The 144,179-nt window shown below is 32.5% G+C and overlaps 5 protein-coding genes across 5 annotated transcripts in view; 2 read left to right on the forward strand and 3 right to left on the reverse strand.

Moving 5' to 3' along the window:
• Window positions 1–13,969: 13,969 nt before the first annotated feature.
• On the reverse strand, window positions 13,970–22,182 carry LOC114329711 (cuticle protein 7-like). The gene is made up of 3 exons (XM_050651338.1): window positions 22,027–22,182; window positions 15,768–15,821; window positions 13,970–14,364 (listed from the first exon to the last, which is right to left on the reverse strand). The coding sequence occupies exons 1-3, from the start codon at window positions 22,033–22,035 to the stop codon at window positions 14,032–14,034; spliced, it is 396 nt and encodes a 131-aa protein (XP_050507295.1). The 5' UTR covers window positions 22,036–22,182; the 3' UTR covers window positions 13,970–14,031.
• Window positions 22,183–51,019: 28,837 nt separating this feature from the next.
• Window positions 51,020–69,151, reverse strand: LOC114329714 (cuticle protein 19-like). Its single transcript, XM_050651209.1, has 3 exons — window positions 69,107–69,151; window positions 53,020–53,070; window positions 51,020–51,340 (listed from the first exon to the last, which is right to left on the reverse strand). The coding sequence occupies exons 1-3, from the start codon at window positions 69,149–69,151 to the stop codon at window positions 51,110–51,112; spliced, it is 327 nt and encodes a 108-aa protein (XP_050507166.1). The 3' UTR covers window positions 51,020–51,109.
• Window positions 69,152–72,376: 3,225 nt separating this feature from the next.
• On the forward strand, window positions 72,377–108,281 carry LOC114329713 (uncharacterized). The gene is made up of 8 exons (XM_050651210.1): window positions 72,377–72,399; window positions 75,114–75,167; window positions 75,915–76,239; window positions 100,215–100,357; window positions 100,419–100,603; window positions 104,712–104,862; window positions 104,979–105,032; window positions 107,856–108,281. The coding sequence occupies exons 1-8, from the start codon at window positions 72,391–72,393 to the stop codon at window positions 108,204–108,206; spliced, it is 1,272 nt and encodes a 423-aa protein (XP_050507167.1). The 5' UTR covers window positions 72,377–72,390; the 3' UTR covers window positions 108,207–108,281.
• Window positions 108,282–114,546: 6,265 nt separating this feature from the next.
• Window positions 114,547–121,821, reverse strand: LOC114329709 (probable zinc transporter protein DDB_G0282067). The gene is made up of 6 exons (XM_028278890.2): window positions 121,773–121,821; window positions 121,605–121,658; window positions 121,156–121,501; window positions 115,447–115,577; window positions 115,290–115,343; window positions 114,547–114,885 (listed from the first exon to the last, which is right to left on the reverse strand). The coding sequence occupies exons 1-6, from the start codon at window positions 121,779–121,781 to the stop codon at window positions 114,547–114,549; spliced, it is 933 nt and encodes a 310-aa protein (XP_028134691.1). The 5' UTR covers window positions 121,782–121,821.
• Window positions 121,822–125,384: 3,563 nt separating this feature from the next.
• Window positions 125,385–144,179, forward strand: part of LOC114329708 (histidine-rich glycoprotein-like) — an 18,923-nt gene continuing 128 nt past the window's right edge. Inside the window, exons 1-6 of the mRNA XM_050651211.1 lie at window positions 125,385–125,398; window positions 125,460–125,513; window positions 126,398–126,728; window positions 136,264–136,328; window positions 139,854–139,907; window positions 143,916–144,179. The exon at window positions 143,916–144,179 is cut by the window's right edge and continues 128 nt beyond it. Coding sequence (XP_050507168.1) covers window positions 125,390–125,398; window positions 125,460–125,513; window positions 126,398–126,728; window positions 136,264–136,328; window positions 139,854–139,907; window positions 143,916–144,179 — 777 coding nt within the window. The 5' untranslated portion in view covers window positions 125,385–125,389. The remainder of the gene's footprint in view (window positions 125,399–125,459; window positions 125,514–126,397; window positions 126,729–136,263; window positions 136,329–139,853; window positions 139,908–143,915) is intronic.

Below are 144,179 nucleotides of genomic sequence, written 5' to 3' on the forward strand. Positions count from 1 at the left end.
TATTAGTACGAGAACGGGATAAGGGTCTACACATATGGACGTTGGCCCAGATGTGCAGAACGAATTGGGGATTACGGCGACGGTAGCGGACTACTTTTAACTTTATAGTGAACCAAATTTTATTACTAATAGGGATCGAAATTTATGGCAGTAGAATTTTAATAGTTTCGGATTTTAAGCATAAAGAGGGCAAGACAGGAGGCTGTTTTGGTTGTATAGTCAGTCTATTTTACCATCATAAACGCGACGGAAATGCTCTTAGGGTTAATAAGACGTAAAAAGACGAATTAAGACGGGTATTATATTGATTAGACGCAAATTATCTATTAATACATTTCTTTTTTTGTAAGAATAAGAACACGTAAGATTTTAGTCGCAATTACACAACACTTTTACATTTCGTCAATTTAATAGTGTCAATAATTTAGTCATCTATTTTATTAATTAAAACTGTTAAACATCAAACGGACTTTTATTACGATTGTCTTTAAAGAAAACCTACATAAATACTTTCTGATAAACGTTAATTTGTTTATAACCATTTTTCTTAAACATTTAAAGAATATACAAAAAATAAAAAATTTATATTTTGTTGACAACATGTTAAATGGACATCTCATCTTTATAAGATTTCAAAGTTTGATCAGTGTATCATAATTATTTTGGTTATTATTGCGACCGTAAATTATTAATTAACCATTGAATTGTCGCCAAAATATTTGTTCAATTTTCACCAGCTTCTGGAACTACACATAGTTTCAAAAGTTATGCATCACCCCTCGTATTCACGATCTTTACGCTTTTATAAATCCGTATCTTTATCACATATTTAATGGGCCTTTTTTATAAAAAATATACCTTTTTTGGTTTTTTATTTTATTTGAATACCCATTTAATTGACCTGGTTTTGGTAAGTGTAAACATTTGAAAAATTTATTCTGGTGAAATTTTTGAAAACGTGATTAAAAATGAATCGTACTTTAATTTATGAGTTGGACCGTATAAGAATTATCGATTTAGTTGAAGAAGGCCATTCACAGCGGTTCGTGGCGGAAAGAGTGGGTGTTTCTCAGAGTGATGTCTCACGGATATGGAATAGGTTCCTGGAGACAAACTCGAAACGGAATAGAGCTCGGTTTGGTAGACCCCGAGTTACCAATGATCGACAGAATAGATATATCAGAATTTCCATCCGTAGAAATTCTTCTATGTCTGTACCAGCCCTTTAAAGAGAATTCAGGCATGCTACAGGAGTCAGAGTATCGTTGGCTACAATAAGAAGAAGAATTTTAGACTCAGGTTTGAGGAGTGGTCGACAAAATGAGAGTTCCTCAGATACAACCTAGATGTGTCTTGGACCGCCTCCAGTAGGCTTAAGAACACATACAGCTCCCCCAACAATTTTGGAATTTTGCGCTTTTTTCAGACGAGACCAGAATCTGTTTAAATAGTGATAACCGGCGAATTTGTGTGTGGTGAGAGCAAACAAGAGCTGCACAACTAGCCACACACGAATTCGCCTGTTATCACTATTTAAAGAGATTCTGGTCTCGTCTGAAAAAAGCGCAAAATTCCAAAATTGTTGGGTGAGCTGTATGTGTTCTTGAGCCCACTGGAGGTGGTCCAAAACATATCTAGGTTGTAGCTGAGAAACTCTTATTGGTCGACGACTCCTCAAACCTGAGTCTAAAATTCTTCTTATTGTAGCTAACGATACTCTGACTCCTGTAGCATGCCTGAATTCTCTTTGGAGGGCTGGTACAGACATAAAAGAATTTCTACAAATGGAAATTCTGACATATCTATTCTGTCGATCATTGATAACTCGGGGTCTACCAGACCAAGCTCTATTCCGTATCGAGTTTGTCTCCAGGAACCTATTCCATATCCGTGAGACATCATTCTGAGAAACACCCACTCTTTCCGATACGAATGGCCTTCTTCAACTAAATCGATAATTCTTATACAGTTCAACTCAGAAATTAAAGTACGATTCATTTTTAATCACGTTTTCAAAAATTTCACCAGAATAAATTTTTCAAATGTGTACACCTTGGCAAAACCAGGTCAATTAAATGGGTAATCAAATAAAATAAAAAACCAAAAATGGTATATTTTTTATAAAAAAGGCCCATTAAATATGTGACAAAGATACGGATTTATAAAAGCGTAAACATCGTGAATACGAGGGGTGATGCATAACTTTTGAAACTATGTGTATAATCCAAACCAGGAAGCCTTTTAAGTCACCAAATTATTTAATTATTGGTAGATAATTACTTATCTAAAACTTTATTTGAAAATTAAAGATTTTGTTGGGAAAACCCGGATTTTCCGAGGAAAATTTTCGTCGGAGCAGATCGGAAAAAAATGTCTCTATGCAGAATTTAATTGCGGTGAATTTTTATTTGAGTGTTTTTGTTGTAAAGTTAAAATATTCGGAGTTATAGAGCAATAATTGAAAAAAAACACGATTTTCGGGCGCCATTTTGTTTATAAAAAAAGTAGCACACTATCTGCAGACTTTGCATACCTATATTATTAATATATATAATCATAAGCTTCGATTCCAGCAATAAAATTGCTGGTAAATAACTTTTCCCAAAAATGGCCTATTCTCCGATAATCAGCCCAGACTATATAGTCTTTTTCATAGTATTTTTATACGCTAAATCGATTGTCACTAGTCGTGATAGCTTAAACTACGGTCCGACTTTGTTATTAATAAATTATTGCAAAAATAACGGTTTATAGTACGTTTACTCACGGTTTTTGCTGTTAATTTTAAAAAACCACTTGGAATGACATTAAATTTGGCATGCACGTAGCTAACATGTCAAACAAAACAAGTGATATTGTGCCGATCTATGCTTTTACCCTTGGGTGTGAGTTTCACCCCGTTTCGGGGGTGATAGAAGAAACCTTTAAAATAAGTCCGGAATTGGCTAAACTGATTAATTCTAAGCAACGTTTGTTCTACACAATTTTTTCACTAAGTCAACACTTTCTGAGTTATTTGCGAGTGAATATGTTCATGTTTCAACAAAAAAACCAAACAACTCGAAAAGTATTGACTTAGTGAAAAAACTGTATAGAACAAAAGTTGCTTAGAATTAATCAGTTTATTTACTTGCTGACTTATTTTAAAGGTTTCTTTTTTCACCCTCGAAAAGGGGTGAAACTCACCCATAGGGTAAAAGCAGACATCGGCACAATATCACTTGTTTTGTTTGACATGTTAGCTACGTGTATGCCAAATTTCATGTCAATCCAAGTGGTTTTTTTTAAATTCTAGAGCAAAAACCGTAAGTGAACGTACTATAAACCGTTATTTTTGCAATAATTTATTAATAACAAAGTCAGAACGTGGTTTAAGCTATCACGACTAGCGGCAATCGATTTAGCGTATAAAAATACTATGAAAAAGACTACAAACTTGCTGTAGATAGCACATTTCGAGTTTTTCGGCGAATAAACTATTATTTTGTTATTAACAAAATAAGAGCATATTTTGAGTAATCGCGACTAATAGTCGCATTCGATTCAGCAACCAAAAATACACCAGAGAAGACCTTAACACTATCAATTTATTTACAGGGCTTCTAATAATTACTGAAAAACACCTAATTTTACTATAATTTGTTAATAACAATTAAACGCACCACCTTTGGGCTTCCAGACCATTTCCATTGGATTCAGCGACCCAAAAAACCTTTAATACCAACATCAAATCGCGGCGAAATAAAAGTGTCCACGGGACCCCCTATGTTGCGACTAGACTAATGGTAAGCGGAATATTCATCGCAAGGTCCACATAACGAAGATTTTCAGCTTTTGTCCATATTTAGAAGATCTGCAGTTTGTACGTATTCAGATTTTGGGACACACTGTATAAAAACGAACCGCCACTGCATAGAATAATAGGGAGCTATAGACTGCCAAGTAAATTAAATAACCCCACGTCTTTGAGCTAGAAGTACTAATTAACCAATATCTGAATAGGTTTAGTTGCCGTCACACACTGAATATGGCTGACTACAAGTGGTGTGTAACCTATAATAAAATAATGATGTACTCAGTTTCATCGTTAGTTAATACTAGAGAAGTACGGTATTAAATTTCTGGAGTGCAGATCAAAAGGGCTTTAAGGAATTAAAGTCGCTAGTTGCTCTAAAAGTCGATTAATTTGTCTGAAATTAAATCGCGGTGGATGAATATTAGAGATCAGTGGCGCGGCTTTCAATCAGATGCTTTTAGGTCAACTTCCGCGAGGATAAACTTGTTAGTTTTTAGAGAAAAGTCTTTATGCGAAGCTAGATGTCTGTCGGTACAAAACTATCTTTATTCCCTCTTGGTCTTATTTTCATGCCCGTTCAATATTCTTCTTCTTATAAAAAATATATCTTCTTCTTCTTCCTTTTGTGTAGATATGGCTCTGTCTGTTTTTCAATGTGCCTCCAGTAGGTTGTCATTCCATTTTTTTCGTGGTCTTCCCACTGATCGTGTTCCTATTGGGGAACCGTCTCCCGCCGTCCTTACTACTCTATTTGTTGTCATATGGCTTATGTGGTCGGTTCATTTTACTCCTCTATTTTTCACCCAATTATTATTGTTGTCCACCTTGCATCTCCGTCGTATATCTGCACTTCTAGTTCTATCCCATAGTGTCTTACCATCGATTTTCCTCTCAAAGTGTATTCATCTCTGCTGTTTCTAGCATTCTTTTTGTCCTCTCTGTATCAGGTCGTGTTTCTGCCGCGTACGTCATTATTGGTGTGATGACATTTTTGTAAATTCTGCCTTTTATTTCTTTTCCGATGTTTTTATTTCTCCATATTGTTTCATTCAGGCAACCTGCGGCTCTGTTTGCGTTATTCACCTGATCTTCCACTTCTCTTTCACGCTTTCCGTAGCTAGATAGTGTGATGCCTATACAGGGTGAGGCAGATAAAGGGCCTATTAGAAATATCTCGAGAACTAAAGGTAAGAAAATCATGAAAATTCGAATACAGGGGTTTTGAGGTGTGAACTATTTAATGAAAATATTTTGGTCTCTTTGCTACTTCCGGTTATACCGGAAGTTGATTGTAACTTCGTTTTTTTAAATGGGACACCCTGTATATTTTTACATTTTTGGATTCTCCTCGATTTCTTCTTTCTCAAAATATTAGGTTTTGTAATAATATACAGGGTAGCTAAATTCTGCGTGGGGTGAGTTCAAAATAATCTAACAACCTGATAGACGCAGGTCCAATTCCCAATGCAAATTTTTATTTTTTTTTATTTTTGTATACATTTTATGATTGTAAGTATATTTATTATATTTTTTTTTCAGAAAATACGTGTTTAGTTAAAATTTTCTCAACAATTGTTCAGAAATCATTTCTTTGTTTCATGTTTCAATGTGTTTGCGTGTGTTTTATTCTTTTATTTTTTTTAATTTTTGATAGGTGTTGTTTTAATAAAAATTTTTGGAAAGTAGTAAGTATTAAAATTAGTTTAATATTTAAATAAAATATAAATAAACTGTTTAAAGCATATTGATTTCATTGAAATCATATAATAGAAGTATAACTTCTTACGTGCGTACAAAATACACACATTCTTTTTTTTTAATAAATTAATTGACACAAGAAGAAGAATCTATGTAATTTATTTAATTCAAAATACATTTTACTGATGTCAGAAAGGAGAAAAACTGTTTATTTGACAAATAGTATACATTGCTTTTCACCTAAAATGTTCAAACTGCCAAGAGGCAGGTGGGTGGCAGCTTCAACATTAAATTTTGTCAAAAGTCCTAAATGGGTATTCGGGACTTTATCTAGTACGTTCTTGCAAGACTTCTTCAAAATAGTTATTTTCCAGGATGGATGAATTATCATTTATGGCATATATACCCAGAATCTTTATAACTTTTGCCTCTTAAACAAGATTTTCACTTTTATAAAAGCTTCATTATATGGCTCTGAACAATACACTTCTTATACTTTTGCAAATTAAATATAATATACCTGCTTGAGCTCTTTGGTTTTATTTACTCCGGAGTAGAAATGTAGGGGAGAGTTGGATAAAACGGGATAGTCGGATAAAACGGGATACCTAGTCTAGAGACCCAACTAGTGCTGCTATCAATCAGACAACGACGAAAACTTGTTCTTAGTTGTCATTTTAACAGTCAAAGTTCGTTTTACCTCGATGCCATTATTTGATGAAAAGTTGTTGTGTTTAGAATTGTTTGACTCTATTTTTTTGGTACTTTGTACTTTTAAGTGCGTTGTTTTCTACATTATATTGCCTACATATCTAAACATATAATTCCGGTGACTATTACATTTAATTAAGCACTCATTAACGAATATTCTCATGCGTAGTCTATCTAATTTTACTTTCACGTTTAGGCACGAGCCATTTTTGAATTGAAAAATGTCTAAGTTGGACAAAACGGGACACTTATAAGTTGGATAAAATGGGATACAGTTTTTTATGTTCCGTTTTATCCACCTATTTATTTATTGGTCTATTAATTTTTTAAATAGCGATAAAGCGTGTTCTAATACTGTATGAAAGAACATATTTTTATGTGACTTTTGTTCTGATATACGTACCTAGTCCTAAATAAAAGGTATTATTTCCTATTTTGCAATAAAACATACAAAAGGCCTATTTTTAAGTTTCTGACTATTGAAGACTTGAAGATATTGTTTTTTTCAAAGCTAAATTTTGCTTTGCAGTCTTATATCTACTTAAATATACTTTTTAGATAATTTTATGCAAAAAATTAAATATTGTGAACCTATCGCGTTTTATTCAACCGTGGTATGCTAAAACAGGATGTGCAGGACTTTAATAAATATTTTTTTACTATTTTCCAGTCATTAAAAATAGCTAAAAATATGTTTTTTGTGTGCTTCAATAAATGTTATACCTATAAAAAACAATAATATGATAATTTCTTTAACACTTTTTCCGCAATAAAAATAAACAAGAATGGTATCCCGTTTTGTCCAACTCTTCCCTACGTAATATTTAGCAGCTTCAGTACTCCTTCCCTTTTTCTTAAGGTTTTATACCAAAATAAAAAATATAATACTATAAGAATTAGTAGGCCAGACTTTACCATTTAAAATGGAGTTTAAAAGAAGCTTTAATATTATGTTAGGTATCAGATTAAGTTTAAAATCATATATAATATGCTGACAACTTTTAATAACATCCATATTTCAGGTAAAGATTTCTTATCGAAATGTCAGTCATCTGTCCCAAACAAACTTTACTTCCTATAATCATAATAACATTTTCCCATTCTGCCTACGCATGTTTCCATGAAAAATAATATTAACTGTTGGTCCGTTCCATATATTCGCCTTTTATTTACAAGGCAAACAGCAACTCCATATCCACAGGGATATTTTATTTGTATTGATAAATCACGATTTCCGGACCACGGAAACGTGTTTATTTATAGGCCGGTCAAATAAAAAATTACTTCCAGGATTCAAGGACAAATGGAAAAATTTATGGATTTATTTTATATTAACATCTAAAAGCCGTCATTGCCCGAAAAAAAATTCTATATAATTTTGGTGTAATATAATAGTTTTACTTAATGTTGTTCTGAAGCTATTTCCTTGTGGCATTTTTATAATTATTAACTATTTAGATGGGAAATAAGCCACAATTAAATTGAAAATAGCTATTTGTATAACAAGGGAGGAAAGTGCTACTTTTCCTCCCGAGAATGAAGTTTACTGCCCGACGCGTAGCGGAGGGCAGTAATCATTCAAGGGAGGAAAAGGCACTTTACTCCTATGTTATACATATGGTTTTTCCACCTTCCTCAAATAACAAGTCATTTTTTCATTTTTACTTAATTTATTTATGTAACTAACCAACAAAATTTATTAAAACTAAAACTAACAAGTAGGTACAATATAACTGTCAACTGTCAAATTTAAGTTAAATTATTAATGTAAACATTGTTAAATCAAAATAACAATTTACTGTTTTTTACCATTCTGCAAAATACAGGGTGTTTTATAAATAAACGATAAAATGTACAGATACTTAGGTAATAGAAAATAGATATTGTACAGGGCGTCAATAAGTTATATTTCATGAATGAAATGCCATGACGTCACTTTTACTTTTCCTCCCTAGGGAGGAAAAGTACAACTTTGCTCCCTACAATCAGGTCCGGAAAAGTATACTTTCGGTAGAGGTAGGTGGAAAAAAATTTTTATTAACGTTTCGACGCCCAAATCGGGTGTCGTTTTCAAAATACAAAATACTACCAAACTAAACAAAAATGTTGTTGCTTAGTAAAAAATTGTTCTAAAAATTTATTTAATCTGACTCATTTATATCGGAATTCAGACATACAGCGTGGGGCATTAGTGTGACAAAGTCCAATTACTCGTTTGTCGTAAGAGATAGGAAAAAAATTATTTAGGTAAAAGTTGGGGCACAGATAGGACCAACATTTAAAATATTTTCAAATATACAGGGGCGTGCGTATTGACAGGGTGACACAAACTTATGTTTTTTTTTTAAATAGAACCCCCTATATATTTTTACATTATTGGATTTTCCTCAATGATTCCTTTCTTCAATTATAGGGTTTTGTAATATTATACAAGTTAGTTTAAAAGATAATTACGTTTATTTGTTAATTTCGTAGAAATATTTACACCCTGTAGAATTCTAGTGATTTGACGCCACATTTTTATTTTATATTCAAACGATTTTTAAAATTGTCTTCTATTGTTAAACATTAACAGTATAGCGAAATGTTTAATTTTAGTATACAGGGCTGGTCGAAACTTGGAATGAGTATTTACTGAGTTTTTTTTAAATGGAACACCCTGTATTTTAGTATTGTAATGAAATGATATTTTATGGTACTTTTTTATTTCTTAAGCATTCCCTATACCTAAGTGCTTTAATTTGTAATTGTCATGATTTCTTCAGCCAAACATTAATTGCAACAAAAATTACGTGAAATTTTATTAGGTGGCCATGAAAATATTCGATCAAAAATAATTTTTTGATTAAAAATATATCGTAATCTAGTCTGATCCTTAATTTATTAATATTAGATGAGATATCCAAACAAATTCGTAGTTAAGAGTGTTGGTGCGCAAAATATTAATAATAACATATAGAGCCGGATTTAAGGCAGTGGGGGCCCCTGGGCAGAATTGGTGTGGGGCCCTACCTCCCACCGTTAAAAAAATCCTTGTTATAATTATGGAATACAGCCAACTACAGGGTTTTTCCTTTTAGAAATTAAAGAAAAATGTTAATCTACTTTTATAAATATATGTTTAAATAATAAAAAATACAAGAGCATTACAACAGTAAAGTATTAAAAATAAACATAGTAAGATGTATGGTTAAAGTCCGGGAACTTTTCGCGATTTTTTAATTAAAAAATCATTGATTATGTCGGACATGTCTAGATGCTTTAAGACATCGTGTTCAATGCTCATTATAGAGAGATGACTCAAACGCTCTTGGATCTATAATAGCGATAAAAACTCTGATGTTGTCATTTCAGTTTCTAAAGATGCTGCATAATCCAGTGGAGTCAGTCGAACATTCCTTAAAAGAATATAAATTCGTTAAGTGATCTAAGTGCCGTCACTCCTGAATTAAGGCCAATATTTGGATTTTGGAGAATATGGCTTTTGCTGTTTATCCTCTCTAAGATTTCATTCCAAAATATTGCAAATATTCCTGTTTTCAGTAAACACATTCGATTACACAAACAATGTGCATCCCTATGTGATTTATATTGTTGCTCATGGTCTTTTGAAATTTTGGATAATGCTCCTTTAATCTGATTATAACCTTTAACTAGCGCTTTTGCGGCATCACTTCTAGATGATCATCTAGTAGTAGAAGCGCTAGTTAAAGGTTATAATCAGATTAAAGGAGCATTATCCAAAATTTCAAAAGATCATGAGCAACAATTTAAATCTCATAGCGATGCACATTGTTTGTGTAATCGAATGTGTTATGAGTAAATGAGTTAAGAGTAAATTTTACTCTTTTAGGAACAATAATATTTCTGCCACGGTTGGCGTTACTCTCGAGACCCAACTTTAAACATTCGATTATCTTTTAAACATTCGATTATTAACAAGTTGTATCTATGTAGGTATATGTAGAGGAAGTACAAAATACATAAATGTAGTTCATATAGTTCTTCTAAGAAACCAAAGAATGCTATGGCAGCAGGACAACACTCAGCTGCAGCTTTTGCAACTAAAGGGTTAAGATAGGCAAAATGCCCTCACTCCCAGAATTCAATATATTTATTTTTTTTACGTTCTATGCAATTAAAAAATGAGATAACGTGGATTTTTAGATCGCCACCCTCCTTACCCCTCCCCCACAGCCAAAAACGTAGATTTTTAGATTTAATTTTTTTTAGTTGGGTTGCAATTGATTTAAAAATTTCAAAAAATTCACACATGTATCTGAGACTTTTACAAAACATGTCCATTTTTTATGGAATCGTAGGTCGAGTGTACATAACCTCAAAATTTTTTTTAACATTTTTAAAGCTTATAACTTTTTCTTGGAGGGGGCTGTAGGTCCAATATTTTTTTGCATTTTGTAAATTTTATCAAAAGCTATCTCTCTGATTTTTTTCAGATTTTTCCGTTATCTGCGCCATCTTGAAAAATCCGGAAAACTGTTTTTTTAGGGGGTCTTTGGGGATTTTCTTCATTTTATAGACTGCAACATAGATCAACTCAAGGTTTTGTTAATAGATTATGTAGAATTTGAAATAACTGAGTATTTTACGACTATCAAAAATTGGGCAAAATATCCCAAGCCCCCCAAAAACAATGTTTTTTTTAAGTTATATAAGGGTTTTTGTTGGCTTAATGATATTTTTTGAGATCGATACAGCCTAAAAATTTTGAATTTTTTTCATTTTTTTACTTTGTGATTAAAAAATAAGACTCATCGCATTTTTAGCTCATCAACCCCTCCTCCTGCCCCCACAAAAACGTCATTTCTTTTATTTTTTTTATTTAGTTAAAGTTTTGTAAGGGTTTTGCGGGTCTAATCATATTTTTTGAGGTCGATACAGCCTGAATATTTTTTTTCTTTTTTTACGTTCTATGTGATTAAAAAATTATGACTCACCGCAATTTTAGCCCACTTCCCCTATTACCCCTCCCCACAGCCAAAAATGTAAATTTTTCGATTTTATTTTTTTAAGTTGGCTTGCAATTAAATCGAAAATGTTGTTCTAAAGCTATTTCTTTGTGGCATTTTTGTAATTAACTATTCTAAATGGGAAATAAGCCACAATTTAACTAAAAAATGATTTTATTTTCCATCTGTAATGCGTTAGAGAGAATTCGATAATCTGTGACGCACTGAAAAAAGGGTTCGGGGCGATCTATATAAATAAGTCAGATTAAATTAAATTATTATATATTTTTAAGATACGATTTTTTACCAAGCTACATTTTTGTTTAATTTATTAATATTTTGTATTTTTACAACGTGGTGGACGTCGAAACCTTAATAAAATCATTTTTTAGTTAAATTGTGGCTTATTTCCCATTTAGAATAGTTAATAATTATTAAATTATACATTACAAAAAGTACATTTTAATATATCATACTTCTTGTAGTTTTGTGAACCAAAACATTTTGTCCTTTGTTCATTAGTTTTTATTTAGTAGGTACCCTAATATTACCTTACATTATACATATTCTAATTACATATTCAAACATCTGCTTGTACCATCTACATAACCTATATGTATCTCTGCCTATAATGACACTTTGCTTCACGTTTACTGCCACATAAAACACCTTAAAAAGAATGAGGAAAGTATTACCAAAGAATATATAGCTCCGTATAGGTATATTCATAGAGTATTCGGAGAGTTATATTCGTTGGTATTACACTTAACAGTTCTAAAGTCTTCATCGCTGTCTTCGTCTATTACAGGAATAACATCTGTATTGTCAAACAGTTTTGCAAGATATTCTGCTGGCATGATGATTTTTGTAGAATATCTTCCATGCCATAAATATTATACTATGGCAGCTACATGCGAACAACAGAACAGCCTATGGTTATGTTGCCGATTGCGCAACTCGCATCTACAAGATATATACAAGACATAGATATCTATCGTTTAATGTTTTCCAAACCATCTACATTTGGCTCATAATGCAAATAGTCCACGACGTATGCTTGTCCCCGTTAGGTAAATTATTCCGATTCGTTTTTTTGCACAAACTTACTCAAAAACAGGTCCTTTAAACAAATTCACCTGTACCGCGGTCGGCAAATTGTTTAAACAATTTTTTAAACGAATTCAAAAAATCAATTTTTTCACTTCGGACAAATCTGTTTTAGATTATCTGGATCAACCTGAACAAAAAAGGTCTCTTGTGATCTTGCTCTAAAATTGACTGTTGTCGAGTTACACGCGATTTAAAATTTGAAAAAGGCGAAAATGGCCATTTTCAAGTCTTAATAACTCGATTAAAAATTATTATGCAAAAAATGCAATGAGTCTTATTTTTTAATCACATATAAAGTAAAAAAATGAAAAAAATTCAAAATTTTTAGGCTGTATCGACCTCAAAAAATATCATTAAGCCAACAAAAACCCTTATATAACTTAAAAAAACATGGTTTTTGGGGGGCTTGGGGTGTTTTGCCCAATTTTTGATAGTCCTAAAATACTCAGTTATTTCAAATTCTACATAATCTATTAACAAAACCTTGAGTTGATCTATGTTGCGGTCTATAAAATGGAGAAAATCCCCCAAAACCCCCTAAAAAACAGTTTTCCGGATTTTTCAAGATGGCGCAGGTAACGGAAAAAACTGAAAAAAATCAGAGAGATAGCTTTTGATAAAATACACAGAATGCAAAAAAAATTGGACCTGCAACCCCCTCCAAGAAAAAGTTATAAGCTTTAAAAAGTTAAAAAAAATTTTGAGGTTATGTACACTCGACCTGGGGGTCCATAAAAAATGGACATGTTTTGTAAAAGTCTCAGATACATGTGTGAATTTTTTGAAATTTTTAAATCAATTGCAACCCAACTAAAAAAAATTAAATCTAAAAATCTACCTTTTTGGCTGTGGGTGGAGGGGTAAGGGGGGTGGCAACCTAAAAATCCGCGTTATCTCATTTTTTAATTGCATAGAACGTAAAAAAAATAAGTATATTGAATTCTGGGAGTGAGGGCATTTTGCCTATCTTAACGGGGGGTACCCTTTAGAGAGTGGGCGGCACACGGAATCCACAACGCCAAGATATTATGTTCTCTAATTTAAGCCTGAACACCATTGTAATTTCCACTCATAACTGATGCGTTGTCGTAGGACTGTCCCCCGCAACTTTTCAATTCGATATGATGTTCTTGCAAGAATGTCATTAGAAAATTAAATATATCTTTCCCTCTATGACCGTGATTTGGTAAAAATATGAGAAACCTTTTAACAGGAGTGAAACCTTTGGTTGACAAAAATTATTCTATGTGAATAATGTTCTGATTTTTTTACGTTGGGCCCTTTTGTGGGGGCCCCGGGCAGCTGCCCAGCCTGCCCCCCTTAAATCCGGCCCTGATAACATACAATATTCTACATAGTCGGCTATGACACTAAATTTTCTTAAAAATTTGACATTATACTTACTATTTTTATAGTTCCAATTTTACCATTACTAATATGAATTTTTCTAATGAGGAACTGATTAAGTTCTTTCAGAACTTAATCAGATTTGATCATTTGTAATCTTTCATCGATTGACCATTGATACTGATCTGAGTTTTCTTTTAGTTTAGATTGTTGATATTTATACACGGTACTGTTTATACTGTTTAAAATAACAGTGCGGTTAGTGTAGGAATAATAATGGTAGGATTATTAAATCAAATATTGGACTAATCAACAAAACATTTGTTATAACAGTCAATATATTTTTATTGTATCAAAAACCATAACATCAAAATAACCAAATTTCAACAACATAACAACTTAGTGCCCATGCCCGTGTCCACCCTCGCTTCCTTGGTTGGCCCAGTGGGTGACACCAACATAGCTGGTAGCTCCACCGTGTCCACCGTGTCCGTGTCCACCGTGACCATGTCCGTAGTGAGCGGGATGTTGGGCATGACCTACTCTCTCAACAACAGCTTCGAAACCAGTGTGTGGCGCAGATTTGTATTTGACAACTCTGTGGGTTCCATCGGCTTCTTTGAGTGTGTAACCACCAGTGACATGATGGCCGTGTCTATGTTCGTGCTGGGATTTGTGGTCATGGGTGTGAGGGTCATGAACTCCGTACTCAAATTTGTAATGAGCATTATCCTGTAATGAAGACAATTTATCATATACTTACATCACATAGAAAAGGAAATCAATAAGTCATACCGTATAGAAGCAAGAATCTAAAGACCAAAATCGCAGAAATAATCGTCTTACATTTTTAGATGTGATATAAAAAATAAGCTATGATGAACACCCTTTTTATTTCTACTAAATAATTTAAGGTAAAATCTAAAAGTATTCCTTTCTTTTTTCTTCTAATCTAAGTTCCTTATTTGAGCAATTATCTTTCAAATTTCATAGCACAACCTTTATCTATCATACACCAATTTAACATGATTTGTCTGTAACAGTTATCTTCTGTTCTATATGTTAATATTCATTTTTAGAATGATGTTCTGTGATAGCATGTCTGACAGCATCTTTGAACGCATTCTACGTCTACGTTGTTGTGTGTCTCCTTTATTTTACTTGTATTTACGATTCCCTGTAAACCTTTTCCTTTTCTAATCTTAAAATGTTGTTTTTAGATCTCAGGGTCGATTTCTCATACCTGCGTTAATCTATGGTTCAGTTGAACCGGGTTCACGGGTGATCTCCGGTTTTGTTTGGAATGCATTTCTCATTGCGCGTTCATGTCAGTGCTCGTTCTACAGCTTTCGAGAAATGCCAATAGATGGCAAAAGGTAAAAACTGTCGCCATTTTGAACTACCTTTTTTATGCTGTTTTTGAATAAAGTTAAATTTAAGTATTTATAGTCAAATAGTCATTTTAATAATTATAAATAAATATTATAAAAACACAAATAATGTTATCGTTTATCGTTAGGCTTAATATAATAAAATAGGATATATTTATATTATGACAGCGTTTCGTGTTAATACAACGCATGCGTAGTCCATGAAATCATCTGAACTGAGTTCTGAAATCTTTGAACGGCCGAATTCCACCGTTCAAGCATCGTTCAAGTTTAAACTGCCATCGGTTGAACGGGAATTGAGAAAGACGATTTTGACTTTAAACTGACGTTTACTAGAAGTTCAGGTTAAACTGGAGTTGAACTCGATATGAGAAATTGGCCCATAAGTAAAGCAAGAGCTTTTGTCTTCTTTACCTGGAAGATAAGATCAGGTGAATGTACCTTTTATTCTCCCCTTCCCAAACTTCGCATGTTTTCGCCGACGGTTTTGATGTGGCGTTAGGTCCTGTACCCAGGACGCAACTCTTTTAAAATAGCTGTTGAAAACTTGTTAAAAACCAGTTCAGGCGGATCGTGCATCGTGTGAAATCCCTGGGCTCTTACGCAGCCGAGATAACAAAATAGTTGTGAGTTTGTGAGTGCAATCGGTTTCAGGCCGTAGTTTTAAAACAGTTGCGCCGTGGGTACTAGGGCTTACACTTACTCTGAAAGTATTATCAGATAAGTGAATATTTGTTTACTTACGTGTCCATGAGTAGCAGCAGCAAACCCAAAAGCAACGCAGACAACGAATAGACTCTGAAATGAGTAAAGGGGTTTACAATAAAAATTTACACAGAGTAGATTCTAGTTATTTTAAATTTTATATTTTTCAATTAATCTGACTATTGTGATGGTATACGACAACCCTCACGGAATTTTCCTAATTTATTTGTTATAAGAATAAGGTTATATTTTTGTTATATTTTTCAATTAATCTGACTATTGTGATGGTATACGACAACCCTCACGGAATTTTCCTAATTTATTTGTTATAAGAATAAGGTCAATATTATAGTTGCAATTTGTATAATTTATTACGACAGTAGCAAAGTTCAAAGTATTCAACTCATTCGCAAGACTGCAAACAAAGCACACGTCATTATTGAAATACGTATAGCATAACCATATATGGTAATACATATGGGCATTGTTTTTAATATAATAGATATAAGTGGGAAGGTCGAGTACCTGAGACATCGTTGTTGGATCAGTGTGTTCGCTGAACTCTGCTGGCGCGTAGTCAGGGGATATAGTTACCGAGATATGGGTCACCTTGACCTATCCTAACGATAATGTCGGTCGACGTAGTTGTAATTGTACCTTTAACCTTGTAAGAATAAAGTTATGTAAAAAGCTTAAGTTTGTTTGTTCGGGATAGTGTCTTCGTCCAGCAACCCCCAACATCACAGTAGACTGTAGATTACATAAAGGTTCTTTAGTCGCAATTCTCTACACACTAAAACCTCTAAAATATTTTGTTTATGCTTTAGCCAAAAACCAAGAGATTTTAAGCCCATATTTTAACCATACAAGCTTGCTTACGAGATATATCGTGCAAGCGAAGGGACGCCTGCATAAAAGGAGGATATTTTAGAGACAAACTGTAGACTCTGCTCCACAGGATGTCAAACTGTTAACTATAATATGTACCAATATAAGGCACTTGATTGCAGGCAGCAAACAGGCCCAGACTGGGCCGCCAGCCCACCGGCCGGCGGGCCGGTGCGCCTTTTGCTTTCGTTGATATTCCATTAAAAATTTAAACGCTGAAATTTTTTTTTAAACTTTACACAAAGATTCGTTGAAGCAAAGATCAATTGAGCATAGTGTGGTTGCAAAATACAACTCGTATCAAGTATCAGATAATCAAAGTCTAGCACACATAGCTCGAAAATGGCATTCAGTGTTTTGTGTTAATAGCTTAGATGCGACGCGCGGCGCCCTCGAATACTTTCAGGTGCCTTTTGCCTTACTACATTATACATACAGGATTGTTGCGCTCCAGAATCATACATAACGAAGCCAGTGGATACAAAAAAAATACAACTCGTATCAGTTATCGGATAATCAAAGGCCAGCACACATAGCTTGAAAATGAGATCCTGGGTATTAAGTTAATAGCTTAGATACGACGCGGGGCGCCCTCGAACACCTTCGGGCGCCTTTTGTGGGTATCAATACCCGCCGTTTGTGTTATAATAATATAAGAGTGTTACATCCCACAATTAGCTTAAAATATACAGGTACAGTTTTCAGCAAACATAGCTCGAAAATGACATCCAGGGTTTTGTGTTAATAGCTTAGATGTGACACGCGGCACCCTCGAAGACCTTCGGGCGCCTTTCGCCTGACTACATTATACATACAGGATTGTTGCGCCCCAGAATCATACATAACGAAGCCAGTGAGTACAACAAAATACAACTCGTATCAGATAATCAAAGACCAGCATACATAGCCCGAAAATGGCACCCAGAGTTTTATGTTAATAGTTTAGAAACGACGCGCGGCGCCCTCGAAGATCTTCGGGCGCCTTTTTTAGGTATCAATATCCGCTGTTTATATTATAATATGAGGCCATGAGAGCCAGAGTGGCCTAACAAGTCTGGAACAAGCACTCAAGCTGTGGAAAAATGGTATGGGAATTTTTCTCAATGATGAGACCACATTATACACTTTATGTTTCGCTGATGACCAAATTCTGATTGCTCAGAATCATGACGACTTGCGTTACATGACGTGGAAACTAATAGAAGAATATAACAAATGGGGCCTCGCAGTCAACATTAAGAACACTGAAGCCATGTGTATTGCAGGGACAAAGCAGTCCATTACATTAGATGAAGGGGTATAAATTAAACACTATGATGAATATAAGTATCTGGGCATGAAGATAACTCAAGATGAGATACTCGATGCTGCTATAAATGACAGAAACATACAAGGTAGAAAAGCCATATCCATGATGAACGGCATTCTATGGGACCAAACAATATCTAAAGCGAACAAACAGATCATATACAATACCATACTTAAAAGTGTAAACTAAAGTCTCCACAAGATGGAGATCTTACGAAAATGGTACGGCCATATACAGAAAATGCCAGATGACAGGATCCATAAACATATTTTGGCGTGGACACCATAGGGGAGAAGGGAAAGAGGAAGACCGAGAAGAAGAACTAGAGGAAAGTCCAGGTCGGTCTATGATTAAACAGAAAAGAATGGCGGTTAGGAGTCGGAAGGCGTCGGAGGGCTCTGTAAACCGATAGTAGTAGAAGTAGTATATTATTCTGTAGCAGTATTTGAAAAATTACCCACACTTTTCAACAATTTGTTTCGAGTCTCCAGAGAGTACCAAAGAGTGTAACGGATTAAAAGGGATAGGTACCTACTGGAAAACTGAAGCTATATTTTTGTGGCATCTTAGAAGTTTATTCCAAAGTAAACTTAATATAACGAACAAAATGAACTAAAGCACAGGATATCAAAAGGTAACCGAAACGTCGACAGGTTAAAAAAATTATTAAAGTCAAAGTACCTATCGATAAAGACGAAAACCAGAGTATACAAAACCGTAATAAGAGCAACAGTCACCTACGGATGTGAGACATGGATGCTAAACAAAACAAGAAGAAATGATAGAAAGGTGGGAACGGAAGGTACGAAGAGCTATTTTCGGGGGAAAAATACAGAAGACGGTTGGCAAAGAAGAACCAATCAAGAATTAAGGATGCTTTACAACGAACCAAGTATAACAAGATACACAAAGGCACAAAGAATCAGGTAGGCAGGTCATGTCGAGAGAATGGATAGAGCAAGAATGCCAAAGAAGGTACTGCTAAGTAGACCAGTTGGGACAAGGAGACGAGGTAGCCCAAGAAAAAGATGACAAGAAAAGTTTCAGGACGATATAGGATCGATGGAAATTACAGACTGGAAAGAGAATGCGAAAAATAGGATAAAGTGTAGAACCATAATAGTGCAGCAATTTTTACATAGAAATTAAATAAACTTAAATATAAGACATTAGTATATAATATATTACCATGTGTATTATGTAAAATTGTAAAGTTGTAATTGTAAAATTGTAAAGCCCTAGGCCTACAAGACCTGTAGTGCATATTAAATAAATAAATGAAACTTAATATAACTTAAAAAATTTACAATTAATATTCAATGCATTAGGATTCCAAAAAAGTTTAGGAAGGGGGGAGTGGTAGGGCGCCTTAGTTCAGAGATTAGGTTGGCGCCTTTTTTAGAATTTGGGTTGGCGCCTTTTTGATGAGCCAGTCCGGCCCTGGCAGCAAACACTTTTATCAGAGGCAACACATCATAGTAAACAGATGGATCTTTTATAATAAACAGAAAACCAAGTAGATAGTCACAGCAAAAACTTTATTGAGTTAGTTACATAATCTCTTGGAGAGCTTCCACATCTGGTAACTGAATATTCATCAGACAGCTAAATGCAAAAGCGAATATCTTATCAAATCAAGCAAATCATTACGACTTATCATCTACTCTGATAAGATTTAGGTTATGAAAGACGACAGAATAGACGACAGAATCATATTCACAACTGAGAAGAGTGGTCAGTTAGAATGGATTAAGATGAATAAATATACAAAAAAAGCAATTAAACACATAAGAGCACAGACAAACTAGAAATACAATTCGAGTAGAGAAAAATTAAATAAAGGTAAAACTTTAGAACAAGTTGACAACTACAACTATCTTGGCACAACACTTAATCACACAAACTATTACTCCAAAGAAATCAAAGTTCGAATAGAGAAAGCAAGAACAAACTTCAATAAAATGAGAAAGGTACTTTGTACAAGAGAACTGAAATTAGACTTGAGAGTTAGGCTGGCAAGGTGTTATATTTTCTCGACCCTGCTTTACGGGATAGAAGCATGGACACTTAACGCGTCGACTACTAAAAACTTGGAAGCATTTGAATTGTGGGTGTATAGAACAATCCTGAAGATATCATGGACCGAGCATATAACAAACAACGAAGTCATGAAAATAGTTAACAAAAGACTGGAAATATTGGAAACCATCAAGACACGAAAGCTGCAGTACCTGGGGCATGTTATGTGTCAAGAGAGATACAACATACTCAAATTGATTATACAGGGGAAAATCCAGGGCAAGAGAAGTGTATTAAGCAGAAGAATCTTATGGTTGCGTAACTTGAGGGAATGGTACGAATGCACATCAACCGAACTATTCAGAGCAGCATCTAAGATCAGAATAGCCATGATGATTGCCAACCTCCGTCGCGGAGATGGCACGTGAAGAAGAAGAGGAAAATCTTTCAGAAGTGATCTTCACATATCTAGTGATCGAATTATACAGGAGCGAACAAAAAAGCAGAAATAAAAAAAGATTGAAGTTCAGCAGAGCTTATTTCTCACTGACTATAGCAAAATGAAGGACCAGAGCAATACATCAAAAAGCAATTAATTAAAAGACAATTTCAGTTAAAAAGTGTTTACGAATGAATTCAAATTTTTTATAAAACTGGGGGAAGATAAGATATTTGGCAACCTTTTATACTTTTCTACATTTAGAATAAGAAAAGTCTAATTTTAATAAAAAATCAATGGGAAAATCCCAATAGTTGGCTGTATACCATAGTTTAAAAAACCAATACAGAAGTAAAAACTTCGAGATGTATTCTGGTATAAAATCGTTTATTTAAAAACTATAAAATGTCATCGATTGCAGAACGTTTTCGTTCTAAACAGAACATCTTCAGTGCATCCTGCCGAGTATTTTGAAACTAGCACACCGTAAATAGTGTTAACATCATCATATATGGTTTACATAATGTAATATGTTAAAATGTTATGACTACAAGTCGATGTTAATGGATAAAGTGGAACACATGCTAAAAGGGTGCCATGGTTCCCTGCTCGAAGATACCAGGTACTTGCCAATTCAATGGGCACAGACCAACTGTTGGTCTGTGCCCATTGAATTGGCAAGTACCTAGTATCTTCGAGCAGGGAACCATGGCACCCTTTTAGCATGTGTTCCACTTTATCCATTAACATCGACTTGTAGTCATAACATTTTAACATATTACATTATGTAAACCATATATGATGATGTTAACACTATTTACGGTGTGCTAGTTTCAAAATACTCGGCATGATGCACTGAAGATGTTCTGTTTAGAACGAAAACGTTCTGCAATCGATGACATTTTATAGTTTTTAAATAAACGATTTTATACCAGAATACATCTCGAAGTTTTTACTTCTGTATTGGTTTTCTAATTTTAATCCTCTAATTTCTCAGATGAAAGATGAAGGTTTAAAAAACTACCATTATACTGGTCTCTCATTAGACTGATAGTGTATAGTACGAGTAGATGAGTTATGACAGAAAATATAAAAAGAAAATAAAAAGTTTCCAAGAAAAAAATCTAAGAAGAAAATCTTTAAGCCGATCAACAAATGTTGTATATGGAGATTTACATGTAGTGATGTGGTTACCTACGTATAAGGGACAGCTGATTATAGATTGCCAAGAAGACGGAAAAATTCAGCGAGAAACAAAAGAAAGCAAAGAAGGACCACATAAATCTACAAAGTCAGAAACTACAAACTCAATTGGGCTACAGTGCGATTAGAAGAAGAAGAAAATTTTCAATCAACTACAAAAAGCAATTAATTAAAAGACAATGACAAAGACAATTTCAGTTAAAAAGTGTTTACGAATGAATTCAAAATTTTTATAAAACTGAGGGAAGATAAGATATTTGGCAAACTTTTATACTTTTCTACACTTAGAATTAGAAAAGTCTATTTTTAATCCTCTAATTTCTCAAGAAGTTTCATGGTAAAAGAGTAAATATTTACTCGGGTCATTTTCTACAAACATGAAAATTGTTTAAATCTATTGTCACTGCATATAACAAAGAAAATACTAAAACTTTACTTACGGCCTTCATGATAGTGGACAAGTTATAAAACTGAGTTCACAATGCAAAATGATACTTTACACCTAGACCGAGTGTCTTATATAGTAGAAATATTGTAACATTTATCCAAAAAACTTTGTTGAAATATCTCTGAGTCGTAGGCTGTTTCTCAAATTCGTTACTTGTCGAAATCCTTTGCTTGAGTGAATATGTAAAATCTAATAATGCGCATAGACGCAAAGCTGCGAAACGAACTTCACCTTTAAAACTGTGGTTTAGTTACAAAATCCTATTAACAGCTATTAAAAATCAAGCCCAATCACTAAGAAGTTACACTAGGACATACCTAATAAAATAGAATCATCGTATTTATTAGTACGTATTTTTTAATTTTCACAATTTTGTCGTCAAAATATGACCATTTTCAGACATATGATTTCTTCGCCTGTATCTAGAAATCGATTGGATTGAATTTGTTTTTTTTTATTATAGTCCAGTCACTGAAGGTGGATATGAGCTATTACCTCCGATTTCGTTGAACCTCCATCGATTTGCATGAAAATTGGTGAGTGGTTAGAGGATATCTCAAGGAACAAAGGTGACATGGTGCCAACTTGCGCTTTTACCCTGGGGGTGGGTGCCACCCCTTCCCGAGGGTGAAAATTATTTTATTAAAAATAATCCCATAATTCGATGGAGATACAAATTCTAAGCAAAATTTGTTATATAAAGTTACTAAAATAAATCAAAGTTTTTTGAGTTATTAAAGATCAAATATTTTAATTTTTCGTGAGAAAAATGCATGTTTTTAACCGATTTTTCATCAATAACTCAAAAACCATAAGTTTTTACAAAAAAGTTATTATTACCAAAATTGAAGATAATAAAAACTGAAGTAAATCCCTTATTAAAAAAATCTTTTAATGTTAACTGAAAGTGAGTTATGGGTAATTGAATATACAGGGTGTCCCAGACTAATTTAGCCACGGTATATCTCTTAAACGAAATAAGATTTTCGAATGGCACAAAAAGTGGTAAATTATACTTGTAATGCACTTTAATATGGCGTAGAAAAAATCATCCCCTAAATATTCATCCCTTAGTTACAACCTCTAACTTTAATTTTTTTAATAGCACCCTGTATATTTTTTTATAGTTTTGGATGTGGTCTTCTATCGTCTATTCAAGACATTTTTTGAAAATAAAATCGGTTCGTAAATAACCAAGAAAATATCAGTTTAGTTTTGTTAATTATGTTTTAACTATTTAGAATGGGAAATAAGCCACAATATTATTAAAAAATGATTTTTATTAACGTTTCGACGCCCAAATCGGGTGCCGTTGTCAAAATACAAAATACTATTCAATAATATTCAATAGTATTTTGTATTTTGACAACGGCACCCGATTTGGGCGTCGAAACGTTAATAAAAATCATTTTTTAATAATATTGTGGCTTATTTCCCATTCTAAATAGTTAAAATTGTAAAAATGCCACAAGAAAATAGCTTCAGAACAACATTGTTAATTATGTGTCCCAGACTAATTTATCCAGGCTATATTTCTTTAACGAATAGAGATTTTCGAATGGGACAAAAACTAATCTATTACACTTTAATAAAAAAATTATCCCCTAAATATTCATCCTTTAGTTACAACCCCTAACTTTTTTTTTAATAGCACCCTGTAAGTTAGGGATGAATATTTAGGGGATGAATTTTTTCTACGCCATATGAAAGTGTATTTGCAAATGGAATAGATCAGTTTTTGTCCCATTCGAAAATCTCTATTCGTTTAAGAAATATAGCCTGGATAAGTTAGTCTGGGACACACAATTAACAAAAATAAACTAATAGTTTCTTGGTTATTTACGAACCGATTTTATTTTCAAAAAATGTGTTGAATAGACGATAAAAAACCACATCCAAAACTATAAAAAAATATACAGGGTGCTATTAAAAAAATTTAAGTTAGGGGTAGTAACTAAGGGATGAGTATTTAGGGGATGATTTTTTGTACGCCGTATTAAAGTGTATTACAAGTAGAATATATCAATTTTTGTCTCATTCGAAAATATCTATTCGTTTAAGAGATATAGCGTGGCTAAATTAGTCTGGGATATTATTATATGGATAAATTAGTCTGGGATATTATATACCCTGTATATTATTTTCGCCGAGTACCCAAATCTAAGTATTCAAGCTTAAATAACGGGAAAATAATGCATTTAATAACATAAACTTATTAAACATTTGTCAAAGTACTTAAAAATATCTATCAAGTGAGTCCTCGAACAAGATGATAGCATTAAAATTTATGCTCCAAAAATTTTTCAAAATTTATCTTTTAAAATGTTTTTCAAAAAATGTAATTGCTTTTTTTTTAAATAACTCCGTTAATTTTTAGGATATCAGGTTGGCCTAAAAACCATTTGAAAGTTAATTCCAAGGGCAATTAAACGACGTTAAATTTAATCGTTTAACTCCTTACTTTTTTAAAAATAAAAGGTTAAATGGCCCCGGTTACATGGTTCTCGCAGCAAAATTTAAGCTTTAAACGTTTCTATCTCGGTTATTTTTTAGCCTATAGAAACAATAAAAAGGGTAAAATATCTGACACTGAAAGAACTAAGATTTGGTTATATATTAGTTTTTACGTATGTTGAGTATTTTTGGAGTTATTATCAAAATAAAATGAAAATTTCGAAAATTTTAAAAATTCATATTTTTTTAAATTATACCTTTTTTTCAAAAAATTTTATTCTAAACCGGTCAAAATTGTTGATATCATTACTTATGCTAATATAACGAAATTATTTTAAGGATTAATATAAATTTTAATTTTTGTGGAAATGGCCTATGTTTTATTTTTCACTTTTTCCTAAAAAATTCGAAAGGATTCTCTTATTTTCATCATAACTTGCTTAATTTTAATGCTGTTAACTTCTTCTGAAGCTCAGTTGATAGGTAATCCGAAGTGCTTTGACAACTGTTTAACAGGTATATTTTTTATAAAATGCATCGTTTTCAGGTTATTTAAGCTTGAATACTTAGATTTGAGTACTCATCGAAAAAAATTTACATTCAATTGAGGCGTTCTTTGCAAAAACCCCAGTTGTCATTATTTACAACATTGGAGATATTAAAAAAAAAGTTATTTAATTGAACCGTATTAAGTTTACGGAAATTCTCAAATTAGTGATTTATTATTTTGATGATTACACACAGTTTACAATATAAGTAACATTATTTTTTCCTTTTGTTTATTTATGAAGGACATTTATTCATTTGACATATGGGGTTTTTGCAGGAATTTTTCATTAATTTATAGGAAAAACGATATTTATAGTAATAAACCAAAATAAAAAATGAACGAAAAATGGTGTTTACTTCGAAGGAACTTTAACATATAAAATCCTACTGACAGCCAAGTGATAAAGTTTCCCGCAAAAACACCAATAGTCATTAACAACTATGGTTTTGAAGGGAATTGCGCTTGACATATAGGGTTTATGCGGAATCGCCTATATTTTGGACTACTGTGATTTTAATGGAAGTTTCTTACGCAAGAAACGTAGGTAATTAGTCCTTCAAACCATAGATGGCATAAGTCCATTTTCGAAAAAAAATGACAACTGGGGTTTTTGCAAAGAACGCCTCAATTACCCATAACTCACTTTGACTTAACCTTTAACTACACGCGCTGGCGTATTTTGTACGCCAAATATAGGAATTCTACTGAAAATATATTTAAAAATTTAATTTTTGACCTTGTTTATCTCTCTAACCTATCACTGGAATGTGCTTTACAATTTGGTTTTAGTTTCGTTATAATTGGCGTTCTGGGAAGATCGTAATTTACAGTTTATTATTTGTTGTTTCCGGTGATGGACAATATACGCCACGAATATATTAATATAAGTAGTAATATAAGTACATACTTCAATTGTTTTTTAGTCATTATGGCACAAAATATATTTTTCTTTATAAACAGTACTTTTTCTCCTGTAAAAAATCACATTTCAAAAAATTTTTATTAGTAATTTTATTTATCATGGAATCCAGTTATTCCATGATTCCAGTTATAAATCCCGATTGGCTTACTGAGAAGGAACTCCAAGTATTTACTAATGCCGAATAAGGTTTATAACAAACAACTAAGCGTATTTTCCAAAAAAAAAATAAACAAATCCGCTGTTTTTAAGTGTACTATCTTGTGGCGTACAAAGTACGCCACGCGTGTAGTTATGTTATAACTTGATGCGCGGGTAGTTAAAGGTTAACATAAGTTTAGTTCTTTAAGTGAGGAGTGTATTCAGTGTTATTGAGTGTATTCACTACTTTTCCTTACCCTCGTTTACCGGTGACAGTAACAGTTATGTTTAAATTCACACATTTCTTGAGATAGAAAAAAGGTATCGACATGCCGTTTTCGGTATTATGTTGCTAATTTGGTCTAATTTTGTAATACAGGATTAAAAAAGCATAATTGTTTTTAATATTCTCCAAAGAAAACCGAGATTTCCGAAAATAATTAAATAACGCCTACTAGCTGGCATATTACTTATTAGACTATTTCGAAAATAAGACTCTTACATTGACGAACAAGACCTGTTTTTAACAAGACCAAGCCACAGTATAAAGAGGTTCCACAGTAAAATCACTCCTGTGTCGGCGCTTTGATCTTAAGAAGTAATACCGGCAAAGCACGAAATTGGTAATTCACCAGTGGTGGATGCGGGTGGAGGCCACACGCTCCTTTGGTTAACCTTACAGAGCCGTACTAAAACTTTCTGGGCCTACTACTATTATTTATTAAAATAAAAAATGCGGCTTCCCATATTTAACTGTCCAGATGTTCTTACTAAATGTTAATATTACAAAAACAAAGGGTTTAATAGATGGAAAACAATTTTACAATTCAATGTTTTTATGTCAACGGTATTGCGCAAGTTTTAAATCTCAATGGTTTTTAATATATTGTACATATATTGAATATTAATAAAATTAGCTAAATTTTTATTGGCAGAACAAAATTTATCCGTTGTTTTGTCACAAAGTTGCCCTATGGGTGGGGGTTTCTTTGTGACACGTAAGCTTTTCTGCGATATTTATATGGAATTCTAACTCTGGTACAAAGAAACACCCGTACATTTTTTACAGACAACATTTTAATGTTAAATGGGGGTAACATATTGTGTTAAAATATAAATTTACTTTCGTAGAAATATCTTCTAAAAATTCTTCATCAAAAGTCAAAGTTTTCACGACAAACTAAAATCACCTGTTTTGACGATGATCAAATTAGCTGTGGCATGACGAGCGAAGTTGTACTAGGAACTTTGGTTATTGTTCCCTAGATAGTGCATATAGTCTACTATTGTAATAAAACATTAAAACATTCCAGCATTTCTAATGGCTCGGCCAAGTTAATAAGTTTAAATTTGGAGGCCACTGTTACAAAGTAACCACATGTGTCACAAAGTAGCCTCACTTTACGGTATAGTCTTTCTTAGCTTGTTTTTTAGGGCTATAGGTCGATACACTTTCCAAAGTTTGAGTTTGTTGATTTTTTTGTAGAACAAATTCGCTGTCCTCTCCACCTAGCGGTACGGTAGCTAATTATTCCTGTTGTTCCTCATTTACTGGATCAAAACTATTTTCATCATCTACAACATAAGTTTATAGGTTGTCTTATATGAAGAAAGTGTCATATTGCACATAAAATATCTACAATCTACAACATTTAATTTTTTATTACCAAGCTGAATTATTCTTTTAAAGTACAAGGAAGCCTTTTGTTATTTTGAAATCAAAAATATTTAACAACTGTAAATCCAACAAATTTGTATTCCAACAATAGAAATAGCAAAGAGAATAGCAGGAAATGGATTATAATTTTTTAGAAAGTTGCATACCGTCTTTTATTTCGACAATGTATGGTATTTCCATTTCCACGCCAATTCCGCTTAAATATTTTTGTATAGAGCAGATAGATTTCAAGGGGCAGCTTGGTATTTCCAGATCAAAAAGTTGTTTACATAGTAAACAAGCTATAGTTTATTGCAATACTACAATGCAACAAATATGTACGTCAACAATATAAATAGCAGAAGATTCTTAGGTTTACATGGAAATTTCAGCTTTCAAACATATAAACTCACCTTGATCAACATTCGAATGTTGATTTGGACTGTCTTCTATTGAAGGAAATACACGTGGTACTGCGTTTTTACACAACCTGTTCCGAGTTTTATTTGAAAACATACTATTTTCAAAATGCACACTGCATAATCTGTTCAAATTTATGTTTGTTTTCTTGTGTAACAAATCTTCTCTCTAGCACTGCCCAATTTCGTGCTCTGAAAATAAATTAAATTTACTTACTATTTAGACAACACTAAATTTTCCGGCTATTATTAACTTTCATAAATATATATAATATAATATGCAGGTGAATGTAAAAAAAACACAATATTTATGCCTAGGTGAAGATTCAACTGATATCATATTGGACAATAATCAGAAAATAAATAGCTGTGATAAATATAAGTATTTGCAAATTAATTTCAATAAAGAAGATAGAGACGATGCAGAAATTAAGAGCAGAATAAATAAAGAAAGAACGATAATTAGAGATATAATTAAATCATTGAACGGAGTTTTGTGGAGTGCCGAGATAGGGAAACAAAGAAAAATGAAAATATACAACACCATGATTAAGAGCACATTGGTATACGGATCCGAAACATGGAAAATAAAGGAACACCAAAAAAGTAAAATAGAAGCTACCGAGATGGACGCCCTAAGAAGATCAAGTAGAACACCGAGATTGGACCGGGTTAGAAGTGAGTAAGTAAAGCGAATAATGAATTTACAGGAAACATAGAAACATTGAAAATAATGAATTTACATAGAAAATATTGGCAACAAGGCATCGGACAACGTCGGAGGACGTTTTGAACCCGAATGTATATACAGCGTGTCTACTTAAGTTGGAAACATATGGGAAACTTTTTTATTATTAATTTTACGAAAAAAAGTTATTCTTTATAAAAAGTTCTGCATACCCCAAAACCTAAGATTCAATTATCAGATATTAAATTTTCTCAATATTATACGACGTATGTCAAAAAATATGAATTTCGGCCAAGGGTAAAGTACCTTTATTTCTCTCAATATCGAAAATTCTTATTATGAAAAGTTGTTTGGAATTAAAAACTAAGATTAAATATATTAAACTAAGATTAATACGCAATTACATGCTTCTAATTGAAAAAAAAAATCTCAAATTTATGTATACCCAACATCGTTTTTAAACTCGTTTATTATTCATTTTACGAAAAAAGTTATTCTTCATAAAAAGCTTTGCATGGTCTAAAATCTAAGACACAACCATGATGTATCAACTTTTATTAATTTTATACGAGGTGTGTCAAAAAATATGAAATTCGCTCAAGATTATAGTACCTTCATATTTCACAATATTTCAATTAGAAGGATGTAACTGCATATTGAAACATAGTTTTTAATTCTAAACAACTTTTTAATAACCGTTTTCAATATTGTGAAAAATAAAGGTACTTTCCTCTTGAGTGAAATTCACATTTTTTTACATACCTCGTATAAAATTAATAAAATGTGATATCTGATGGTTGCATCTTCGGTCTTAGGACATTCAGAGCTTTTTATAAAGAATGCCTTTTTTTCGTAAAAGTAATAATAAAAGAGTTATCGTTTGTGTAATAAATAAAAACGAAGTTAGTATTAATAAATTTGAGAAAAATTTGGAAAATATTTTTTTCCAGTTAGAAGCATGTAATTGCATATTTGATCTTAGTTTTTAATTCCAAACAACTATTCATAATAAGAGTTTTCGATATTGAGAGAAATAAAGGTACTTTACTCTTGAACAAAGTTCATATTTTTTGACATACCTCGTATAATATTGACAAAATTTGATATATGATGATTGAATCTTAGGTTTTAGAGCATGCAGAACTTTTTATAAAGAATAACTTTTTTTCGTAAAATGAATAACAAAAAAGTTTTCCATATGTTTCCAACTTAAGTAGACACGCTGTATATAAACATATAATATATATCAAAAAATCTTTAGAAAATATTTCCTCGTAAACATAATTATTGTATCTGAAGTATTTAAAAAACTGCAAGTAACATTTTCCTATTTCCAATAATAATTGATGCTATTCAGTTAAGGTGGTTAAATAAGCTAATTCAAAATTATATACGTACCTATCAGCTTTCTTGGGAAATCGGAAAAACTGTAGTTACAATTTTTTGAATTGTTTTGGCACATTTTCGCTGAACACCGACTAATACCACTTCGAATTTCACTCATGTTCAACTTCACAATACTAACGATTATTCACAAAACTAACTCAGTTTAAGCAAAATACGGCACTGTTAACCCGTACGTTTCTACGCGAGTAGCAATCGAAGAATGGTTCTGGGGCGACCAGGAAATATGCGCAGTCGCTCTGCGCGTTGAAAGATTTTACTTCCAATTTTTCGGAGAGTGGTTCTACTATGGAACCTCTTTATACTGTGACCAAGCATGCAAAATTCTATTTAGCAGAACCGGACTTACAGCCATTTTTTCATAAGAAGGTTCCCACTCACCCCCACCTCTTATTTGCAAAGGTAGACTTAAACTTGTGAAATCAAATATGCGCAGAATTTTATGAAGAATACGATGATTGGATTTCCAGTGCCCTTTCATTAGGTAAACTTAGTAAAATTTTGATTTTTTTATTTTTGATATTCAATTAAGCCCTCTAGCGGTGGACCTACAATTATGAAAATAATTTCCAGGCTTTTCCCGAGGCAACTTTTGTTATAAATATTTTTTTCTCAAAGCTGTACTATAAACGGTTCCTGAGATATGGCCGAGAGCCATTCTTATTGGGACATCCGGTACATACATTATTTAGGTACAAAATATAAAATATACAAAAATAATAAAGCCTATGCAGTAAAGATTTAACGGAAGCGGTGGAAGCGACAAATTCTTGTATTTTTGTTATTAAAATTGTTTTTGGTTAAAATATGGTCGACCGGATTTGTGACCATATAATCTTTGGTAGCTCCAGGTGGCCTCCAGGTGTACAATCTTCTGTAGAGTAATTTTAAAATTGTGTTCATAACTACGACATTTGACTTGAATAGATATAGAGAATTCTATACCATCGCATATTTGTCTCACACAGGCCAGATTTCCCAATATAACCGTTGACTTTTCTCTCCCAATATTAACATAAAAGTACTCCATACTGTCATAATATCTTCTTTTTTAATTGATATTAGAACTACATCTTATTACATACAAAGAAATTTCAGAATTAAAAATTTATTGTTATTCATTGTTCTTATTAGTATTAGTTAGTATCCATAAATATGTCTATTTTTCGACCACCTTATACAATCGGACATACATGTTTAAAAAAAAGTAATTGGAACTTGATATTAAATGGAGAAATGATCCATCTATATGTAGTACGTACTCGTTTTTAAAGTGGATATGAAATATTGCAAACAAATCCAGTTGTTTTGTAGTTCGCTTTGATCTAAATTAATTATTTCGATCTAGTAGGGTGCTGATATTGCTATTACTCATTATAAGCATGCCAGATATTGATTTGTGTAAAATTTTAAAACTTTTAATTGAAAATGCACCATCGTATTATTTTTTTTTCAAATCTGGAACTGCCTGATATATTGGATTCCTATACTTTTATGCATAGGTATCCAATATTGCCAGATGCAAGAATATTGTTATAATTTCAACTGTTATAGCTTCCGCCCTCCGCAGTCTCCACAGGGCTAACTTGAGCCCTGCGGGCTCTCGTGTCTATTGCCAAGCAACAATTTTTTGAAAAATTGTCTCATTCTGTTCAATTTATTTTCACTCTCTTGTGATATTAATTTTGATTATTTCTACTCTATAATCTATTTTTACTCAAATTTGTTGTCATTGGGAAATAGCCATTCGAGCCCTGCGGGCTCTCGTGTCTATTGCCAGACAACAAATTTTCGAAAAACTGTCGCATTATTTACAATTTATTCTCACTCTCTTGTGATATTATACCCGATAATTTTTGATAATATCCCGTCGTCAAGCATTAGGTACGTCAGATACCCTTCGCTCCTACGCAAAAATGAACATTCAGTGACATTAATGACAATTAATGTTTTACAACTTGTCACAGAGAACACCAAAAAAACAGGTTCAGCAAATATTCAGGAGAATATATTAATAACATATTAGTTAAAATGATTTAAAAAGGCAGTTTTATTCATGAAATAATCTTAGCCAATTACACTCTATCTCTAAAATTATTATTGGCTTGTTGCCCTCGTGCCACTTTGACATTATTTCACTCCTCTTCGGGTCGTGAAATTAAAACTGCCAAAGTGTCACTCGGGAACCAAATCGATCATTTTCGAGTTCTTGTGCGATTACTACTGATTATTTCATTCATAGGAGATTCTGACCAATAGAAAGCTACAGAAATAAAAATTAAACTGATTATTTCATTCATAGGAGATTCTGACCAATAGAAAGCTACAGAAATAAAAATTAAACTGATAATTTTTGATAATATCCCGTCGTCAAGTATATTACGTCAGATGCCCTTCGTTGCTACGAAAAAATACATTCAGTGACCTTAATGACAATTAATGTTAAAATTATAAAAGTGGTGACTTTCAACCGTCAAATATTTATAACAACTGTGTGTTTATTTGTACTAATTTGTACTTAGGTACATAAATAACTTACAATAAAATTTTGGTTTTGAACAGTTTTATTCATGAAATAATCGCAACAAATTGCACTCGATCTTTAAAATTATTATTGAACTTTTGCCCTCGTGACACTTTTCAAACTGTCAAACTGTCACTCGGGAAAAATTCGATAACTTTAGAGCTCTTGTGCAATTACTACTGGTAATTTTTGATGATATCCCGTCGTCAAGTATATTACGTCAGATACCCTTCGTTGCTACGAAAAAATACATTCAGTGACATTAATGACAAAGAATGTTTTAAAAATTATAAAAGTGATGACTTTCAACCGTCAAATGTTTATAACAACTGTGTATTTAATTGTACTAATTTGTACTTACATAAATAAATTACAATAAAATGTTGGTTTTGAACAGTTTTATTCATGAAATAATTGCAGCATATTGCACTCGATCTTTAAAATTATTATCGAATTTTTGCCCCCGTGACACTTTGACATAATTTCACTCCCCTTCGGATTGTGAAATTAAAACTGTCAAAGTGTCACTCGGGAAAAAATTCGATAATTTTAGAGCTCTTGTGTAATTAGTACTGATAATTTTTTTTGATAATTTCCCGTCGTCAAATGTCATGTCAGATGCCCTTCGTTGTTATGCAAAATTTAAAATTGAATATACATTCAGTGACATTCATCACAATTAATGTTTCACCACTTATTAAAGTGAACACCATGAGCAGGTTTAGCAAATATTCAGATAAAGATATCAATAAAATATTAGTTAAAATTATTTAAAAATACCATGAAAAATATCTTGAAATAATCTTACCGAATTACACTCGAGTTTTTAAAATTACCGATTTGTATAGCGTTGGTGACACATTGACATAATTTCCATCCCCTTCGACTTGGGAAATTAAAACTGTCAAAGTGTCACTCGGGACGCAAATCGGCAATTTTAGAGCTCTTGTTTAATTACAAGTGAAAATCCGTTAATGATGTCAAAACATTTAAACATGTTTTTCTACGACCGTTTAATAACATGCTCATTATTCGCTAATTTTTCATAGATAATAGCACCCATTACTGTACCCGTGAGTAATAATTCATTACTCACGGGCTGAAGTTACGCACGGGTCATTACTCACGGGCTGAAGTTAGATTCAAGTGGCGCATGCCACTTTTAATATTAATCGTATGTAAACTGCAAATAAAGTTACTTAAACTTGTTTATTTAATACAATAATTATTGTAATTTATATCAATAATTAACGTCGAAAAATTTTTAAAGGAATTTTTAACTGTAACAATGTCATTATATTTGTTTACGTTTATATCTTGTTTGCTAAAAATTTTGACGTTTATCATTTATTTTAGTGACAGTGACATTAGCGCATTTTGTTTATGTTAATTGGAATTTATAACTAATATTGTGGTTATTTTTCAAGTTATATTGTGTTAAATATGTTATAACATATTAGTATAGTTATATGATTATATTTATATATAGTTAAATGTAAATATACATTTTAACTATATATATGAAGTACATCAACCGACAACAGCCATTTCCTGTTTATTAGATTCACTGACAGTAGGTACAAATTTAAACTTATAATTTTTCGGAAACGAATAGAACTTATATTTACTATTTCTAGTTCTATTTTACAATAAATAAGAATTTGGTAATAGTAGGCAACTAATTATTCAGCCACGTACTAGGGGTAAATATCATTTAGGTATTTTTGTAAATTATTATAATTTAAATCTCGAGTAGTTGATAATTAAATTTTTTACTAATTAAAATAAAAAAAGGTCGTAGAAAAAGTATAGTATTCTACTCGCATGTAATGGCTATTACTCACTCTGATGAATTACGACACTCGCCTACGGCTCGTGTCGCAAACTTCATCATCGTGAGTAATAGCCATCATTACATGCTCGTTGAATAATATACTATTATCAGACTTTTATACAATTTATCCCAAGTAATTATCTCCTACAACGAATTTACCCTTTTAATAAATCATCAGTAAATATCGATATCTGCGCTGCAGAACAATAAAGCTTTTTCTAAGTATAACAATTTGGTGTAATCTGCACAATCAGAAAAATACAAGAGAAGTCCATTAGGAAAAGATATCGATGCCAACCTCGCCGCAGTAATAAAATGCAAAATTCATATTTACATCAAGTTTATAGAATACGCTGAATTGAACTGACACAGCTTGAATGAAAATACAAATTCAAATTTGAAGCCCTTGGCGTTGGTAAATAATGTTTAAGACGGACTTAAATTCAGATCTTTTATTTATCTTTAGTAATAATGCAATGTTATATTGTTGACTTTAAAAATATTAATATTAAATAAAATATTTTTATTAAATACTAGAAATAACCAAAAAAATATTAATCAAGAAAAAAATAGCCAAACTCAACTCACGAAAGGCTCCAGGTTATGACTTAATCTCGACACAAGTACTAAAACAAATTCCTCGTAAGGCCATTATTATGCTAACAGTAATATTTAATCGCATGCTAAGTTTATCATACTTTCCAAAAATATGGAAATTTGCAGAAATCATAATGATCCTTAAGCCACGCAAAGCGCCCAATGAAGTATCCAATGAAGTATCTTATCGACCCGCCAGCCTACTCCCAATCGTTGGCAAAGTTTTTGAAAGATTGCTGCTACAAAGAATATACGCAGATCATGAATTCCTAACATTACTACTAGAACATCAGTTTGATTTTCGGGAAAATCACTCTACTACACAACAAGTCCATCGATGAAATAAATGAAATATCAAAAACTCTCGAAGAAAGGAAATAATGCAACGCTGTATTCCTAGATATCTCACAAGCGTTTGACAAAGTTTGGCACAGAGATCTGCTTTACAAAGTAAAATTAGCACTATCTAGTAACTATTTCCTCCCAATAAAATCCTACTTATCAAATAGATATTTCTCTGTAAAATTCAAAGACCAACAATCCAGCCTCTGTCCTATTAACTCCGGAGTTCCGCAAGGTAGTGTTCTCCGGCCGATGCTTTTCTCACTCTACACAGCAGATATACCAGAGTCTCATAATACTACGATCGCTCCCTTTGCTGATGACGTAGCAATACTAGCTGGAAATGTAGATCCCATACAAGCCTCACAAGACCTGCAACACCATCTGGACATACTCAGTGAATGGTGCACAAAATGGCGAACAAAAATAAACAAAACAAAATCATCTCAAATAACGTTTACCAACCGCCACAACACATGCCCACCTATAAGAATGGAAAATGTACGAATACCAACAGTAACAGACGCTAAATACCTTGGCCTCTATCTTGACCAACGTCTTACTTGGAAGAAACATATCCAGACCAAAAGAAGACAGCTAGACTTGAAATTCCGGCAAATGTATTGGCTCCTTGGGTACAAAGCTTCTGTACAAAGCAATACTCAAACCTATTTGGTACTACGGACTACACCTCTGGGGCTGTGCAAAGTCAACATGACTGAATATCATCCAAAGATTTCAGTCTAAAGTTCTAAGAGCAATAGTGAATGCACCATGGTACGTAAATAATCAAACACTTCACGAAGACTTAAACATACTTTTCATCAGACAAGAAATCCATCGAGCCACGGAGTCACAAAATGAGCCTACCATTCACCATGAAAATGAGTTAGTAAGGGAATTATTCCATAATGGCCCTGCCGCAAGGAGACTAGATTGAACCTGGCCTCAGCACCTATTTTAAAACTTAAACATAAAGAGAATAAGATGAGACATCATTGGAAGTCTCTTCTTCATGCCCAAAAACATGTAACAAATTTACTTAATACCCTTTTAATGATGTAGATTGTAAATAAACATAATTACATAAAAAAATTAGATATTAAAATGTAACTTTAAACAAAATGAAATCCAAAGAGCCGGAGATCTAAAGGTTCTTACGTTGGAAAACAAATCCTAGTCACAGCTTAAATTCGAGTTTTCTATACTTCACAAAGCAAACGGACGATAAATGAATAGACGTGGGGAATCTATAATTTGCATTCCACAACACGTCAATTTATCTAAGCAAAAATCCAACGAATCTGATTCCTTGTACTCAATTTCTAAGTTAATATTATGTATTTTGCAAAGTAGAATAGGGGAAAATGCAACGGTCTGTAGATGTTGTGTCACATTACATCAATGGAAATAAGACGTCTATAGACGTTCTGTCCGTTAGCGTGTTAATTTCAAATAATATATATCATTCAAAGGAAACTTTTTGTTTATTCTAATGGACTTTCGGCCCTCGGTAATAATGTACCTAATATTTTATTCTGCGTTTAAATTTTTCAAAGATTCTCGTATTAGTTTTCTCAGGATTCGAAAAAAAAATGAATGCGTTTAAAAAGCATCTGACCAAAATTTTGCGCATGTACGTATTATACATTTTTGTAATCAGTATTTCAAACGATTTTAAATGAGGTGGCACATGATGTACTTTCCCATTACGAACTAAAATTAAAACTATTTCAACATAAATTTTTTTGCCTTGAAAAAAGTAAAGGATTTTGATTTTTTGAAAATTACATTCGGTTAATTTATTATTACATTTCCGAAACTACTGTAAGTTGTTAACTTATAAAGTCTCATTTTGTAGGTTTTTTAAATTTTAATGATAATTCACTACATATATTTATTTTTATTTTTATTTCATCAACTTTATACAGCGTGTCTACTTAAGTTGGAAACATATGGGAAACTTTTTTGTTATTCATTTTACGAAAAAAAGTTATTATAAAAAGTTCTGCATGCTCTAAAACCTAAGATTCAATCATCAGATATCAAATTTTGTCAATATTATACGAGGTATGTCAAAAAATATGAACTTCGTTCAAGAGTAAAGTACCTTTATTTCTCTCAATATCGAAAATTCTTATTATGAAAAGTTGTTTGGAAATAAAAACTAAGATGAAATATGCAATTACATGATTCTAATTGGAAAAAATATTTTCCAAATTTTTCTCAAACTTATTGATACTAACTTCGTTTTTATTTATTACACATACGATAACTCTTTTATTATTAATTTTACGAAAAAAAGGTATTATTTATAAAAAGCTCTGTATGTCCTAAGACCGAAGATGCAATCATCAGATATCACATTTTATTAATTTTATACGAGGTATGTCAAAAAATATGAATTTCACTCAAGAGTAAAGTACCTTTATTTTTCATAATATTGAAAACGGTTATTAAGAAAGTTGTTTAGAATTAAAAACTATGTTTCAATATGCAATTACATCCTTCTAATTGAAATATTGTGAAATATAAAGGTACTATAATCTTGAGCGAATTTCATATTTTTTGACACACCTCGTATAAAATTAATAAAAGTTGATATATCATGATTGTGTCTTAGATTTTAGACCATGCAACGCTTTTTATTAAGAATAACTTTTTTTCGTAAAACGAATAATAAACGAGTTATCATATTTGTAATAATTAAAAACGATGTTAGGTATCCATAAATTTCAGAAAAATTTTTTTTTTAATTAGAAGCCCGTCATTGCATATTTGATCTTAGTTTTTAATTCCAAACAACTTTTTATCATAGGAATTTTCGATATTGAGAGAAATAAAGGTACTTTACCCTTGACCGAAATTCATATTTTTTGACATACCTCGTATAATATTAAGAAAATTTGATATCTGATTATTGAATCTTAGGTTTTGGGGCATGCAGAACTTTTTATAAAGAATAACTTTTTTTCGTAAAATTAATAATAAAAAAGTTTCCCATATGTTTCCAACTTAAGTAGACACGCTGTATATACGGTGTCTCAACCCAAAATAGCGGAACCGTTGAATATTTCGCGAAATGAACATCGAATCGAAAAAATGAAAAATATGTGTTCAATAATTTTTAAAATTCTATCAAATGATACCAAACACGACCCCCTAGGTGGGATGGGGGTAACTTTAAAATATTTAATGGAGACTCCCAGCTTTAATTGCAGATTTGGATTCTTTACGTAAATGTAAATTTTGTATAGATGGTGTTATAATCGGAAAAACGATGTATCGTGATATCATGGGTAATTTATAGAAATTGTTTAATATCTATAGAAACACATTCTCAAAGGAAAAATAAAAAAACAAAAGTTGAATATTTTTCAAAATCCTATCGAATCGAATGCCACCAAACACGACACGGTGTCACTCGATAGGTTTTTGAAAAATATTAAACATGTGTTTCTTAGTATTTTATTTGGAAGTGTATTTCTCGAGACAGACTATTTCTATAGAATAGAAAAAATGTCTCGAATAAAAGTTGCTTACTTTTATGTAAGGAATACAAATCTGCAATAAAAACTGGGGGTTTCGATTGAGCCCCACCCCACCTCTAGGGGTTGGAGTAGGGGGTCGTATTTGGTGTCATTCGATAGATTTTTAAAAATTACTGAACAGGTATTTTTAAGTTCTTCGATCCGATTTTCATTTTAGCCAATCGGCCACCCCTCTTAACGATGCTGGATCCGCCGCTGCACCGGTTAATAATCTGGGGACGTGCCCTGCCCAATTCCATTCTAACGACATGATTATTTCGATAGCGTCTATTGTTTTTGTTCTACGATGTATTTCTTCGTTTGGGATTTGGTTTTTCAGAGAAACAACCACCATTTGGCGCTTCATAGCCCTATGAGACGAAGTGAGATCCAATACTTAAGAGATCTTCTTAGGCCGATGCCACATTATGCGTTTTGACCGGATGCGGTGAAAACGCATCCGTTTCCAACGCAACCGGACCGACCTGTCACACTATGCGTTTAGTCTGGTGCAGTTTGTAAGCGCATACCGATGACTCAAAACGCATCCGTTTCCAACGCAACCGGACCGATCTGTCACACTATGCGTTTTCACCGGATGCGGCGGAAACGCATCCGGTCAAAACGCATAATGTGGCATCGGCCTTTGAGTGCCTGTCCGTTCCGAAAGTTGGCGATCTTTCTGGCTATGATGACTTTGTTAGTTGCTATACGGAATAGTTGTGTTGAGGTCTTTCTATACCATGCTCTCAGGTTAGCAAGCCAGGATATTCTTCTTCGTCCTGGGGCCCTTTTTTCTTCAATTTTACCTTGTAACATTCACTGGATTTCTCATTATATGCCCCAAGTACTGCAGCTTACGGCCCTTCACGATGTTGATTAAATCTGCGGTTGTGTTCACTCCGTAGTACTTCTTTATTGGTGACTTTGTCTGTCCATGGTATCTTCAGGATCCTTCTGTACAACCATAGCTCAAAAGCTTGAAGTTTCGATAGAGTTTCCGCCTTCAATGTCCACGTTTCTACTCCGTATAGAAGCACTGAGTACATTTAACATTTAAGGAGCCTTATTTATGTTTTTAGAGTGATGTCATGGCTCTTGACTCTTTGCCTTTCCGATGCGACACTTAATCTCTTGAGTATTGTCCAAGGACTCATTGATTATAGTTCCCAAATAGTTGTATTGTGAGACACGTTCAATTGTCATTTGGTTCACATGTAGATTTACTCCAGTTATGTTTTGCTTGCTGATGATCATTAGCTTGGTTTTGCTAGTGTTTATATCTAGTCCATATGTTCTACTGGTTTCAGTTATTTTATTCATTAAGTTTTGCAGCCCTTCTATGGTATTGGAAAACACTATTGTATCATCTGCATAACGCAGGTTACTGAGCTAATAAAAAAAATAATTTTTAGTAATGAAAATAATCAAAACCGGTATAATTTGACTTGAACTGTCGAATGCGGAAGCAGAATGGCTATTTTATTTTTTATTCAAAGGTTATTCGGGTTCAAAAATTGCAATTTTTCGATTTTTTTAAAGTTCAACCGCGTTTATCTCGAACACTATGCATCCTACGAAAAAACTTGTATTAACATTTTTTGGTTAGAATGACCCAAAAAATACAAAAAAATGTTTTGTTTTGCGAGAAATCGCTGTTATGTAATTCCTCAACTTCTTTGTTTATGTTGTTCTGAAGCTATTTCCTTGTGGCATATTTATAATTACGCATTTTTTATGGAAAATAAGCCACAATTTTACTAAAAAATGAATTTATTAACGTTTCGACGCCCAAATCGGGTTTCGTTGTCAAAATACAAAATACTATTCTTTGTTCATAACAATCTTATCGACATCCGGATCAACTGTTACCCAAAAAGTTCGTGTTCTACGGGCCAAAATACATAAAAAAAACTTGGGTAAGTCCATCTGAATTAAGAAGGCCGTTGTAACCCCCCTGGCGACAGGACTATATCGGCGTGTGGACTTATTTATATTTTCGGCGAATTAATATAGTTTTTGCTAGGCGCGCAATTTTCGAGAGATTTTCGGCGAAGCTTTTATCTGCAAACGATTTTATAATTATTATACGTGGAGATGCAAGTATGCGTTCACAGTATATAGGATTACATATTTTTTTAAATATGCTTATTGTGATCATTTTTAATTCTTAATTTATAAGGATTATAAATTACTCATTTCCACTGGCGTCACTGGCCCGATTTAGCAAAGTCCCATACTAATAAAATATATTTGTATGTAATTCATAATTCATATAATATTGTAATTTTAAAATATGTATAATTATCCATTTGAAAAAATAAATGAATGTTTTGTAATCTTTATATTATAATAAAAAAAAATCACTTGGGTTGAGAGGGGGGGGGGCGATCGCCCCCATCGCCCCCTCCTGGATCCGCCACTGAACCGGTGGGCAAAATGTAATTGTCAAGTGCAGGCTAAGACAAGAAGCACTACGTAGCAGAGGCCGCTCATCAACCAGATAGACTGACTACCTAAATTGTCTAGCAGCTAGCAGAAACTATATCCCGCGTACCAAAAAAAAGTTTATTAATAGCAAGCTGAAAATTTGTTAATAGTAGCTTAACGGTGTCTAGTCGGACGAACTTTGATGTACGGGAACACTGGAACAGGGAAAGTTTTAATTATTGTGGAACAGGTTACAGGTTTCGAACGTCAGACTACGAAAACGTCCCATGTATTTTGTCGGACAGAACTTCCAATTTATTTGTTACCATTTCATTAAACTCTCATGCATAAATCAGACTGCTATTTGCCACCAATATAATTCCTGTCATTTGACATGTTCTACGTGCTACACTAATTAAAATGCCCAACATGTTTTTAGACCAAACATTTTTTCCTATATTATATAAAGTTTTGCTATTGAATAGACTTGCTAGTTTACACAATTATAAACTTGTCAGGATGACACGTTCCAAAATTAAAACTTCCCCTGTTCCAGTGTTCCCATACATCAAAGTTCGTCAGACTAGTCACCGTTAAGTTATTTACAAATGTTCAGATTGCTATTAATAAACTTTTTTTTGGTACGCGGGATCCAGGCCTACTAGATTCAAGCCGCTCAAGACGTGTACAGGTTGATGATCATGCATGATATAATGAAACCTAAATTTATTGTATCATGATGATCATGGTGAGCATTCTAAGGTAGAATAACTGATAATTAGTCAGTCATGAGCAGATCCAGGGCCGCGTTTAGGTCAATTGACGCCCTAGGCAATTCGCTAGTAGCCGCCCTTCAAACATGTACCATTTTTGCAAAAAAAATTGCAAGCAGATTTTTTTATATAAATAAGAATACAAAAAAATTGTCATTCCAGTTCGATCACATCAGATTTCTTTCTTGATTTTTCTTTGGAAAAATCATCTATAATGTCGTCATAATTTATCGCCTTTGTTACGTCACTTTCTATGGACAAAATCGACAAATTGTTAAGGCGTTCTTGCGTCATACTTGATCGGAAATTATTTTCAAGACTATTTTAAATTCTTGACATTTTCGAAAATGACCTTTCAGCGGACACGTTGGTTGGTAACTGGGAGGCACAAATAAATGCGCAAAGCAATATTAAAATTAGGGAAAATGTCGTTCAATCCACTCTTCTTTAAATATTTAGGTATGTCAATGATTGGTGATTGGTGATTTTATTGTGGTATCCAAATGAACCTTTAAGTGAATGCATTCATGTGTGAATGATGTAGGTATCTATCAGTGCAGTCAGTGAGAGTATTTGGCTCCGAATTCCATCCTATTGCAGCAATTTACTTGATATTTTCACTGTCAGTAGGGAATAGCTCAAGAAACAAAGTCTACGCTATATCCTATGACGCTTTTAACTTAGGGGTGGTTCCCACCCGTTCTCAGGGGTTGAAATATTTTTTTATCAAACTAACACCGGAAGTGGCCAGGGAACCTAATTCTAAGCAATAACTGTTTTATAATTTTTTTTGAAAACTCAATACTTGAGTTATTCGTGGTTAAAAATTTGCCATTTTCATTGAAAATGCCACTTTTAGGAGACTGTTTTTTTTGGGAATACCAAAAAAATTGTGCATCCTAAAAAAACTATATAAAACATTTTTGTAGTTTATAAAAAATCAGAGAGATACATTTTTCATAAATCTTCTAGTTTTAATAAAAATAGAGATGGTAGGTGAGAAAAGATTTTTTTTAGTGCATGTTCAAATCGGTGTATTCAATTTAAAATAACAGAGAAATTGTCGATTTAAGGGGTATAATGCTACGAATACCTTTTGTAGTGCTTGAAAAGACCTTTAAAACGAGAACTGTTAATTTGTCGGTTACATTCAAACTAAGAGATATATTGTGCAAAAAAACTTATGACTAATGTATTTTAAGGAAAAATGAGAAGTATATTTAACCCCTCATCCACCAGAATTGAAATACATCGTTTTTCTTCTAGAATACCTTCTACTATGATGTTATTTCTATATTCAAAAAGTTGGACGGATTTAAAACGAATGGTTTTTGAAAAGAATAAGATCAAATTATAGTGCGCATTTTTAAGTTTTCTTAAAAATCTTCCTTTTTCTCCATGTAATTCGAAAGTGATAAGAGATCCGTAAAAAGATACCTTACAAAAATGTAGGCTTTCTTTTAGATAACAATTTTATTTTTCTTTCATTACTGTATCTCATTATCATTTTCGAGTTACATGGAGAAAAAGGAAGATTTAAAAAAAATTAAAAATGCTCTCTATAATTTGATCATATTTTTTTTTCAAAAACCATACATTTTAAACCCGTCCAACTTGTTGAACATAGAAATAACACTATAGTAAAAGAAAAGCAAAACGATGCATTTAAATCTGGTGGATGAGGGGTTAAAATATACATACTTCGCATTTTATCTTAAAATAAATTAGTCATCCTTTTTGTTGCACCATATCTCGCTTAGTTTGAATGTATTCGAAATTTAACAGTGCGGTAGTTTTAAAGGTCTTTTCAGGCAGTACTTACAAAATATATTGATAGCATTATACCCTTAAAATCGACAATTTCTCTGTTAGTTAAGTTGAACACATCCATTTGAGCATGCACAAAAAAAATTTCTTTTCACCTACCATATCTCTTTTTATGTTATCACTAGAAGACTTATGAAGGAACGAATCTCTTTGGTTTTTCATAAGCTCCAAAAACGTTTTATATAGTTTTTTTCGTTAGCTTCATAATTTTTAAGGCATTCGCAAAAAACCGTCCGACAAGGCGACATTTTTGAATGAAAATGGCAAATTTTCTACCACGAATAACCCAAAAGGATTCAGTTTAAAAAAAATTATAGAACAGTGCGCCCGCCGCTTTTGCGGTGCTGCCGGCTGCCCAATAATCCCTAAATTTACGACTTCTGTTTTGAATGAATAGTGTTAAGAAAATGCAATTTGTTTTCTAGAAATGAATGCCCACTTATATTCCATTGATGGATGTACTATGTACTTAAATGTTATTCGATTTTAATTTTTTTATATAAATATTTTTTGTACAGTATTTTTGCCGTCCGCTTATAATTTGCCGCCCGCTCATAATTTGCCGCCCTAGGCAACTGCCTATATTGTCTAATGGATAAAGCAGCCCTGAGCAGATCTTAGTGTTATTAACTACCTACCGAAGAGGCGTTAAAGGAAATAAAAATAACTGTATAATAATAAAAAAACGTATCATATTTAACAGCCCCAACATCAATCAATAAATTTTATTTACTTACAAGTATACATTAATCATAAAATCACTGTCGATTTTATCACTTTTCCTTACATAAGATTTATTTTAATCTTCGAATGTAAAGAATAGAGGTGTTTGAATAAGACTGGATAGGGAACATATAACACGATATATCTGATGGATTTGATATTATGGAAAGGCGATATATCATAAATTTGACGGAATTATATTCAATTTTTTTTAAGCCTTATCGCAACTTCACGTTATTACACAGACAAATGCCGAGAAGTCTAACATATAGAAATCCATTATTTTTGTAGTTTGATGTATTAGCATCGGTTTTAAAGTGATGATGCTATTTTTAGACTTAACAGGATATATTTTACATAGGGGTATAGAGAGATGTTGTTTACTTAAGAAAATATCGTATAAATTATGCTGCGTCAAGTTTATTTAGGGCCGTTGTTAATGCTTTTCCATCGAAAGCCCGAAAGGTAAAATGATTTTTCCCATTTTCCAATGATGTGTTTTTAATTTCATAATAATTATTTATAAAGTCGGGTCGAAAATTGATACACTATTAATTAACAAACTTTTTTTAATAGTTTTGGATTACTCGATGAAGAGGCACATTTGATAAATTTTAATCTTTTAACATCGATTTGTTGTCACATTAGATTAAGTCAATATGGCTTAAAATTTTTTATTCAAAGGTCATGTGAATATTTTTTTTCTGTGTCTAGTTTCAACTAGAACGATCTGGAGTTTAACCTGATGATGGTGTGCTGAGACAGAAAACGTTTGTTAGTCTGTGATGTAAATTTTTTGTCCAACTTGGAACTTATTAAGAAAACACATTTTTTAATAAAATTTATATATACCAGCTACAAAAGGAAGTCTTTTTTACTTCTACAGTATTTTTGCTATGGAATAGGTACAGACAATTAGAGGGATTTCCCTATTTATGTTAACTGAATATTAGTTGTTAATTGACAAACAAAATCCATAGTTCCTTTATTCCTACGAAATTCCTTTATTCCTGCCATACTGAGATACTAGAAATATATTTTTTTTGACACCACCGTTCTAATCTGCTTTTCATAATTCGTTCAAATGTCTTAATGCAGTTCGCTGGGTTACTTTGGGTCTTCTTCTTCTTCTTCTTCTTCTTCTTCTTCTTCTTCTTCTTCTTCTTCTTCTTCTTCTTCTTCTTTTTCTTCTTCTTCTTCTTCTTCTTCTTTAATTTTGTATAGACATGACTCTGTCTGTTTTTTCAATGTGCCTCTAGTAAGTTGTCGTTCCATCGTTTTCGTGGTCTTCCCACTGATCGTCTTCCTATTGGGGAACCGTCTCTCGCTGTCCTGACTATCCTATTTGTTTTCATTCGGCTTATGTGGTCATTCCATTCTATTCTTCTGTTTCTTATCCAGTTATTAATCTTATACACCTTGCACCTCCGTCGTATATCTGTACTTCTAGCTCTGTCCCATAGAGTCTTACCATCGATTTTTCGAAGGGTTTTCATCTCCGCTGTTTCGAGCAAACTTTTGTCCTCTCTGTGCCGGGTCGTGTTTCTGCCGCGTATGTCATTATTGGTCTGATGACTGTTTTGTAAATTCTGCCTTTCATTTTTTTTCCGATATTTTTATTTCTCCATATTGTGTCATTCAGGCAACCTGCGGCTCTGTTTGCTCTATTCACTTGATCTTCCACTTCTGTTTCGAGCCTTCCGTAGCTAGATAGTGTGATGCCTAGGTATTTAAACTCCATCACTTGTTCTATTATCTGACCTTCCATCTCCAATTTACATCTTATTGGATCTGCTGTTATAACCATGCATTTTGTCTTTTGTGAGGAAATTAACATGTTAAAATTTCTGGCGATTATGTTGAATTGGTGCAGCATACGTTGTAAATCATCCTCACTTTGAGAGATTAGTATTGCATCGTCCGCATAGCAGATTATTTTAAGTTGTTTTTGTGCCATTTGGTATCCTTTTTTAGGTCTTTTTTTTATTATTTCGTCCATGATCAGGTTGAATAATAAAGGACTTAAGGAATCCCCCTGTCTTATCCCATTGCCGGCTTCAATTGGATCAGTTAATTCATCGTCCACTTTTACTTTTATTGTGTTGTTCTGGTAGATGTTTTCGATCGTTTTAATTATTCCTAGGAATACTTTGGGTATAGGTATAAATATGTTATAGATAAATGACTAGTATAAGCACAATTATTACTCATGGAATTATTTTATGGTAATGAGATTTCGACTTTGAAGGATGGGTAGATAAAGTTACGAATATAGAAGTGTTAAGGAGAATAGGCAGAGAGAGAGAGAGAGAGAGAGAGAGAGAGAGAGAGAAATGGAAAACACAATAAAAGAAAGGAAATTGCAATATATCGGAGATGTGATGAGAGGTGATAGATACAATATCCTGAGACTCATAATTCAAGGAAAAATAGAGGGTAGGAGAAGTGTGAGAAGGATACCTTTCCTGACTGAAGAACCTGAGAGGATGGTTTGGTGAAAGCTCAAGGCAACTGTTCAGAGCAGCTCCCTCGAAGGTTGGAATAGCCAAAATGATTGCCAAGCTCCATCGCAGAAATGGTACTTAAGGAAGAAGAAAACTTCGACTTGAAACTAACGCTCATACATATTTGATTTTAAGATAACTTATAGTTGATTACTCCAGCGAAAACTCTAAATGCAATGGGCGAGAAGCACAAACAGGATTCTGGATCACAGGTGAATGGTCTGATAGTGGTGCGAGTCAACCTTTTCCTATCCATAAGAAAGGATCTGTATGCAGCAATTGCAGAACTATTGTAAGAAAAAACCTGATGCATATACATACTTAATAAACAGATAAATAATTTTCTGCTCCTAGGGATAGCTCAAGAACATTGCGGATTCATACCAGAGAAAAGAATATTTGAGCAGATATTGAACACCTGGCAGATAATAGAAAAAGTGACAGAATAATTTACTTCATAGCACATAGTCCCGATCTATTATGTGGATTACGCAAAGGCTTTAGAATCAGTAAAATGAGATCCTCTGTGGAATAAAATGGGCTCTATGGGAGCTCCTAACCACCTAGTTAAACTAAAAAGAAATCTACATATATGAGAAAAGTTCAGCCATAGTTTAAGTACACGACATATATTTAAATGCGCTCATAATAGGGGGCAATTTTTGATGTTCAAATAATTTTTCTACATAATTCGCAAATATTTTACGGCTATCCCTACTTTTTCTGTCTTTACACGGCAAATTACGTGTAGTAAAATTCACACTGGTATGGATATGTAAACATTACTAGAATGTCATTCTACTTGAAAATGTCATCATTTGCTTAAAGAGATGGCTTGTGAATGTTCTTCTCTCTCTCTCTCTCTCTCTCTCTCTCTCTCTCTCTCTCTCTCTCTCCTGTCGTTTCCCCATTACTGAGGATCGTGATTTTTTCCAATATTCCTAACAATGTTTCTCCATTGGTCTCTATCTTCAGCTGCTCTAAGAGCATCGCAGAATGAGTTTCCAGCTGAATGCTTTATTTGGTCAGACCATCTAGTTGGTGATCGTCCTCTTGATCTTCTCCCCGGAACGTTTACAGAAACAATTAATCTCTCCAAACTGTCGTCACCTCTGCGAACCATGTGACCAACGAATTGCAGAATTCGTTGCAGACATATTGTGGACAGCCTTTTTTTAATATTGAGTTGGTTTAGAATGAAAACGTTTATCCTATGAGCTGTCCAAGGTATGAGCAGCATTCTTCTCCAGCACCACATCTCAAAGGCATCAATTTTTTGGCGCTCGCATGCGCGAAGAGTCCAAGTCTCTGCTCCGTATAGAAATATTGAGAATACAAGGGCATTCACCAGCCTCATCTTGATATTTTGAGAGATAGATCTGTCTTTCCAAACTTTAGTTAGGCGACTTATCGCTTTTTTTGCCATACCAATACGTCTCCGAACTTCTGCTTCACAGTTACCATCGTTAGTTATACTAGACCCGAGATAGAAAAAGGTGTTTACTATCTGGTATTCCTGTAATATGTTAGTTAGTTGAATAGTGTCAAATCTGTCGACCACCATTATTTTTGTCTTAGCTTTATTAATTTTCAGACCAACTTTATTGCTTTCATACTCAATTCTTCGCAGAAGATCAAAAATTTCTTGCTCATTTGCTGCTATAAGTGTAGTGTTATCAGCAAATCTTAAATTGGAGATTTTCCTACCAGCTACTGTTACTCTACCGGCCCATCCTTCTAAAACCATCCTATAACATGTTCACCATAAATGTTAAATAAGTCAGGTGACAACACGCATCCTTGTCTAACACCTCTCTCGGTCTTGAATTGGTTTGAGAACTTCGGACCTAGTCGTACTGTGGCTATATTAGACTGGTACAGATTTTTAATAAGTGTCACCAGGTGCATTGGTGCGCCCATTTCTATTAAAATTGACCACAGATTTATCCAGCTTACACAATCAAATGCCTTTTGGTAGTCAGCGAAGCATATAATCATTGGTACTTGAAATTCTGTAGACTTTTCAATGAGTTGTCTCAGGTTCAGGATTTGTTCTCTTGTATCTTTATCCTTTACAAACCCCGCTTGTTCCTGAGGTATTTGGTAATGTAGATAGGTTTTTAATCTGTTTTTGATGATATGCAACAAGATTTTACTAGCATGTGTTATTAGTGACAGTGTGCGGTAGTTTTCACATCTGGTAGTAGTTCCTTTTTTGTGTAGTGGGATATAAATTGAGGTACACCAATTAGATGGCCATTTTCCTGAATTCCAAACAGCGACACAGATAGAATGGATGCTATGTAATCCTTTGTCACCTAGTAACTGTAGTATTTCACATGGTATTGAATCAATGCCTGGGGCCTGTGGCCTGGGGATTTATTTCTCTTTAATGATTTAATTGCATCTTTGATTTCAGCGAGTAAGACAGTAGGTTCTCTAGGGTAGTCAGAAGGCCACTGATTTTCTGCTGATACCTCGTTATTTTTATATAACTCGCTACAGTAGTTTCGCCATGTTTCCAATATTTCATCAGTATCGGTCTTTAAATTACCTTCCTTATCTATTACAGACCACGTTTGAGGTTTAAATTCTCTGGTAAGGAGTTTGATCTTCTGGAATAAGTCCCTTGGTTCATTTCGACAGCCATGTTTCTCTATCTCCCTATCTAGCCATGTGAATATTCTTGGATAACTGTTATTTGTATAATTGCAAATTATTAATTCAGTTAATAAATGTGATAATTTTTTCACTGACTATGTATTCAGTGATTGTAATAATTTATATGTACAACAAAAACTAATACTCAGAGAAAAGAGGAATGATTTTTAAATAATATATTGTTACTATGGAACGCTTACAATTTTGAACATCTTTAACAACAAAATACTTGGATCACAGAATATATTATCCTGATGTATTCTCTGCTTGGATCTTCCACAAATAACACACAATAAATAACTTTTTATTAAGTTCACGTCTTAAATCAATTATTTATCAAATACACTATATATCAATATATATTATATATAATATATATTATATATAATACATATTATGTATTATATATACACTATATGTATATAATATTATTTAATCAAGAACTCAAAATATTCCCGATGCTATGTCAAATATTTAAAATTGTCATTGATTGTCACTGTCTGACTGACAATATTCTATTCGACTGAGTGCGTTGTAAGACAAAGATAGATTTGGAAAATATTACCACGGACATTGTGTTCATTTTTTTCGAATCCTGAAAAAACCAATAAATATTTTTGAAAATTTTAAACGCAGAATGAAAGACTAAATTATTACCGAGGGCCAGAAGTCCCTTAGAATAAATAAAAAGTTTATTTTGAATGAAATATTTGAAATTAAAAATCACACTAAATTTTCTCTTAGATTTTCACCCCTGTAACTTATTAAAATAAATATTATAGAAGTTATCAGGGGCTTTCTGCCCTCGCTAATAACGTAATCTTTCATTCTGCTTTTAAAATTTTTAAAAAGACTTATTAGCTTCCTCAGGATTCGAAAAAAATGAATCCCCATTTGAATAGCATTGCAGCCGAAAATACGTGCCCATCCCCTTAACTGATTTTTGATCAGGTTGGGAATTGTCAGCCGTGTCATAATAACTGTAATATCAATAATATTCAAACGACGTATAATAGATTTTTTTTTATTTTTATATTAAGAAATTACAACTTTCAGTTCTTGGGTATTTTTAATAAAAAATAACAATACTGTTCCACTTCAACTATGTGCATGATGTGCAGGATGATAAGCATGTCCCACTTTTTCGACTACAGCTTCAAATCCAGATTTAGGACCAGATTTGTACTTCACAATTCTGTAAGTACCATCGGCTTCCTTAAGAGTGTACATCCCTACAACATGGTCGCCATCTCTATGTTCATAGTGAGTTTTGTGATCGTGCGTATGGGGGTCGTGGACACCATATTCAAATTTGTACCCAACGTGCTCCTAAAATTAGTGAGTATATAGTTTTATTTTGGTTAATATGAAAATAAGTTGCAAAAATATAGTGTATAATAGAATTGGATTTGAACTGGACATTGAAGCAAGAACACAGAAATAAGCTACAGTCATTTGAAAAATGATGTTACAGAAGAGCATGTACACAGAAGATAAAGAACACCAAAGTACTGCGAGAAATGGGCAAATAATACGAAATAATAAACACAACAAAAATAAGAAAGTTACACGTAGTGATGGGACAGCGATATGAAATACTAAGATTGATAATACAGAAAAATTGACGTACAGAGAACGATAAGGAATATAGGAAGAACGAGAGTGTCACGGTTGTAAAATTTAAAGGACTGGTTTAAATGCAGTTCCATACAATACTTCATTACAGCGGCAGATAGAGTAAAAATAGTGTTGATGATATTCAACCTCCAATGGGGAGGCGGTAGACAAAGGAGATTTTGATTAAGTGGACACCTGTCTCTTACAATTAGCACAATGGCAATTAACAAAGTGACACACTCTCTATTACATTAGCTCTAATCCACGAGGAAAAAAGTTTTCCTGTAATTGGCTGCATATCATATACATATTACAAAAACAAGTAAAATCCTTTATAAAACATTAGCTCTATTAAAAGTCGTAAGAACTTGTGAAAGTAAAAATAATGACACAAAAATTTAATAACAAATTACACATTTTTATAGCTTCGGGAAGCTTCAAAAACTGCAAGAACACACTCACATCAGCGAAGTTACTTTGGGAAAGTTGACCGAAGTCCGAAGTACCCGTCACTACACACTCGTTCAACTTCGCGAGGAATACATTCAAGCGGTGAAGCGAAGCAAAGTTGCAAGAAGTGGCTGTCTACACTCTCGTACTTGCTTAACTTCGATCAAGTTCGCCGAGCGTGTGTTGCTCCCTTTAGACTTTTAATCAACGTCAAGAAAACAAAATATGTTGCAGAGTCAGCAACTTCTCAAACACAGATGCAGAACTTAATCTTGACTCTTTTTTCAGAAGCTTGGCTTTTGAATGCGACATCAATGATAAAACTGGAATCGACATCAATGACAGGATACGTCACAAACAAAGAGGTTCTGATAAAGATGAATAAAGAAATGGAGATCTTAAATACAATAAAAACAAGAAAATTAGAATATCTCGGACATATTACACTTGGACAGATATGCAACTTGCTCCAATTGATTATGCTGGGAGAGATTCAAGGAAAAATAAGCCTAGAGATCCGTGCCTAGAGATACGTAGAATATTATGCCTGCGCAACCTGAGAGAATAGGGCTTTTCATTCACAGTCATTTGTTTCGAACTTCTGTCATGTGTCACATAATATTAATATATCTACGTCATACGTTATTGGTATATACCAATGATACAAACCAAAGACGTATGACGTAGATATATTAATATTATGTGACACATGACAGAAGCTCGAAACAAATGACAATCGACGAAAAGCCCTAGAGTATATCATACTATGATCTTGTAAATCATAGTAGTAGGATATATATGTCAAATGCACTTGTCTGAGCAGCCGTCTCTCAAGTGTAAATAGCTATGATCGTTGTCGGCCTCCAACGTGGAGATAATACTTAAAAAAAAAGAGGAAGGTCTCTTATACAAATTCTTGTAAAAAAAAATGTTGTACTCACTCCTGCGTTAACTACAGCTACCGTTAAAATTACTAAACCCAAAAGGCTAACCTAAAAAAATACCAAATTAAAAAATATCACTTAAATAAAATGTTTTTCTTACAGTTGTCATCTTTGTTACAGTAGACTTAATGTTGTTTTGTTTTATTTGTTTTAAAACAATCAACCTTATATAGAAAATAAATAGTTAATCCCACTATGTCAGTTCATGCGTGACGCTGCAATAAACTAATGAATCGTATCATTGATAGGAAGCATTAAAATTCTTTTACTGATGGCCAACTATTACTTAACATTATAAATAATATTGATTTTTACTTATTTTAGATACGTATGATAAATATATTATGCTAAAGTGTATGGGTTTCTATCTGCAAAATATAGTGCATCTACATCATCATCATCATCCAGCCTCAAAACTCCACTGCTAAACATAGGCCTCCTCCCCTCGTTTCCAAACCCCATCTATCCTGCGCCAAGTTGGTCTGTGCCCATTGAATTGGCAAGTACCTAGCATCTTCGAGCAGGGAACCATGGCACCCTTTTAGCATGTGTTCCACTTTATCTATTAACATCGACTTGTCATAACATTTTAACATATTACATTATGTAAACCATATATGATGATGTTAACACTATTTACAGTGTGATAGTTTCAAAATACTCGGCAGGATGCACTGAAGATGTTCTGTTTAGAACGAAAACGTTCTGCAATCGATGACATTTTATAGTTTTAAATAAACGATTTTATACCAGAATACATCTCGAAGTTTTTACTTCTGTATTGGTTTTGTATAGACATTGCTTCACAGAAAAAAAATTACATATTTTATCTTTAAAACGATGTTTGGCAGAGATCATTAGGATTTACAGTTTTCGAAATATGATTTTTCAAAGTTCGCCAGTCACAGCAATTTTGGGCAATTTTCCTTGTAGGTCTGGATCCCGCGTATGAAAAAAAAGTTGATTAATAGCAAGCTGAAAATTTGCTAATAGCTTAAGGGTGTCTAGTCGAATAAACTTTGATATATGGGAACACTGAAACAGGGGCAGTTTTAATTGTGGAACAGGTTAAAAATTTGGAACGGTCACAGCACGAAAACGGCACATTTATCTTGTCCGACAGAACAGACTTAAACTCTCCGAACAGAGATTAAACTCTCATGAAAAAATCAGACTTCTATTTATTACCTGTCACAATTCCTGTCATTTGACATATTCTACATGTTCCACTCATTAAAACGCCCATTTGGTGATAAATAGCAGTCTGATTTTTGCATGAGAGTTTAATCTCTGTTCGAAGAGTTTAAGTCTGTTCTGTCGGACAAAATAAATGTGCCGTTTTCGTGCTGTGACCGTTCCAAATTTTTAACCTGTTCCAAAATTAAAACTGCCCCTGTTCCAGTGTTCACACATATCAAAGTTTATTCGACTAGACACCCTTAAGCTATTACCAAATTTTCAGCTTGCTATTAATCAACTTTTTTTTCATACGCGGGATCCAGACCTATTGATATTTCGCAAATATTGTTCTGTAGCTTTTTTCTACGTAACTTTAGGCATAACAATGGTACATGTAAGAGGAATAGAAATCAATTACCTTTAAAATGCTCTACTGTATAATGTTGTACGACTTCTTTTAAAAAGGTTATCTTTTTCAAGATTTTATACTTTTAACGAGTTTTTATATTTTTTACGATTATTTTTTAAATTTCCCATGATAACTTTTTTTTTCTAGATTTAGGTATATATTATATAATAAAAAAGAAAGCTTATTCTGTTTACTTTAAAATGGTGTACTATAAAAAATTCTAGGAATATTTTTGAATAAGATATGCTTTTTCAAAATGTAATAAGTACTTGCAACGATTTTTGATTTTAGGATTATTTTTAAAATTTTTCATTATAACTTTTTTATGTGATTGTGTGTTATGATTGAATCTTATTTTTTAAGAGCTGTGAGACATTTTTGAGTAGGTATTTTAGGCAACCTGAAAATTTTTCAGGTGACTTTTCCATGATAGACTAATACAAAAATGCCGGTCTGGCTGGAGGGTAGCGGTTATTTCCCCAAAAATCCCCCCCAAAGTTAAAAAAAGGGCAAAAATTGTTATTACAAAAAATATCATTGACGTGACTTTAAAGTAAATTTAAATATTCAAATATAAAGAAAATAAACAGGCCAGGCGATTTGAGGGCGATTTTAACTCTGCAAGATACTTGCATGGGCGTCCCAGCATTATTTTCAGGGGATGCATCTGAACTTCAGAAGATTTCATCTGAATCTGTACATACTATTAACGAGTATAAAATATACATTTATACATGCATAGCTATGTACATTCCTTCCGGACAGGGGGGTGCAATTGTTATTTTGACAGGGTATTTTTTAATATTAAAAATAAATATTCTAAAAAAGACAGGTTTTTTGGTGAAATTTTCCAACTGCCATGTGATCAAACAAATCACGCGTGCATATAAATGAAAAGCGCTATAGGTAAGCACCAGTGTGAGAAAGATCTTATACCGATAGCTGTTTGGGTCTTCTGTTGTAACTGAGCGAGTCCGTTCGCTCGAGAAAAATCACGTGACCTGGCGATACCCATGTTGTTGTAAGTAACTTTTTTTTATTAAAGGAAAACAATACGGACTATACAATAAATTTTGCAAATATGATAGAAAAAGACAAATTTATTATTATAAATATATAGGTAGAAAAGTATAAAACTACAAACTAAATTAATTCTGTGTCCGAATCTTGTACTTCTTCTTCAAACTCCTTATCTGAGCTTAAATATTCATTCTCTTTTTCTTCGTCAGACTCCACTCGAGACTCAGATTCCTCTTCTACCTGATCTGTAAATAGTTGTAATATGTATTTAGAGTTAATTAAAAATTAATTAGTGATTAATTAATTGAGTTGCTACGTATTCTTACTTATATAACCAATACTTAATACTTTTCCTTATATAACCAATCACATCAGGTTTTTTATTTCTTAGTATAAGACCAAAGTAGCTCATTTTTTTCCTTCATAGTGTTGAGTATTTCTTTTTCCTTCTTCATCTTTCTTAATGTTTCCGTGTTTGCTATGTGTTGTGTCCATGATATTTTTTACATTATTCGATAACACCACATCTCACCAATGACAAGTCTTTCTTCAGATGCGCCCGTGATTGTGCAGGCTTCGACTGACGAGTCTGACGAAGAAGAAGAGAATGAATATTTAAGCTCAGATGAGGGGTTTGAACAAGATGTACAAGATTCGGACACCGAATTTATTTAGCTTATCGTTTTATACTTTTCTACCTATATATTTATAATAATAAATTTGTCTTTTTCTATCATATTTGCAAAATCTATTGTATAGTACGTATTATTTTCCTTTAATTAACAAAAAGTTACTTAAAAAACTATAATATATAATAATTACTCTAACGTTTCGAGGCACAACAACATGGGTATCGCCAGGTCACGTGATTTTTCTCCAGCGAACGGACTCGCTCCGCTAGAACAGAGGACACAAACAGCTATCGGTATACGCCCTTTCTCACACTGCTGCTTACCTATAGCGCTTTTCATTTATATGCACGCGTAATTTGTTTGATGACATGGCAGTTGGAAAATTTCACCAAAAAACCTGTCTTTAGAATATTTATTTTTAATATTAAAAAATACCCTGTCAAAATAACAATTGCATCGCCCTGTCCGGATAGAATATACATAGCTATGTATGTATAGTTGTATATTTTATACTCGTTAATAGTATGTACAGATTCAGATGAAATCTTCTGAAGTTCAGATGCATCCCCTGAAAATAATCCTGGGACGCCCATGCAAGTATCTTGCAGAGTTAAAATCGCCCTCAAATCGCCTGGCTTGTTTATTTTCTTTATATTTGAATACTTAAATGTACTTTAAAGTCACGTCAATGATTTTTTTTGTAATAACAATTTTTGCCCTTTTTTTAACTTTGGGGGGGATTTTTGGGGAAAATAACCGCTACCCTCCAGCCAGACCGGCATTTTTGTATTAGGCTATCATGGAAGAGTCACCTGAAAAATTTTCAGGTTGCCTAAAATACCTACTCAAAAATGTCTCACAGCTCTTGGACCATTAGATCCACTTGACTCGACCGGGCAAACTTCAAAATATGGATTAATTCTAATATTTACTGTCAAAGCACCTGCACCACAAGCTTTGCTTGAAAAGAATAGCATGTAAATGTACCAAAGGATGTACAAAAAACTGCGGTTGTAGGAAAATATGAATTAGTTGTTCAATATTCTGCAAAGGGTGCATGTGCATGGGTACTAATTGTGGAAACTCTAAGATAACTGAGGTGTCAGAGGAAGATATTGAATCTAATGCTAACGAAGAGATGGACTTTAATTTTGAAAATTTTTTAAATGTCAGCGTTTAAATAATTTTAACTAAAGTGATGTTTTCTAAGACTAATGGTTATGTAATTTTTGTAAAAGAAATAATTTTAAATAATACAGGTAAATAAATATCAAAGAATCACTCGGTTTCCATTATTTAAATATAGATGATACATCATTTTAAAGAACAGAAAGTAAGCCCTCTTTATTGAGCAATATATAGTATATCCATGTACAAGAAAAAAAGTTATAATGAGAAATTTCAAAAATAATCGTAAAAAATGTAAAAAATAATTTTTTTTTATATTAGGTATTATATAATATATGTATAATATATAATATAGTATTATATTATATATACTATATATAATATACTTAATATTATATAATATATAATATATTATATTATAATAATATTATTTTATTTTTATATTATATTATAAAAAATTGTTAAAAGTATAAAATATTGAAAAACCATAATCTCTTAAAAAAAATTCGTACAACGTTATACAGTAGACCATTTTAAAGGTAATTGATTTCTATGCCTATTACGTGTACCATTGCATATACCTAAAGTAACGTAGAAAAAAGTTACAGAACAATATTTGCGAAATAACAAGGAAAATTGCCCAAAATTGCTGTGAGTGGCGAACTTTGGAAAATCGTATTTCGAAAACTATAAATCCTAATTACCTCTACTAAACAACATTTTAAAGAAGGAATATGTAGATTTTTTTTCTATAAAGCAATGTCTATACCTATATCCTCGTGGACAAAAGTTATGGGACAAAAAACAAAATCTCTTTCTTTTTGGTTTCTTTGTGCTTTTTCTTTTGAATATATTTTTGTAAAAAAAGTATAATTGACTTTAAAAAGTGATATTTAGATAGAAAATTTAACCAGGAACAATTTTAATGCAGATATGTTTGTACCAAAAGTTCATAGAACTCACCCTAATGTAACATGTGCCCAGGAACTAATTCACCCATTTCTCAAAAACGCACCCCTTTAAATGGTAGCACTCCGCGGTTTTTTCATATATAGATGTCCATTGACCATATGAAATAATAAAACCCCGTTAACGTTGTAGTTCCTTTTAGCTATCTTATTTTGAATATAATCAATAGCCTACTAGTAGTGTAAATGAGTCACTTGCTTTTTGTGTAAACTCCTGATATCAGTATCATTCAAAGTCCCTCTCTTACATCAATCATCTCCAGGTATTGAAACTCTTCAACACGTTCAAATGGTTTTTTATTGATTGTTTACGTAACATTTAATTTACATTTCTTTGGTTTTAAGGTTTTAATCTTAAAACTCTCTTTAATCTCCCCAAGTCCAAATACAGAACAATTTAAATATACATATTTCGTTAATCGTAAAAATACCGAAATAGTATATCCTCTTCCGTACCTAGCCGCAAATGTTTATTTTATTTAGCACTGCGGTATTATGGAATCTTAATCTAGCCAAAGGTTGGTTCCTAGTGAACTGTGAAACCATATTTTCAGAGTAGCTGATCATGAATGAAGATTTGTTGAAATTATTCTCGTAATTTCGTATAAGAATAGAAACTGTGCACAAGAAACTGTGAAACAATAAGTGGCTAGACTTGAAGGTCACTACATAATGACTTTAAAATTTTTAGGTTAATATTTATTTTGAATAAATATGCGTGTAAAGTTGCGTATTTCTTAGATTTTAAACTAACGATTTTGTAATAATTATCTGAAATATTGCGGTTTTACTCCACGCCAATAAAGTCTCCTGCCTAGAACTACACTGGGGTGCAAAATTAACCAGACACCTTAAAAATGGGTCATTTTTGATGTCTGGAATTTAATAAAACCTGTTGTCCGATTTAAGTGATTTTTTAATATATTATAGCCTTATTCTTTAACAATATCGCTGTAATAGCATTGATGCTAAACAGTTAAATTTTCAGTGTATACCGGGTGTACCAAGCAAACTGTGTTTTTTTCTAAAAGTTCGCATCACCCTGTGGAACATTCTAGCATTTATACAATACTGAAATTAATTCCAACTATAGCCTCATGTTTTCTCAACATTTTGTTTTTTGATTCATTCGCTTACATTGGACCATAAAAAGTTAGGTACTTTAACAACTAGCCATGTTTTTGATCAATACAGGGTGTTTTAAATAAGTATGGCCAACTTTAAGGGGAAATTCTACATAAAAAAATAATGAGAGTTTGCTTTATAAACGGTATGTCCGAAAATGCTTCGTTTCCGAGATAGGAGGTGTTGAAATTTTTATTACAAAATGACGATTTATTTATTGCTTTAAAACCGGTTGAGATATGCAAATGAAATTTGGTCGGATTTAAGACGTAGTTATTGCACATTTTTTTACATACAATTAAGCATTTAATATTCACCATTGGAGCACATACGGGTAATATAACCGCTCATATTACCCGTATGCGCACCAATGGTGAATATTAAATTCTTACTTGTATGTCAAAAAATGTACAATAACTACGTCTTAAAACCCACCAAATTTCATTTGCATATCTCAAGCGGTTTTAAAGCAATAAATAAATCGTCAGTTTGTAAGAAAATTTCAACACCCTCTATCTCAGAAACGAAGCATTTGCGGACATAGGTTTATAAAGCAAACTGTCATTATTTTTTGCGGACATAGGTTTATAAAGCAAACTGTCATTATTTTTTCATGTAGAATTACCACTTGAAGTTTGCCACACTTGTATAAAAACACCCTGTATTCATGAAAAACATGGGTAATTGTTAAAGTATGCAATACCTAACTTTTTTATTGTCCAACATAAGCGAATGAATCAAAAAACAGACTGTTGATAAAACATGAATCTATAGTTGTGTTTTAATTTCAGTATTTTATAAATGCTAGAATATTCCACAGGGTGATGCGAAGTTTGAGAAAAAAAACACAGTGTCATTGGTACACCCGGTGTACAATGAAAATTTACCCGTTTAGTAACAATAGTATTACAGCGATATTGTTAACGATCAAGGCTATAACCTATTAAAAAATCACTTAAATCGGACAACAGGTTTAGGAAATTCGAGACATCAAAAATGACCCATTTTAAGGTGTCTGGTTAATTTTGCACCCCAGTGTATGTCTTGTTTTATTACGCAATTATACCTATCTCTATATTCTTTGATTGTGTCTTCATGTTATATTGCCGCCTATTTTCTACTTTGTATGCTGTTTTAATTCCATAACTTCTTTTTCGATCCCTCAATGTGTGTCTTATGATTCCTCTTAGTATTCACATTTCTGTTGTCTCTGACATCCTTTTCGTTTTTGATGTATCAGCCATGACTGTCATTGTTGGTCTTATACCGTTTTGTAAATTCTTCTTTTAGTTTCCATTATAATGTGTTTGTTTCTCCATATTGTAGATATTGTTGAGCCAACCTGCTTCTCTAATAGTAATACTTAATTATAACTAAATGTTATAAATACAATAGATACTCAATACTTAATACTCAAAATTCGTTAAATAAAAAAACTCGACAGCTTTACCTTGAAAAATTCATAAGCTAATATAATATTTTTGAATTTTTTGTTTCTCATGATCCAAAGTAGAGTTCGGATGTCCACCGCAAAATCCATTTTTTTGAGATTTCTGTAAAAATTTGCCACCATTGTCTACTTTTTTAATATGTTGACTAAATTTTTTTTGAACATTGTTTAAATTGCACTAAATATGTATATTTAATTTAAAAATAAAATAATTCTATCATAGTTTCAAAAAAACACAAAAATGTGCTTGAAATGTTGATTTCAAACCCACATGAAAAGAAATGCTTTACAAAATACCGTATAAAGCATTATGTAAATTTCTGACCTCTCAGCAATCAATCGTTTGTACTCTTTTTGCACAACGTATATAGAAACGCAATCGATCAACACTCCACTGATTTTTATAGTGAAAAAAATCCAAAAAGAAACTATATTTCACGTCTCATTTGGTATGTTTGCCTAAACATTGCAAGCCGAGCTATGTAAACACAAATGCAATTTTGGTACAACGAGATTCATATTTCAGATACAGAGGCGTAGATGAAAGGCGTTAGAAAGTTAAGATTATGTTTTTAATATGTGATTTAAAAACTATACCTATTTACGAGCATAGGCGCAATATGTCGCCAGTCAAAATGTTTTAATGTGAATTATGTGACTTCGTTTTAAATGCAATGGGATCAAAAGATCCCGAAACCATAGCCAAAAATTATGCAGAAGACTTTGACGGCTTATACACCTTATTAAAAATGGTTCACTCAAAATTAAATGATCGTCGCATGAAAAATAATATTACAAGAATTATAAGAAAAATAAACCCAACATAAATACGATGAATCTTCCTTCACTGAAGACAGTGACTTCGATCCATCTCAACAGCGCAATTAAATTCATTCTTCAATGGAACTTGAATGGCTTTTATAGCCACATTGAAAACATTAAAACGCTAATCAATGAACTGTCACCACTAATATTGTGTCTACAAGAAACACGCCTTTCCAACAATCAAATAAAACTAAAAAATTATACATCCTATACAAAAAACCGAGCAGTACCTACAACAAATATCCATTGGCGGAGTTGGAATTTTTGTACACACAACCATCCAATCCAAAGAAATTCCGTTAAATACATATCTGGAAGCAGTAGCAGTTTCAGCAATACATCGTTTTAAAATCAATATATGCAACGTATACATACCACATCCTGACGAGACTTCTCTTTTAGAACTTTAAAATGTAATCACACAAATTCCATCCCCAAAATTAATTCTGGGTTCATAAAAAATAATTGTCTAGCATTATTTTCATAGTTAAATTATTCATTGTTTCGCGTTTACTTAGAAAAGCCGTATCCAATTTTCCATTTTTCATTTTTTTTATATATTATCGTTTTAGTACGATTAAGGATGAAACAACTCTAAGAGAATATTCTCGAGAACGAGGATATTCTGACAGAGAATATTTTTTGAGAATATTCCCTTCTTACATCACTAATCATATCGTATCCTTAATTATATTTTTAAAATTCCACGAGGAAAAAATTTTTAGTTGGCTGTATACCATTTATTACAAAAAACCATAAAATCCTTTATAAAAGGTATATTTGTTAAAATCCCTATACACGACTACATCACAGAACAGAACTCGTTTTCAATCAGTTGACCGATCATCATCAGTGTTTGCTTGAATCTAACATGCTAACCACCAAATTTAAATATATTTGGGTAAAAACCCTTTACAATTATTCCGGCATAGGAATAAGATGTGAAATTAAACATTGAGCTCGAATCTGACTTGTTCACATCATGACTGTATGGTAGCAAGTCAAGTATATTTTTAAATTTTTTTTCTCAGCTATCAATGACGCGACATAATCTTTATCTATATGTTTTATTATTTATTAATATAATTTTACTTTAACTTTTTTGAATTTCCTACCCAATTTTCATGACAAGGTCTTTATTATTTAATCATCTTCTTATTAATCGTTCATTATTATCCTTCTTCTTTAACTGCCATCTTCCAATCGCAGGTTGGATATCGTTGTCACTGCCTTTACTCTATCTTCCGCCTTCTCTGAAGAGATTTAAACCACTCCCTTAAATTCTTCAACCATCACACTCTCCTTTTTCCTATACTCCTCCCTCATCTTATCTTTTCCTGTATTATCAATATTAGCATTTCACATCGCTGCCCTAGATATTGTATTATTTGACGCTAAGTAATTATCAAATGTTTTTAAATAATTTTGATATTTATTGGTGTAAATCTCCACTCTATGTACGTCTATGTCCTGGCGGCTACCAGTTAACATAAAAAATTTTACGGATCAATAGATTACTACCAATTCGCTGTTTAATTACATTTAGTCGATATGCACTTACTGGAAAGACACGAGTAATACGCTTTTTTGTGATTTAGTGAACAATTAAGGTCACTTTCTTTAGGCCAAACTAAACCGCATCTAAAAGAGATAATTTAAAATATTTTACTTGATTTTAATAATACAAAAATAATTGTTTAAAAAAAGTTACACATATTTTAACGAATTATGGTAATTATGTTTGGTTTAAGTCCATTAACGGCTAAATTGCTTATTTTTCAAATTTTCAAAATTTTACTTATATGCATATGTATAATTTTGTAGCGATAGCACTTCTAAAGCCAGTTGGGGTACTAATGTAGAATAATACTCCTTAATCATATTTATTTATCAAACAAAGAACAGAGTAAACTGATGATATTTTTTGTTTTATTAATTATTTATTAAACTTATTAAAAAAGTCCCCACATCTATTTTAAGGAGACATTGACTTGATAGTTAGTTAGTATTGGAAGGGGGATTGTTACTGAAATGAAGTGTGACACAGAAGTAAGAAAAATTAATTTGTCTTGTCTTTTGAATAAAACAGAATATTTAACATAGAAAAGAAAGAGAGAAAGCGCCAACTATTTTTTGAAGAAAAAATGGTGAAACCAAGACAGAGAGTTAAGAAATCAATAAATTTAATAGAAAATATATAATAAAATATTTACTTAAGAGGCTACAGTAGCGCGTCATCAAAAATGGAAAACGCGGTCCAAGATTGCGGCTTTAATTTTGAATATTTTGTCGAGATATTTGGCACATATATTTGTAATATAGTAAAGATTGGCGGTACAGATAGACCAGTAAGGATTTGCGAAAAAACGTCTATTTTTGGATGTGAGAGGTGGCATTCGGATTTTTGCAGATAAAGTTAGGTGACACCTTCAGTAATAATAATTGACTTATGCTCCTTCTCAAATATGCCCGGAACATTAATAAAAAAATTAAACTATTTAAAAATTTCGAAAAACATCGATTTTTTTTCTGATTTCTTTGCTTATAACTTTAAAACGATTCGTTTTGGAACAAAGTCGTAGGGAAATAAAATAAAGATAATTGAATTTTGTATGTTATACGACTGGTAAGAAATGTCTTAAGGTATTACCTTTTCTACAATATAGCAATAAATACAAAATAAGGGGGCAAAATAAGTCTGTTGTTATTCAATATTTTTTAACCACTTTGGTGGCACTTAGAACCTTAGTAATTCGCTTACGAAATTATTTGTAACATACTTAAATCGTACACCAAATTTCATTAAAATCGACCTAATAAATTTGCAATCTAATTGTTTTTAAAAAAGTTAAAATTTTTTAAAATCTTTCTGAACAAAATGTAGACTATTTAGAAGTTGGCTAATTATTTTACATATAAAGAGGTACTCTACCTATCTAATACACTTTACAGAATTAAAATCGGATTATTTAAGGGGCCTCAGCAATGTTTTAAATTTATAAACAATTTTTTGGCTTATAAAAAATAGCTTTGTTTAATAATAAAAAAATTAATTTTTAGCAATGCAAATAACTAAAACCGGTACAATTTGACTTAAACTTTCAAATGCTGTCAGCAGAATTGCTATTTTATTTTTTAATCAAACGTTATTCGCCTTCAAAAATTGCAATTTCTCGATTTTTTGAAAGTTCCACCGCGTTTATCTCGAAAACTATGCATCCTACGAAAAAACTTGTAGGAACATTTTTGCTTAGAATTACCCAAGAAATACAAAAATTTTTTTTTATTTTGCGAAAAATCGATGTTATTTAATTCCTCAAGTTATTTGTTTATAACAATTTTATCGACATCCAGATCAATTGTTACCCAAAAATTTGTGTTATACGGGTCAAAATACATAAAAAACTTGGGTAAGTCCATCTAAATAAAGGAGCCCGTAGCACCCCCTCCTGACCACAGCACTAATTTGTTTATAAACCAATGAATTGTTTATAATTTTAAAACATTGCTGAGGCTGCTTAAATAATCCGATTTCAATTCTGTAAAGTGCATTAGATATGTAGAGTACTTCTTTATATGTAAAAAATTGACAAATCTTTGTATGTTCTAGTTTTTGTTGTGCAAGATTTTAAAAAAATTTAATTTAAAAAAAAATGTTTTGATTGCCAAATTATTATGCAAAATCTGGTAAGTCAATTTTAATGAAATTTGGTGTACTGTATTAGTACATTACAAAAATTTTCTAAGCGAATTAGGAAGGTTCCAAGTGTAACCTAAGTAGATGTTGGAAAAGCATTGAATAAGGACAGGCTTGTTTTGCCCCCTTATTTTATATTTATTGCTATTTTGAAGCAAGGATGATAAATGAAGACATTTTTATCTGATAGAAAATTTAATTACCTTTGTTTTATTCCAATATGACTTTGTTCTTAAATGAATAGTTTTTATGTTATAAGCAAAAAAAGTAGAAAAAAACGAAATTTTTTGAAATTTTTAAATATTTTATTTTTTTATTAATGTTCCCGGCATATTTGAGAAGGAGCATAATTCAATTATTATTAACGAAGTTATCACCTAACTTTATACGTAAAAATCTGAATGCCACCTCTCACATCCACCTAAAAACAGATCCTTACTGGTCTAAGAGCCCAATTTGACAAATATGTTAGAATGTGGAAATTACTCTATAATTAAAAATGAAATATTAAAAAAACGAGCCTGTACCGCCATTAAGAAGAATAAAAAAGACACTTTCTTCAAATAAACTTTTTTATCCCATGCCTAGATTTTGTGTCACATTGGAACTACTAAAACTTTTTATCTCTAAGAAGAAATCGAACATATTATAACTAATAACTGATTTGGCAACATACAGATATAGTCATTGTCATTTTGACAAACCTGAGTCAGATTTCTCAGTATAATAGAACGATTATTTTATTTGTTCTGTTATCGACTTCGATATCTGTTCAGTGCAGTAATGTATTATTTTAAGAATTCGTTAGTGTTTATTTATAACTAATTTATTATATTTTTGTTGAATAGAACTAAGTTGTTTAGTTGGACTATTTGGAAAAATAGACTATTGTTAATTGAGTTTTACTTATAGGTAAGTATATTTTACGTAAAAATATTTTGAATTTTAATGTGAGTATATAAAGTTTCAGGAGGATTTTTTAGTCTAGAAATATCATCAATAATTTAAAAGTTAAATTTTAAATTTGAATAAAAAAACCAAAATACACGCTTTTAATAATTTTTCCACCTACTTTGGTTTATTTTTATAAATATTTATTTACTAATAATAAACCTGTTTTCTATTACTTCCGTTTAGCGCGCCTATGAGTAGTTAATGTCACAATATTCAAGTTATGTCAATTATACCCGACGCACTGTTGCCAAAGTTTCGCAGAACTTTCGAAAAAAGGTGTGCTACTATCTCCCAAAGTTATATTGATGATGCGCTACTATTGGCTCTTAAATATAAATTAATAAAAATGATAAATGATAACGTTAAAAATGACGTTTATAAATTAAATAATTAAATAATTAAATAACGTTACAAATTATCAGGAATCTTATTCTACATAAGCAAATATGGGCCGTTGCCGATAGTAAGGGCGAATTCAACATTGGGTCAAAAAATTTTTTTTGACCTTTAAATTGACATTGACATTTTAAATTAAATTTCCTTCATCATAAAACTGTCGAATTGTTGAGTTGGACCTTGTTTCGCCTTCAAAATAAATCTTCAAAACTTGTTTTTGTTGAGTTCGCCCTTACTACCTGCATTTTTAAACCCAAATTTCTCGAAACTTGCTTTTGTTGAGTTCGCCCTTACTATCCGCAACCGGCGTTATCAAAATGCTTCCCACTTTTTCAGGTAAATATTTTCAAACATGAAATGCCTCCCAGGTACAATCGAAATGCCTCCGTTTCGTTAATCATTTAAGCTGATATTTTGTCTATTTAATCTTTGTATAATGACACAATGTTGCCAAATCAAAATTTAAATAGGTAGTATCTATTTTATTTTGATTTTTCTAATTCTTAATGCAGTGTACATAAAATTTGTTTCACATAAATAATTCATAGTACGACATATTTCTTTTTAGAAAAGAAAGTTGTTACCCGACAATCTAATATCCAGCTTTTCTGGGTAATTCCAATTCCGATTCTAATCTCTTCCATATTTTTAATTTCATTTTATAATTCCATAAATAGTTACTTTTACCTTAATCTTTTTATTTGTTTCTATTCTCTGGGTATTTTCTGGGTAATTTCAATTGCGATTCTAATCTCTTCTTAACGATTCCATGAATAGATACTTTTACCTTAAGGTGAAGCAGTAGCGATCAACAGGCAGCGAAAACGCGTTCCAAGATTGCGGCTGTAATTTTGAATCTTTTTTCGAGATATTTGGCACACGTATTCGTAATATAATAAAGAATGGCGGTACAGAGCCCGATTTGAAAAATATATTAATATGTGGAAATTACTCTGTAATTAAATACAATATTTAAAAAACGAGCCTGTACCGCCATTAAGAAGAACAAAAAAATACACTTTCTTCAAATAAACTTTTTTATCCGATGCCTAGATTTTATGTCATTTTGGAACTACTCATGAAATAAAAAATTTTAGTAGTTCCAAAATGACACAAAATCTAGGCATCGTTTTTTTAATATTGTATTTAATTACAGAGTAATTTCCACGTATTAATATATTTTACAAATTGGGCTCTGTACCGCCATTCTTTATTATATTACGAATACGTGTGCCAAATATCTCGAAAAAATATTCAAAATTACAGCCGCAATCTTGGAACGCGTTTTTGCTACCTGTTGATCGCTACTGTTTCCTCTTTTTATTTGTTTATATTCTCTTTTGTAAATTGTGCTAATGGGCTAAATGTTGTAAACATACTTGAAAGATTAGTTCCTGCATCAGTCAGTTTGTCTATTTCAAGCTTGTCAGTTCGTCGATTTTCAGATCAAATTGTGTTTAAGTTATAACATCCGAAATAATGGAATCAACCATAAGTGTCAGTCAAAAGGGTAAACCTTTACTATATATCAATTGATGGTTTTTTTTACATTCGGTTTTCAAAAAATGTTGGCCAAAGATACAGTAAAACGGTGAACATGTACTAAAAAAACCTGCAAAGCATTTGTGAAAACACGGGGATGTGAAAATACGATAATTGAATCAATATTAGATCATAACCACGAGAAGTTGTCTGCCGAAGTTTACAATAGAAAAGCCGTAAGCAATTCAATAAAAAGAGCAGCCGTGGAAGATCTCAGCGAAAAACCAATGAAGCTCATCTGTAAAGAACTTAAGAAGATAAAAATATAGAGACATTTACTATCAATGATATCAATAGGGTGAGACAAAATTTATATTATGCTAGAACCACAAATTCTTTAATTAAACTTAGCAAAAATATATCTGAATTTCATAAAGCTCTAGATTCGTCTTCTATTATTACAATTAGAAATGAAAATTTTATAATTAAAAATGACAAAGATAATCATATTGTTATATTAACATGTTTTTCAAATCTTCGTTTCCTTTCGACTCTTTCCAATTGGTATGTCGACGGAACTTTTGAATACTGTCCTCGTTTTTTCACTCAATTGTTTAATATACATGGCTTGAAAAATGGACATTATATTTTATATACCTCTTGTCTTTTGTTTACTTCAAGATAAAAAGTCATCTTCATATTATCTCACTTTTAAATATATCATAGAAGAATGTTTTAAAATTAATTGTCCTGTATCCCCTAAAGTAATAACTTCAGACTTTGAAATTTCCATTCATAATGGTATGCGTAAGGCATTACCTGAAGCAGATCTTCATGGATGTCGTTTTCATTTGGGTCAGGCATGGTATAGAAAGGTCAAGCACTGGGATTAGCTCCAGAATACCAGAAAAAAGGTGTTGACTCAACCGATATTACGCATGTTCTTATTTATATTTTTGGTCTTTCATTATTACATCCTGAAGATGTTAGTGATGTTTTTGCTATAGATTTGGCAGAAATTAAACCAGTCGATGAAAGAGTCACCCAGTTTTGTGATTATCTTGTTGATAATTACATATCTGAAAATTCGACATTTCCTCCACATCTTAGGGCTGAGCACTCTTCCTCCTTACAAAGAACCACAAACCCATGCGAAAGTTTTCATTTCAAGTAGGTATAATGCTTCTTTCTACTGCCCTCATCCTAACATTAATCATTTTATTGATATAATTTTACACAAAAAAAAATTGTTGCTGAAAGTACAGCAAAAATAAATTTTCTAAATGAAAAATTTTTGAATTAAGAGAATGTAAAATAAATAGATTAGAATTTGTCAAAGTAGTATCATATAAATTAAGGAAAAATATTTTGTAATTTTATATTTCTACACATTTTGTAATATTTTCCAAATAAGTTTTTTTGTGATGTTATTTTTAATAAATCTATAAAATACTTATTATGTTTTTGTATTTTTTGTTAAATTATTAATAATAAAAAATAATGGTTATTATAAAATATATATTATAATGGTTATAAAACTAATTATATATGTATAAGTTAGTTGAAATATATAAATACCGCCTAGTGTCAATAATGTTTAATACATAAAGGTTGAAAATAAAATAAATTAAATAACAAAATACCAATTTTGCCAAAAATTTACAAAGGGACGAAGATGTGGCAACGTCTCACCTTCACACAAAGATTAGAAGCGTGTAATTTATTTAAAGCTTGGGAGGCAATTCGTATGTGACCATTTTAGCGACAGGTAAGAAATCCTATTTCGGGAGGCATTTCATATGCGGCCTCCGCAACGCCTCATATTCATCAAACTGTTTTGCATCTTTGAAATTTTGAATTTTGTACCATCTTATTTTGGGCGTACAATATTTCCAAAACTATTTACAGCAGCACTGAAGGACATTTTTAAGTCGTTGGAATGGAGAAGGCGAGCAATTTCTGCAAATGAAAAGTATTTGAATTATCTTAGATATGCCGATGACGCCCAACTGAAACGAATTGAAAAGGATGATAGAAGAATTAGAGGCAATGATGCAATCCCAACAAAAAGGACTTAAAATAAACCTGAAACGAAACTAATGTCAAACAATGATAACAAGAAGTGAAAATATGTCAAAATATAAAACTAGATAAAAAGCCGGACAAAGGAAATAAGTAGAAGGGTAAGAAGGGGAAAAGCCTTTGAAAAGCTGTCTTATGTACTTTAAAATAAAAATAAATACCTCTGAAGCTTTTAACTAAAATTGTTTAAACAATTTTCATAAAAAAATTTTGAACGATATTGTTAGAATATTTTTATTGGAAAATATAGGAATTGATCACTTATATTTACAATTACAATAAATTGTAAATAATTAATAAATTAAAAATTAAAAATCTCTTATGCTTTAGAGACAAACATCGTCCTAAAAATCCAGCATTAAGGCTAATTTGACATTAAATTTATAAACAAATGGCATATTCGCAATGTGCGTAAAGAGTGCATACAAATTATAAAAAGTAACGTCAAATCAATTTACAGGACCAGATATTTTATAGTTCGAGTTTCTCATTGATATTTCATTTTTCGATATCGCCGATTTGAAAAAGAGTTTTCTTCCATAATAATCATAGAATTTTTTTTAACTTTCTAGCTTTTCGACTATGAAAAATAATTTTTTTTCTGAGCAAGAGCGAAAACGTTTTTCTTCTGATGTTGTTTAAATTCTTATAATTGGATAACCCTCTCTGTCTTGCTTACGTCACACGTAAAATTACTGACTGAAGTTACTGTAAAAAAATTGTTTGTGATTAACAAATTGAATAGCTCTTAAACTAATTGATGAATGACTTATTTGAATGAAACACTATGAAATTTTATACTCATTTTTACTATAATAACTCTCCACGCAATATCAAGGATGTAGGTTAATTTTTTCAACAGCTATTAAAATTTATTGCAGACTAAACATTCTTAGGTCGGTTACAGTTTTCTAAGCAAAAAATTAATAAATCAACAGGCATAATTTTTTTTTAATTTGTGTAATATTTTTATTTTATTTTTCAAATATATCAAATTTTTGTATTTTATTTGTAATAATTTTTGAGAAACAATATAAATAAATTGGATAAAAGAAAATTTTTAATTTCTAGTTTTTAAGATACTTGTTTAACAGATCCTTCTAATATTAGCTTAAAGTGATACAGTTCGGAATAAGAGTTAAATACTATTATTATAATACTGGATAATATAGTATAATACTGGAAATCGATTTTAATAAAATCTGTTGATTAGATGAATATATTAGGCAGTAGTAAGGTAAATAATTTTTCCACCTACCTCTACCGAAAGTATACTTTTCCGGACCTGATTGTAGGGAGCAAAGTTGTACTTTTCCTCCCTAGGGAGGAAAATATTTTTCCTCCCTAGGGAGGAAAAGTAAAAGTGACGTCATGGTATTTCATTCATGAAATATAACTTATTGACGCCCTGTACAATATCTATTTTTTATTACGTAAGTTTCTATACATTTTAACCTTTATTTATAAAACACTCTGTATTTTGCAGAATGGTAAAAAACAGTAAATTGTTATTTTGATTTAACAATGTTTACATTAATAATTTGACTTATATTTGACAGTTGACAGTTATATTGTACCTACTTGTTAGTTTTAGTTTTAATAAATTTTGTTGGTTAGTTACGTAAATAAATTAAGTAAAAATGAAAAATGACATAAGTTATTAATTTGAGGAAGGTGGAAAAACCATATGTATAACATGGGAGTAAAGTACCTTTTCCTCCCTTGAATGATTACTGCCCTCCGCTACGCGTCGGGCAGTAAACTTCATTCTCGGGAGGAAAAGTAGCACTTTCCTCCCTTGTTATACAAATAGCTATTACAGGCTGAATATTTGATTTCATTACATCGCTTTTACCTTCACGATATGTTAAATCGACTTGGTAAACGGAACAACAAAGCACTGGACCATACTATTGTACAATTTCATAAATGTAATAGGGGGATATATTTTAAGATATATAAACAAAAATATGATCATAGTTCGTATCAGTTTTGTGTCAACAAATATCGGAATATCCAAAATGAATTCAGTGAGTACACATTATCTACATACATAAATTTACATTTTTGACTTAAGGTGAAACAGTAGCGATCAACAGGTAGCGAAAACGCGTTCCAAGATTGCGGCTGTAATTTTGAATATTTTTTCGAGATGGGTGGCACACGTATTCGTAATATAATAAAGAATGGCGGTACAGAGCCCAATTTGAAAAATATATTATTATGTGGAAATTACTCTGTAATTAAATACAATATTAAAGAAACGAGCCTGTACCGTCACTAAGAAGAACAAAAAAATACACTTTCTTCAAATAAACTTTTTCATCTGATGCCTAGATTTTGTGTCATTTTGGAACTATTAATGAAATAAAAAATTTTAGTAGTTCCAAAATGACACAAAATCTAGGCATCGGATAAAAAAGTTTATATGAAGAAAGTGTATTTTTTTGTTCTTCTTAGGGTATCCGTAATTTGAGAAAGATTTTTAAATTTTTTATTTTTTTTTCAATTAGAATATAATTGCATACTGTAACATAATTTTTAATTCCAAATAACTTTTCTTAATAACACTTTTCGATATTGTGAAATATAACGGTACTTTACTCTTGAGCGAAATTCATATTTTTTAACATACCTCGTACACTATTGATAAAATTTTATATCTGATAATTACATCTTGGGTTTTACACTATGCAGAGCATTTTATTAAGAATAACTTTTTTCATAAAGTTAATAATAAGAAGTTTTCCATATGGCTTCAACTTAGTGGGACCTATTGCATGTGTATATATCAAACTTTGAAAAAGCATATCTTGTTTAAAAATAGACCTAGAATTTTTTACAATAAACCATTTTAAAATCAAGAAAATAAGCTTTCCTTTTTATTGCACAATGTATATACCTAAATATACAATAAAAAAGTTATAATGAGAAATTTAAAAATAATCGTAAAATATATCAAAAATCATTAAAAGTATAAAATTTTGAAAAACTATATCTTACTTAAAAATTGTCATACAGCCTTCTACGATAGACCATTTTAAAGGTAGATGACTTTTCTTCCTACTAAATGTAACATTGCATATACCTAAAGCTGCGTAAAAAAAGTTACAGAACAATGTTTGCGAAGTAACAAGGAAAATGGCCCAAAATTATTGTGAGTGGCGAAATTTGAAAAATCATATTTTGGAAACTATAAATCATATAGACTTACACCAAACGTCATTTTAAAGAAAAAGAGTGGAAGTTTTTTTATGTGAAGCAATGCCTATACCTATATCCCCGTGGAAAAAAGTTATAGGGCAAGAAACAAAAATGCTAACTTTCGTGTTTTTTTCTTGATTTTTTCTTGATTTTCTCTTGAATATATTTTTGTAAAAAAAATACTTTTGACTTTAAAATGTGATATTTCGATAGTAAATTTAACCTGGAAAATTTTTCCTGTAGACGTATTTGTACCAAACGTGCATAGAACTCACCCTAATTGGCCCTGTGCCTAGGGACTAATTCACCCCTTTCTCAAAAACGCACCCCTTTAAATGGTAGCACTCCGCGGTTTTTTCATATTTATAGGTCCATTAACTATATGAAACAATAAAACCCCGTTAACGTTGTAGTTCCTTTCTAAAATACATAATCAATAGCCTATTATTTTGGTATAAGTGTTTACAGTTTTTCTGTGAAGTTTTGGCATAGTTTAGAAACCATCAAAAACATGAATACGTCAACTACAACTCATATGTTTTTCACGTATTTACCATTATTTTACTAGTACATACAATGTTTTAAATGAGTATTCTAACACATTGTTTAAATAAGAATTTTTAAATAAAAATGTTTGAGACTTCAGTATCAGTTATAAGGTCTATTTTGTGCAGCTAGAAACAGTGACCAAATCAGTTTAATCTCTTATATTTTTCAATCATGAATGCTTGCGTTTTCCTAGTACTCTCTTGCCTTGTATTATTTCTTTAGTTAAAAGCTGATTATTATCAGCATAATTTTGTTACATCCTTTACAGATTCTCAACTTGCTCACGATTTCTGTGCTATACCATTCTGTCCCTTGCTTGGTTTTCCAGTTAGAAGCATCGCTCTCCTTCACTTTATCTTTGGTATACCTCGTCCATAGTCTATCTTTATAACCGAGAGAGTATTATAGAATAAGTTTAACTATAATTAAATGAGTGAAAAGAATTTCGACAACGAACCGAGGTACACAGTACCAAACGGCGCCGCTAGGAAAATATTCCAATAATGCGTCGCATATTACTTTTATGAAACGTGTCATTTTGTACTCTAATACAGAGTATGGTATAACAAAAGAGAAAATAATCATTTCGTTTTGATTCAATTCGAGTCTCTTGACATCCTCTGACACCTGATGTTTCGGAATCTATGTATTCCTTTTCAAAGAGGCTTCGCAAGTAGACTGAATTGGACCAGAACCAAACGAGAAGATGGTGCAAATAATAAAATATTTATACCGGAGTAATATTTTCTTTTTTAACTATAATTTTATACATAATTCACTCGGTCATAATAAGAGACTACAAAAAGTGTGTCGACTCCTTGCGATTCCTATTCTCCATTCATCTCTGTTGTCCACTTGTCATCTTCCAGGCCACTCTCTTTTTTCTGTGGTAATGCCTTCTCTGGTGATTAATAGTACAGTCGTTTTGAAGAATGCCAAATATTTAGGTATATTTTGCTGTAAACTCAATACCTATTTTTTATTTTTATAGGTTGTAATTCTCTCTTTGTTCGTCTTTGGCGTTGTTGTGGCAGGTCATGGACATGTAAGTATATTGATTTATAGTTAAACTAAAATACAAAATAAGTTAAATTTCAAAATAATATCGATGCTTAATTATTAGGTAATAAAATAATTGTGAAAGTGTTCTAAACTAAAAGAAAAAATAGCACAAATTTTTTGAATATGTATTTAATAAACTGTAAAATAATTCACAAAATTTTTGCGACAATTACTGCACTATTGTAGTAATTTATTTTCTAAAAGAAATAATTGCAGAAATGTACAGTTTTTTTTCTTTAACTATTGGACATAGCCAATTGCCCAGACTATTTTGTATACAGTCTGTTCCAATGAAAATTTGACCCCCCAGAAACTCCAGAAACCAACAGCTTCTTCAAAATTAAAAAAAACACGTCAATTTTTAATGGAAGGGACGAATTTTCATCGGACGAAAATTGGTCCCCCTTTCAATACAAGTTGACATGTTTTTTTTTTGATTCTGAAGAAACCCTTGGTTCCTGAGTTACTGGGGGTGGGTTTCGTTGAAACACTGTTAACTGACTTTTTTATATAATATTTTAACTTAACTACTTTAATTAAACTAGTTCGATATTGAATCTTAGATACCAGCCATTATTATTTGAGAAAATTCTTAAAATTCTATTTGGGCACTTTCTAGCGGTAAAGCATTAACTAATAATTATCAGTATTTTTTAACATTAATATTTAGGTTTTACATATGAAAGAAAGAAATATGTCTATTAGAAATATACAAAACCTTGTTTTGCAGGACAATGCTCATTACAAATTTGAGTACGGAGTCCATGACCCTCACACTCATGACCACAAATCCCAACACGAGCATAGACACGGTCATGACGTCACTGGAGGATACACCCTTAAGGAAGCCGATGGCACCCACAGAGTTGTCAAATACAAATCGTCTCCCCACACCGGATTCGAAGCTGTAGTTGAGAGAATAGGACATGCCCAACACCCTGCTCACTACGGACATGGTCACGGTGGTTATGGGCATGGTTATGGTGGACACGGTGGAGCTACCAGCTACGTTGGTGTTACACACTGGGCTAACCAAGGAAGCGAAGGTGGTCATGGTCATGGATATTAAAAGTTGAATGTGGATTGTATGATTTTTTTGATTATTTTTGATACTCTTTTTCACGCCAAATAAACTATTTTTATATTATGTCATGATTTTATTATTGCTAGACCTCTACCACAGACTGTTTACTTTTAAACTAGATATAGAAGTACACCCAATAAATGGCAACACTACTTCCTAGCTTCGACAACTGAATCGCGCCGATTTATTCAGTCATTCGTCGATTCTACAGTGGCAATGCAACTCATTTACATAAGCAACGTTGCCGATTTTAGCTCCTTCAGTCGCCTATATATAATCAAAATCTAAACGTATTGTATATTATAGAATAAAAAAATATTAAATATATTTTCTCCTTTCACTGTTATATGTTTCCAGCGTGTAGATGTTCATCTACCATTTATTCCTGAATCATACCGTAATCTGCTTAAATTACGTCTGGAAATTAAATGAGTCAAGTTGTAACTTGTAACCCTTCTTTCTCTTGATATCATTCTTCTAGCTGCTTTTATGTTATTAATCTTATTTGTATTGACTATTACATAATATATTCAGAGATCTCGGAGAGCTTTAAATGCGCATAGACGTCTTGGATGAAAACCATAAGTTTTGTTGTCTTAATCGTTAGATCTTCTTCCATACAAAAACTACGTCAACTGTTCTCTCCATTCATTTATTTCACATTGGGCAAATTGGCTCCTCTATATATCGACAGATCCATCTACAGGCGCGCCTGATGATGCATCTCCAGATACTTCAGCAGTCTTGATTAGACTCTGCTGCTACACCTAAAACCGTGAGCTGGGCTCCGCACGGATCATATGGAGGAAATGGCCCCCAATCTACATTTAGCCAACTATTCACTACACCTAGCCACCAGTCCATCTCTGCACCATGGATGCTCTAGATTGAAATTACCTACGTTAATAACAGATAACACGACATCCCATGATTCGGCATATTGAACATGTGTGATATCTTACTGAAAGGTGTTAAATATACAGGGTGAGGCAAATAAAGGGCCTATTAGAAATGTCTCGAGAACTAAAGGCAACAGAATAATGACAATTTGAATTAAGGGGTTTTGACGAGACATCTATTTAATGAAAACATTTTCATCTATTTCCTACTTCCGGTTATACCGGAAGTTGCTTATAACTTCGTTTTTTTAAATGGAACACCTTGTATATTTTTACATTTTTGGATTCTTTTCGATGTCTTCTTTCTTAAAATATGAGGTATTGTACTGTTATACAGGGTATTTTAAAAGATAATTCCGTTTTTTTATTAATTTCGTAGCAATATTCACACCCTGTAGAATTGTAGTAGTTTGACATCTAAATCTCTACTTACGTTCAAATGATTTTTCATATAGTCTACTATTGTTAAGAATCATTAGTATAGCTAAATTTTTAATTTCAGTATACAGGGTTGGTAAAAACTCGGAATGAGTATTTTCTGAGTTTTCTTTAATGGAACACCCTGTATTTTAGTGTTGTAATGAAATGGTATTTTATGGTACTTTTTTATTTCTTAAGCATTCCCTATACCTAACTGCTTTAATTTGTGCTTAATTGTTAAACCATTATTGGTAATTTTAAGGATCAGTCTGGATTAATATGTATTTATTTCTGAAAAATTATTTGTGACTGAATTTTTTCACGGCCAACCTAATAAAATTTTGCGTATTGTTTGTTGCAATTAATGTTTAGCTTGAATCACCAATAACTCACAAATTTAAGCAATTAGGTATAGGGAAAACTTATAAAATAAAAAAAGTACCATAAAATATCATTTCATTACAATACTAAAATACAGGGTGTTCTATTTAAGAAAACTCAGAAAGTATTCATTCGAGTTTCGACCAACCCTGTATACTAAAATTTTAAAATTAGCTAAACTAATAATTCTTAACAATGTTGTTCTGAAGCTATTTCCTTGTGGCATTTTTATAATTACGTATTTTTTTATGGGAAATAAGCCACAATTTTACTAAAAAATGAATTTATTAACGTTTCGAAGCCCAAATCGGGTTTCGTTGTCAAAATACAAAATACTATTAAAATAAAACAAACATGTTGTTGCTAAGTAAAAAAATTCTTCTAATAATTTATTTAATCTGACTCATTTATATTGGCAATTCAGACGTATATTATACATTTTAAAGTAGAAGACTTTAAAATGATATCGCCAATATTTATGAGTTGCGTTCCTGGGACGACTTTACTAAAAGATAGTTCATTCGATTACATGAAATCAATCCCAACTCAAGAATATCCGTCGCAAAAAAATCATAGCATGTGATCTGTCTTTAAAAAGACAACCAAATGCAACGATGACAGTAAAATTCTCGCGTTAGAGATTTCATAGTAAATCACGAGGGAAAACCAGGAAAAAACCTCGTGATACTATCCCGACATCGTAAGTAAGTCTTACATTTAATCTACCTTCAAAAAACTAATACCAAATTCTGACTTTTATATGTTTAAATTATAAATAATATTAATATTACATAGATATACAATAAGTAATACTAAAATATAATTATAATAGAATCTCTAACGCGAGAATTTTACTGTCATCGTTGCATTTGGTTGTCTTTTTAAAGACACATCACATGCTATGATTTTTTTGCGACGGATATTCTTGAGTTGGGATTGATTTCATGTAATCGAATGAACTATCTTTTAGTAAAGTCGTCCCAGGAACGCAACTCATAAATATTGGCGATATCATTTTAAAGTCTTCTACTTTAAAATGTATAATATACGTCTGAATTGCCAATATAAATGAGTCAGATTAAATAAATTATTAGAAGAATTTTTTTACTTAGCAACAACATGTTTGTTTTATTTTAATAGTATTTTGTATTTTGACAACGAAACCCGATTTGGGCTTCGAAACGTTAATAAATTCATTTTTTAGTAAAATTGTGGCTTATTTCCCATAAAAAATACGTAATTCTTAACAATAGTAGACTATATTAAAAATCACTTGAAGGTAAGCAGAGTTTTTAATGTCAAACTATTACAATTTTACAGGGTGCTAATATTACTACGAAATTAATAAAAAAACGTAAATATCTTTTAAAATACCCTGTATAATATTACAAAACCTCATATTTTAAGAAAGAAGATATTGAGGAGAATCCAAAAATGTAAAAATATACAGGGTGTCCTATTTCAAAAAACGAAGTTATAATCAACTTCCGGTATAACTGGAACTTGAAAAGAGATGAAAATATTTTCATTTAATAGACCATCCTTCAAAACCGCTACATTCCAATTTTCATGATTCTGTTGCCTTTAGTTCTCGAGATATTTCTAATAGGCCAGTTATCTGCCTCACCCTATATAGAGCAATTGCAATTGGAGTGCTTAAAACATTTGATGTATTATTTTTCTTTATGTGTCATCTCCTCTAACAAGGTCGGCAACCATCATGGCAATTCGCACTTTCGATACCGCTGCTCTAAAGAGATCAGCAGAAGAGCAGTTAAACCAAGCTCTCAAGTTGTTTAACAAGGAGATGCGTCTTCTTCCTCGACTCTTTCTACCCTGTATTCTTCTTTGTATTATTAACTCCAACAAGTTATAACGCTCGCCCCTCATGACATGTCCCAGATATTGCAGTTTTCTAACTTCAATTTTATTTAAAACCTCTCTTTCCTTTCCCATTTTTCTCAATACCTCGATATTCGTGAATCCATCTACCCAACTTATTCCCAATGTCCTTCTGTAGGCGCATAACTCGAAGACTTCTCTGTCCGAAACATTTAAGCTACACTTGAGTCCACGATGCTTTATCCGTGTGTCATTAATACCTGGCGAGATGAAACACATATTATACTTTTTATCTAGCATCATTCTTTTTCACGCATGAAACTAAAGACAAACCAGCTACCGCCTGTTATTAAGTAAAAACACACGTTATTTTTACGAACGCTTCAGACTCAGTACCTACATCGAAAAGAGATAGGTACAAAAAAAGACGCTTGGGAATGTTTTCAGACTTTAAGTAGGTACAATTTGTGACGTTTCTGGTTTGTTTACTTTTGTGGCTGTCAGTTTGTTGAATTTTTGCTGTTTTTTGACGAATTTTTGCATTTTGAAGTTTTTTATATTACACAAACAGGTCCTTTCACAACTAATTATATATTGGAGTTTGAAATTTTATGGTAAGTGTATTTTATTTTATCATTAATTTAGACAACATGCAAAGCTAACCTCATTCACACAGTTAAGAAATGGTTGTTTTTAAGTTTACGCCAAAGTGAATAAACTGACAAAAAGAAAATATGTTATTGAATTTTTTATACATTGTTTATTTATTTATTAATCACTAATGATATTAAAAGAATTTATTAAGCTACTTCAAATGTAGCTGTCATTCTGCATCAAACTTTTAAAGAAAAACTTACATTTCATATTCTATTTATTTGATAACGTCAAATTTTATAATATAACCCGTGATCGAAGTAGTAGTCACTTTCTGTAACCTGCTGTTGCGTTTACTAAATTTCCGACTTATTTCGTATGCTTTAAATGATGACGCACGAGTAAAGAATCATGAACTCAACTTTATGTACCCACAAGTGGCGACGCGTGACTTTTTCTAAAGTGTTACCAAACCAGATGTAAAAAAATCTTATTTAAAAAAAATTATTTTGAACCTCCAAAATATAAGTTTTTGTTTTCAATCCTGTGGGATAAAATTAAAAAAATCACTATTCCCAAATTATATGTATGTAATTATGTATATGTAACAGGTATAACAATAAATAATAGACAAACTAAACATATTATTCTACCATAAAATTAACATAAAAAATGAACAAGTAGGAAAAAGAATAGATTTTGAAAACTATTGTTTATATTTTAGTTCTTCCATTTTCAATAATATCATTTTTTTCTTCAAAATTATATATAAAAAAATATACAAGGAGAATAACTTTTCAAGTAGTTGATAAATTATTACGCAATACGTAGCAACACTCTTCCATGTTTAAATGCACGCACACTGTAATCTGTAATAGGTACTAAACTAATGTTACCAATCCTCAAAATGGTTACAATACTGATATACACAGCGTGCCCGCGCGCCGTGCGTCTATAACAGAGCCGTCGCTCCTTCAAAATTTTCAGAAACGAGCTAGTCCCGAGCGATAGCGAGGTTTCTCCTGCGTTACCACTGCCAGTATTGGTAACAGCATATAATAACGTGCAAAGGATTCACATATCTCGCCAATATTTTCGTGCGTCTAGTTGGCTATTTACTGAATTAGGTACTATTAACAAATATTTCTGTTGGTAAAAAATATAAATGGAATTATTTCATAACAGTCATAAAATATTTATTGCAAGATTTTTAACTGTTACCATTGGTAACAGTGGTTACATGGACGCTTCGCAAGTGATACCCACGTAAACGTATATCTTGAGATGGCGATCGACTAAATATATATTTTGTTTTAGAACAATAAATGTTTAGTCCCATCTCTCGTCCCACCGTGTCTATAGCATTTAGGAAGTTCATTTAAACCATCACTCAATATGACTATTCAGTAGTAGGGACAGTATGCAACCTTCTTTGAATCCTTTTGGTATTATACTTTCCTCTGTCAACTTTCAGTATAATTTTTCTACGATCCTTCCGTAATTATTCCTTTGTCTATTAATACTTAAATTAACTTGTGTTTAAAAAAAAATGGTTTCTTTGTATTGTTTCTAATTGTACTGACCTTCCTTGTGTTGTCATTCTTGTCGTTCCTTACGCCATTGCGGAAGCCCATTTTTATGTCACTTAAGTCTAATTCTAGTTTGCTATTATTTTTTTATCCAACGGATAGTTGTTAAAGTTAATATCTTGAAATCAAATGAAGCATCCTCTAATTAACTTGTCCCAGCAACGCATTCCTGTCTGAGAGAGCAGAATTAAAAATAGACTTTGAGAAAATTAAACTTGATTGCGACGAGATTTGTAATGGAAGTACGGTATCTGCCAAAATAAACAGTAGTGGAAATTAAGAGGGCAAGTTGCATTTATCATAATATTTGATATACTTGTCATTAGTTGTCAACTTGACATTCCGTTGCGGTTAAAATCTTTGACATTATGCTTCTTTCAACCGAAGAAAAATTTTTTTAGTAGAACATTATTTCCGCTCATACGGAGTTGGACGAAACAATGGACCATGTTTAAAATAAGTGACAGAAAAATATCAAAAATATTTTAACAAGGCCTCCCCTAGTAAAACTGTAAATGCTAGCGATTGTTGAGAAACTTCGTCGCACGGGTAGTGTAGGTACTATGTCAACGTAAAGGCTCTTCAGGTTGTCATTCTCCGCAAGGAAGTATTGTACGAACAGTACGTAATGTTGAAATATGCCTGGATTCCACGTACCAAAAGAAAGTTGATTAATAGCAAGCTGAAAATTTGTTAGTAGCTTAACGGTGTCTAGTCAAACAAACTTTGATGTACGGGAACACTGAAACAGGGGAAGTTTTTATTGTAGAATAGGTTAAAAATTTGGAACGTCAGACTATGAAAACGTCACATGTATTTTCTCGGACAGAACTTCCAACTGATTTGTTACCCTTTCATTAAACTGTCATGCAAAAATCAGACTGGTATTGATGGCCAACTGGGCATTTTATTAAGTCCGACACGTAAAACATGTCAAATGACAGGAATTATGTTGGCGATAAATAGCAGTCTAATTTTTGCATGAGAATTTAATGAAAATGGTAACAAATCAATTGGAAGTTCTGTCCGACAAAATACATGCGACGTTTTCGTAGTCTAACGTTCCAAATTTTTAACCTGTTGCCTGTTCTACAATTAAAACTTTGCCTGTTCCAGTGTTCCCGTACATCAAAGTTTGTCCGACTAGACACCGTTAAGCTATTAAAAAATATTCAGCTTGCTATGAATCAACTTTTTTTTGATACACGGGATCCAGGCCTAAAATCTATTGGCCGCTTTCCATACCGAATTAAAATTGAACAACGACTAAATGTTGCGGATAAACGTGAAAGAGAAATTTACTATAGACGCGTGCTGAGCTTAGGGACGAAGATCCCGATTTTTTAAGAAACTTATGGGTTTCTGACGAAAGTCACATTCACCTCAACGGTTACGTCAACCGACAAACAAAATAATTCCTTGGGTTTTCACGTCTGGATATCATTGCAGAAAAGCCTCTCCACAGTGCTCGAGTAACCGTTTGGGTTGCTGTGGCTGGTCATGGGATAATTGGTCCTTATTTTGTTGAAGACGAGAATGAGCAGCCAGTTACTATCAATCAAGAGCGGTGCAGACATAATATTGTGACACCTTTTTTAAGAGGTTTAAAGACCTTTTGTCGTGCGCGTAGTTTAAGAATCCGTAACCAATGGTTTCAACAGGAACCAAGCCAGAAAACAAGCCATACAGCTGAACGATCCATAAATTTGCTACGTAAATATTTTGGTAACAGAATAATTTCTCGTTGCACAGATTTCGAGTATTCACCTCATTTACCGGATTTAACACTATCGGATGCCTATATTTGGGGTATGATGTAGAATTTCGCTCGGAAAATCTGCTAGACACTGTTGAAGAACTGCGGTAAAGAAGAATGACTCGTTTTCAATATTTGCAGCAACCACTTTTCTTAAATATGTTTAATAATCTTCAGAAATGTTACGAAGGTTGTCTGCAACGCCATGGTGCACATTTTAAACATATGTATTATAAAACATAATTCATAAATTAGTTTTATATTCGGTTTTATTTTGGCGGTAACTGTATAATTATTGACAATAATATCATACAAAAAACAGACACTTTTGGGATATCTGGGATACGAGATCAAAATAAGCAGGGACAATCCAGCACAGGAAATAGAATATCTCTTCTATGTGTAAAATTATTAATAACAAAACTTATATAATACAATAATTTATTTTTTCATAAAAATTGGTATCAAAAATACAACCTGAAACACATTTTCAGTTTTTAATGTCCGTGACCATGTCCACCTTCACTTCCTTGGTTTGCCCAGTGCGTAACTCCAACATAGCTGGTAGCTCCACCGTGTCCACCATGACCATGACCATGTCCACCATGACCATGACCATGACCATGGCCGTAGTGAGCGGGATGTTGGGCATGACCTACTCTTTCAACGACAGCTTCGAATCCACCGTGAGGAGAAGATTTATATTTGACAACTCTGTGAGTTCCATCGGCTTCTTTTAATGTGTATCCTCCAGTTACGTCATGGCCGTGCCTGTGTTCGTGTTGTGATTTGTGGTCGTGGGTGTGAGGATCATGAACTCCATACTCAAACTTGTAGTGAGCGTTATCCTAATAACATCAAAAATTATCATAGGCATCAGTTTCACTTTTAAATAATCATATTCTAGGTATAGTCCATTCTTTCACGGTTCTTTTGCTCTAAATTTTAAAGAACCGCTTGGATTGACATGAAATTTGGCATACGCATAGCTTACATGTCAAAGAAAAAAGTGATATTGTGCCGATGTGTGCTTTTGCCCTGGGGTGACTTTCACCCCACCTTGGGTGCGAAAAAAGGTAAGTCCAAAATAAGTCCGGAAATGGATAAGCTGACTAATTTTAAGTAACTTTTGTTCCATAGAGGCTTTTCGCCAAGTCAACACTTTTCGAGTTATTTGCCAGTGAATATGTTCATTTTTCAACAAAATAACTACATTTTTAAACGGTTTTTCGCAAATAACTCAAAAAATAAGTATTTTGTCGAAAAAAACGTTCTTAGCAAAAATATAGCCTGTAAAAAAGTAAAAAAAATGGTGTCCGCGTTAGGTCTCTAGACCTCGTAAAACCAGCCAGTGAATAGCCAATGAAAAATAGATTAGTATTCACCAAATTTCAAATAGAATATTTCGAAGTGAACTATCCAAAAAATTAAGCACTTTTTGGGGAAAACCCATTATAATTTTTTTAAAGTGTTTTATAAAAGCTTTATTTCTGTTTTTATAAAAAGTTTCTAGCATTAAATTTAAGCAAGTTACGCTCAAAATAAAGTTGGTCCCTTTTGTTTTGGCAAAAAATATCGGGAAAACCACCCCCTAATTAGCAACTTAAATGAAATTAATCGTTACCGCTCCACAAATTATTTTACTTATGTTGTGTTTATATGATCTGTAAGTTTCATCGATTCAAAGTGCTTATAAAGAAAAATTTGGTTTTAAAGTAAAGTTTTTAAAAATTTTATTTTGAAAAATATGCTTTTTTTCAAAATAACTTTAACATTGTTAGAGATACCAAAAATCTCGAAAAACAAAAAAAGTAAGCATTGCTTTTTTGAATATCATGTATTTTTTTGTTTTTCTGTTAGACAAAAATTAATTAAAATTTGGTTTTTCTAAATTTGCATACATTGGTGATCAGTAACTCATTCAACCCCTTTTAACTACAGCCCTTTCAAAAATAAGGACTTTGAACCGATAAAAATTACAGATCATATAAACAATACATACACGAGTCAAGAAACTTGTGAAGTCGTAACGATTAAGTTCATTTGAGATACTAATTAGGGGGTGATTTTCCCGATTTTTTTGCGAAAAAAAGGGACTAACTTTATTTTGAGCGTAACTTGTTTACTTTTGATGCTAGAAATTTTTTTATAAAACAAAAATGAAGCTTTTTTTAAACACTTTAAATAAGTTGCAATGAGTTTTCCCCGAAATGTGCTTCATTTTTGGTTATTTCACGTTAAAGTATTCCATTTGGAATTTGAGGAATATGAACCTATTTTTAATTAGCTATAACTCTGCTCCTACTAGGTATAGAAACGTGATATATACACCATTTTTTTAAATTTTTTACAGGCTATGTTTTTGTTACGAATGTTTTTTCGACAAAATACTAACTATTTGAGTTATTTGCAGAAAACCGTCTAAAAGCGTGGTTATTTTGTTGAAAAAATGAACATATTCACTGGCAAATAACTCGAAAAGTATTGACTTAGTGAAAAAACTCTATAGAACAAAAGTTACTTAAAATTAGTCAGTTTATCAATTTCAGGACTTACTTTGGACGAATACTTTTTCACCCCCAAGAGGGGGTGAAAAGCACCCCTGGGGCAAAAGCACATATCGGCACAATATCACTTTTTTTCTTTGACTTGTTAGCTATGTGTATGCCAAATTTCATTTCAATCCAAGCGGTTCTTTAAAATTTAGAGGTTTTGCAATATTTTACCGTTAAAGAATGTACTACCTAGTATGATTTTTTCTACTAATTATAATAAATTATGAAAATATACTTACATGTCCATGTCCTGCTAGAACCACGCCAATGGCAAAGAGAGCAAAAACAATAATCTAAAAAAGAAAGGAAAGTTTACAACTTTTTCTGTAATCGTTTGTTTTTGGAAAAACATTTAAATATATAAAAGAACTATTACGTGGGTGGTATCTGTTAGGATTTTGATATTACCTACTCCTAACTACTACTTATTGATATTAGCTACTACTAATTAAATAGTTATTTATGATATAAGTGTTAAAAGTACACGTTTAAGGCACGCATGTGAAAGTTTGCAGAATGAGCGACAGCGAGTTCTGCAATTCACATGAGTGCCTTAAAAATGTACTTTTTAACACGCATATCATACAATATTTTTCTACAAACGTAATTACAAGACAATATCTACAAAAACGTTTACTTGAACTTGACTGACATTCCATTTTATATTTTTTTGACATTAAATCAAAATTGCCTATACGCTATGAGCTCGCATGTAGAGCGGATAGTTAAAAATTCGCGAGCGCCAGTAGTGACAAGTTTGTAAGCTTTTACTGGAAATTTGAGATAAATGTCAAAGTGATTAATTTAAAACATTGCAATTAAAAACATTAATAGGAAATAATATTAGTTGGTCAAAGTTGTGGTATATATTTTTACCTTAAATATACTTACGTTTTAAATACTGAATTTGTTTTTTTTTTGAATATTTCGTAATATATAATTATAAATTAATCTAAACGCCATCTACACAATAATTGTGAAAGTATCCGAAGTAAGGAATTAATATTTTATTAATAGAACGTTAAAATTATTAGCAAAATCTTTAAAAAATCGATTAAAATTTAATTACTCTTTTGCGTTGTAAATATTAAGCGATAACAATTAAATAATAAATTTAAAAATTACCGGTGAAAGTTGCATTAGTAATCCGCTAGGAGCGACACCAGCGAAGCTCAGAGCGTATACGGTCAATACGAACTGCAGTGCCATAAAATTTTTAAAGCACTAGTGCCTTAAAGTAGCATTTTTAACGCTCATATGGAGTGCTGAAAATTTCATTTTTAACACGGTTGTAGAAAAAATATTTTTTCTATAGATTTTTAGCACGATTTCCGCGATAACAATCGAAACAATATATTTTTTAAATATATTTTTGGAAAATTTTCAAAATTTTAAAAGATTAAACTAACTTACTGAATTCATTGTTGTATTGTAATCGTAGTTAATACTGATAGCATTTCTAGACAATCCCCGGTTTATATATTTTAAAACATTGTCCCTCTGTTTGGTGTGTCATAAAAGTGACGACATCTATAGACATGTGCTTTGGTCTGTTAAACATTTTACCAAATTTGCCGATTACACACTGGAGCTATTTGTTTTAAATATGTGTTGAAACTATATTTTATAACTTAATCTTTTTTTTTCTATAACCGTGTTAAAAATGCAATTTTTAGCACTCCATACGAGAGTTAAAAATGCTACTTTAAGGCACTAGTGCTTTAAAAAATTTTTAAGGCACTGCATTTCGTATTGACCGTATAGGCAATTCTGATGTAATGTCAAAAAAATATAAAAATGGAATGTCAGTCAAGTGTAAGTAAAAGTTTTTGTATATATTGTCCTGTAATTACGTTTGTAGAAAACATATTGTATGATATGCGTGTTAAAAAGTACATTTTTAAGGCACTCATGTGAATTGAAACTTTCACATGCGTGCCTTAAACGTGTACTTTTAACACTTATATCATAAATAACTATTATAATATAATAAATGAATATTTTTAATCAGTCATATCTGTAATAATCATAAATATAGGAGTATATTTTTTACTGGAATCATGTCTGATGTATCTTTTATCGATGATCAGGATATGCATCTTGTGCTTCAATTTTTATTTTACTAATTCTGAAAACGGTTGTTAATTATTGCATTTTTCTCTTAGATTTTTGCCTACAATTCAAGATATTGCTCCTACAAAACAAATATAAAAAATATAAGGTTTGTTTTTTATTCATAAGATTTGACATGTTACAAATTGAAAGTTTATTGAATTAAATTTAATTAAAAGACAATTTATGTTTCATTTCGATTCAGAGGCAAGGCATAATCTACAGAAAGCGCTGTTTCTGTTATAAACTTCATCAGTGCAAATGCTGGAAGAAATTTTTGCAAACTGTTCTTGAGAATTAAATAAGCTACAATTTCATATTAATCATTTTTTCGTACCTCTGATGCTAATCTTTTTATTCTGAAGAAATGGAATTTTTTACCAAACTCCGAAAATTCGATATTCGCTTTTGACTCCATTTTTTTTAAAACTAATCATTTTATGCCGGCCAAACTTCTAGAACCTATTAACAATACATAAATAAAGAAGTCCAAATAAGGTCAATGACTAATTTTAATTAGGGTGGTGTTGCTTTCAATTACTTTTTCGTTGAAAAAAAATAGGGACTGACATTCTTTTCATTATAAACCTTTTTAAGCCATTATTAAGCTTTTCATTTTTGAGCTAAAGACTTTTTTTATTTCTGGAGATAGATATTTTTAATTACTTCAAATTAGTTTAAACAGGTTATCCTCGAAAAGTGCATAGTTTTCCCGTCTTTTGACTTTGAAACTAAAATATTTAGCATTTGACGAAAAAGAGCTAACATATAATAAAGTATAGCTCGATTACTATTGGTCGTAAAGAAAATTTAAACAACAGTTTTGTTGATTTTTTCAAAAGGCACATTTTTGTTAAGCAAAGTTGTTTTGATAAAATGAAAACTTTTTGAGTTATTTGCATAAAACTGATTAAAAGCATTGATTTTTTCGATATTAAACTAACCCTTTCTATAGCAAATAAATCGAAAATTATTAAACTGTCGAAACTCAAAAGACTCCATCTTTAAACAAATAAATGTTTAAAAATAATAAAATCTTTGGATCTCTTGGTTCGGAAGTAGATTCTCTCTTATACCTATTCCCCATCCTTCTAAAAATTGCAAGGAAAAGGGTGATGAATGTAGAGACATGGGGAGTCTACATAGTTGCACTCCACAACATATCAATTCACCGAGGTAAAGATCAACAAATCTGCTTCCTAGTACTCGATACGTGAGTAAAACCGTGGGTAGATACAAGGCATTATATTTAATTTCGATTCAGAGATCATTACCATCTTTCTATGGACCATTTCGAACTCTTTTGTTCTCGTCAGGAAAGCATATGCAATGATGCTCTGAATCGAAAAATAAATATCCTTGCCATTCATGTCAATTACAAAATATAGTTAACATTTAGACGCTATAGCGACCTCTTTTAACAAACTGTCGAAACCCAAAAGACTCCATCTTTAAACAAATAAATGTTTAAAAATATTAAAATCTTTGGATTTCTTGGTTATTTTTAAACATTTATTTGTTTAAAGATGGAGTCTTTTGGGTTTCGACAGTTTGTTAAAAGAGGTCGCTATAGCGTCTAATCATCATCCAGCCTCAAAAGTCCACTGCTGAACATAGGCCTCCTCCCCTCGTTTCCAACCCCATCTATCCTGCGCCGCCCTCATCCAGTTTTTATTTACCTTTCTTAAGTCGTCAGTCCATCTTGTAGGCGGTCGACCGACGCTTCTCTTGTCTTCTCTTGGCCTCAATTCCAATAACCTCTTCGTCCATCGCCCATCTGTCATTCTGGCTACGTGTCCTGCCCATCTCCACTTCAACCTGGCTATCCTCTCGATGACGTCAGTCACCTTTGTTCTTCTCCTGATTTCTTCGTTTCTGATTTTGTCTCGCAGAGTTATTCCTAACATTGACCGCTCCATTCTTCTCTGCGTGACTCTTAGTTTGGTAGCCGAGGCTTTAGTTAAGGTAAGTGTTTCTGATCCGTACGTCAAGACTGGGAGGACGCACTGATCGAATACCTTTCTCTTTAGACATGTGGGTAACTCACTTTTAAAAGTTTCTCTCAGTTTTCCAAATGCTGCCCACCCAAGACCGATTCTTCTCTTCAGCTCATGAGTCTGGTTATCCCTGCCAATCGTAATTTCATGTCCCAGGTATTTATATCTATCTACGAGTTCTATTTCCTTCCCACCAATACTGATGTTCTGGTTGGGTACCAAATTTGTCATTATTTTTGTTTTCGAGATGTTTATATTTAAACCTACATTTTCTGTAGCTACAACGAGTTCTTGTACCATCTCTCTTGCCATACCTAGATCCTCAGCTACTATGACTATATCATCGGCGAAACGTAAGTTGTTTAGGTATTCTCCATCTATTTTTATTCCCTTTGTCATCCAATCCAAACTCTTGAAAGCATGTTCTAAGACCGTATTAAAAAGTTTAGGTGACATTGGGTCTCCTTGTCTAACCCCCCGTTCTATTTTTATGCGATTACTGTTAGTATGTAATTTGACAGTGGTTGTTGCCTGTAAGTATATTTTGTGTAATAATTTTGTATACCTATAATCTGGCCTGCATTCTTTAAGCGCCTGTAATATTTTGCTAAGTTCAACTGTGTCAAAGGCTTTATGAAAATCGATAAAAAGTAGAACTAGGGGTTTATTGTATTCCACTACTTTCTCTATCAGGGTTTTTATACTTTGTAGATGGTCATTTGTTCCGTAATTTTTTCGGAATCCTGCCTGTTCTCTTGGTTGATAAGTCTCTAACTTTCTATCCATTCTCTTAACTATTATTCGCGTAAATAACTTATATAAATGGCTGAGGAGGCTAATCGGTCTGTAATTCTCTAAATTGGCTTTGTCTCCTGCTTTGTGTAATAGAATCATGGTAGCGTTGTTCCAGTCTGTTGGAATATTGGCGTTGTGAAGGCAGATATTGAAAAGTTGTTTAATTTTTTCAAGTAGTATATTTCCTCCAATTTTTAGTGCTTCTGATACTATTCCATCTTCACCTGGGGTTCGATTATTTTTCATTTTCTTCAGAGCCTCTTTGATTTCTGATTTTGTTATATCGGGCATTAAATCCGATCCTTGATTTAATACCCCAGTTTTTACTGTAATTGGAGGTTGCGCATTGTCATCTTTTTTTCTTGATTTGTATAACTCTGTGTAGAACTCTTCGACTATTGTTAATATTTCATCTCTGTTTGTAGTTTCTTTTCCAGTTCTGTTTCTTAGTTTGTTGATTTCTATTTTTCCTTTTTGTACGCTTACGTTCTTCAAAACTTTCATGTTCTTATTTTGCTCTATTGCTTGTTTTGTTTTTTCTACATTGTAGTTTCTTATGTCTTTTCTTATTGACTTTGTGATAGTCTTATTTATTTGATTTAGCGCTTCTTTGCTGGAACTTGTATCTCCTTTCATCTGTCGTCTTAGTTCTATAAGGGTTTTAGTAGGTTGACTTAGTTTTTCATCTTTTTGGTTTGTTGGACAGTATTTAGTTTGAGCCTGTTGTATTGTGGTGATTATTTGCTTGTTCAGTATATTAATGTCTGTTGTTGTTGTATCTTTCAATGTATCATTAATATATTTTTCGAACTCCTGAATATTAGTTGGTTTTACCCATTTCTTTGTGTGTTTCTTATTTATCATTTTGAGTCTTTCCTTTTCGATCGATATCGTTATTTTAGCTCTTACTAACCTGTGATCACTGCTTGTGCTGAACTAGTTTAACACATTTACGTCTTTAAATAATTCTTTTTTATTTGTTAAGAAATAGTCGATTTCGTTCCTTGTTTTTCCATCTGGACTTTCCCAGGTCCATCTTCTGTGTTTTTTCTTTTTAAAGAAGCTGTTCATTTGATAGAGATTGTTTTCCAAAAGAAAAGTTAACAGTTGTTTGCCTCTATCATTTCTGCCTTCGCTTCCAAAATTTCCCAATATTATTTCAGAGGGGTCTTCCTTGGTACCTATTTTGGCGTTGAAATCACCGCCTATTATTAAGAAGTGGCCAGGATTTTCCTTGATTGCACAGGATATTTGGTCGTAGAATATTTGGACTTCTTCATCTGAATGGCCTGTAGTAGGTGCGTATACTTGAATGAACTTTAGGATATATCTGGTGCTCATTTTGATGTTTAAGTACACCACCCTTGTTGATATTTGGTTTATTGACACAATTCTGTTCGCAATTCTTTTGTGAACAAAGAAGCCGACTCCTCCGACTGTCGATTCCTCTTCTCCTTTGTAGTACCACAGATGGCCTGATGGGAGTGAGATAAGATTCTCTCCTTTTTTTCTAACTTCGCTGATACCCACAATATCCCAATTCACTTTTGAAAGTTCTTCCTCCATTTCTTCGAACCTTTCTTCGGTAGAGAGCGACCGAGCATTATATGTGGCGATGTTGAGGTTTATATTTTTGACGCACTTTGAATAGGGTTGGTTTACACTGGTCGGGTTTGTGGCATTTAAACACCGTGCTTGCCTTGCATGTTGGTGAGTATTCATATTTATTCCCACGAGTAGCTGGGGATCGTTGTCGATTCCTGTAGAGCCCCGCGTACAGGAACAAGGCTAATTTTCAATGGGATTTCGCCCGGTGTCCCAAGAGCATCGTTAGCGGCCGCGTGACGTGCGACCATTCAGTTTTTAGCACGATAGCTTCCACCTTAACTTACGGATTTTTTGCATCTGGTTTTCTCCATATTTTGTTGGGTAAGATGGGGAGGGAAAAAGGTGTATATGGGAAGAATCTGTAGTAGAAAGAAATATAGTGACCCGTCTGCCTTCGGAAACCTAATCGCCATTCGGGGTCGGAAAAAAACAAGAGTTAGCCAATAGAGGCTGATAGAAAAGATTAAAGACATTTCACTCAAGACAAGTTGAAGAAGAGTAAAATGTGAAGGCCCTTATGATCCGCCAGGTGCGTTTCATAAGCGTATGAGTATTGGTACGCTTTGTGTTCCCGCTCATACTTCGGGGTGTTGACTACAGACTGTATGGCTCGTCCAGCATGCCATAGCATGGAGGATAAGGTTCACGTAAATTTTACTATGTAGACACCCTAAACTCCATGGTCTGACATGGTCTAAATAGCGTCTAAATGTTAATTATATTTTGTAATTGACATGAATGGCAATCATTGCATATGCTTTCCTGACGAGAACAAAAGAGTTCGAAATGGTCCATAGAAAGATGGTAATGATCTCTGAATCGAAATTAAATATAATGCCTTGTATCGAAAATTATTAATTTTGTCACAAAATGTATGCAATTTTTTTTGCTTAGAATGAATGTTTTTACCAATTTTTGCGGTCAAAATATAATAAAATGTCCACCCCGACATGGTAAAAGCGCCTTTCGGCATCATATAGATTTTCATCCTTGAACCATTCACTACTTATTCTCAAATTTTTAAGTAAATCGATCCATTCTGTAAAAATTGCGATGTTTGTTTTGGCTTATTTTATTGTTTAAATTGTATTAAATTTATTGTTTATTTAATTGTAAATATAATTTTGCAATTCAGGGTTTGCTAAAAAGATTGCAAATTTTGCAAAATTATGAATAAATATGCACTTGAAGGGTACAGGGGAAAAAGGAGAAATGTCAGAAATTTAAATTTTTTGTTTTAATAATTTATTAGATAGGTTTTATTCTGTACTTTACTATACGTAAATAACACTGGTTAAAAATGAGTTGTGTCATGAGATAACACAAATAATAAAATACCTATTTGCCGTGTGCGATTACTTGGAAGGGATACGAGAAACGATCGTGCGCGAATAACGGAGAAATCTTGCAACTTTCTTAAATAATTCATTGTCAATTGAAATTGACGTATATTTCATATCTACTCTCAATGAAGAAGAAAAATTATATGTTGCTCCACAATATTGATATGATATCCAATTATTATGTAAAGGGTGATTCATTTAGAGGTACTTTTTTAAAAAAGAAAAAACAATGAAAAAAATGAATTTTATTTGAAAATCTTTACTGTCGTAAAAAAGAACCATTCTTTACAATTACAGTGGAACCCTGATAAGTCGACCCCCGATAACCCGGAAGTCCGGCTAACCCGGACCGGTTTTTATCAGACAAATGTTTCAACAATAAAAATATATGTAATATAATATTTGAGAGATAATGGGTATTTGTGTAATTTGAACTACATATACCATAGTAAAACTGACTCATGGCACACGACGTTCATTGTCGTGTTATCAAAACAACAGGCACCTGTAAGTAGTATCCTGTATTTAGCCTTGAAACTGTCTTAGCATTGTTTAGAAAAGACTATTAAAAAATTCTTTTTTAAACAATGGTCTAAGTCTTCACTATTATTAAATAACATAACATCGTTGCGATTGCGACGGTATTGTGTGTAGTGAAGCCTTATTGTTCGCTTCCATTCTGTAATCGTTAGTAAATCTATTCAGATTTTGTGTTTGCGTGTTTTTTTTGTCTACATAATGGCAACAAAACGTAAAAATATTGTAGTGACAATGGAAAATAAACTAGATGCATTAAGTAGAATTGATAAAGGCGAATCTTGCAGCATCATATGGTGTCGGTACATCTACAGTATCGGATTGGAAGAAAAATAGAACTAAAATCGAAGAATTTTGTTTCAAAATGATAACAAAAGACAGTTTGGACAATCGGTGCAAAGCTAATAAAGCTAAAAATGAGACTCTCGACGACGCTTTGTATGTGTGGTTTTGTGCGGAACGCGAACGTGGTTTACCAGTGTCTGTGTGCCAATTATAACGGAGTTTATCTGTAAGCATACCATATTTTATTAATTTTTACCATTTTCTCCGGCTAACCCGGATTTTCGATAACCCGGATCGGCCGCGGTCCCGATTAATCCGAGTTAGCGGGGTTCCACTGTACTTCTACAATTACTTCTACTTCTACTACTAGAAAGATAATTTCTTTCAAATGTTGACCATGACTGCGGTTAAGACGGTCTATTCTGAAGGTCTAATTCTCGATGACGTGTTCGAGCTCTTCGGTTGGTATTTGACCAGTGACTCGAGTAGTACTGGCCTCCAATGCCTCAATCGTAGCCGGTTTATTCATGTAGACTTTGGACTTAAGGTAGCCCCAGAGCAAAACGACTAGACGTGTCATGTCACAGGATATAGGCGGCCAAGTCACTGGTCCGAAGCGTGAAATAAATTGCTCACCGAACCGTTTTCTCAGTAAAGCCATGCTTTCACGGAATGCATGGCAGTTGGCGTCATATTTTTGGAACCAAATGTCACTTAAACTACGAACTTCAATTTCTGGTACCAAATAGTCCGATATCATGGCGCAATAATGGTCTCCATTCACAGTAACCTTCTGGCCGGTCCAAGACATGGACCGATGATGACACCGGCCCATAAACCATACCAAACAGTGGCTTTTTCTGAATGTATTGGCAACTCTTTAACCTCTTTGGGTTGCTCATCAACCCAAATACGGGCATTTTGTTTATTCACGTCCTCACTATGCCAAAAACGGGCCTCATCGGAAAACATTTTTTTTGTTCTAAGCGCACGAAACACGTTCCTCATTGAACGGCTATTTTCGTAATACAGCTAAATAATTTCTAGACGTTATGCCGAGTTAAGTTTTTCTACGATGAAATGTCAAACAATACTCTCCAAGACGAAATTTTTAAATAACACGACGTGTTCTGAGGAACTAGAAACCTCGAATAATTTTAGTGATGACAACTTTAGTATGGTTCTGATTAATATTCGTTCTATAAGAAATAAAACTGACGAATTATTTTTGTTTCTGGAAGAATTAGGATTTCCCCCGATAGTTGCGGTTACAGAGCACTGGCTTGAAGTCAACGAGCCTTTTTTTGTAGAAAAATATACCGCAATTGCTAGGTATGATCGTCCAAGTTCAGCTCATGGAGGCACCCTAATTCTTTCTAGAAATAATGATTTTTCTCTGATTACAAAATATGACTTTCTGTTAAATGAAGCCTTCTTTGAGTTTTCCCTAGTTTATAATAAAAATCTTAATCTTTACATTATTTGCATCTATAGATCACCTGACTCCCCTGTGGAACTATTTTTTCAGAACCTGCTAAATTTGTTAGATGACTTGCCTCATAGAAGCAGAAAAATTCTATGCGGGGACTTCAACATTAATTATGATGCTGCTTGTGCTACCCAAATGTCCTTGGTCAACATATTTGAATCATATGGTCTCTCAATGCACATTAATTCTCCTACAAGGATTACAAAAACTTCATCTACCATAATTGACTATATTGTCTCAGATTTCTCACCCCTTGATGTCTGCTCTACAATTATTAATGCGGGATTATCAGATCATGAAGCAGTATTTACGAAGTTTAACATCTTCAGCAAACCCTCCTCGAAAACCCGACGTTTAGGTAGGATTTTTTCCGCTGGGAATTTTCATAAATTTCAAAATTTATGCTTAACTTCTGAGTGGCATTTTCCTTCTGCGGACGTGGACTATAATTTCAACGATTTTATAGAAAAGCTTGTCTCTATCTTCAATAAGGCATTTCCTTTAATTTCAATTAAGCCAAAACATCACAAACCCTGGGCTACAAAAGGCATTCGCATATCAGCCAAAAATATGCGCTCACTATTGTATATCAAGAAATTTGCTACCAACGTCTCTGTCACTCAATATATCACCAAGTACAGGGTAACCTATCTAAAACTCATCAAATCAGCTAAAAAAGCCTACTATCAAAATCGTATGGAAAGCTCTAAAAGTGTTGCAAAAGAAACTTGGTCCATAATAAACGATCTTCGAAATAGAACTCACGCAGTTCAAATATTTGCCCTTCCAGACCCGGAAAATCTAAAAGAATATTTCGTTAATGTGAGTAAAAATATAACTTCTACTATTTTGCCACAAAAAGATCCCATTTCCTATCTCCCCAATTCAGGAGTGTTCTCGAATTCATTCTTTTTAAGACCAATCGATATAACTGAACTGATCCAAACTATCAATAGTATCAAAAGCAAATCATCCTGTAGTACTGATGGACTATCCATAAAAATCTTCTCAAATCTCACAGAAAATGTGTTGGAAAACCTCGTCTCACTAATTAATGATTCCTTTGAAAGAGGCAAATTCCCAGAGTGCCTAAAGATAGCCATTATTATTCCCCTTCATAAGGGTGGTGAAAAATCTAATGCTTGCAACTATAGACCTATTGCCTTACTACCGGTACTTTCAAAAATTATTGAGAGACTCATAAAAACCCGTCTCATGTCCTTTCTCATTCATAACAACATCTTATCCCAAAATCAGTTCGGCTTTTTAACTAATAAATGTACCACTGATGCCTTGTTTTCTGTGTTTCATGAGGTTTACCAAGCACTAAACAATAATCTTTATACTGCCACTGTTTTCTGTGACTATGCTAAAGCTTTTGATTGTGTAAATCACGACATTTTGATTAAAAAACTAAATTTCTATGGGATTCGAGGTATTTCTTTGAATTGGTTCTAATCTTACTTGAATAATAGGAAACAAATAGTTAGAGCAAATGATACTGACTCTAGTCTCAAAAACATTGTATGTGGAGTACCACAAGGTTCAGTATTGGGTCCTCTACTGTTCCTTATCTTTATAAATGACATCACTAACTTAAAAATCGATGGAAAAATTTTTCTTTTTGCTGATGATACCAGTATCACTTGGAGCAACTCAACTATTGCATCTCTTCATGCAACTATAACTTCTGATTTGCTTACGATAAAAACCTGGTCTGACTCTAATTTACTCTCTTTTAACGTGGATAAGACAGTAGCATTATCCTATAAAAGTGCTCTTCAACCCCTGCTTGTTAATAACAGCCAGATCTCTACCGTTGATTCTGTAAAATTTCTTGGTATTTTTTTAGACAGCAACCTCAAATGGTCCCTTCATATCGACGTGTTAAGTAAGAAACTCGCCTCAGCCTGCTATGCTATAAGATCAGTTTCGAAAGAACTCAATTTAGCATCTTCTTAACTAACATATTTTTCTTTGTTCGAGTCTCATCTTCGATATGGTCTTCCTTTTTGGGGTTCTAGTACAGCTGCCCAGTTAGATGTTATTTTCAAATTACAAAAAAGAGCAATAAGGTATCTGTTTTGCCTCAGAAGAACAACACATTGCAGAAGTTACTTCAAAGATCACGGCATTTTAACCCTTACATCTTTATATATTTTAGAAACTGTTTGCTTAATTCGTAAACACATGCATGCCTTTCCAGCAAGGCCTCGTCATGACTACTCCACCAGAAATTCATATTTTGATGTCTATTTACCGATCCCGTCCTCTGAGTTAGTAAAGAAATCTATATTATATTCCGCAAAAAAACTATACAACCATCTTCCTTTACAACTCAAATCTGCAACATCTTTCCCCAAGTTCCGTAAAATGACAAAAGCTCATCTATCTAAAAGACCATATTATTCAGTAGAAGAGTTTCTGAATGACTAACTAAGAAATTACAGTAATGTACAAGTAACCAAACTTATCTATATTTGGGTGTCACATGCAGCAGCCTAAACTTATTAGTTCCTATGTCTATAAATAGTTTACTTTGTTGTATATTCACTTTGCAATTTCTATAAATTGCTGCAAATATATCGATTTTGTTTTCTTTTCTTTACTTTATTAACTTATATTTTGTATTTATGTATATTTTTTTTATATTGACGATTTATCAAATTTCATTGTTATTGTTAGATATTATTTATTTATTTTTTCTTTTAAGCTTTGTCCATAAAATTTGTATTTTCAGTGACAATAAAGCATACTTCTATTCTATTCTATTCTATTCTATTCTATACTAAACAAGAAAACAGCTTTAGTTGATACCATTCATGCACGGTCTCCCAACAAACACTCACCAAAAAAGTACCTCTAAATGAATCACCCTTTAAAAGTAAATTTAATTAATTGTAGTTTGCTTGGAGCGGTGCATTTCAATAATTAATTTTATTTACTACATACAATTGTTTACCTTTTAGTAACATAACCTTAATATTATTTTTTCTTCTTATAATTTTTTTGGGCTATGGCCTTGACAATTATCCAGTAACCAGGACCAATATGATTGGCCAATCTAATTAAAAGTGCGAAAAATGTTGCCGAGCTATGAAACCAGGTGTCGCTTTTCCGAACTTGCACTATCTCAATACAGGACAAGAAGGAGGAATGTCACGGTGTTACCGGTTAACACGTTCAATGCCAATAACGCGCTGGCGCGTCGATACATGACTTTAGCTAGGTGCCGACGACGCTCTCGCGCGTTCAGACTTTCATCGATTATTATCTTGGATTATTTCACTGGCGCTACAACAGGGCTTTTTATATTTTAAAGGCAGGTAACTAGAGGTATCAATTCTCTAATTTTGTTCTTGGTTTTTCGATTTACGACTTTTTGTCCCGATAGGATGTGTATATCTGTTGGCTTTGTATTAAGTGTAAATATCAGTAATAGCACATATAATTCTGCAAATGCTTATTAATTTATCGGATTACTAACCGTGTAAAAATTAAACATTCCCAGATTTCGGTATTTCCCCTATTTTCTAGAGTCGCTAATCGTAAAGCTTGGTAATACCCGGATAATTTCGGTGTTTCCCCTAAATGTTATTTGAGTTCTTTTACATCTCCTTTGGTTATTTTATATTTGAATGGCATAGGGTAAGCATACGGAAGTGCAAAAATGAATAACACTTTTACAAAGTGTCTCAAATTCAAATAAAAAAATAAAATTAGATATGAAAAAAAAATTAACAGAGGAAGAACTTTTGAGATTATTAGAAACAAGCGATGAAGAATTTAGTGACTTTCTTGATTCAGACAGTGAATATTTACCAGAATCTGAGGATGAAATTGAAAATACTTTACCTACAGCACTTATTGAGGATACGGAAGATACGGTATGTTACAAAATTAAATGCAAATATTAACTTTTTATTAAAACATATTATTTAATTGTAGCCTAATCTACTCGTTGATGTTGATGAAAGCGATAAATGGAAAGAAAATTTTGATGGTATGAAAAATTTTCCTTTTTTAAAACACCAAGAGTTTAGAGTAGAAGTTTCCGATAATAATCCAGTTGACTTTTTTCGGATGCTACTTACAGATGAATGTTTGCAGCAAGTATGTGATGAGACAAACAGGTATGCCGAGCACATTTTCTTATCTAATGCAGGGGCGACACATTCTAGGATTTTCGATTGGAAAATTTTGACTTCCGAAGAACTGCTAGTCTTTTTAGGATTAGTTCTACACATGGGTCATATTTCGTTGCCTAGGATTGAGGATTATTGGAAAAAGAAAGATCCTCTTTTTGCTAATGCAATTTTTTCCACTTTTATGGGCCGGAACAGATTTATGGTCATAATGCGATGTTTGCATTTTAATAATAATCCAGAAGAGGGAGAACAAGTACCTGAAGACAGAATTTATAAAATTAGACCGATGATAAACTTTTTCAATAAGAGAATGGAAGAAGTTTATTATCCTGATCGTAATTTGAGCTTAGATGAGTCAATGGTATTACACAGAGGACGACTTAATTTTAGACAATACTTAAAAAACAAAAAACATAAATATGGGATTAAGTTGTATATGTTGACCGAACCAAATGGTCTAATTTTAAAATTTTTAGTTTATTCTGGAATGTTTGACGATTCAGGTGGAAAAGGACATGTTAATAAAGTGGTTTTGCACCTTTTAGAAGGGAAACTAAATGTAGGCCATTGCGTTTACATGGACAATTTTTACAACAGCTTTGATTTAGCTAAAAATTTACTTGAATTTTCCACTTACTGCACAGGAACTCTTAGAATTGACCGTAAAAATAATCCGGCAGAAGTAAGGCAAGAAAAACTTGCTAAAGGTGCAACAATTGCCCGTTGCCGAAAAGGGGTATTAGTTGGCAAATGGAAGGATAAAAGGGACGTTTACTATATAACAACAGAATGTCAAAACACTTTACAAGAAGTTACAACAAGAAGAGGTCAACATGTAATAAAACCAGAGCCTATTATCAGATATAATAAAAATATGTCTGGTATTGACCGGCAAGACCAGATGCTTGCCTATTATCCGAGTCAACGAAAAACTGTACGATGGCCAACAAAAATATTTATACATGTTATACAGATGATGGCTATAAATGCCCACATACTATACAACAAGTACTCTGGAAAAAAGATTGGTCTTTACGAATTTCGTTTACAACTCGTTAGATCCCTTTTAAAAGTTATTAATTCTGAAGCCAAACTTGTTCCAAAAGATCATTCAGTAACAAAACGAGAGGTAAAGGATGTAAAGGGAAAAGTTATGAGAAAACGCTGTAAAACTTGCAGTCAACAAAATATTCGTAAAGATACAATTTACGAATGCAAAGCCTGTCCCGATACCCCTGGATTTTGTCTGGATTGCTGTCAAATATCCCACAAAGTTTAATGTTGTTTTATTTACTTATAATTTATGTTATTTTGTATTTCTTGTTTTGTTTTGTATTAGTAAATAAATGTTCCTACTGATTTTTATCAATATTATTTACAAAACGCACCAGCGCGTCGAACGGCGTATGTATACAAATACTAGAGTCGAGCGCCACTGACGCTCTGGCGCGTTCACCACCAACCCCTCTTGTATATATGTGCATTTAGTTTAAAAATACTTACTTTATTCGGACTTTTCCAGAAACTAATAAATAAACGTCTTTGTATCAAAAACAGTAAGCGGCTCCTGGTGAAAGCCTACCCAGAATGGACCGGCAGTTAACGTGTTAAGAAGGCTTTTATTGTTACACATTGTTTTCGCGTGTAACCACAGAGTAAATAACAAACATATAATTTTAAAAAATACCATATATAACAAAACATATAATTAATATTAGTCTTATAACTTTGAAAATGCTCTCCTGAAAAATTCGACAAAAGTGACATTCCTCCTTTTCCCCCTGTACCCTTCACTTTAAATAGTCGAAATTTTTTTACGTATAAGGAAAAGGCTCAAGCTTAATAACGCCTTTGACAAATTTGCTTAGCCTGCGAAAGGGCTACCCAGAGGCTGCTCTATCCCATGTAGAGCCCATGTGCAGTTGATGCCCTGGCGCCTTTTGGTAGACGCGCAGTCAAAATGGAATAGTCGAATAGGTACCTATCTAGTATCTAGTACTAGTACATAGGGCATCATGTACGCTTATAATGTAAACAAAAATCCAGATGCAAATAGTGCAATATTAAATGATGTCGGGAGCCTGTTAAAAATATATAATTTAAAATGAACTTTTTTATCTATGAGGTAAGGTTGAAAATTGGTTGAGGAAATTTGATAGGTTTGAGTACATGAGTAAATAGTACTTTTAGGAAGGAATTGTTTAGATGAATAAAAAAGAACAGCTTTGTGATTATTTATATAACATATCTTCGGGAGAGGATATCTTCAAGCGAATCAAAGGATTGCCGCCCATCCGTTGGACGGACAGCCAGGCGGGCGGTAATCTATAAATCGCACTTAAGTGCCAATGTAAATTTTGTTTAATCGTTTTAAAGCATATTTTTTGTTGAAACAAAGTAAAGGGCCCGCTCTTAGGGGCTCGGCGCCCGTGTGCACCGCACACCCTGCACAATAGGTAAAGCCACCTCTGGGGCTACCCCATCAGTATAATTGTAAAAAATGCCCTCGGCTCTCCTAGTTGACAGATTTCAATTTTTCGTACGTTTCAAGAACGTTTGACAGCTTGAGCCTTTCTTTATATGCGAACAATTTCGAATGTTTAAAATGTTCATTGTGGGATTACATAATTTTGAAAATTTGTATTTTTTTTTGCGAACACAGGATTGCAAAATTACTAGGCTTGTTCAATTAAAACGTATCCTTGCTCCAGAAAAAAAATTATCGGTAAACATATCTACAAATAATTACTAGTATATTTAAGGAACATATTCCATTGTTACACCAACCGATGCATACTCTGTTTAAAGATTTTTGTGGCTGTATGTCAAAGACTTTTTTACGGCCTTTTTGTATTTCTTCGTCATTTGAAAACGATTAACTTTTAACGCCATTTTCAGTGGCCCAAAGATGTCAAAATCGTAGAGCGATAAACGGGAACTATATCGTGGCTACTCTAATATTCTTTTTTTCACTTCTTCAGAGACATAAGGCAGAGCATTTTCGTGCAGAAGAATGACAAGCTTTTCTCGTCGTTTTGCCTATAATGCTTGATAAACCTTGTTTAAAGTTTCCCCATACATATTCTCGTTAATATGCCCTCTAGGTTCCGAAAACTCTATGAGCAAGGGTCCTTCTTGTAGAAAAAAAAAAGAATGTGTTTGTACTTTGTACGCACGTAATAAGTTATACTTCTATTATACGATTTCAACGAAATAAATGTACTTAAAAGTTTATTTGTATTTTATTTAATTAATAAACTAATTTTGATATTACCACTTTCAAAAATATTTTATTAAAACAACAACAAAAATTAAAAAAAAGAATAACAACCGTCCGTGTCAGGATTTGAACCCGGGACCTTCGCGTTATGTAGTCGAATGCTTTACCAATAACCCATCAGGGTTTTGCTTTTGCGGCTTCTGGGACGTAATTACAAGCGACGGTGACAAATAGATCAAGTGAAGTATTAAATATAAAAATGTTTAAAATAGTTATTATCTTACTCCCAGAGAAGACAAATCCAAAGACACAAAAATTATAATAAATATAATTATTAAAAACAATAATAAATTATTTTCAAACCTAAGTTGCGCTGATATATACATACATTGGATGATTTAGCAACTAACAACATACTGTCGCTGTGCGCATGCGCCAGGAAATGTAAAAATTCACCCTCGTGCCTAAAGAAGGAAAACTTCAAAAATAATGTTAACAAGACCTTGCTACTTGCTGAAGGTTAAAGTTGGTATTGCCTCACACTGATTATATTTGGAAGGAAATTCTTTACATTTCTATATAATGCCAGATCACACAGGCTTAGAGCGTACCTAAAGAAACTTCAGTAAGTGCCCAAGCCCCTCCTCCGTATAATAACGCAGAAAATACATATCAGAAGAGATTTCGGTACCAAGTGCTAAATCGTGACTTATGAAAACTTCCCTATGTGTTGTTTTATGGTTAGTGACAATTAGAGGGCTCATTAGGGGAATTAGGGGTCCCATTGTCACTAAAAGAAAAATCAAAATAAAATTTAAATATAAAATATAATTACAGCATATTATTGAAAATATATTGTCACTGGAATGTATAATCGGTGAAATGTTCAGCAGACCAAAGCACGCGTCTACAAAATGTCACAACTTTTAAATCAAACCAAATAGGAGGACTATATATAAACCGTGACATGTCAAGAAATAGTATCAGTAGCAGCAGCGTTAAAAATAAAACGACAATGAATTCAGTAAGTTGTAAAAATAAGTGGATTATAAAATTTCAGTATTTTTTTGTTAATACTAAAGACATAAAAATACTAAAAAATATTAATATACACTAACAGGTCTCTTCTTTGTCTTTTAGGTTATTTGTATGACCCTTTTTGTTATCGGCGTAGTATTTGCAGGCCATGGACATGTAAGTTCGTATTAGCTTATCTTTTGGAGAAGTTTACTATAATAACTACATCAATTCAATATCTTTTTTTAATAATAAAAAGCAAAATTTTGTTACACACTTTTCTCAAAAATAAGTAAAATATAAAGTGTAATTTTTTATGGTATTAATTACCAAAAAACCTTTTTTTAATAAGTAATTGTTGCAAACATCTCAACCTTAACCTAAAACTTAAAAGTGGCGCTCTGGACCACAGTTAATTTGAATCAACCAATTATTCATTGGTATTACGGACAAACATCAGAGGGGTATAGAATCAAAACTCGCTTTCTCCAAAATTTTCGTTTGTCACAAATCGCTAAAAACTTATAAATAGGGAGCGGATTTATATGCGATCAATTTTGATGAAATATGCGCATATATATGCAGTAAAAAATTATGAAATATGCGCAAGATATGCACAAAAATTTTAAAAATGCGCATTTCGAGAAACCACAAATTTTCTCTTCTATTCTATTCTAGAGGGTTCTTGTATAGGGGGGCGGCAATCTTATTTATTATTATCTTTTAAATAAAATAATAATTTTTTATTTATATTGATCAAAAACTGATACCAATAGTTACCTCTATAAAATAAAACAACAATATCACTATATATATCTTCGACTATAATTCATTACAATGTGTTTTTCCAAATTTTTTACGAGGAAACATTTTCTTTGATCAGATAAAATATTTTTATAACTTGAAAACTCCTTTCAACATCAACAGAAATAATTGGGGCGTATTTAAAATAACTTATGCTGCACCAAAATCAATTTCAAAATTTCCATTAAAAATTGCGCAATGCCGTCCAAAGTTTTAAAGCCGTTTAAAGACGGGATCTGATCTAAAGCATGAATATTTCAATTTCCGTTAGAAAATCGTAAAACTATGGTTAAAGATGTAAATTATCTTAACTCTTAACAATAGGGGGTTTAAAAAATCACCAGAATTATAGGTACCTACGTAATCGGGATACAAATTGTACTAAATATAATAAAAGTTAATAAAATTCGGATTTTCCGGAAAATCCGGAAACCATCCTTCATCATTTTAACATCCTACAACCATTTTATAACTGCCTACTATAAGCACTATAAGTACTTTGTGTAAAGATCGGGTATTTTCTAAGAAAGAATGAAAAGGCAGTGAATGAGCCGTCTCTCTTCAGGTAGTTCTCGAATTAATAGATACGACATCCGCTGTGGGGAAATATTTTGTGTCGAATTAAAAAATTTAATTTTTTTTTGGACTTAAATGTTTTTAAATAGGCACAAAATATGCATGTTTCTTTAAAAATATGCAACATTTAGTAATGTTCTCAAATATGCGATATATGCATGCAATATGCATTTAGCATAAAATGCGTTCCCTACTTATAAAAAACAAACCATTTCAGTTATCACACGGATTTAAATTTCATATTATAGAATTTATCCAAAGAACTTGATATTACATAATGAATGAAATCCAATTTTCGTCAATAATTAAATAATTGGCATTTCCGTTTGGAGAAAGCGAGATTTGAAGCAAACTTTTGGAGAAAACGAGATTTGAAGCAAACTTTTGGAGAAAGCAAGTTTAAAAACAAACTCGTTAGGAGAAAGCAAGTTTTGAAACATTTCCTTTTTTGAAAATGGAATTTTACAACTTTTGTTTTTTTGCCGATGTTAATAGAATAAAATTAATTAGCTTGATAGTGGAACAACAGATCTTATCGGCTCCAATAACGGTATAAATCATGGAAGATCATACTTATAATCTGTAATTAGCTTGGTACAAAAAATGCATAGAAATTTTTTTAAATACTTTTTATTTTAATTAAATAGTAAGATGTATTAGTTAAAAACTATTGTTGAAAAATTAGAAAACCTTAGTTTTGTGAAAAAGTACAGGTACCTATATGTAATTAAATTCTAAATGGGTTAACTTCTGCTGAGTGTACACAGACTTCATTATCCTCCTCATTATCACTTGCTCCATTTCCATTTTCAATAATATGAAGATAAAACTGCAGTTTTTCAGTACTTTTTGGTTATTTCCATAATGTTTTTTAGTAGTGTGTCCACATTGTCTTTTTTTTTCGTGCTTTACTAAATTTGATTTAGGAAAAATTACTAGTTCGGAATTGAAAAATTTAGAGATTTTGTGCCTTCCGTAATGTATTTCGGCACATACATTTTACTTCTGTAGGTGTTTTCGCCTTCCCCTCCACTTACTGTATACGCCTCCTATTGGTCGGTTGGATAAAGACGGGTTTCACTCAGAACTGTCATAGGAGAAAGACGGGTTTGATTCAGAAGCCTTCTTTAAACATTGAATTTATATTGGATAAATCTAATTTTGAGTCAAACTAGTTATAGATTCGTGTAGAGTTCAACAAACAGATTCAGAAAATATCAACAACTTAATTTCGGCAATTGATGGAGAAAGCGAGTTTTGATTTTACACCCTTATATTATTAAAATAAACCAGGCTATCAGAGCAACAGTGACCTAAGCACAAAAACAAAGTTTTGAGATAAATGCAATCTTTGCATTCGTATTTCTAGGCAATAGGCGTAAAGCAGCAAGAAATTATGTAGCGCCATTTAACCAAATAAAGAGATAAGTTGTGTAGGCTCCTGTTAATCCTAAGATCTAATGTTGCTGCTTTTATTGATATATTAATCTAAAAATGCTCAATTTGTGGCTTAGGCCACTGTTGCTCTGAGGGCCTCACACATAAATACTTACTCGTATTTCTATCAAATTGTACATTTCTAACTGTAACCAACTTGATTTTGTGTTTCAATTTTACTAGGATAACGCTCATTACAAATTTGAGTATGGAGTTCATGATCCTCATACCCACGACCACAAATCACAACACGAACACAGACACGGCCATGATGTAACTGGAGGATACACTTTGAAAGAGGCCGATGGAACTCACAGAGTTGTCAAATACAAATCTTCTCCTCACGGTGGATTCGAAGCTGTCGTTGAAAGAGTAGGTCATGCTCAACATCCCGCTCACTACGGCCATGGTCATGGTCATGCTCATAGTGGACATGGTCATGGTCATGGTGGACACGGTGGAGCTACCAGTTATGTTGGAGTTACTCACTGGGCCAACCAAGGAAGCGAAGGTGGACATGGACACGGACATTAAAAATTGAATACTTGTTTTAGGTTTTCTTTTTATTTTTGTACCAGTTGTTATACCAAATAAATTATTATATACATACTACATTATTTTTATTATTTTAACAACTATGCTTCTAGGAAAAAAATATTACGTATTATTACTTATTCTTTACAAGACTTAAAAAAGGTTATAATATTCTTAGATATCATCATCATAAATTGTCTTACATTTCTTTGTTAGTCTTTGCCGCCTTTACTGTGTTTGCCTTCTATATAATTTGTCAGTTCTGTGCCACTATTTCCCATTATCTCACTCCCGTGTTTTCCAGATCTCTGGCGGCATCTTTCCACCTTTTTCTAGGCTGTCCTAGAGACCTTCTCCTATCTGACCTTTCCCATAACACATTGTTTATAAGATATATCTTAGATACGGGGGACAATTTGAGCTTAATATCCAAAAAAGCATTAACAGAACATATTCTTGTTTTTCAAATAATTACATATACTGTGCAAGCGTTTCACATTAAGAGGATCGGTACGTATTTTCGGCTGCAATGCTATTCAAATGAGGATTCATTTTTTTCGAATCCTGAGAAAAATAATAAGTATTTTTGAAAAATTTAAACGCAGAATGAAAGATTACGTTATTAGCGAGGGCAGAAAGTCCCTGAGAACTTCTATAATGTTTATTTTAATAAGTTACAGGGGTGAAAAACAAAGAGAAAATTTAGTGTGATTTTTAATTTCAAATATATCATTCAAAATAAACTTTTTATTTATTCTAAGGGACTTTTGGCCCTCGGTAATAATTTAGTCTTTCATTCTGCGTTTAAATTTTTCAAAAATATTTATTAGTTTTTTCAGGATTCGAAAAAAATGAACACAATGCCGTGGAAATATTTTCCAAATCTATCTTTGTCTTACAACGCACTCAGCCGAATATAATATTGTCAGCATATATTGTCAGTCAGACACTGAAAATCAGATACAAATTTTAAATATTTGACATTGCATCGGGAATATGTTGAGTTATTGATTAAATATTATTGATATATAGTGTATTTGATAAATAACTGATTTAAGACGTGAACTTAATAAAAGTTATTTATTGTGTATTATTTGTGGAAGATCCAAGCAGAGAATACATCAGGATAATATATTCTGTGATCCAAGTATTTTGTTGTTAAAGATGTTCAAAATTGTAAGCGTTCCATAACAATATATTATTAAAAAATCACTTTAACACTTTTCTTCTTTTCTCGATTGAGTATTAGTCTTTGTTGTACAAATAAATTATTACAATCACTGAATACATAGTTATTGAAAAAATTATCACATTTATTAACTGAATTAATAATTTGCAATTATAAAAATAACAGTTATCCAACAACATTCAAAACCCATCTATTTAAATTAATGATGACATTTTCAAGTAGAATGACATTCTAGTAATGTTTACATATCCATACCAGTGTGAATTTTACTACACGTAATTTTCCGTGTAAAGACAGAAAAAGTAGGGATACACGTAAAATATTTGCGAATTATGTACCCATAGCCTTAAAGCATTTTTAAACGCTTTTCTTTACTTCAATAGTTTGCATCAAATCCTTAGACGTTAATTTGACTGGTTTTTCTTCAATGCAAATTACTAAAAATTTTCAGACATATAGGTTCGCGGGAACAATAGGTACACGAATAGTCAATAATTTTTTTTTGTTTATTAATTGTTTAAATAAAAAAAAACGATTTTAACGGAAAATGCCTAAATTCTCTTGTTTTTTTACAATGAAGAAACTTGAAACTTTTAACGATTGTAGCTAATTATATGAACTATACATAATTAATTGTTTACGTTATGCTTCATAAATAAACAATTAAGTTTCAAATTTTTTGCCGATTCAGACTACTTTTCATGTTTGTACATCATATGTTTCATACATATTTTAATAAACATGACGATATATTTTAATGTTTGGAAAGTGTAAGACTAAAAAGTAAAAAATAAAAAAATATGAAAAAAATATTTTTAAGAAACGTTTTTCTTTAGTTACTAGTGACTTAAAATTAAACATATTATAAAAAAATCATCTAAAAAGCAAAAAAAATTAAATTGAAAAAATCTAACACATTCGTTAAATAAAAGCGTGGTGCGAAAACCGTTTATTCAATGAAGACGCGCCACGCTTTTCTTTGACGAATGCGTTAGATTCTTTCAATTTTTTTTTATTTTTTTTTAGTTGATTTTTTTATTATATGTTTAATTTTAGTCACTCGTAACTAAAGAAAACCGTTTCTTAAAAATATTTTTTTATTTATTTCGTTTTGCATAATTTCAAAACATTTTATGAGTTAGCGGTTTATTCTTCCAACAGAAATCATAGTATGCTGATATCCGCATGTATTATTGATATTCGGTAAAAAAGTCATATTCTTCTCGTGCCTTGTCCGTTCTGACCGTTGGCAATTAACTTCGCTATTCTGACTTTGCTTACGGCACTTCTGAAGAGTTCGGCAGATGACAATCCAAACAATTGCTGCAAGTTTTGTAGCCACCAGTGTCTCCTTATCCCTGGATTGCTTCTGCTCTTTATTTTCTCTAAGAAAGTCACATAGGACTACATCAGGAGTGAGTGTAGGACAGCCGACAATTTTGTGACAGTTGAAATATTCAGATTTTAGGAGATATATATTATGTGATAGCGGGGTGATCCAAGGCACTTGTTTGATTTCTTTATTTTGTCGAACATTTCAAACAATAAAATCTCAATATATTTATTACTTAAAAATAATTGCTTTTTGTTGTTTATTTAAAGAAAATTTTGCGATAGCACTTGTTTAATAAAAAAATATTGTGAAATTATTTACTTGTGGGTCTCTGCCTTGCTATTCACTCGCTACAAATAAAGCTATATCCTTGGGCAGATATAGAAGAATGTTTGGTAAGAATTGGAGGCTTAACCTCAAAATAATTGTATGCTTAAACACAAGGGTTATTAGATGAATGATAACCTATTTATTGTCGACAAAGACGCAGCAAGTGGAAGCAATAAGGTTGGTAGGTAATACACAATGCCTGTATATGTAATATGTGTTATGTAAGCGTTCCTGTATATTACAGGAGTATTAAAAACAACTCCTACATCTGCGTTAGAATTCATGCTAAATCTACCACCACTTCATATCTTTATACAGGGCACAGGGGTCATAAGGAGAATGAAAAAGCAGATGAAATGGCTAGACAAGTCTCATCAATGCCATTCGTTGGACTGGAACCCTTTTGCGGCGTTGCAAAGGCAGCAAAGAAACGGCTATAAGAAAGTGGGTGGCTCACAAATCTCTGAAATGATGGAGGAATTCACCAGGACAAAGACAGGCGAAACAGTAGTTCATTACAGAACATTGGCCAAAATTTATGGCAGATCTAAGCAAAGACAGGAAAACAGTCAAAGCTTTAGTAGGTCTGCTAACAGGTCACTGTAAGCTGAATAGACACTTAGATGTGCTTAGATGTAAGAAGCTTATGAGATTGTCAGGTGACCTCTGCAGATTCTGTCACCTGGAAGAAGAAACAGCAGAGCACATTCTATGCCAGTGTGATAGTCTGGCAAATGTGCAGTTCCGCAGGCAAACAGATACATGGAAGATATAGTCTCGAAGCTATTAGACTTTTTAAAAAGGGCCAGGCTAGAGAATGTTATCTAGGACTAGAGGACCACAATAGATCTGAAAAGGCCGCAGTGGACCAGGCCAAAAGGACCTAATATTCGTATATTCTTATTGCCGTTTTCTTCTTTAGGTATTTTAGCGCGCTGTTGCTACCAACGCGCAGCGTGTTGATTTCTATTGTTGTGTTTTTTCTACCCATTTTTTTTTATATTCAAAATGAGGTCTGTTTCTTTGATTTTCTACTGTTTGCTGTTTGTTTCTTTCATGATTATTGAGACATCTTTCCATTTCCTGTGTTCATTTTTACAGGCATGTTTCCATAATCTGAGATCTATACAAAAATCTTTATTTTTCATTTTTCTCCTAGTTAAAAACTGGCGAATGCGCAGGGTACGAAGAAATGCAGTTCTTTGATTTCTGCTCTGTTGTTGAGTTTTGTTTTAGAAAGAGAAAATCCCAATATTTTGGTTATTTTAAATACTGTAGTGATGTTGTATTTATTGCCTATCCTTGGAAGACATTGGCATATGATTTATTTATTTTATTTATTTATTTATTTTTATTAAAATTTACAAACACCATCAAATAGGTAGTAATTACATGTAAGAGTGCTCATTACCTACTTGGTATAACAATATACACACAAAAAATACAAAATAAAAATACAATATACACACAAGTACAAAATAAAAACACAGAAAATAAACAGATTAAAAAAATCATAGATTAATAAAATTTTAAAATTGAATCCATTACTTATCTATTCATAACATTTTTTAATATCCCTTACACTACAGTTAAAGAGGTTTATGTTACAGATATTTATTAATGCATTACACTGATATTGCATATATAGTTAGTAGCACAATTATAAAATATGATAGTATTTAGTAGCATATATTATATAGTTATAGTTATATTATAAAATAGTTCGTAATTATTATGTTACAATATTATGCAATTTCTTGTTTACAAATACCAAGGGATAATCAGTTTTTGTTAAAATCTCTAAAATTTTCGTGGAAGCAGGTACTTTGAACTCTATCATGATTATGTTGCGTGGTTATATGATTTCCTTTTTAATATTTATGTTGCGATTTTAGTGATAATTGAAATATCTGTTGGTTTGTGTTAGTTTACTGTACTTTATTTTTGATCAACACATCCAGAAATATAATAATAAAATAAAACAGCAGATCCAATAAGATGTAAATTGGAACTGGAAGGTCAGATAATAGAAAAAGTGATGGACTTTAAATACCTAGGCATCACACTATCTAGCTACGGAAGGCTCGAAACAGAAGTGGAAGATCAAGTGAATAGAGCAAACAGAGCCGCAGGTTGCCTGAATGACACAATATGAGGAAATAAAAATATCGCAAAAGAAATGAAAGGCAGAATTTACAAAACAGTCATCAGCCCAATAATGACATACACGGCAGAAACACGACCCGACGCAGAGAGGACAAAAAATTGCTCGAAACAGCGGAGATGAAATATCGATGGTAAGACTCTATGGGGCAGAGCTAGAAGTACAGATATACGACGGATATGTAAGGTGGATAGCATTAATAACTGCGTAAGAAACAGATGAACAGAATGGAATGACCACATTAGTCGAATGGCAACAAATATGGTAGTCAGGACAGCGAGAGACGGTTCCCCAATAGGAAGACGATCAGTGGGAAGACCACGAAAACGATGGAAAGACAACTACTAGAGACACATTGAAAAAACAGACAAAAACAGACAGAGTCACGTCTATACAAAAAAAGAAGAAGAAGATCCAGAAATGGTAAAGAGTTGTTGTTTTCCTTTTCTATAGTGATTTTGATTGATATTTTTCACAGTTGATGTTGATCAAAAAGTTGTTCAGTGCTTCTGGTCTATGTCGTTATAATATGAAGAATTCATCATCTACATATCTCCATCACACTGTGGATTTTGGTATTGTTTGTTCACAATATTTTCCTCCAATTCTTCCATAACTGTATCTGTTAATAAGGGAGATGATGAAGAGCCAATGAATAATTAAAAATCTTGTCGTTTGTCTATTGTTTGGTTTTCACTATCTTTAAGGTTTTTTTCAGTAGCAAATCAGTGAATAGGTTGGTAATGTCAAGACCAACTGACATGTTGTAAGGGATGTAATCTATTTCTGTCAGTTTTGCAGAAAATGTTGTGCTTTTTTAAGTGTTGGTATGCGAATGGTTGTAATATATTTAAAAGAAAATTGAGCTGACTCTTTCAGTTCTCACAAAATTGTCATCTGCCTTACAGTCCTGATTTGGTCCTATATGACTTTTTATCATTTGCACACTTTTTTAAAAGCGCTTAGTAAAAAATGCTTTGTGTAATCCAAACAATTCCACAAGTATATGTGTAAAGTGTATGTGTAACTCTTTGACAAATAATAATGTCATTTTCTATTACAAATACTATTTTTGAGTAATAAGCTCAAATTATAAATAGTGTCTCCCATATCTACGATTATTGGTAGGTGGTTTTATACTCTTGTATAAAGTACCTGTACGCTATCAAGTTCCTTGTTTTTAATTTGCCAATATAATACCTAATAATTCTTGTTTATAAGTACCTATAATAGTTAATAATAAAAATCATGTAATATATAATAATTTATTTGGTATAACAATTGGTACAAAAATAAAAAGAAAACCTAAAAAATTATTAACTTTTTAATGCCCGTGTCCATGTCCACCTTCGCTTCCTTGGTTGGCCCAGTGAGTAACTCCCACATAGCTGGTAGCTCCACCGTGTCCACCTTGACCATGACCACCATGACCATGACCATGACCGTAGTGAGCGGGATGTTGGGCGTGACCTACTCTTTCAACGACAGCTTCGAATCCACCGTGAGGAGAAGATTTATATTTGACAACTCTGTGGGTTCCATCGGCTTCTTTTAATGTGTATCCTCCAGTTACGTCATGGCCGTGTCTGTGTTCGTGTTGTGATTTGTGGTCGTGGGTATGAGGATCATGAACTCCATACTCAAATTTGTAATGAGCGTTATCCTGGTAAAATTGAAACACAAAATCAAATTGGTTAGAGTTAAAAAAGGTAAAAAAACATTTATTGCCATATTTATTATGTCCGTAATACCAATGCATAATTTGTTGACTCAAATTAACTGTAGCACAGAACACCATTTTTTATAAAAAGATAAAGTAATATTATTAAAAATAACATTTTACAAACATAAAAGCTTTAAATAAAATTTGATTTGTTTGCTACAAAAATTACTGATTTAAATTTTTTTTGATATTTAATACTTAAGCAAATTACATATTATATTTTATTTATATTTAAGGAAACTATACAATACAATTTTGATTTGGATCAATAAAAATACGGTATTAGTTTGATTAGTTACTATGATATCTATACTGCCATAAAAAATAAGCTAATAGGAACTTACATGTCCATGGTCTGCAAGTACTACGCCGATAACAAAAAGAGTCAAACAAATAACCTAAAAGATAAGAAAAGACTTTTTAGTATATATTAGTACTTCATATCTTTTGTATTAACTAAAAATACTGAAATTTTATAATCCGTTTATTTTTACAACTTACTGAATTCATTGTCGTTGTATTTGTAACGCTGCTGCTACTGATACTATTTCTTGACATGTCACGGTTTATATATAGTCCCCCTATTTGGTTTGATTTAAAAGTTGTGACATTTTGTAGACGCGTGCTTTGGTCTGCTGAACATTTTACCAAATTTACCGATTATACATTGCAATTTCAATATATTCTTAATATGTTCTGTAATAATATTGTATACAATTAAGTCTTACTTTAATTTTTTTATTATTGATAACGATTTTTCTTCAGAATATACAATAATACTCAGTATATTTTCTTCTAGTGTAGATAGTGTCGTCTTTTAATTCAACCAAGTTTGTTCATATCTAGTTTTTTACCCATTGGTCTATCTGGGTTGGTTGTACCTTTACCCTTTTATGAGAATTCTGTCTTCTGAAGTCCATCAATGTTTTTCATACCTCCCTTGCTTTCGAGCTTCCAATTAAGCTATCTCTATATCTTTCAATTTTTTTTCCAAAATTGATTTTTACGCTCTTTATTTATTTGTTTCATAAGTTTGTCTTCTGTATCCTCTTCTGTCTTCTGGATCGTCTATGGTTCGCCATCTTTGGTACGCCTTCGTTTTTTACATTATTTGGTTTACATTATTATCTTTGCTCTTTACCAATATGACTTATTAATTTTATAAATTATCTGGTCATTTTCCCTTCCAATTCCTTATTTTGTTGCTACGTGTATTTTCGTTTAGATGTTTTCATATCCTTCTTTATTTTTATTATTCCTTGTATACCTTTTTTTATGGTGGTCTTAATGTATAAAGAAAAGAGTTCGAAATTTTTTATTATATTTTGACCGCAAAAGTTGATAAAAACATTCATTCTAAGCACACAATGTTCTACATATTTTTTTTTATAAAATTAATAGTTTTCGATTTATAGGCTATCGAAAGTGTTATTATTATATCGAGAAAATCAATGTTTTTCGTTATACTCATTTACGATTCACTCAATTTTTGCCGTAGAAAATTTTTTTTCAAAACCAGGGTCTTGGGAATTAACTAACCTACAATTTCATATTTAAACATTTTTTCTTATCTCTGATGCTAATCTTTCTATTCTGAAGAAAATGGCATTTTTTAGCAAACTACAAAAATTCGTTATTCGCTTTTAACTCCAGTTTTTTAATAACTAATCATTTTAAGCAAATCAAACTTCTAGAATCTATTAATAATATATATATATATAAAGAAGAATGAATAATACCAATGATTAAAAACACAGCTAACTTACATTACTATGCTTCCAATTGGATTTCCCCCTTTTTTTTTCAAAAAAATATATTGATTTTTTAACCGTAACTTGTTTATTTTTTATCTTACAAAGTTTGGTAAAAAATAATTTTGTAGGCTTTTACAAGATCTATAAGCTTATTAATATTAAATCTTTTTAAAATCCTCAGTCGCAAAAAGAGGTGACTTTGAAAGTGTTGGTAAAGGTGATTTTTGCATGTTATTACAAGATTTATCTGTCAATAGGTCACTCAATTTTTGCTATAGAAAAAATTTTTGCAAACCATATTCTTAAGAATTAAATAAGATACAATTTCATATTTAAATATTTTTTCGTATCTTTGATGCTAATCAATCTATTCTGAAGAAAATATCATTTTTTACAAACTACAAAAATTCGTTATTTGCTTTTAACTCCATTTTTTTTAAACTAATCATTCTAAGCAAGTTAAACTTCTAGAATCTATTAATAATACCCAAATAGAGAAGACTAAATAAGGTCAATGACTAATTGTAATTAGGGTGGTGATTGGAAGGTTGCTTCCGATCACTTTTTCGCTGAAAAAAATAGAGACTGACATTTTTTTCATTATAAGTCACTTAATTTTTGAGCTAAAGACTTTTTTTTGGAGATAGTTATTTTTAAATATCTTAAATTAGTTTGAACAAATTATCTTCGAAATCTGCAGTTTTCTCGTCTTTTGACTTTGGAACTACAATATTTGTCATTTGAAGAAAGAGAGTTAACATATACATATTACACAGAGTTAGTAGCAGAAAACTTATTAAAAACATTGATTTTTTGGATATAAAACTAAAACTTTTTTAAGCGAATACATCAAAAACTATTATTTTCATTAAAAAATGTAAAGAACATTTTTTGCTTAGAATAAATGTTTTATCAACTTTTGCGGTCAAAATATAATAAAAAATTTCGACCCCCTTCGGCATCATATAGATTTTGATCCTCGGACAATCCACTACTTATTCTCAAATTTTCAAACAAATCGATCCATTGTGTAAAAATTGCAAGGTTTTGTTCTATTTTAATCTTCATTACTTGGACTATATGTGTATGGAGGTAGTAAAAAATAAATATAAGAGACAATGAAGACAATTCAGTTTACAAAGGCAAAAAGAAAGCAATACGTCTAGACAAATGTCAGAAACAAAAGGAAAACTAGGTCAACTTTTTTAATCAATATTTGGGTAAATAGAAGCGATATTATGAAAAAGGTATACTCTGAAATACCGAGATTATTGTTTGGGCGTTGAAATGACTTTCGTAAACATTCGCGTTTCTATTTAAACTTCAAATATCTGAAGTTATACTTCTTTAGGCGTGATTGGGAGTGAATTTTTATTATCCTGGCAGCATGCGCATACATACAGTATGCAGTTGCCCGCTAAATCTTTCAAGTTATGTATGTATCAGTGCAAAAAAGTTGTGGAAGTGGAAAGAATTTATTAGCGTTTTTAGTAAATATATTTATTATTATTTTTGTGTCTTTGGATTTGTCTTCCTCGGGAGTAAGAGAATAAGTATTATTAAAACGTTATTATATTTATACTTTAGAGTAGAGCATTCGACTACAGATCGAGAAGTCTCGGGTTGAAATGCAGACAATTCCTATTTATTTTTTTTTTATTTTGGTATTGTTTTAATAAAAATTTTTGAAAAGTGGTAAGTATTAAAATTGGTTTAAAATTTAAATAAAATAAAAATCAACTGTTTAAAGTATATTTATTTCGTTGAAATTATATAATAGAAGTATAACTTCTTACGTGCGTACAAAGTACATACACATTATTTTTTTAAATAAAATTTGTTTACATAGAAAGATTTAAATTAACAATTCCTTCGTTGAACAAAAGATCTGTTTTAGTTTTTTAATATATTTGATTGCATTTTCAAATTTCAGCTGACTTCTGAGTTTCCAAAGGCAGACTGTCAAATTAGATTTTCTTATCTGAGGGTTTCTTCACGAGCCTTTCGCATGTTTACTGTTTAAGAGTTCCCTTTCTCCTTTCTACCGAGTATTAACCTTCCATTTCATGATTTTTAAAATTTGTAGTTGAATTGTTGATGTCATAGTGATTTTACTGAGAAATCATGGCAATATTACAAAGATTTTCCATTGTCTTCTATATTCTGTAGCATTTTTTTCCTCCACTTTTGCCAAAGTGTGGGGTCTGCGGAAAATTTTGTATCTCAGCATTGTAAGCTCCTCCCACTTTGACATCACAAAATTGTTTCTGCGATTTATCGTCGACTCAAAATCGTGACCCTATTAGTCTTTTTTTGGGAATAAAAAAAGGGCAACGATACTTGTCGCAGACTAAAAAAATGAATGGCAATCGTATTATTCTATTTTCGTGGACTAACAACGATGTCACCTGTCAAATGTCGTCTGCCACTTCTTAAGAGTCCAGTCATTTTCTTTCCGTCTGTAATCTCTTCTGTAATTTTCCGTTTGTCAAATCCTTTCTTACGTATCGTGTAGTCTTCTGTTTGTTGCCATTCTCTTTCATTCAACAAGATAAGGCAGTGGGAAATTTGTTTATTGGGTTGGTTTTTACGCACCGTCTTTTATTTTAATTTTTTTCATTTAAAATGACACTATTTAAATGACCCACTAGTGGTGCGTTCTTGACTGATTTTTTTTAATTCTACAGATTTACCTGGGTTTCCTCGTTTAACTTAAATTCGAAGGTAGAACATTCCCTTGGTTTAATTTTTTCTTTAGATACCTAAAATAATACCCAACTTCTGGGCATCTTTTTTACAATCCTCGTTTATTGTACGTTACAATTCTAATGTATACTAAATTTACATTCAAAATGAAGTAGAAATAAACAAACCAAGACACGTTAAATGCCACTAGGAGCACTTCCGAACCATAATTTCATCATCATCCTCCTTCAGCCCTTTGCTTCCACTGCTGGACATATGCCTCCCTCATTTTTGTCCATTGTGCTCTATTTTGTGCATTTTGCATCCAATTCCTTGACATTTTCTTGAGACCGTCAGTCCAACGAGTAGGTGGCCTTCCTCTATTTCTTTTGTCTAATCTCGGCCTCCACTCAAGTAATCTCTTCGTCCACTTCCCATCACTGATTCTGGTGACGTGTCCGGCCCAGTTCCATTTCAGGGTGGCAATTTGGGAAATTATATTGGTAACTCCTGTTCTTCGTCTTAAGTCTTCATTTCTAACTCGGTCACGAAGCGATATACTCAGCATTGACCTTTCCATTTTCTTCTGGGCTATTTGCAGCATTTTAGAAGTTGTAGCTAGTAATGTCAAAGTTTCGGCACCATAAGTCATCACAGGCAACACACATTGGTCAAATGTTTTACGTTTTAAAGAAATTGGTATATCGCTTTTAAAGATGTCTTTGAGTTTTCCATAGGCTGCCCATGCTAGGTTTATTCTTCTTCGTAGTTCGCATGTTTGGTTGTTTCTTTTGATCTTTAATTCGTGTCCAAGGTAATGTATTTTTCCACTAGCTCTACTTCGTTGTCTCCAATATTGATATTTCCGCTATGTACTAGGTTTGTCATGAATTTTGTTTTGGAGATGTTTATTTTATGACCTACACTGGCACACACTAACTGAAGTTCATGTAGCATAGTACATATCTCGTTGAGGTTTTCAGCGAATAAAACTATGTCGTCAGCGAATTTCAAATTTGTTAATCTTCTACCGTCAATATTCAGGCCTCTCTCTTTCCAGTTAAGTTTTTTACAAGCATATTCTAGTACTGCGGTAAACATTTTAGGCGATAAGGTATCGCTCTGTCGGACTCCTCTGCCGATTTGGATATGGTCCGTGTTTTTATGTAGTTTCACCGACATAGTTCTTGTATATATTGTAAATTATTAACCTTGTGTATCGGTAGTCAATGCGGCATGCTTGTAGTGAGTGCTTCCAGAATTTTGTCAAATTCTACCGTGTCGAAGGCTTTATGGAAATCTACAAAAGCCAGAACAAGTGGTCGATTGTATTCGATAGTCTTTTCTATTACCGTTTTAATGCTCTGTAGGTGATCATTCGTTCCATATTCGGTACGAAATCCCGCTTGCTCCATTGGCTGGTAGAAATCAAGTTTTACAATAATTTACAATGTATAAACTTTGGAAATCATGATTTGGAATTCACAATGTGTATACATTGTAAATTATGATTCGGGATTGCTCTTAGTTGCATTTAACGTGTCTTCGTTTGTTTATTTCTACTGCATCTTGATTGTAAATTTAGTATAGTTTCACTTATTTTTTAATCTGCCTTTGGGGACAATTTCCCGACGACAGAATAAAACGATTCTGTAATTATTCTTAATAAAATAAGAATCATAATAAAATTGGAAACAAAAAATTAAATATCAAATAAAATGTATTAAAAATTCTTTGTACAAAAATAATAAAAAAACAGAAAACAATTTCTAATATCCATGTCCATGACCATGTTCTTCACTTCCTTGGTTGGCCCAGTGAGTAACTCCAACATAGCTAGTAGCTCCTCCGTGTCCACCATGACCATGACCATGACCACCGTGACCATGACCATGACCGTAGTGAGCGGGATGTTGGGCGTGACCTACTCTTTCCACGACAGCTTCGAATCCACCGTGAGGAGAAGATTTGTATTTGACAACTCTGTGAGTTCCATCGGCTTCTTTCAGTGTATATCCTCCAGTTACGTCATGGCCGTGTCTGTGTTCGTGTTGCGATTTGTGGTCGTGAGTGTGAGGATCATGAACTCCATATTCAAATTTGTAATGAGCGTTATCCTGATAAAATAACAAATAAAAATTATTACGTTAGAGGAAAAAATTATAAACAAAGTTTAATAAAAGCATTTTTTTTAGCAAACAAAAAATAACAGAAACTTACATGTCCATGACTTGCAAGGACAGCGCCAATTATGCAGAGAGTAAAAACAATGACCTGCAACAGAAAAACGTGCAATAGGTATACTACTTACGAATGTTTATAAAAATAAAAAAGGCTACTTTTCTTACAATACACATTTAGATTCTGTTGAATGTAATATGTACTTACTAAATGCATTTTTTTTAATTCTTGTATTATACTTGTAGACAAGATGTCAATGATGGTTGTTTCTTCATGTGTATCAGCTTATATATTTTAAAATTTTGTCCCACTATTCACGAGCTTAGAAAAAATTTCGACATTTTTATGAAGACGTGTTTTGGTCCGCTGAACATTTTACCAAGTTTGTCAATTCAACATTGAAACGTGTTAGTAATGCAAATTAATTTTGCAGTAATAATATATCCCTGAATATTAACTAAAAATTTGCAGTGGTAGTTTATTCATTGTTCTATAATATAATATATAGGAAATTATGTTAACATATTCGCTTCAATTATATTAAAAATATTAAATACGTTAAGATAATTGATATCTTATGAGACTATTGGAATAGCCTTCGTGCCAAGCAAGAATATTTATATAACCGGAATATTCTAATATCGAATCTTTGAAGGCTAGTAGAAATAGATGCACCGAATATTAGCCTAATTTTTTTTGTTACCTACAAAAAAGGTTAGTCACTTTTTGCTCTAAATTGTAATAATAAGGACAATAATTGGTATTTGAGTCGCTCTCCAGAAAACTCCTTGTAATATTACAAGCGGCGGGGTTGTCGCTTGCATGTAATTTCCACGAAATCGGAAAACTCTTCGTCTTGTGTCGTATTTGTGGCTTCAATATTAAGTTGGGTAGTTTCATTGCTTGGCTGTAGATCTTCAGTATCTTCGAAAACAGATAAATTATCGCCAAAAGAAACAAATTTTCAAAAATCTTCGTCCGTCATTTTGTTGGATTCTGGGGTTTCCTTATTTTCTATAGGTGATATAGTTTCTGTGTCTTTGAAAAACTTGCATTTTAAAAGACAATTTTTTATGCAATTTTGGGAAGAAATATTACACCATCTTTGGATCATTATATAAATAGCAGAGAAAACTCAAGTTGTTCTTTTGTTCTCGGTGTCAAAATAAAAATTCTAACCGGCGTCAAAAATAATAATTTCAGACGCTCCCTCGTAAAATAACCCTCTAGTGAGCCACATACTCTAGCGGCGTATATAACTACTATTTTTTTGGCGCGAAGCGTTCCTCCCTTCCCGAAAAGACTACCACTTTGCCTCGATCACTTCCGTCTACGAACCTCAAGGAGTCACGTCTATGACTTCCTCTCAATTCAATACCGCATTTTATCGCTATCAACACTTTCGTCTTCAATCTCGAGGAGTCAACAACTATAAACACTTCTCATTAACAGTTCCGCGTCATCCACGTGGAAAATTTACCGCAAAAAAATCTACCGGCTTTACTAAGCCAAATAGACTTCGAGTGCGCGTATGTGTATATAAAACAGTTTTCGCAAACCGCATGTAGGTTACTTCAAGCAGCTCCACAAGGATATCTGGCCAGATAGAAAACCACTAGAAGCAACCACAAAGCAGGGTGAGTTTGTTTTTTCTACCAGTACTTAACTCTCTTCCAACACGTATAAACTTAATCGAGATCAACGAATCGTTTAATGCAAAAGTGCGCGCATCTAAATTAATTTTATATATTTTGAGCCAGCTCCTGGAAATACTTTTCCGAGATTAATTTAGTTACTCTCTCGAAATATTTATGTAGTATTTTTCTTCACTTGGCATTTCCTTGGAATTATTTGATGATATCGCGTCATAAAAATCCATATTTACCACAATTTTGGTATAATTTATAAGAAATGGATTGTTACATTTTTAACCTCACGTCAGGTTTATCAACCAGTAAATAGCACGCTTCTATTTTTTCTGCCAGTTTCTTGTCGAAGTCAATAAAACAGACTTTTTGGATTTATTGATTTTTCAATAAGAGAAAGTGGCAATTGAATTAGCACAACACATAGTCGTCCATCTGTCCTTTGGAACTTCTTTACCTACGGATTTGTCACAGTATAAACAGGGACAGTAGAACTACTCTCCGAAAAATTGGAAGTAAAATCTTTCAACGCGCATGGCGACCGCGCAAGGTTCCCAGTCGCTAGACCATCACTCTTGCATTGCTAGTCGCGTAGAAACGTACGGGTTTTAACATGGAAAACCCGCATCCACCACTGGTGAATTACCAATTGCGTACTGCCGGTATTACTTCTTGAGATCAAAGTGCCGACATAGAAGAGGTTTTACTGTTCCTCTTTATAATGTAGCTTTGTTATCTGAAAAAAGGTTCCATCCCGAGTAGCTTAGTAATTAAGCGCAGTTTCGTCACAAGTTTACATGTACTGGTTCGTAATTTTTATTCAATGAATAAGATAAAAAAGAAGATCAAGATGAACAAAATACATCCGTCATTTATATATTTAAGGCAGATATATGGGCGTCTTTTGCTTCTTTAACAATTTTTTATAAAGAAACTTGCGGACAATTTTTCCATCTGCATAACCATCTACTTGTTGCTTTGAAGTTCGCGTTACACAAACGTTTTACTACTTTTTCAGCTTTATTTTAAAACTAAACCGTTGATGACATTTGAGGCAATCTTCTCAGTAAACCATTGGGCTAATACCTGTTTGATGTGTGAATATTTCCCACTACGTTTTCGTTTTTTGGTTGATTTTTACTTATCTCGCCAATCGTTGATGCAACTGTCTTGGTTTTTTTATGTTTTCTAACCTGAGCTTGTGAAATTCCAAACTTCTTAGCAATGTACGTTTTAACTGTACTTTGATTGTTTCGCATGTTTAATTACATTATATTAACGTTTTCTTTTAAAGTAAGATCCTTTATCTTAGAATTTGATGATGCCATGATCCACTTGCAAACACGTAGGTCACTGCATGAATTCTAAATAAACGCTCTTAATTCTGATTAAGTGAGCTGTTTTAAAAAAAATATTAGAAATCAGTAAGGTGTGTGGCCAGACATTTTTAGAAAAATGAAAAAGTATGTGTTTCCTGAGGATGTTTTGTTTTGAGTAATAGTCGAATTGGTGCTGAAAACAAAGTGTATTATTGCATTTTTAGAATCTGCGCAAGATTCTAGACAAAACTTGTAAAAAATATTATAGGTCAACATTTAATATTTTTTTGAGTTATTCATCTTTTTTTAAAAATTTTGACAGTGCCAAACTTTTCAAAGTTAATAGCCTAATACAAACATAATATTTTGATAACTTTTACACTCAAAGGGTAGGTAATGTTTTTTAGTAATTTTTATTGAAATCGAAAATTGGTGAAATGTAGTTATGTCACAGACGAAATATACTCCCTAGGTCTACAAGGCCTGTTGAGCGAATAAATATAATTAATTCACTTGTTTCACTATAAGTTTAGGCGCAACCAAAACCCTAAAAGCGCGAAAAAAATCTTGCACTGTTTATAATGTTTCCAGTTTTATTTTACATATCAATAATAACAGTTTCTATGTGTAACAACATGCCACAAAGTGATAAAAATATATACCTAAATACATAGTACATATTATTAAGTTTTGAACCCGTAATAATTGATAAATTGTTTGAAATGCACCGTCGACCACATTACTTTAGTATACAAAAATGTTGTAAGATTGGATATTATGTAAAGGTGGGACAATAAAGTATATAAACCAATGTTTAAACACAAACAGCATCACTTGTATCTTAGTCAGATCTACCAACATGAATTCAGTAAGTTTTCATCCCTATATTTTAATTTGTAAAGTTTTTCATAATTCTTTTTATTTTTTAGATTGTAATTTTTACGTTCTTTTTAATGGGTGTGGTACTTGCTGGTCATGGACACGTAAGTAATATTAAGGGGAAAGGCGCAAAATGCCGCCTGTAAAAATTTTCAATGTGTTTTAAATGTATTAGTTTTTTTCGCATCCTGAGAAAATTATTAAGTATTTTTGAATAATTTAAGCGCAGAATGAAAGATTACTTTATTATCCAGGCCGAATGTCTCTAAAAACTTTTATAATGTGTATTTTAATAAGTTACAGGAGTGAAAATAAAAGAGAAAATTTATTGTGATTTTTAATTGCAAAGATTTTATTAAAAAAAACTTTTTATTTATTCTAAAAGACTTTCGACCCTCGGTAATAAGGTAATATTTCATTCTGTGTTTAAATTTTTCAAAAATAGTTATTAGTTTTCTCAGAATTGGAAAAAAATGAATACATTTAAAACACATTGAAAATACAATGAAGTGAAATATTTAAATGAATGGGTAGTTTTGTTATTTAAAATAATTTTGCATGTTTCTGCTAATATTATATTATAGTAATAACTAACAAACATGTATTTTGTAAGTTAACAATATTATATATTTATTACTATATTACTAATTTTATAATTAATATACTTATCTACTATCTAATATTGTAATTGTTGCTTACTAATTAACTAACACTCTACTAACTAACTATACTAAAAAACTAACTTACATAAAACAATAGGCCTTGTAAATATTCTTTTGAAGATACTCTTGGGTTTATCTAAACCTGATGGTGTTATTGAGAGGCTTTGTATATCTTTTTGGTATACTTATTCTAGTGCTTTTTGAAAATCCAGTTATATCCTGTCTTTGTTAAAATTATCTAAAAATTCATTGTTTAAATACCACTTTTGTTTTATAATTACATCGTGATTATAAGCAGAAATCTATGTATACCTACCTATTTTTAGGATAATGCTCACTATAAATTTGAGTATGGCGTTCATGATCCTCATACTCACGACCACAAATCACAACACGAACACAGACACGGCCATGATGTTACTGGAGGATACGCATTGAAAGAAGCCGACGGAACTCACAGAGTTGTCAAATATAAATCTTCTCCTCATGGTGGATTCGAAGCTGTCGTTGAAAGAGCAGGTCATGCTCAACATCCCGCTCACTACGGTCATGGTCATGGTCATGGTAGTCATGGTCATGGTGGACACGGTGGAGCTACCAGCTACGTTGGTGTTACACACTGGGCAAACCAAGGAAGCGAAGGAGGTCATGGTCATGGTCATGGATATTAAGAGTTAAATGTGAACTTTGTGATTTTTTATTATTTTTGATACCATTTTTCACGCCAAATAAACTGTTGTTATATTATGTGATTTTTTTATTGTTGCTAGACTTTGACTACTTCTAATAAAAGTGAAACAAATTTTTTTCTTCTTCAAGTGTCATATGAATATTCCAGCGTGTAAATGTTGATCTAAGATGTATTCCTGAAATAAATGATGTTTTAAATTACTTTGCCTCAATTTAATGTATAACTTTTGTTTACACCAAGTCCCTCCTACACATAATACAGCCTTTAGAACACCACAAGCAATCCAGAAATACTCACAAAAAGGGATTCAAAGATGTCAAAATACCAAATGTGGCTTATCGGAAAATTAAAAATTATAGGAAATAGGTACAACATCACAGCACAATCCAAAACCATCAATACACTGATATCTGTAATGCCCAAAAGGAAAGCTAAGAATACCCAAGAGAAATCAAAGAACTGCATGTATAAAATACGCTACGAATGTAACAATTGGTATGTAGAAGAAATCACAAGACCACGTGTTACGGTTTAAAAGTCGCTAAGCAATTAGGAACGATTTTTATAAATCAGATTGTCATAATCTTTGCTTTATTGTCACAAGTACTGAGCTCCTATATTGTCTTGAATATTAGCTGCTATCAAGCCATTTTTAAGTCTGAAATCATATATTAAATCAGGCATGAAGTAGGCTTTAAGTATAAATTGCTACCTGTCTAGTAAGTGTCATCTCTTTGTCTTTACCTGTCTAGTGTCCTATTTTGTTCACTTTTGATTCATACTTCATGAGATGTTGTCTTATGAAACTGTGTAAGGATTTTAAATCAGAAGTCATCCTGAGAATTAACCAAGAAATTCAACTTTCTGAAGTTTTAGAGTATCTTGCTTGTCAAGGATTTATAATTCTCGGATATTTATGTCTTCATGACTTTCTCTCTTTTGGCCGCACGATATCCCTCAGGTAAGCCTTGTTTTATTAGCACCTGATCCGGTGTCCAAAGGGAAATCTTTAGTAGTTTTCTTTTTATTAAAATTTATACCTTTTGAATTTCTTGTATACTGATGTGATTATTTATTTCAGGCCATTTTCCTTTCTCTCCTATTTATTGTATATGGTGGGTTTTTTGAGAAACCCTTTAACAGGACCGATAAATACTTGGAAAAACTATTAAGTGTCCTGAATTGCCAATATAAATGAGTCAGATTAAATAAATTATTAGAAGAATTTTTTTACTTAGCAACAGCATTTTTGTTTAATTTAGTAGTATATTGTATTTTGACAACGGCACGCGATTTGGGCGTCGAAACGTTAATAAAATTATGTTTTCAATTTAATTGTGGCTTATTTCCCATCTAAATAGTTAACCTGGTTAACATTAGAGTACGGATCATTCGTAAATTTTACGACGCTCATAAGTAATACATTGGGCATTTTTGTCCACTCTCGTTTATTTTAACGATTTTTTCAGTTGAGTACCTTCCAAATTAGTATTGGGCTTGATAATGTTGCAGACGGTTGTTATAATTTCCAATTCTAAGACCATTTTTCGTCGCTTGGTTTTGATTTTAAAAAGTGTTTTAGTAACAAAAATTAAGGTAAATTATTTTTTCATTCTCATTACATAATATACTATTTAATATTTGAGCTTTTCATATTAGAATGTCAAATACAAAGTTTTCGTCCGCAAAACAACTGGAGGAGCAAGCGGCACGTATTATGAATGGGGAAGAGAGGGATCCAAATCCGTTTCAAGATAGTGATAGTGACTGGGAAGAGGCAATTTGGAAACTGAATCCTATGGCTCCGATAGCAGTCATAGTCATGGCGATAAACAGATACAACCCCGCAAGTTAACGTCGAAATATTCGCCAAAACATAGCTGAAATCCTCAACATAACTAAAGGAGATGATGCGAATATGACCCAGAAAAAGATGAGGAAGACTTGTTTCTACTGTTCAGACAAGAAAAGGCGCATGACCACCACCTATTGCAAGGAGTACAAGAAGCCAACTTGCGGAGAACACCGAGGAGATATTTGTACCCTATGTTTCTAAAAATGCCCAAATTATGTTTGTTTCATAATTTTATGCTTTTATTTTTATTCTAAGAATCTTAATTGTTTTCTATACACTGAATAAAAAATTCAAAGTAAAAAATATAGGCTTGTTTCTATGGAGTAGTAAAATTTACGATAGTCCCGTATTTACTTTTGGCAAAAACGGTCCCGTATTCTAGGGTTAAATAATTTGAGAGCTTGGTTTAACTGCTGATATCTTTAGAGCAGTAGTATCGAAAGTGCGAATTGTCATGATGGTTGCCGACTTTCTTAGAGGAGATGGCACATGAAGAAGAAGAGGGCACGAAAACCATCCTCAGAATTGTTCAACTAGAGGTATGGCTATTTGCCTACAAAATCGAGGCCAAGTACGTCAACCGCAGTTTTGAAAAACAACCCAAATAACTTTTAATTCTTTTTTATCACATTTTTTAATCTAATCTTTTTAAAACGATTTTGGAGTTGAAATCGAAACGTCAAAAACAATATTATAAAAATGTAATCTTCCTTACAACCAATTATTGTGGCTTAAACCCATATTTTTTTTTGTAAGCATTTATTATCAATCAGAATTACATATTCTATGAGTTAATTTGATAACAAGTACAATAACTTATATCAACTATAGTATTGTACACTAATATGGCGCTATATCAGGTACATCACCCAGCGGTTTCACCTCAGTTTCAGGGAAGATCTATGGGTCATAATCGACGCAATCTTCTGTTGTTTAGTGGCTGCAGTAGTGGTAATATTAATTGGTTGGGGTGGCCTTCCAATTTTTCGTGGTGTCTGTTGGCTCTTTATTGAATTACTGTGCTTATTAACGGGATGTTTAGATCTCTATGAAGGGTTTGGTTGGAAATGTACCACAGGACATTTGCGATGGTGCGTAGAATTTTTGATTGAGTTCTTTGGATAATTTTTTGTATTTGATTTGCTGGCACAACTCCATAGTTCTATACCGTCCGTCCATATAGGTTTGATGACTGTTTTATAAATGAGCAGTTTGTTCTCAATTGAGAGTCGAGATTTTCGATCTATAAGCTAATTAATTTTTTTCACTCTCAACTCAATGTGTTTCTTCTTCTTTAAAATGTGTTGTTTTCAGTTTAATTTAGAATCAAGATAAAGCCCCAGGTATTTGACGATATTCTGTTGAGGTATGTTGACTTGATTAAGGCTAATATTTGGGCATTGGCCTTTCCTTATTGTGAAAGTTATATGTGTTGACTTAGTTTCATTAGCTTTTATCTTCCATTTCTTTAACCACTGTCCAATTTGGTCTAGGTGTTCTTGAAGTTTTAATACTGCAGCTGTTGGATCCTCTTCAGTTGCAAATATTGCTGTGTCATCAGCGAAAGTTCCAATGGTGGTTTGTGGAGAGGTTAGTAAGTCTAATGTGTACAGTACATAAACAAGTGGACCCAGTATACTACCTTGTGGGACTCGTGATTAAATTTCGTTACGGTTTGATAGTACATCCTCCACTTTAGTTTCAAATTCTCTGTGATTTAGATATGATTTTAATAAGTCAAAGTATTTGTTGGGAGGAGATTTTTGATCTTATAAAGTAATTCTGGGTGCCATACCTTATCAAATGCTTGGCTGATGTCCAGAAAGGCTGCTGTGCAATATTGTTTATTGTCCAAAGCTCTATTAATTACATTTGAGATGCGATGGCATTGTTGCACTGTAGATGAGCTTGTCGGAATACAAATTGGTGTTCTGGGATCCAGTTTTGGAATTCTAGGTCATTCATAATTCTTTTAAGTAACAGCTTTTCAAGAAGTTTTAACATTATTGGCAGTAGACCTATTAATAGGCTATTGATTATTTACTATAGAAAGGAACTACAATGTTAACGGGGTTTTATTATTTCATATGGTCAATGAATCTCTATATATGAAAAAACCGCGGAGTGCTACCATTTAAAGGGGTGCGTTTTTGAGAAATGGGTAATTAGTCCCTGGGCACAGGTTACATTAGGGTGAGTTCTATGCACTTTTGGTACAAGCACGTATACATAAAAATTGTTTCTCGGAAAATTTCCTATCTAAATATAACTTTTTAAAGTCAAAGATACTTTTTTTTTACAAAAATATATTCAAAAGAAAAAGCACAAAGAAACCCAAAAGAAAGAAATTTTGTTTTTGTCCCATAACTTTTGTCCACGGGGATATAGGTATAGACATTGCTTCACAGAAAAAAACTTACATATTTTCTCTTTGAAATGATGTTTTGTAGAGGTCATTAGGATTTACAGTTTTCGAAATATGATTTTTCAAATTTCGCCACTCACAGCAATTTTGGGCAATTTTCCTTGTTATTTCGCAAAAATTGTTCTGTAACTTTTTTCTACGTAACTTTAGGCATATGCAATGGTACATGTAGGAGGAATAGAAATCAATTGGCTTTAAAATGTTCTCCTGTATAATGTTGTACTACTTCTTTTAAAGAGGTTATATTTTTCAAGACTATACTTTTAATGAGTTTTTATATTTTTTAAGATTATTTTTTAAATTTCCCATTATAAATTTTTTTTCTACATTTAGGTATATATAATAAAAAATAAAGCTTATTCTATTTACTTTAAAATGGTGTATTATAAAAAATTCTAGGATTATTTTTGAATAAGATATAAGCGGTATGATGAAACATCCGTTAAAGCTTTACCAGGTTTCGGTATCATAATTACTTGGGCAATTTTTAGTGATTTAGACCAATAATTAAGTTTTAAGATTGCATTTAATATGTACAATAACTTCATTATACCTTTTTTAGGTTAGTTATATATACCCATATAAACATAATCTTTAGTGTATATTGTTTTTTTTTCTCTGATTCTGGCCTTGGTTTAGAACTAGAACCTTTAGCCACGTAATTGTATAACTTATCACTAAATCAGGTGTAATGTGCAGTGTGTGTGTTGAGTAAGTGTCTTGTTACTTTGCAAAGTCGACGTCATTGTCTTTGCAAAGAGACGCTAATAATTGTATCCGAACGTCTGCGGTCCCTCCGGTGAGTACCGATCCCACAAGGACAGAAACTAATTTCACTTATTAATTTATAATAAATGAAAAAATTCCTGACCCTGGTGGGATTCGAACTTACTACCATTCGGAACTTTCGATCCAAAGGTTAGGCGCTCTTACCACTGAGCCACAGAGGGGGTTGTGTATATTGTTGTTATTAATAATTGTTGTTATTTTTTTATGTATGTATCGTGATAATAGCAACAGGTATATTTTGTAGCTTGTTATAATGTAATGTACGATGTTGAAAATATTTTTATACACGTATTTTATAGTTTAGATTTACTACAAGTTTACCATGCATGTTTCAAAGACGTATATTAAAAATAATAAATCTTTATTAAAGTTTTATTAAAACACATTCTTGGAACTAAAGTACATACAAAGTAAACATGGCAAATACAATAAAAACTTAATTTTCAGTGTTCCACATACTGCAGACTTCTCCTCCGTTCCAAGAGCGCATTCACAGCAATGTTCGGAGCCGTTCTTTACATTTTTGCGCCATACTTGAATAAAAATGGAAGATTTAAAAATTAGAGACTTGTTTTTTAAATTAAAATCGGATAACTTCAATTAAGATGCTTCACCTTCCAAAATGTCGGTGCAACGTAAGTAAAAAACGGTCAATTTTAGTGGTTTTTTCGACTTTCGACTATTATGCAAAAGTCCCATTGACAGTAATACTATTAAATTAGTATTACATCATATAGGGCAGTCAATCAGGGTATTTGGCTCCGAATTCCATCCTACATCCTCCATTTACTTGATATAAATAAAAGTCTACCCTAAGCCGATGTGCGCTTTTATCTTGGGGGTGGTTCCAACCCCTTCTCGGGGGTGAAAAATGTTTTGGTTAAAATAGCCACGGAAAAGGCTAGAGAACCTAATTTTAAGCAAAAACTGTACTATAATTATTTTTTGAAAACTCAATACTTTTTGAGTTATTCGTGGTTGAAAGTTGGCTATTTTCATTGAAAATTGACACCTTTCGGACGGATTTTTGCGAATACCTTAAAAACTATGCATCTAACGAAAAACCTATATAAAATATTTCTGTAGGTTATAAAAAAACAAAGAGATTCGTTCCTTCACAAATCTTCTAGTTAAAATACAAACAGGGAGATGGTAGGTAAGAAAAATTTGTTTTTTTTTGCTACATGCTCAAATCGATGTATTCAACTCGAAATAACAGAGAAACTGTCGATTTTAGGTGAATAATGATACTAATAACTTTTGTAGTACTGGTTAAAACGAGCTATACTAGATGTTGATTACATTCAAACTAAGCGAGATATTCTGCAAAAAATTGATGACTAATGTATTTTAAGAAGAAATGAGAAGTATATTTAACCTCTCATCCATTAGAATTTAAATACATCGTTTTCCTTCTACAATACTTTTTATCATAGTGACCTGCCCCATAAAAGTAGAAAATTTTTATGCGGGGACTTTAACATTGATTATGCTGCTGCTTGTGCTACACAAATATCCTTGGTCAACATATTTGAATCGTATGGTCTAACAATGCACGTTGATTCTCCTACAAGGATTACAAAAACTTCATCTACCATAATTGATTATACAGTCTCAGATTTCTCACCCCTTGATGTCAAGAATATGCGTTCTCTTCTCTATATCAAGAAATTTACTACCAACGTCTCTATCACTGAATATATCACCAAGTACAGGGCAACCTATCTTAAACTTATAAAATCAGCTAAAAAAGTCTACTACCAGAACCGTCTGGGAAGCTCCAAAAGTGTTGCAAAAGAAACTTGGTCCATAATAAACGATCTTCGAAATAAAACCGGCACTGCTCAAACATTTTCCCTTCCAGATCCTGAAAATATAAATGAATACTTTGTTAATGTGAGTAAAAATATTACATCAACTATTTTGCCACAACAAGATCCCATTTCCTATCTCCCTAATTCAAGAAAAGTCTCGAATTCATTATTTTTAAAACCAGTCGATAAATCTGAACTGATCCAAACAATCAATAGAATCAAAAGCAAATCTTCCTGTAGTACTGATGGTCTATCGATAAAATTTTTTTCTAATCTTCCAGAAAATGTGTTAGAAGTCCTCATCTCACTAATTAATGATTCTTATGATAAAGGTAAATTTCCAGAGTGCCTGAAAACAGCCATCATTATTCCTCTTCATAAGGGTGGTGAAATATCTAATACCTTAAGCCCGACTTATGTCCTTTCTAGTTGAAAACAACATTTTATCACAAAATCAGTTCGGCTTTTTAAATCATAAATGCACCACTGATGCCATGTTTTCTGTACTACATGAGGTTTATCAAGCACTGAACAATAATCTTCACACTGCCACCGTTTTTTGTGACTACGCCAAAGCTTTTGATTGTGTAAATCACAACATTTTGATAAAAAAACTAAATTTCTACGGAATTCGAGGCATCTCTTTAGATTGGTTCCAATCTTACTTGGATGATAGGAAACAACTGGTTAGAGCAAATGATACAGACTCTAGTCTCAAAAAAATTGTATGTGGGGTACCTCAAGGTTCAGTATTGGGTCCTCTACTTTTCCTGATCTTTATTAATGACATCACTAATTTAAAAATCGATGGAAAAATCTTTCTTGTTGCTGATGATACCAGTATCACTTGGAGCAACTCAAATATTGCAACTCTTCATGCTACTATAACTTCTGATCTACTTACAATAAAAACCTGGTCTGACTCAAATTTACTCTCGTTTAACGTAGATAAAACAGTAGCATTGTCTTATAAAGGAGCTCTTCAACCCTTACCTCTTAATAACAGCCAGATCAGTACCGTTGATTCTGTAAAATTTCTTGGTATTTTTTTAGACAGCAACCTTAAATGGTCCCTCCATATCGATTTGTTACGGAAGAAACTCTCTTCAGCTTGCTATGCTATAAGATCTGTTTCGAATGAACTCAATTTAGCATCTTCCAAAACAACATATTTTTATTTGTTCGAGTCACGTCTTCGTTATGGTCTTCCTTTTTGGGGTTCTGGTACAGCTGCCCAATTCGATGTTATTTTCAAATTTCAAAAAAGAGCAATAAGATATCTGTTTGGCCTCAGAAGAACAACACATTGCAGAAGTTATTTCAAAGATCACGGAATTTTAACCCTTCCATCTTTGTATATTTTAGAAACTGTTTGCTTAATTCGTTAACATCTACATGTCTTTTCACCAAGACCTAATCATGACTACTTCACGAGAAATTCTACGTTTGACGTCTATTTGCCGACCCCGTCCTCGGAGGTAGTAAAGAAATCGATATTAGATTCCGCAAAAAAAAATGTACAACCGTCTCCCCCTACAACTAAAATCTGCACCATCTTTCCACAAATTCCGTAAACTGACAAAAGCCTACCTATCTTAAAGACCATATTATTCAGTAGAAGATTTTTTTAGTCAATAACTAAGAAATTACAGTACCCTTTGCACAAGTAGTATTTTTATTATTTTTTTATCTACATTTGGGTGTCATATGCAGCAGCTTAACTTCTTAACTTTTTAACTTTTAAAACCTTTTTTTATTAATTATTAGGTACACTATGCTTTTGCAATTTATTTAAATTTTTGCAATTGATTATTTCTGTTTTAACTTCATTATTATTATTATTATTTAAATATATTGACGATTTATGTAATTTTAGTAAATTGGATTATTACTGTTTTGTTTTTTTGACTATTTATAAGCTTTGTCGATAAAATTGTAAAATTTTTCATGGTAATAAAGCATATTTCTATTCTATTCTATAGTGTTATTTCTATGTTCAAAAGGTTGAACTGGATTAAAATGAATGGTTTTTGAAAAAAAAATAAGATCAAATTATAGAGCGCATTTTTAAATTTTCTTAAAAATCTTCCTTTTCCTCCATGTAACTCGAAAAAGATAAGAGGTACAAAAAAAAGATACCACACAAAAATGTAGGGCTTTTTTAGATAAAAATTTCCTTTTTATTCTTCATTACTGTATCTCTTATCATTTGGTCGGAGTTGATCATTGTTCCAAAGTATGCATATAGGTCGACTCGTTCGATATTTGATCCGTTTATGAAGAGATTCTCATTATTTCTTTGAGTTTTTAATATCCTCATAAACTTTGTCGTCTTGACGTTCTTTGTTAGACCGTATTCTTGTCCAAACACCGCACATATTATACATACACATAATACTTGTGGTATTAATAAAAACTTTAGATTTTTTACATTCGGCTTATTAAAGTACTATTTTATAAACTAAAAAGTGTTACTAGTTTCGTTAACAATACTAATTATATATTTGGTAAAAATGGAACCAATGAAGCAAATCGTGCGAGATTATTGATATGTCGTAAGTTTTGTAATACAAAGAGTGGGACAACAATTTTAGATATATAAACTACGTTCAGGTAAGAAATTGTATTACATTTTGTTTTATTTTACTACAACAATAACAATAAAACTTGTATAATGAACCCTGTAAGTATATAAACTTGCTTTAAGAAAGAATAGCTGTGTTTTAAAAGTTGTTATATATTTCCGTTAAAGACTTACCTACGTAAGTTATCACTTTCAACTGTTAAGTTGCACATGTGGTAATGCTTCTTCTTCTTCTTCTTCTTCTTCTTCTTCTTCTTCTTCTTCTTCTTCTTCTTCTTCTTCTTCTTCTTCTTCTTCTTCTTCTTCTTCTTATTCTTCTTCTTCTTCTTTTTCTTCTTCTTCTTCTTCTTCTTCTTCTTCTTCTTCTTCAGTCTTAAGTAATCCAACTTTGGACATAGGTCTCCCCCATTTCAATCCTTTTTTCTTTAGGTACCGTGCCATGCAAATTTTAGGCGTGGGTAGCTTCCATGACAATTTGCCAATAGCGTTCTCGATCTTGCGAAGCATGTAATAGTTGATCTGCTGATAAGCCAGTCCATTGACGAAAGTTTCGGTGCCATGAATATTTCTTCCTACCAATTCCACTTTTTCCGTCGATCTTTCCGTTGAGTATTAACTGCAGCATCCTGTATCTGCTACCTCTCATCACATGCCCGAGATATTCAAGTTTTCTCTTTTTTATCATCTTGATTAAGTCACCTTCGCCTTGACCTACTATGTTTAGGACTTCTTTATTTGAAATACGTTGAACCCAAGATATTCTTAGTATTCTACGATATGACCACATCTCAAAGGCTTCTAATTTGTTCATCATGTTAACCTTCATGATCCAGGTTTCACCATCCATATAGCAATCCAGTTCAATTCAGTGTTTCCTATTTTGCGCCATTTTCTTCCAGTTGTGGTATTTATCTTAACAAATTCATATAATTGATCTTCTATCTCTCTATATAGTTGAATCTCTCCAGCTATAATGCATAGGTAAGAGAAAAATGTCCTGGCTGAGAAATCTCAGAGAATGGTTTGTATGCAGCTCAACTGAACTCTTTCGGACTGTAGTGTCAAAAGTTAGAATAGAAATGATGATTGCCAACTTTGACGCGGAGTTGACACGTAAAGAAGAAGAAGGAGCTATAATGGCAAATAAAAACCACTCTGGGGGATCTAGTTTTGTTCTACATAGCAGTACACTTTCGTATCATTTGGTTGATAATAATCTCTTTAATTATTATCATACTTACTGCTTTCTCTAGGTATATCAGAAAAAAATTGATTTTGTGGTTTTGTGATTTATGACACACATATTTTTTTGAGCAATTTTGTACAAGGTGAGTTCCATTGGAATGTGGGGTTCAATTTTTGAGCTAGATTCTGGATAGTGTTAATAGTAACCTCTGTGTTAATCCTGTCAACTTGATTTTTAGGATCTGTGATATCTGTAGTTACTTGAGCGTATCTTCTTATTATTATATAGCTTGTTTGCATCCACTCCTGGCCTTCCATAAGTTCTCCATTCTTCTCTGCTTTTTGCTGTTTGGTGCCAGTTTCTCCCCATTTTTACTTTAATGTCGTCTAGTCATGGTTTTTATGGTCTTCCTTTACTACGACTGCGCTCGCGTGGCCTCCAATGTACAATGTTTCTCGTCCACCTTTCCCTGTTTTGCCGTGCCGCATGTGCTACTGTGCTACCCAGTTCCATTTCATTTGCGCAATTCTTTCAATTATATCTTTCATCTTCAGAGATACTTTTAACATAGCTCGTTCGATCGCCCTCTGTGTCGTTCTCAATCTATGGGCTGATAACTCTGTAAGTGTCATCGTCTCCATTCCATAGATCATAACTGGTAGAATACAACTATTGAATACCGTTTTCGTTAGATTTATTGGTATCTTTTGTTTTTTAACACATTTAACACTGAAACTTCCTTCTTCTTCTTTTCGTACCGTCTCCTATCGGAGGTTGCTACCATCACAGTAATCTTAACTTTGTTGGCTGCAGATCTGAACAACTGTATTGAACTGCACCATACCACTCCCTTAAATTTCGCAACCAGGAAATCCTCCTACGTTCCACATTTCTCTTTCACGCGATTTTTCCTTGGATTATGAGTCTTAGCAGAGAGTACTTTTCTCCTCTCATTATGTGGCCTAGATATTCCAGTTTTTTCGTTTGTATAGTTTTTATGACTTTGCATTCCTTCCCCATCTTCAGCAAAACATCTTGATTTGTAACTCTTTCTGTCCATGGTATTTTCTACATTCTCCTGTAGCACCACATCTCGAATGCCTCAAAATTTTTGATGTTTATCTTTTTCAGTGTCCAAGCTTCCATGCCGTACAGCAGAACGGAGAAAACATAGCACTTTAACATTCTAGTTCTTAATTTTATAATTATGTCAAGGCTGCATAGGAACTTTTTCATTTTGACAAACGATTATCTCACTATCTCTATTCGCCTCTCGATTTCTCTTGTCTAGTCATTAGTAACAGTGAACCAAACCCCTAAATATTTGTAGGACGTAACTCTTTCAACTGGCTGACTATTTATGGTTAAATTCACATTGGTGTATAGCTTCTTTGTTACAATCATGAATTTGGTCTTTTTGATGTTCAGTTTTAGACCATACTTATTGGTATGAGTGTTTATGTTTTCCATCAAATACTGTAAATTTGCTAGGTTATCTGTTACTATTAGCGTGTCATCAGCGTATCGAATATTGTTAATTAACTTTCCGTTTATGTTCATGCCAATATTTTGCTCTAGGAGCGCTTCCTGACATATTGTTTCGCTATATATATTGAATAGTAGTGGAGAAAGCACACAACCCTGACGCACACCTCGACGAATCTGAATTTCTTCGGTTAACTCATTATCAACCTTGATTTTTGCTGTTTGTTCCCAGTACAACCTGGATATGATGTTAATATCGCGACTGTCGATGTTTTTGCTTCTTAGGATTTCATACAGCTTTTGGTGTCTGACTTTATCGAAGGCCTTCTCAAAATACATGAAACCTACGAAAATCTACGAAACTTCCTACTGCTGCCCAAGTTATTCGGATTCTTCTAGTTATTTCTGCCGTTTGATTCTCTTTGCCTAGTTTGAGCGTATATTGGGTTATAATTTACTTTTTCCTTCAGCGCTTTGGTTTTATTTTCTAAGTTATCAAATGTTTTGTTTATTTTTGGTACATCCTTAACAGTACCATCAGTTAGTTCAAAACAGTTAGCACTACTTTTATTTTTAAACGCCAATCTCGTTTGCATTAGAACGATTACAATTTTTTACAATATACCTACACGTTTACGCAGGCAAATGCCCCTGCCCTTAGTTTTTTTGATTCTACTCAAGAATAATAGCACTTGCTTTTTGTTTTCGTTTTGTTTTATATATTTTTTATTTTTTCATTTATTGAGTAGACGTCTTCCAAGAATTTTCTAAAATAATCTTTTTTGAGTATGTTTTCCAGAGTGGAAATCCAAACGTTAATTAAATAAAAATGTAATTTTCATTACAATAATAATTGTGGCTTAATCCCATAGACTTAACTTAATACTTAAATTAGACATGCCACAAGAAAGTAATTTCAGAATCTTATTTTATTAATATTATTATATTTTCAGATTGTTTTCCTGTTCTTCTTCGTGATTGCTGCAGCCTTTGCAGGTCATGGACATGTAAGTAAAATCCCAGAATTTAAATCCTACAATCACTGTCATAGCCCGATCAAAGAACAACTGACCAAACAAAATAAAGGAAGAATGAAAATTTGGGAATAGGTAGTTAAAATTGTCTATTATTATATACGAAAAATTTTACAATTCTACATCCCCTCCATTTTACAAAAATGGAGGGGAGTACCCCCCTCTCTAAGGTGAAAAATATACAATCAAAATAAGACCGGAATTAGATAAAATGACTAATTCTAAACCACTTTTGTTCTATAGAGTTTTTTCACTAAGTCGACTAAGCTATTACTTTTCGAGTTATTTGCGAGTGAATATGTTCATGTTTAACAAAATAAAACGTGTTTTGGACGGTTTTTTGGAGATAACTCAAAAAGTAAGTATTTTAGCGAAAAAACTATTTTTAGCAAAAATATAGCTTATAAAAAATTGAAAAAAATGATGTATACATGAGGTCTGTAGACCCAAAAGATGCAGAGTTGCAGCTAATGAAAAGTAGGTTCTTCTTCATCAAATTCCAAATCGAATATTTCAATGTGCAATAACCCAAAAACGGAGCACTTTTCGGGGAAAATTAATTTTAACTTTTTTAAAGTGTTTAGAAAAAGGTTTATTTTTGTTTTTTAAAAAGACTTGTAACATTAAAAGTAAGTGAGTGACGCTCAAAATATTGTTGGTCCCTTTTATTTTTTGGTAAAAAAATCGCGAAAATAACCCCCTAATTAACATCACAAATAAATTTTATTACCACTTTACAAGTTACTTTTTCTATGTATTAGTTATATGATCTGTAAGTTTCATCGATTCAAAGTGCTTATTTTTGAAAAAGCTGTAGTTAAAATGGCCTGAACGAGTAACTAATCACGAGATTAGGCAAATTTTGAACAGCCATAGCATAACCAATTTTTGTCTAACAAGAAAACAAAAAATCAGAAATATTCAGAAAAGTAAAACGTACATTTTATTACTCTTTTAGATTTTTGGTAATACTAATAATTTTTAAGTTAATTCCACAAGCAATTCCATTTTTTTTTCAAAATAAAAAAAATATTATATTCAATACATAAGTAAAGTAACTTGTGAGCGGTAACGATTAATTTTATTTGAGAAGCTAATTAGGGGATGATTTTCGCCATTTTTATACCAAAAATAAAAAGGTACCAAAAAATTTTAAGCGTAACTCACTTACTTTTAATGTTAGAAGTTTTTTTTTAACAAAAATAAACCTTTTTCTAAACACTGTAACAAAAGTTGTAATGAATTTTCCCCGAAAAGTGCTCCGTTTTTTGGTTGAACATACTTGGTTGAAGAAGAAGAACATACTTTTCATTGGCTACAACTCTGCTTCTGCTGCATCAACAGACCTCATGCATACACCATTTTTTTCAGTTTTTTATAAGCTATATTTTTACTAAGAATATGTTTTTCGCTAAAATACTTACTTTTTGTGTTCCCTCCGAAAAACCGTCCAAAAACATGTTTCTTTTTTGTTAAAAATGAACATATTCACTCTCAAATAACTCGAAAAGTATTGACTTAGTAAAAAAACCCTATAGAATAAAAGTTGCTTAGAATTGGTCATTTTATCCAATTCCGGACTTATTTTGAACGTATATTTTTTCACCCCCGAGAAAATATTCTTCACCCCGTATTTTCCAATTTTTGTAAAATGGAGGGGATGTAGAATTGTAAACTTTTTCTTATATAATAATAGACAATTTCAACTACTTATTCCCAAATTTTCATCCTTCCTTTATTTTTTTGGAGGTTTTCGTAAAATTTAGTGTGCCCTGATCGGGCTATCATAAATAATCTAGTCTAATTACGATATTGTAAAATTAATCTTTTACTTTAATTTAAATTCTCCTTATTTTATAAAGTTCTTCAATCATTTAAGGGAAAGTGGGGGAATGGTGCGCGGCGGGTAATCGTGCGCTGCATTGTATTACAAATTCCGTGGAAGATTTTACGAACTCAACCAGTCCTACACCTTTCAACCGATCTCATGAACGGTTTACGCCATTATCTTCAGTCGACCATTGCACGTGGACTAAGTCAGATCCGATTATTAAAAATTGCAAGAATTCTTCTAGTCTTTCTGCTCCAAAAAATAGGACGGTAAGTCCTTAGGCTTTATTCAATTGCTTTGGACTTATTGATTTAAATCATGTTATTTAACGTGTATTTTGGTGCATCTGTTGGTTTATATGGTTCAGTATTTTTCCGTTTGTGATGATGATTAGTATTTAGGGCACAAAGGGGTAATAGTGCACAGGAGTGCGCACGATTACCCCACAAACAATGAAATAGTAAATATAAAAGTGAGCGGCCGTAGCGTAACGGCATAATCGCTGGTCTCATACGCCAGTGCATGTGGGTTCGAGCCCTGCCAAAGACAAACAATTTTTCATTTCTAAAAATGATACGAGCCGTCTCACCGTGCCTCGGAGAGCACGTAAAACCGTCGGTCCCCTGGGCTAGTGTACATCGACACTAGTTACTTGAAACAGGGTTAAAGATGTAAATGGCGCCGGAACAATCCGAAAGGATCTCCCCGGCAAAAATGCCATAAGATATTATTATTATTTATAAAAATTACTATTTTTATTGTCAGATGCCACGAACCTAGAAAATCTACGACTCTTAAATATACTGAAGAAAATTTAAAAATGGATGCAATCAGAAATGATGGCAGAAAATACAAGAAACGGGAGAGCTTTCAATATTCCCGAATCGATTAAAAAAAAGATTAACAGGTTTGCACACACCACCCCGTTTAGGCCGTACAGGTGTACACAGCTGTGTTTCAGGTGAAGTAGAAAAATAATTAAGAGAATGTTGTGTTAACGCTTGCTAAATTATTCTATTTCTTAACATAAAGAACTTAGATGATTGGTATTCAGGTTTGCTGAAGAAAATAATTTCCTAAATAATTTTAATAAAGAGAAGAAGTTAGCTAGCAAAGATTCGCTTTATGGGTTTACAAAAAGGAGTCCTGATATAACATTAAGACAATAATTACAAGCATACCAATGAAGACAAAATTGGAGGAAGCCCATGAAAAGAGATGATAAATGGACGAGACTCTTAAGAGAAAGGAGGAACAGAATGCAGCAAGAAAGGCAACTGCTGAAGATGTTTTGATAGAGAATCGCCATATATCTCGCCAGACAGAGAAAAGAAAAAAACAAAAAAAGGCAAACAAAAAAAGAAGACAGTGCAGAAAGAGCTAACACCTGAATCGTCTGATGTAACAGGCGGTTATTTGTCAGATATTATCGATGAAGACGAATTAGATGATGTTGAATGAAGCTTCATTCCACCACAATTAGAAAAACCAGCTGCACGTAACGATACATGCTCAATTTGTGGGGAAAGAGGGAAAAAAAAAGGATTATGATATACATGTGTGTTATGTGCCTCGGGGAATCACGCAGAATGTACAGCTGTAAATACCCCAGAAAATTGTAAATGCAACTTTTGTTTACGTTAAAAATATGTCATTTAAGTATACCATACCAGTCTTATTTCTTCATAATATCTTTATAGGTACTTTTGAAAGAAGTGTTTTTATTACATTAATTTTAAATTAATGTTTTTTTTCTAACATTAATCTAGTGCGCACCATTCCCCAATCTGTACGCATGATTACCCTCATGGGTGGGGAATCGTGCGCAAAGACACTTCTTTCCTTTTTTTAATAATAGGCTTTTGCACTTTGTATTTCTCTAAAACTTATTTTACATATTCAAAGTAGAATAGTTAGGGCTTAATCTAACGTACTGGATGTTATGACAGATTGTAGGAATTTACAACAGAATCGATTTCTGCTTAAGTGCGCACCATTCCCCCACTTTCCCTTATACTACACGCATGCCTATATATATTTCCATATTCTATCTAAAGTATCTAAAACTGATTCTTTTCAAAATCATTCATCATTTGATTACTCATATGTCAGTACTAAATATTGGTGTTAAAAAGTCCCACAACTTTTAGGATAATGCTCATTACAAGTTCGAGTACGGAGTTCACGATCCTCACACCCACGATCATAAATCTCAACATGAACACAGACATGGCCATGACGTAACTGGAGGATACACACTGAAAGAAGCCGATGGAACTCATAGAGTTGTCAAATACAAATCTTCTCCTCACAATGGATTCGAAGCTGTCGTTGAAAGAGTAGGTCATGCCCAACATCCCGCTCACTACGGTCATGGTCATGGACACGGTGGTTATGGTCATGGTGGACATGGA

Source organism: Diabrotica virgifera, chromosome 5 (genome assembly GCF_917563875.1).
Source record: "Diabrotica virgifera virgifera chromosome 5, PGI_DIABVI_V3a".
Classification (NCBI taxonomy): Eukaryota; Metazoa; Arthropoda; class Insecta; order Coleoptera; family Chrysomelidae; genus Diabrotica; species Diabrotica virgifera.

Coding starts and splice junctions, on each gene's coding strand:
- LOC114329711 (XM_050651338.1), bottom strand. Junction 14,365..15,767: donor CTGCTGCTACTCATGGACAC/GTAAGTAAACAA, acceptor TCTTCATTACAG/GATAATGCTCATTACAAATT.
- LOC114329714 (XM_050651209.1), bottom strand. CDS start 69,151: ATGCCTGACCCAAATGAAAACGACATCCATGAAGATCTGCTTCAG. Junction 53,071..69,106: donor TCCATGAAGATCTGCTTCAG/GTAATGCCTTAC, acceptor GTATTTTTTTAG/GTTAGCCTTTTGGGTTTAGT. Junction 51,341..53,019: donor TAGCTGTAGTTAACGCAGGA/GTGAGTACAACA, acceptor CACTAATTTTAG/GAGCACGTTGGGTACAAATT.
- LOC114329713 (XM_050651210.1), top strand. Junction 75,168..75,914: donor TTGTGGCAGGTCATGGACAT/GTAAGTATATTG, acceptor CTTGTTTTGCAG/GACAATGCTCATTACAAATT. Junction 76,240..100,214: donor AGGAAGCGAAGGTGGTCATG/GTCATGGATATT, acceptor AAAAATTAACAG/AGGAAGAACTTTTGAGATTA.
- LOC114329709 (XM_028278890.2), bottom strand. Junction 115,578..121,155: donor TGGTCATGGACATGGATATT/AGAAATTGTTTT, acceptor AATGTTCAGCAG/ACCAAAGCACGCGTCTACAA. Junction 115,344..115,446: donor ATACAACGACAATGAATTCA/GTAAGTTGTAAA, acceptor CTTATCTTTTAG/GTTATTTGTTTGACTCTTTT.